Source organism: Lycorma delicatula, chromosome 3 (assembly GCF_047948215.1).
Source record: "Lycorma delicatula isolate Av1 chromosome 3, ASM4794821v1, whole genome shotgun sequence".
Classification (NCBI taxonomy): Eukaryota; Metazoa; Arthropoda; class Insecta; order Hemiptera; family Fulgoridae; genus Lycorma; species Lycorma delicatula.
Window position 1 is genome coordinate 32,166,273 of NC_134457.1, and position 144,179 is coordinate 32,310,451.

Here is a 144,179-nt window from a genome sequence, read left to right on the forward strand (position 1 = left end):
TATCATTACAAAAAAAAGTATTTTTACTTTCCCATTAAGTTAGCACTATAGTTCTAGAAGGAAAAGTATGTAATTGGTCCAATTTGGGTGTATGTGGTTTTCACCAGATTTTGGTGTTTAGATACCTATAGAACCCAAAAAAAACAGATGGAAATTTTCTGAATGTTAATGTTCATATGTACATGTGTATGTTGTTGGTCTCTAAATCGCCTTATATTTCCAGAACTACTGGACCGATTTTGACGAAACTTGGTCAGATTACTTCTGTGTATAGAACATTGATGCCATTAAATTTTCAACTTCAACAGTCAAGGGGGTGAGGCTGTAGCGCAAGGTCACCTTCATATGTCGAGATTTCCCCTAATTTTCTTACACATTTGTTAACGATTAAAAAGTAGCAATATTTGCAAAAAAAGTTTTGCAAAATCATACCCCACCCCAAAAAATGCTCTAAACTACTGCATCACAGGTGAGCGGTAGAATTAAATAAATGAATAATATTTAAAGTGTAAAAAAGTAACTCAATCTGACTGGGTCTCGAACTCGATCGCCCAGTTGACTTAGTACCTGGTGTGTTTTGCATTGTGGCTACACCAATCTGCCGACCATACAAGTGAAATTTGTTCTATGTAAGTTGTGAAATTACATTAGTTTAGTTAGTGCCGACTGTCATCACTAGTACCACCACACCTGCACAAATTAAATATGGTATGTGTACGTTAGAATCATTGAATTAAATAAATGAAAAAATATTATATTTAAATAAAATGATAAACATTTTAAATTAAGTTGTGTGTGGGTGTGTATGCTATGCATCAGAAACACAACCCACAATTGTAGGATTTTCCTAGTACGCGGCTTTAGCAATGTGACAGGAAGAGGCTACAACTGTGTTGTCAGCTTTTTTTTAAAGATATACTGATTAATTTTCATATTCTTTTCTCTCTCTCTCTCTTTTTTACAGGTAATTGTTGATCACCTCTTTTTGTATTTCCATTTTCTGCCCGTATCTTTATGATCTATGACACAGATTTGTCTTTAACAGTGATTCACAAACCTCAAATAATTATGAAAATATATAATGACATGGCTATGGAGTGACTAACTTGTTTTATCATGGAGAAAGTAGACTGGGTTAAATCATATAAAATTTTAGACCAAGAATATAACAATGAAAATAGCGATGTAGAAATTCATGTACGTCAATTGAATAAATGATAATTTAATGCTATAGTTAAATCTCTGTTAACCCACCGGGTTGGTCTAGTGGTGAACGTGTCTTCCCAAATCAGCTGATTTGGAAGTCCAGAGTTCTAGCATTCTAGTCCTAGTAAAGTCAGTTATTCTTACACTGATTTGAATACTAGATCGTGGATACCGGTGTTCTTTGATGGTTCGGTTTCAGTTAGCCACACATCTTAGGAATGGTCGAACTGAGACTGTACAAGACTACACTCATACATATCATCCTCTGAAGGTAATTACCGGAGGCTAAACAGGAAAAAGAATGAAAGGTAAATCTTTGTTGGTGTCACCTGAAAATTTTTGTGTCCTACACTTTGGAGGATTTGACAGTGATTACAGATTGTTAAAGAACTGTTGAAAATTTCAAGATTCACCAAGCAGTTCTGTATGATTTTTCTGATTATGGAAATCTCTCTCTTGGAAAGCTTTTGTTGAGTTCATCTGCAAAACTACTCATATACTCCTATCTCCACAGTGTAAAAAAAGTGGATTAAATTTGTTGGCTAATTTTATCATCCTCCTGTTTTAGAACTGATAGATATCATACTATTCCTGTTAAAAAAAATTTCTCTTTAATTATTTTTTTAACTATAACATTGGGGCCAGTCATGGGTAAAATAAAAATTTTTAAATTGTATTCTTAACCAAACTTCTTATTGTAACCTAATTGTTCTCTAACGTTTTTGGAAGTACCATCCCAGAGAGTGAAAGGTATGAATTAAAGATAAAATGCCAGTGATCAAAACTAAGTAACAAGTTCATTCTCATAAACTTTGACCAGCCCACCTGGCTGATCTAGTGGTTAACTCGTCATCGCACATCAGCTGATTTTGAAGTCGAGAGTTTAAGGTTCAAATCCTAGGAAAAGGCAGTTGCTTTTATAAGAATTTGAATAATAGATCATGGATACCAGTGTTCTTTGGTGGTTGGGTTTCAATTAACCATACATCTCAGGAACGGTCGACCATGTACATTCATACATATCATCCTCTGAAGTAATACCTTACACTGGTTCCAGAGACTAAACAGAAAAAGAGAGAGAAGTTTTTTCTCATTGGTATCTGAGGTTCAATATATTTGCTACAAGCTACATACTTGGGTACAAGCTGTAAGCATTTATTTGTAGCTAACGACCATTGCATTCAATGCCACTTTACAATGTATGTATTTCATTTGTAAGTATATAAACTAAGATCTGTTCGATATCAATAAAAGTTTCATTGAAATAGGGATGCTCTATTTTATAACTAAAAGATCCTATGAGATTGCCATGATTAGGATTTTAGGTACATGAATATACCTACCTACCTCTAAACTAAATCCTCTAAATTGACTACTTAATGTGATATTCATTCTCATATACAAATAGCATTATTTTTAATTCCGACAAATTTAAAAAAAAAATATTTTCTGATAAACTCTGATGTAGTAGTCTTAAAAATGAGATTTTGAGTTGCAAAACTGAATTACAAGTAATTTTTTTTATTGTTTGTAAAAAAGTGTATAGAATTGTAAATCATTTTGAACCCTGGTCCCAGCCATAAAATTTCTGATTACCTAAGCTAGTGAATTTCAATAAGAAAAATTTACCAGTAATACAGGAATAATGTTTTTCCTGTAATAAATGCTACTATAAATTTTAATTTAAAAAAAATATGTTTTTTTAATCAAAAAGGAGTTGATTACAGTGTTAAAAGTTTTAGGTTTTCGCAATGTTGCTGTAGTTGGTGTTCTTTAAAAAAACTGTATTAGAAAATAGCATTAAGGACTTTATTCTCTACAAATAATTTGTTATTGGAAAAACCATTTAATTTTTTTTTTCAAAGTGCTCTTTAACATTAGATAATTAGGGAAAAATGTTTTCACAACTACCTAGTAAATAAGAGAACACAAATTTATTAAGGGTACAGAGTTTATAGATTTTTTCTCCATGAAAGATGTGTAATATTTTATTTATGGTTATCAGTTGGAGTGTTACAGTACTGAAAATCAACATAGCTAATTAATAATATTTTGATTGTAGTAAAACTTACCAATATCATTAACACATTGCTACAACCTGTAGGTTGATACACATGATTTTCCAAATTTGGTAGGAAGTCTTTTTCTAAATAACTGTATTTTATTCAGATATCACTAATTTACATCTAAATGCCTTTTTAAATTTTCATAGCAGGCATAAATAATGTATTGTTTTATTTTTACAGGATCTTGGTGTTGAAACAATTGATGATTTGGTCAAGGAAAATTCAAAGGATAGTAACTTGAATAAAAAGAGTGACAATATGAATAGGGATAAGCCCAATAATCATACAATATTAGAATTGGTAACTAATTGTGACAAGATTAATGGCAATGAAATTTTAATACAGCAAGATTATAGACAGATGGGTAATAGTGTAGAATACAAATGTAAACTTTGTGAGAAAACATTCAAATGTGAAAGTACTTTAACAGACCATGTTAACATTCATTCAGGTAAAAAAAGGCACATATGTATGTTTTGTCAAAAGCCATTCAATCGTAAAAGTAATTTAAATGCACATGTTTCCATACACATGGGTGAGAAAAGATTCACGTGCAATTTTTGTCAAAAGTCTTTTAGTCAACGTTCTCATTTAAAAGCACACATTTCTATTCATACTGGTGAAAAAAATTTCTTATGTAATGTTTGTCAAAAATCTTTTATTCAGAATTATCATTTGAAGAGACATCTTTCTATTCACACTGGTGAAAAAAAGTTCACATGCAATTTTTGTCAAAAAACATTCAATCAGAGTTCTAATTTGAGGACACATCTATCAAATCATACTGGTAAGAAAAAATTTGTATGTAATGTTTGTCAAAAGTCTTTCAGTCACAGTAGTAATTTAAAGGCACACTTTTTCATTCATATGGGAGAGAAAAAATTCACTTGTAATTTTTGTCAAAAGTCGTTCAATCAAAGTTCCCATTTAAAAACTCACATTTTTATCCATACTGGTGAAAAAAAAATTCACTTGTAATGTTTGTCAAAAATCATTTAATCATAGTCCTCATTTAAAGAGATGTCTTTTAATTCATACCAGTCAGAAAACATTCTCATCTAATTTTTGTCAAAAGTTTTTTAGCCAAAATTCTGAATTAAAGACACACCTTCCTGTTCACAATGGCGAAAAAAAGAAATTTACTTGTAATTTTTGTCCAAAATTTTTTAGTAGGAAAGATACTTTAAGAAAACACATTAATATTCAAACAAACAGCATTCTAAAACATATATTTAAAAAATGACTAATAACAGACATGAAAAATGTCTGTATGAGTTATTATATTAATATTTTTAGAAAAAAAAGCTATTTATCTCAGTATTTGTTCAGCTTAATCATGTCATTTTGTCTCGTACAAAAATTTTTTCCAATGGTTTTTTTCTTTAGAGATTTTTTCCAGCAATTTTGATGAAATGGCCAGTTTGAAACATGATAAAGTACATTTTTGGTCCTGGAGATTCCTGTCTTGAAGTATCTTAATTTTGTTTTTATTGATTCAGAGTAATTTTTCAACATTTTCTTTTCAGATGTAACAAAGTGACATTTTTTGAAAGTACTCTTGCTTGTTTAGTTTTTTATTATTATGTAAATAGGAAGTATTTTTTTCTGGTGTTTAAGCATTTCTGTACTATTAGGTTTTTCTTATTTATTTTTATAGTGCCATCAATTGTTATGGTCGCTTACCACTTATAAATGCAAACAGCTTATATTTAAATTACAGACCAATTTGATGTTACCAATTTATTAAATTTCCTTTGGCCAGTGGTATTTTACTTTTTGTTTTTCAGTTTCCAGTGAATACTCCACAAAATGATCCATTTGTCATTGAAAGTTTACTGTCATTCCCAAGATTTTTTGTCTTTATAAAGATAAATGGTTGATAGTGGGTATTAAAGTTGTTATGGCTTTTGTTCTTATAAACAACTTTCAATATCTAGGACTAAAATTAAAATATTTTGTATAATACACTGTAATTACATTATAATTTTAATGTAATCTACAAAAAGGCATTAAATTCTCTTACATGTTTCATAATTGCCAAATTCCATTAAGTTTAAAATTTGATATTCTTTTTATGCAGACTAAAAAAAATACACTCTTGACTAATTCTACATGGTAGGAGTCAATAATAATGAAAAACCTGTGAAATAACTGGTTTGTTGTGACTCGTACAGCTTATCATTCTTTGTTACACATGGTATTGGATATGCTGTTTACTATATGCTTGAATTCTTTTTTGTTTTAAATGTTATGTTATTTGTGTAAAACATTTTTTTCAAGGAATATAAATTTTTTTTTCCATAGCACTAGTGAACACAAGACTCATGAAATTATGTTTTTCCATATACTATTTAATATTCTATAGGACCTCAAGTGTCTTTATGCCTTTTTAAAGAGGTTAGTTAATGAAAATAAGTTAACAGTTTGTGCTTTTTTTCTGAAATATTCAATAGATTTTGCAACAAAAGATTAATTACTTTGAGAAGAACATAACAAAAAGTATGATATAATTAATATTAAAAAAAAACTAATAAGCTGTGATGCTAATAAAATTACCTTCAAATGTACTATTCTGCACAATCATGTTTCATGACTCTACAATTGCATAATTTCTAAATAAAAATGTTTGTGTTCATCTGCCATAATTCAAAATCTTTTTGGTGTTCTGTATGTTTGTGCCTTTTACTGATACTACTCCTACAGAATAATCGAAGATACTGAGAAGCACATTTCCTTAGTAGAGTGATGTAAAAGAATAGCATCTGTACCCTCTATTTATAAATACAATAGCAGTGACTATGGATAGACATATTATAGATAAAATGATACAGATTTTGGTTCTTACTATTAGCAGTGATTATTTCAGTTTCCTGAATAGAAAACTTTGATAGAGACTTGATGTTCTTTCAAATTTTGATCATCGATGGGCACCTTTTGTTCCATTCTTCTTGATCTTCTCAAGGGCACAGTTGAAAAGTAGTGGGGGCAGCCCATCTCCCTTTAGATGTTTTGTGATGCATTTAAGGCTGATAATTTGGTTGTGGCAGCGTCTTCCTGGCCTGAATCCTCCTTGGTATTTACAGAATTCCAGATCCAGTTGTCCTTAAATGCAGGTTAGAAGAATTCCTCTATAATTATTGGGATCCATTTTGTAACCTTTCTTGTCAAGGGGGTGGATAATATAATGGCCGTGTTCCAGTGCTCAGGCATTTTCTTAGTGTTCCAAATATCAATTAGACATTTGTGGAGATTCCATTTGGTGGCTTAAATTGCATTCTTCCAGAGTTCCGCTGTGAGCAGGTCTTCTCCAGCTGCTTTGTAATTCTTAACGGTGTTTATAGCAGATTCTACTTTGCAGATTGGTGGGGCAATTTTTTCAAGTGGTCTTGTTGGAGGGGTTCTTGTTCAACCGAGGATATTCTTCAGGTTCTTCACAATTCAGGGGATTTTGAAATAATCTATTTTTGCATTGTCTTGGTTATTGTGGGTAATTTTTCTGTTTTTAAGTTTCAGCATGAGGGTTGGCAGGGCAAATGTGGTGAGATGTTATTTAAATGTTCTGTAATAGTTTTGTGTGTTATGGTATTGTTTGAAAGTCTTATTTATTTGTGCAATTATTTTTTTTTTTTTGATGATTTCACTCTTTATTTCTTTTGATGCTTCTTGGTGGGTTGCAAACAGATTTTCCTGGGATTATTTTGTTCTTTTTAACTGATTTAGCCAAGCTTGATGTCTCGTATTGGTTATGTTGTCACACTCATTTTACCATTGATGTTTCTTCTTTCTTTTGATTGAGGCTAGTTCTTGGGCAATGTCTTTTAGTTTTTGGATTTCTTCTAATTTATTGTTGAATTGGGTTTTAGTCTGTTCTTGAAATCTGTTGTGTATTACCAGGGTTGGGTCATATTTCCTTTGAATATTTCTATCTTTAGGTTTTCGTTTGCCTTTAGGTGTTAGTTTAATTTTTATTTTGTAGAGGTAGGGGTCTGAGTCAAAGTCTACTCCCCTGAGGACTTTAACATTGTAGATGTATTTGTGGTATCTCTTCTCATGGCTACATAAATATCAAGTTGAAATTTGCCGCTTGCTGGAATGGGGTGCTTCCTTGTCTTTCATATGTGCGGTTTTCTTGCAAATCTTGAGGTTTTGAGAATTAGGCAGTGGTCACTACAGATTTCAAATAGTTTCATTCCATTCCTGTTTGTCTTTCTGTTGCTGGGTACTTATCCACAATATCACAGTATTTACTTTCTTGACCAATCTTATGCGTTGAAATCTCCCAATAAAATTTTAATGTGATAAGCAGGGACATTATTCATTAACTGATCAAGTTCTTCCCAAAATGTTTCAGTTTGATTTTTGTTATTAGTTGGAACGTGGATGTTTATAATTGTGTACGTTTTCTTCAATGATTTCAGCCTGGTCTTGGAGTAGTTGACTTGAAGTCTTCAATTGCGTTAATGGTGTTCATATTTATTGCGAATCCCATTCCAAACTGTGAGCAGTTCTTCATGACTCGCTAGGTGACCTTATGTAGATCCTGTATCTGCCAGATTTTAAGTGTTTCTGAGTTCTTGAAGGGCGATGATTGATATATTTTGTTGTTCCTAAGTGTCAGTTAACACTTTTACTTTTTCAGTTTTCAATAGGGAGTTGACATTAAGTGTGGCAAAAAAGGAGAATTTATTTTTGTTGTTAAACTTAATCTTTTTCTTAGGGGCTTGTATGTGTGCTTGAGGGTTTAGTAATGCATTTAACTTGAGGGTTTTCAGACACTCTGATATGTCATTATCTTTTAAGTAACGACCCACCATATCCGAGTGCTATGTTTTCTGAACTCTGTTCTTAATTGGTTCACCTGGTGGATTAGTGTTTAAAAGATTTTCCATGTTCAACTGTATAATTGGACTAATCCAGTTGGAGTTACAATTCTGTATGTGATGCAGAAAGATGATGAAAAGGGATGAAGGGCGATTGGTGAGGCTGTGACTTGCCTTTTGATTCGATTTAGTTCACCAGACAGAATCTCCAACTTCTAACTGGTTATCCAGACATGTCACGTGGAGGTTCAATCCAAATTTTGTAATTATGATGTTTGGTTTGGAGAAAAGCTTAAAATCCAGATCCGAATCATTGCGCCTAGCTTTTACTTTAAAGTAAAATAAAATTATTAATGGACTGACTTTACTGTTAATTAGAGGTTAAAGGTCTTGTATGATTATTGTAGGTTGAACTCACAATTTTACTATAAATTAAGTAAAAAATGCCCAAATATTAAATTCTGAGAATTGGATATACATTTCATGATAAAAGAGAATAATTGTAACACAACAGATCAATTGTATATGATATTGATTATCATTATTAATGTTGCTAAAAGCACTTTAAATGTTAAATACTTTCATAGTCTAATCTCCATATAAAATAGTGCTGAAATTTAACTTCAGTCTTATTTGAAAACTTGCATGATCTATTGCTTTTTTAAACAAATGTTATTAATTAATATTAAGTACATTAATATTTTATAATTTTTAGATTTTGTGTAAAAAAAAGTTCTTCATAGCAGTTCTAATTGTAGTAATAGCCCGTTCTAAAAGAAAATGCCATTTTTGTTCTTTTTTATTTCTACAAGGTCGGGTAAAACAATTAAATAAACTTAACTAATTATACTGCTCCACAAAGTTAAATTCAAGGTTTCCTTCTCTCTTTTGATTAGCTTCCAGATAATAGCTAGAATTTTACAATTCCACTTTTGCTTAAGAGATGAAATGATACAGAAAAAAACTAATTTGTTTAATAATAGACAAACACAGAACAGATATTTAAAAAATTACAAAATTAATTTTTATATTTTACTTTGATACAGTTTATTGTTTTAATTTTTAAAAATAAGCTAATTTATAAATAAAACTAATTTTTTTAAAAATGACACTATCTGAATTCCTTTTTTCGCCAAAACACAAAAGAATAATTTTTTATCAATGATAACAATTAAATAGTAAGTTACAAAATTATAAATGATAAAATCTTAAAATAATGTTTTTAGTTCTAGAATTTTAAAACATATTCAAATGGTACATTGGACTTCTGTATCTATTCCATACACTATGAACTCTGTCACATTATTACTTTTCTCAAGTGAATTGGAAAAAAATATCATCTATAAGGTATAAAAAACAGATTCACTTCTTTGAAAGAAGAAGTTAACATCTTTCTTCAACATACTACACATATACAGTATATGGGTAATTAATCGGGTTATTTTATCCTACTGAATTTGAACTTGATTAACACAAATATTTCCTTCCAATGAACTGGTTTAATTTTTTCATCTTTCATCCTTTTTTTCATAACTTATTTCCTCTTGTTCTACATAATTTTCATCTTTATTCAGTGTAAGAGACACTGAAGTTCCTTTTGGTCCTTTTCTTAATGTAAAAACTCTTAGATTTTATCCATAGACTCCATGAGATTTTGGTACAAGAGAAGAGATAGCACTTGAAGAATGAAGACACAGTTTTTATCATACACATCACCACTAACAAATACCACCCAACCGTATTCTAATAACTAGATAAACATTAGTGCTTCCAACAGTTGTGTGCAAAAAAGAATGGTTTAGACTAAAAGTTAGCTCAGACTGGGATGAAGCTTTCATAAATGTCTTCTTAAATTATAGTGTGCTGTAGCTTGAAATTAATTGTTTTATAGTTTTTATAATTAGTAACTGTTTGATTTAGCAAATTTGATTAGCAAATAAAATAGATGCAGCATTTTTATATTAAATACCTAATAATATTCAGCAATGAAATATTTAAAACATTGTTCTACAGTATAATTTATTTTTATTTAAATTACAAATACATATATGGAAAAAATGTTTGTATCTAAGAAAATTATTTATAAGGTATATCTAAAAAAAAACTATCATCTCTAAGGTATAAAAAAAGATTCACTTCATTGAAAGAAGAAGTTAACATTTAGTTTGTACATCAATAAAAAGCAAAAGTTTCTGTTACCAAAAAGTATAATAATAATTTAGTATCTAAATCCAATTAGAACCCCTGCTAATTATGAGATAATGCTTAATGTTGTCTCAAAAAATAGAATCCATAAATAAAAATTACAATATTTATTTGTTATTTTGTTTACAGTGTCTAATGAATTTCTTGAATTAATTTTTATTAATATCCATTAAACGGATGTGTACTTAATTTTTCAATAAATTATTATAAAATTGAAATGTATACATTTTTCATTTAAATAATTTTTGTTTCTACTTTAATCTGATGTATGAAATTTCATATATTAAATTGTAATAAAGAATTGTTATTATCATCTATTTTAAAGAAATTATACAAGTACTTTATTATTTTTGCTTAACCTTAACAAAAATTTGGTTATAAAATAAAAATTTTGTACATTGCAATCAATATAAGTAAAAAAAAAAGAAGCAAAGTTTCTGTAAGTAAAAGGTAAACTGTCAATTAATATTTTTACCCTGGTTTTGATGTGTACTAAGAAAACACTTTGTATACTTAAGTAACTCATTTGGCTAAACTTCAGGTTAATAAGTACAAGTAAGTTTCAGATTTCCAAACAATGGAACATTTCCCCCCATGTTTTGCAGCACATTCTGATTTATTAAACAAATTATTAATTTGGGTTTTTTTTATACTTTATGGAATATAAAAATTGCAGTTGACCTTTTGGCAGAGGATTCTTTTCCTTCTGCAGTAATTTCTTTCATAGTAATGAAGGAAATTTTAATGATATCACCAGTCATATTAATGTCAGATGAATTGAAATTTTTTCAAATTTTTCAAGTACTTAGTAATATTATATACTACTCTCACCTGCCATCGAAGTACCTGACATACTGTAATGTATTGTTGCTGTAGTTGCCCATTGTTTTAAAATTACTTGTTTTAATTTAATTTAATTCAATTAGATCATAATTGCTAAAAACAAAGAATCGCAATTTATTTTCATACATGCACTTATGAAAACCATTGTGTGTTATAAACTGTGACTGTCTAATTGAAATTTTGTAAAAGAACTAAACTAAGAATAATGATAACATTGCTAAAACATGATTTATATAATCCTAGTGAAATAAAATGTCTCATAGAACCATAATTGCTCAAGCTTGGTAGTAAACATTACCTGGTCGGTTCTTTTCCATTAATTCATTACCAGTTTAAATATTACTATTTAATTCAATAGAATTTTGTATTTAGTTTAAAATCACTTTCGTTACTAATAAGTTTTACATAATTTGTATATTTAATGTTAATGAAATGAGATTAGCGAGCGTTAGGTTATGTTTACTTAGATTATGTTGACATCAACCCACCGGTTTGGTCTAGTGGTGAAAGCGTCTTCCCAAATCAGCTGATTTGGAAGCCGAGAGTTCCAGCGTTCAAGTCCTGGTAAAGCCAGCTATTTTTATACGGACTTGAATACTAGATTGTGGATACCGGTGTTCTTTGGTGGTTAGGTTTCAATTGACCACACATCTCAGGAATGGTCGAACTGAGAATGTACAAGACTACACTTCATTTACACTCATACATATCATCCTCTGAAGAATTATCTAAACGGTAGTTACAGGAGGCTAAAAAAGAGAGATTATGTTGACATCAACCCACCGGGTTGGTCTAATGGTGAACGCGTCTTTCCAAATCAGCTGATTTGGAAGTCGAGAGTTCCAGCGTTCAAGTCCTGGTAAAGCCAGCTATTTTTATACTGACTTGAATACTAGATTGTGGATACCGGTGTTCTTTGGTGGTTGGGTTTCAATTAACCACACATCTCAGGTATGAGATGAGATGTATGAACTGAGAATGTACAAGACTACACTTCATTCACACTCATACATATCATCCTCTGAAGTATTATCTAAATGGTAGTTACTGGAGGCTAAACAGGAAAAAGAAAGATTATGTTGATATTAACCCACCGGGTTGGTCTAGTTTCCAAATCAGCTGATTTGGAAGTTGAGAGTTCCAGCGTTCAAGTGCTAGTAAAGTCAGTTATTTTTATTGATCGTGGATATCTGTGTATTTTGGTGGTTGGGTTTCAATTAACCACACATCTCAGGTATGAGATGAGATGTATGAACTGAGACTGTACAAGACTGCACTTCATTTACACTCATACATATCATCCTTATTCATCTTCTGAACTATTATCTGAACGATAATTACCAGAGGCTAACAGGCAAAAGAAAGAAAAATTATATTGACATATGAAATTCAGCATACAGAATTGTTATATCTATACCTTAATATAAACTGATTAACTTTATGTATTAGCCTAATTTATTATCACATGAATATAATATATATTGTAGTAATTATTAGGTAGAAGTGAATTAACAGAAAAGAACCCACTGAACAACAATTTAGTTCTTTGTGTGTTACAAGTATGTCAATAGCTGAATCTTATAATATTTTTGATGATGATTTCAAATATGTAAGTGGTTTCTTTCTATCCACCATAGTTTTATGTAATTACAATTTTTTATTGAAAAAGTCATTTTGACAGTAATATAATAATATTATAAGAATGCAATTTCTGCTTGCCTTAAAACTGCTTCTTATGGATTTTCTGTTGAAGTTTTGATGTATGTATGAAATCTTGAGATTCTAGCATTCTTGGCTTCCATTTTCCATGGTAGTGCATTTACATGATGGATATTTCCTGATGAAATCCATGTTCATCACTCACAGCTCCAATATTGATAGGGAAAAATTTCAGATGACAATGTAAGAAGTGGTGGATCTTTAGTGACATATTACATCAAGGCTTTATAGTTTTTGTGAAGCTCAGTTTTAAGTTCTTTGTAGTTATTTGCCTTATGATTTCCTAGGAAGTTGTTTACAATCATTTTAAAAGATTTCCACGCAGCAATCTGAATATGTGAGATAACTGTGATAAATCTTAATAAAGTAAATTTTTTCAGGTTTTAATAGTGCTGAGCTCACAACGTTCTTCTATCTTATGGTGAATGTTTCTCTTTTTCGCCACTATCTTTTTAACATAATGATTCCTATCCCTGCTGTCCTACTCGCATAAGAAGGGACAAAATTTAGTATACCAAGTAACAGTGCTATAGCTTTCAGGTCTCTACAAATATTTCTCATACTGAATCATATCTAACATAAATCTCATTTGACTCCATGTGAACTGCATGAGTTAAAGGGATTGTTTGATTATTGTTTCCAACATGAAGGACTGCTTTCTAATTACATTTTGAGTAGTCTAAAGACACCATTCATAAGGCTGTGCCCATATCCCAAAGCTTGTAGTAAAGATTCCACATCATAGTAAACTAAGTCCTCTTACTAGAAGAAGAAACAGTCAAAATCCACACTGTCTCTCACAGAGAGCACTTATTTTAATATTGAGTTGTAAAAGATTCCATCCTTTCAGTCATGATGCAAGAATTTCTGCTTGATTCTTGTATAAATTTAGATCACGAAAGAGATCATTTAATTTTGGCTGATTAGTTAAGTGTGGTTCGGTACTTGTATTTTCTAAAAAAGTCTGGGTCTCTCCTCTGATTATCAATTAATAAATCTGCACAACCTTCAACACCAACAGCAATATCTAACTGTGTTTTTGGCGGTACTGAAATTGGAAACTGTGAACTATGAGGTACTGGTCTTATTGCACATGAAATATCAGGAATTAACACTATTTCTAGTTTAAGTTGTTAACCCTGATTTGTATTATAAAAAAATAACAGTCTCTGAAGTGATTCTTTGGTTCTCTCCAAACAATTGGTATTGCAAATGTCATGTGACAAAATCCATTCACCAACCAATCAACAGCATTACACATGAATTGCAGAAAATATGAGGAACCAAGGATCTGTCCTGATCAGCTACTTTACATCCAAAATATAGTTCACATGATTTTTTTATTACTGGAATTATATTTCTCCTCTTAGACTTTAACGTTACCCCACCACAAATGTAGCAGAAATTGCCTGGATGGTTAATGCAACTGCATCATTTTTATTAAAATGTTCACTGCAGTGTACTCACAAACACATATTACAAAATTTATACACATTATGTGGTATATACACTGAATTTTACAGGGAGTAATAAAATCACAAATAGGAAAAATAGCTGCACCACTAAATATTACTGTACTAGATATCGCACTTTACTGAGGTAGTTGATATTTTTCTTAGCCAGCATTATAATTGTATAAAATATTAAATCTAGCACTGAATCACCAAAACAAATTTGAATGGATGACATAATTACATTTAGAAAAAATATGTTATGAATCATGTATAATTTGTAATCGTTTTAAATACTTTGTAGATAAGAATAGTAATACTACTTATTTTTCATGGCTATTTATAAACTCATATATATTATATTATATATTATAGTAAATACGCAGTGCTTGTGTGCTTACTGGGTAGGAAGGGCACTTACAAAAAAAATGAGGTCGAAGGTGAATTCTCATTTCATATTCAGAATAAGCACCCAAAAATACATAAAATTCTGCAAATATTGACCACTTAACAAAATTATTGTTGATGAAATCAACATACAGTAACTTATTTCGTGAAAATCAAAACAATCACAGGATTGTTTTGAAAAACAGCAATAATAAATTATACAATACACATTAGTCTGTGACAATACACTATATTTGATTAACCAGCATCAATATTACTATATAATGTTGTTTTTCTAAAGTTTAGTGTCAAATATAACAAGATAATTTATTATGTAATGAAAAAATGTACAATCATTTATTAAAGTAAGGAGAAAATAATAAATAAAACATCAGAAACTGTAATTTATTATTATTATTAATGATAGACTAGTTTCTAAGCATATTTAGAGGGAAGTTTTTATTTCAGATGGTGATTATTGACATATTTATTAATTTACAAAATAATTTATTTTATTAATATTAATGTTTAGAGTAATAGAAACAAGAGTGCTGATATACAAAGCATATAGTACTGTGATATATTCGTAGACTAGTCCATTATCTTCAATTAATAGTGAATTTAAAACCTTACTTTCATTAAACTGATAAAAATGCAAAACAAAATTAGATACTAGATGTACTCAACTTAAATGATTTTCTGGCATGGAGACAACTAATTTTAATTAAAAAGATGGAACTATTTATTCAGAACACTCGCAAGTCGTACATTCAACAAAACTAACATAGAACTCACTCTTGTCATGTACTTGTTACTGAATTCTTGTAGATTTTGACAAGAGTAGTGGTCAGTAGTATCATTCTTCACCTGAACTATTAAGTTTCAAATTATGAGGACAAATATATATCACATGTAATGTATGTTAAAAAATATATGTTAGAACTAATTTTCTAATTATCTAATAATACTGAGTAAATTATAGGTACTGATAAACAAAGTGATCACTTTTGGTTTTCATGATTAAAATCTGTAAACTGTTCATTCTGATGGCTATTTACAAAACAATTTTTAAACCTACAAAAATACTTTTAATCTTTATTTTATCTTTTGGGAACTAAGCTTGTAAGGAATCAAGTTGTCATTACTGAAATACTTGTATAGAATTCAAAAGGAGTATTTGGAGAACCTGATTGCAATGGATGGACTTCAGTATATTTTTGGTTTATACATTTCATTCAAGATTATGTGCTTGTTTTTGACAGTATTGCTTTATTCAGACCGAGCCATGCATTCATCTTTTCAAAAGATTGGATAAAATTTAGTAGTGTTTGGGGATCAACATTTTAACACAAAAAACCCTTTCTACAGTAAAAAAAATTATGCAGGTTTAACGTAATAACTGTAATTAATTTATAACAATAATTTTGGATGCCTCTCTTTGCAAAACATGTGCATGGTTTTAATCAGCTTTTCATACTTTTAACTCCAATGAAAAAAAAAATTTTTTAATAAATAAAGATTCCCCACTACGTGGCAAGAATGGTAGCGTATCTGCCTTTCATCTGGAGGTCTTCGTTTTGAATCCCAGTCAAGCATGGCATTTTTTATATGCTACAAATTTTTGTCTTCATATTTCCATGTACAAGCTTCTTTGCTAATTTAATTCAGTCAAACAAAAACTACTTTTTAAAAAAAGCAACGATTTTATTAAGCAGTGGCAAACAAATGAATTGAATTTACGATAGAAATGATTCTCATCTCTATATACTTTCTGTAATTATATTTGAGTCACATACTTTGTTGTTATACATAATATAACGTACATCAAAAGTTAAGTTCAGCTACTTCATCAGTGGTTAAATGTACTAAATATGGCTCCAGAAAATGTTTACTGAATTATGTTACAATTTCTTTCTTATCGGTATTACAGATATAAAGTCGTCTTTAACAAATTTGGTGTTTGTAAATTTCACATGGTTAAAACAATTTGAGTTTGAAGCTTTATACTTATGGAAAATGAATTCTATGTTTTTGTTATGGATACACTTCTACTACTTTATTAATGAAGATATCTTTAAATGTGTCCAAATTTTGTAAGGTAATAAGTCAAATTGTTAAAAGATTACATGCACTAGTGTATGAGCAGTAATCTTCATATGTCAAGGGTAAGGGTACATTCGGGCACATCAATATCTAATGCAGTTTAATCTTTATACTCTTGAATCTTGTTTTTATAGTAAAAAATCTGAGGGAGGTTAATGGCTCACAACCACCCTTATTGACACGTTAAATATTTAAAATTCATAACTTAATAAAAGAAAATATTTACAGCAATATTTTAATAAAACTCAATATTTTCAAGAAAGAATATCCACGGCTTAAAAATTAGATTATACTGGCCAATAATTTGTAACTAGTCAGGTACAATGTTGGCCAGCATAACCTTACTGACGAAATATAAATTAAACTCTTAATTCGCAACTGTCGAGTTAAAAAATACATATATAAAACAAAAAATTACGCCAAGGATATGCTTTCATTGCCACAACTATAATGCAAAAAGTTAACCATAAAATTCAGTCACAAATAAAAATACAACCAGTACGATCAACCGTCAACTAATAGTGTAAATAACAAGCTACCAACATACTGTTAACAAAACGGTAAGAATGAATAATAAATATGTTACTATAACCAAAAAAACGAAAAGCGATTAAAATAAAAATTGTTAATAAAAAAGTTAATTTTTTTTTAAATGGGAAAACTGTTCATATGTATTTAACTCGCATTTTGGAAAAACAGTAATAGTGTCAAATTAATAATGTGAAGTTGAATTAAACTTTGGAAAAAATTAAAAATTTTGAAATAAGTATGAAAAAATACACATAAAAAAGAAGTTTCTTTTATATTTACTTTGTTTTCATTTGCCTTATGTATGTTCTCCACCATCGAAAGGAATAAAAAATTATGTATAAATACTAAAAAAAAAATTGCCATTTTTCAGATCGCATAATGACATAAGTTACGATAATAGTTTGCACGTTTAACATTTTATTGAATTCAATATTTTGTTGGTAATAATCAGCTGTTTAAAAAAAAATCATTAACTTCTTACGTTCAAGTGACGTACCCAGACGACAGCTCGGTTGCAGGATCGTAACTCTCGTACAATATGTTTCGTTTTTTAATGGCAGTTTTACTGAAAAAGTCAAGTAGTTTTTCTTTTTTTCTTTTCTTTAAGTACATAATCACTTCGGTTTACTTAATGTAAAAAATCTTTTTCACACAGTCTTGCATTTATCAAGAATGGACACTTCATACTACGTACGATTACATACATTTTATAAAGTCGTAAGAACGGGAAGAATAAAAGAGTACGTGGGTATATGGCCACACGCATTTCGACCGGGATTTGATCCTCAAAGGATGGCTCAATTGGGATTTATTTACGAGGGTGACGATAACTTTTTACTTTGTCATCGATGCAGAATCAGGATCGGGTGCTGGGAATCGGGCGACGATCCCGAAAAAGAACACAATAGGCGTATGCCTTCATGTCAGCAACATCGTTCAAAAACAGCATAGGCTTAATAAAGGTACACCTAGTTACAATTAAGTGTAACGGCCCTTTTCAGGGCCACCCTAAACCCCCCGAATCAGTGTCAGGTTAAATCGTAATTCTTTACGGTTATGCGCGCGCATATACCGGATCGAATTCGATTTATTTCGACACGGAGGCGGCCGGTGCCAAGGCCGGGATATAAGAATGGTGAGGCGGGTCAAAAAGTAAGATAAATACACCTTATATCCATTCCTAAACTGTTTCCTTCTGATTATCATACCATATCCATGTTAGATGAATAATCAATTAAAACTAACTTTCAAAATAGCCCCTTTATTAGGAAATTAATTTTGAAATAAAATGTAAAAATGATCTTTAAAATGACAATCTAGTTAAAAATTACAACGGAAATCCTCCCAGCTGAATCTAAGGAAAAAAAGAAAGCAATGAAATAATTCATTTACGTTCGTTCACACTAATTCATTAATGTATGCGAACGTTCCATTAAATTCGTTTTACTACATATAAATAATTTTAGACAGTATAAGTTATATTTATCCTCTCCATTTTATATTTTCTCTAATAATAATTATTCAATACCAATAACAAGGTGTATTACAGATCAAGATAATTTGGTCATGCAAATGTTTTTTCATTCCTTTGGTTCTATTTTCAGTTACACTGACGATCTGCTAATTAGATTTACTGACAGCAGCCAAAGAAACTTGTTCAAAGATACATTATTTTCTCTTTATTAACATTACTAAAAAAAAAAAAAGCGGTAGACAGCTTAATGGAAGGGAAATATATTCATTGGAACAACAAACTACCTACGCATTAAAATGAACATAGAACGGATTTCTTTTTTCAGAAATATATTTTCTTTTATTATTAATATAAGCTACGGTTAATAAGAGAATTTGTCTTCTATTTTGATTTTAAATGTAAAATTAAATGAGGATCTGTTTAATATCGAAATAAAAGTCCTTAATATGGAAGACATCTCTCTTATATAAATACAACCTAAGATTATGGTTGCGCTACAAGCACATCTTTGCCTGTATAATTCAATTTGATTTTTTTTTTATTTTGTGAATGGTTAATTTTTCTCGGAAGTCTGAACCTTATCGTAGGTATATGTTAAAGAATTTTTTATTGTATGGACCTAAACCGGAGTGGGAATGAACACCGGACTTCCTGATGAAAAATTAATATGAAACGCTCTCTCAGTCATGAAAGTACATTAAGACTTGTTTCTATATTTTTCCCAAGGCTTAGTATTGCCTAAAAAAATTAAAATTTATATGAGAAATAAAAAAATATTAATATAAATCATGAGTATGGAATTATTAGAACAAAATACCCAGTTTAAGAAAATAAACGATAGTTTGGAACGGGTCATTTATAGTTTGAAAAATCGTTAAGTTTTATAGTCAGTATAAATAATCATGATCGAACTAAAAGAAAAAAAACACATTATAGTTAGCGATATTTTTTATGTTTAAAAAATATTTACGTATTTGTGAAAAAAATTGTGTCCTAAACAAGAATAATGCACTTTCTCTTTCTGTATGTTTTCATTATCTCATAAGTATACATAAAAATATTCCTATCTTACTGTACACTATATTCGTATTACTTATTTTTAAAAAACAACTGGTTTTGAAGTAATTTTTTTTTTTTTAATTACCGGTATTTACCGCATTACAAGAGAATATTTTACAACGGAATCCGATCGTAGTCAGCCGGCCACTCATTCGGTTTTTGGAATTAATTTATGTATTTCTTTTAGTTATTTCATCAGTTTCAAAATAAATGTAATAGTTTTGTTTCATATTTACACTAAATTTTAAGAGAAAGTCAGGAAAATACACAACCAAACATAAAAGCGAGAACCCTCAGCCGCTGATTAGTAGAATTATCTTAAAATTTTATTGGCTGACTATATTCATATTTTATTTGTTATCAAGCTACATATTTTTTGAGCGATTACACTGCTAGACAAAACAAATTGTTTCTCTAAGTGTGACACCATTTTTGAAATTGCTTCTTTGCGTACATTATAGATTTGTAAATACAATTTTTCTATCTCCCTTAGTTTTAAATAAAATACGCTTCAAAAAACATTTATGGGAAAATATGGTTAAAATCTGTAAAATTTATAATTTTGCATGGGCCATACCTGTGTAAAATGATTTCGCTGATGCTTTTCTTTTATTAATAGCCTTAGACACATCCCGAATTAATGTCCAACAGTAATCGGCTAGCACGTAAGTATTCAATTTTCCTTTATGACGACTTTCCATCACCGAAATGTCTTGGTGGAATTCACAGTATTCGTCATTTACGTCTCCTTGGTTGTCTGTGAAAAAATCCAGATGTGAGTGGAGGATATGTATTTTCAAAGACATATTGCATCCCATAGCTCTGTATGAAATAAAAAGTTGATTAACGATATCGTGGTAATTATCGGATTTTTGTTTGCAGAGAAAGGTTTTGCAAACGTCTAAATGAAGCCCAAGCTGAACTTTCTACATTGTTTAACATAAAGTTAAATACATCATCTTTGACCAACTCTCTTATTTGTGGACCAACAAATATTACTTCTTTAATTTTCCTTCACTTACATTCAGAAATTTTTGCCTGATGTACAAAAATCCGGAAGTATCCTTCTTCATTGCTTTTACAAATCTTTTCATTAGTACTCGCTTTATATGAAGAGGGGCTAAAAATACTTTTTTTGGGTTCAACTAAGGGCTCATGAATAATATTTTTCCTATTTGGAGTTACATTGTCTCATTTCTTCCACTCTTTGGTAACATAATGTTTATCCCTAGCTCGGCTGTCCCATTTGCAAAGAAAACACATGTACTTAGTAGATAGACAAGATAGACAACTGCATGCCTAACAAAATAGCTGTAACTTTCAAATCACTACATATGTTCCAGGTATGTTTTTTATAATTTATTTTTTCAAGAACTTCTTTCATCACATTGTACGTCTCTTTCAAATTAATATTATAAGCGATTTGTATCGAAGAATATTTGTTACGGCTGTGCAGTAAAATCACTTTCCAAACTACAAAAAGGCACCAGTCCTCAGGTTTATGAACTTTTCCTAAGTGCAACATAAGCTCAATATTTGTGCAATAAACCAAATTATTTTCATCAATAAAGTACTGAGAAAGATCTTTCTGTTGGTTTTGAAAACCTGAAATTTTTGTATTTTTTTGAAGTAAATTCCAATCTTGCAATCTTGATCCTAACAGTCCAGCTTCATTTTTTGATAAATTTAAACCCCTAACCAAGGGATTTAATTCATTCACCTTGTGATATAATATGTGGATTATTGGAAGATAATTCAAAATCAAAATCATTGTTGTCTTCTTCAGTACTCCCTGATTCTTCATCGCTGCTTTCAATACACACATTCATTGATGTACAGTGGTGGCTCAGGAACTGGAATAATTTCATTGTGAGGTATAGACCTGATTGCAGACTGCAATGAAGGATATTTTATGTTCAGATTTTTTAGAAATTCCAGACACACTTGTTACACAAAAGTAACAATCGGTTACATGATCCTTTGGTTCACGCCAAACCAGAGGTACACCAAATGGGAAAGTCTTCCTTTTAACACCTTTCAGTCATCCTCTTAAATATGTAGAACAATTAGTGCATACTAAATGAGGAGCCCACGTCTTATGCTCATCACCAATTTTACACTTAGTACAAATGATATCTGTTTTTAATTAAAGGTGTAACGTTTTTTCTATTTTATTTTATGGTAAACTCACCATATACATAACAAAAGGCATCCACATCATTTACACCATTTCAAGGTATTATGACACTGCACAAACTTAAGACAGCAATACAACTGAACAAAATTAATTCATTCCGAAATCCAGTGCTTAATACAAACAACACAGCTGTGTTTACAGCTACGTTTTGATCTGCACATATATGATTAATCTTGTCCAAAAAGGCACACTCTTTAGTATTAAATATGACATCATAATATGTGACTATTATATGATTTAATTCTTTGTCTAGTATTGTTTATTTACAGCTTACAAATTATGTTAACATAGTTAAACAATAAAAAATGAGCTAACAAAATACAATACAGGAGCTTAAAATGCTAACTATACAATGAAAAATGAAAAATCTCCTTTAATTAAAATTAAAAAATTTTTAAAAATGGTAGGTGATAGAAAGATTCTGAATTCATATTCGTTTTCAGCATCAAAAAGCAAATTAAAATCATGTACTGCATGTTAGGAAACAAAAATTATGTTTATCAGTGTTATCACATATGTAAAATTAATATTTAACCATGATACAAAAAACTGAAGAATTAGTGTATTCCTCCATGCTATCTCAAGGAAATATTTACTTCATTCAAATTACTTAAAGGCTTTATATATATATGCACAAATATTCTACATATATAATTATTGTAGGTATATGTATTTTACATATGCAAGTAATTTACGCATATATGTAATTTACATACAATAATTTGTAGATTGATTTTCATCTACAATTTGTATTATAAGTTTGTTTGTGGAAATATGGTGTAGAATGTTTGTAAATTGTTAAAAAATACCACGCCTGATCAAAATTTAAACTTCTCAATATACAGAATGATATTTATAATTAATATGCGAGTATTATCTGTCTGTGTTATTACACTAGGCTCCTCCTGACCTCAATCTGCAATGATGACATCACATGTTCAATTTTGCAAAGTTTGTTTTTACAACCATGTTTATTTTCTGTTAGGAGCTGAAAATAAGCTAGATAATCCTCCCTCCAGTAGAGATGGGTCCCAAATTGTATAATATTTGTTTAAATCGCTTAGACTTGAAATATATTGTTGTGTGTTCGTAGCTCAATCAAGATATTGAAAGATGGACAATTCAGAATATTTATAGAATTACAATAAATTAGTTTAAAACATAAGTAAAGCCAGACAAATCAATAATAATGAGAATAGTAGTAATAATAGTATGCAAATCATAAAAAAAAGTATAGTAATCACAACCACAATAATAATTAGAATAATGATAATAATGGAAACAGTAAACAATATTAATAAACAGAGATTGCATACAAAACAGAATTTAAAGTAATTGTCAGGATTTATTCACAGGTAGATAAATAATGAAAACCAGAATTCAGTCCCATTGACAGAAGACATAGCATGACCACTAGTCTTAACACTTTTAACCTAGTCTTGTATTAACAACAATAGTATAGTGGATAAGACAAGTATAAAGTTCTTTCACTGCAAACACCTTTGCTGTTCACAAATAAAATTACAGTAATAGTTTATACATGAATTTAGTACAATATCTCTTTCACTTACAGTCTTACAATAACTTACTGAACCATTTCTTATTTTCGTGTATTGAAATTACTTGTAACAACACCTTAATCACGTTGAAATCGCATTATCACTCCTCTATCATTGCATTCTCACAAACTCTCCTTGCAGGACTGATTTCAACTGGTCTTCCCTGGAGTATTTATACTCCTATCTTCTTTACCTGTCAGACCAGACCCAACTTGAAGCATGAGAATGATCAACTGCCCTCATTTTCCTGTGAAATTCCAAACCTTGGTCCAGTAATGCTTCTCATGGAATGACACATGTTTAGTGTGTCAGTAGGCAGTATAACAAAGGACCATTGTTAAATAAACCTATTACCTTTACTAAAAGGGTTCCTTTTAGTCCCTTTCAGGATTCCTCCCATAATTATATTTTCTACTACTTCTTAATTGATGGGAATCTGTTGCTCAGGTCCATTATACCGGTTTTGTTACAATATGATTAAATTTTTCCAGTTTAATTTTATTTTTCTAGTATTTTCATTTCCTCTATATTTTATTACCACCTACAGCAAATGCTGTTCCTATTGTATTGAGTTTAGTCGTTAGTTCAACACTATCAGGTTGTATCCTTATCACTCCCAGCTAGCAGCCATTGCTGTAATTCTTAAGAATACAGACAGCAGCTGAATAAACAACAGAATAATTTTTTTTACATAATTTGATAATTGAAAATACATATTTTCTTCTTTTCCATTAATCTAATTTTTTATTCTCTGAAAAAGTGTTTCAGAACTAGTGTAGCTCTATCAAAAGTTAAATGTGGTTTAATACAAATTTTTTAATGAACAATACAGGATATGGTGTAAGAATTACTGTTACATCTTGATGTTAAATTTGCTGATGCCTATCCCTTTTAAAATCAGAGTGATGATCAAGAGAAAAAAGCATTAATTAGAATTGGTACCCTTTTTTAAATAACCAACCAAGGTATATAACATACGAACTGGTTGGAGTTAGTGAATGAACTATAGATAAAAATGATTACCGATTGGTAATTTTTAAATATTAATTTTTGCAACAAACAACTACATTTTATAACATGATTTTACTATATACATCAAAATGTTTTCAGTTCTCTTTACCTTTGAAAAGACTTTTCCAAATATATCCTGAGAATTTTTTCCTAAATCACCCTAACATGATGAAGCCATTTCAATCTTCTTAAAATATGTGTAAATGGGACAATAAAGTTACTTAACAAACAGGACACTTCAGAAAACTAATAGCAATTTGAATCATATTATATATACTTTTAAACATAGTATAAATGATTTCTGACAAATAAAATAGTTCAGAAACTGATTAGATTTTAACTGCTGTAAAAAGTCTTTGCACCATGGCTTTGATGGGTGCTCACCCATCAAGCTCTTTGTTTGATGGGTGCCTCACCCTCTACTAGCTTGATTTTTTCTACAATCCTCACAATATTCTTGTTCTTAGAAAGTTCAAGAGCACAGGCACTACCCAACTGAGTTCCAATAAAAAAGTATTAAAGATCCTAGCATGATGTGGCAGATCCCGATCCAAGAAAGTGGCTGTTTTAATTCCCACACTATCTATCCTAGGAAGAAGGGATGAAGGATAATGTGTGCAAGGGGTCACTTGCACACAAATTACCTTTGATCTGGAGAGTTTTCAATTTATCTAAAATTATAGTAAGAAATAACTAATGCTGGAGATAAAAGTAGTTTGTAAATAGCGATCTAGTTGCCAAAACATTCTATGCTAACACATGGACTGAAATTCCAATTTGAAAAGATGTATTAATAAGACGTCCACTTTTTTAATTAATGTGTTAATGGTGTAAAAACTGATATAATGACTGACAAATTTTCACATTCAATGAAGTATTTTCAATACTTTTCAACAGAGCACAAATGATAATTTTCAAAAACTGACACAAATATCTTTAGTTGATAGGACCAAGCAAACCTCTAGAATATCATATAGTATACGATAGCAGTTAATTACCATGTCATATACTGGTTTATTCTTACTTTACAAAGTTGGTGTGATTTCAGGCATACACACCTCTTTTAGCATTTATCCACTATCTATTTTGGTTTCTTGGCTATTTTGATGGCTATCACAAAATCTATTACTAGGTTTAAAATTTCAACCACAACTTTCCATCCACGATTTTCATCTATTGTAATGCAATACAAGATTATACTATTTCATTATGCATTATAATTATGAAAGCCTCTTGTACTTCATAGTGCAAGCCTTTGCTTATCATATGGAGTATTTTACCAATCAAGCGCTCTAGCAGCTTTAGACATTTTCAATATCTTACAATTAGTCTCATCTTAAACACTTGCAATATCTTGAACAGTACTTGCTCTGGCTTTTTTTAATAAGGATATTTATTCCTGGCCAACAATCTTGTAGATCATTAATAATAATCATAATCAATAATGATATTAATAATCATGTACTATGTGCTTTTCTCATTGTGAATGACATATAAAAACAAGTTCGATACTACTTTAGGTTATAGTTTAAGCTTACTTTCATAATTTTATTTTATGAAAGTCAAATCACAATGACTGATATTAACTTTATCACTGAGCAATTTGTCATGTCCTCTTAAGGTTTTTGAAATTATATTTCACTGTAAAAGACAATAAGCCTGGGCAAAGGGAAAATTAAAGAAAATAGAATTAAATAAGAACTAGTTATTTAAGAAAAATAAACATTATTTAATTATCATTAAAATTTTCTTTACATAATACATAATATAATCGAATATCAAAATTAACAACAAAAACAATGGCACTTGTATATAATATTATTTTGTAACCATTTTATCACTTGTGATATATTACACCAAAATAATATACTTACCTACTTGTAATGTAATCATAACATTATATTATAACCAATATTATGTTAATCAATAGATGTATTATGAAATTATATAGGCACAGGGAGGCAGAATATGTCTGAACAATATTCTAAGTAAATATTATATGCTTATGTAATAATAATGATTATAAGGAATATTTTGAAAAAAATGAACATAAGGTTATAAATTGATAATGTAAATACATCAAACACTTTTGTAAAAATCTCATTCAGAAAATACCTCCATTTAGCATTAAGTTCTCAAAAAAAAAAAAAAGAAAGGGTAATATTTAAATTATATATTTTTTTCTATTGTAATTTTTGAAATTTGGTAACTGACAGCAGAAAACAATTACTCCCCCAAATTTTTTCCCTTATGAAAAGTACACCATAAATGTTCCAATAGAGCAAAAGGTTTTCATTAATAAAAGTAATTTTTAATTCGAAGACAAATTTAAAGGTAAGATTAAGCAAAATGTTTTTTTGCAGTTGTGGTGAGATCGGCGATTAGAAGGTCCCAAAATGGATGTTATCACTCTCTTGAAAGAACCAGAAGACTATAAAGAAGGTATCCTTTCAAACATGCAACTTTGTCTAAGAAAACATGAAGGTGTAACTATGAATTGTGCAAATTAAACAGGGATAAACATGCACTATTATTTTGGATGGCAAGATGAGTTTGGGCATTTTTTACCAAACATATTTGGTATAAAAGTGATCCAATGCGTGCTCATACAATATTTATGTTTATGTTTAGTCTGTTTTTTATTTTATTTTACATGTAGTTTACGTAGTTTTATACAAATTTAATAATACAATATGAATTTTAATAACAATAAGAATTCATGAAGCCTACTGATGATGCTATTCTGTTTTGATTGCTAATTTTAAAAAATGCAGATAATTCTTCTATGTATTATTCACTAATAACTAACCTTGGTCATGGCTATTTAGGTTGAAATTTTTCTTAAACATGATCTGACATGATGGTATAGAATATAATACTATAGGTACAACCTTTTTGGTGACAAATCTTTATTTGATGCATTTTCCCAGAAATTGATGCATTTCCCAGAATTGATGCATTTTCCCAGACCTAATATTATGACTTTCTGCATGTACTATATAGTTATTATTATTATTATTATAGCAACTGCAACTAATATATATTATATCTACTGTAGTCAGCCCTAGCAATTTTGAGAGTATTTTTTTTTAATTATATTTTTCTGTTATATCTGTGGCAAAATCAAAGAAATGAAGGCAGAATTGTAATACTGTATAGAATACTTAACATATACCTTTATTCTATAGTTTAAAACTAAGCAATTGCCAATGTACACAATCTGAGAAATATTATCATATTTTTTAACACTGACTACTTCTGTGTCCTGAACTGGGCAACATAAAGAATTTTACAAATATTAATAAAAATAAAAAATAAACTAAATAAAAAGGTTATGAAAATCTTGTATGAAAACCTTTTTCATAGTATCAGAGCTATAACATCAAAACATTTTCAGTCTTTTATAAATTGGTTTTGATTCATTTAACAATGAGAAACCACAAACCATGTGCACTATTGGTCCCTATCTTTCTGTTCTTACAGTTTACAACAGATAAATTATAACTGACCAACTAGCTCCAATTCCTTTTAAATGGGAAAACTGCTAAACCACAGATTACGGAAAACTTTTTTTTGCAGTTATGGTGAAGATCAGCAATTGGGAAGGGTCCCAAAATGGATGTTATCATGCTCTTGGAAGCATTAGAAGGCTATAAGGAGGTATCCTTTCAAACATGCAACTTTGTATAAGAAAACATGAAGGTGTGAATTGTGCAAATTAAACAGGAATAAACATGCACTAGTATTTTGGATGGCAAGATGAGAGCTTGGGCATTTTTTCCAAAACATATTTGCTATACAAATGATCCAATGAGTACTCATACAATATTCATGTTTAATTATGTTTAAAGATACACATAGAAACCATAAACATAAACCATAGAGTACAATCCCAGACTGCCTAACATCAGATGAGCAACTTGGCCGAGTTAAGAATACTACTGTCATTTTGAATACACATTCCTTTAAACCCACCAAATAAGAACAAAAATTTATTCAGTACTTGTGTATTTTAAAGGTGCCTCTATCGTTGGGAGGTTATAAAATAAAAATATTTGTTAAAGTTAACGGTGAACTTACAAGTAAACTTTGTACAATTAGATTCTGGGATCTCCCACGTTGTGAAGAGGAAGCTGTTTGATTTTTGCGGATTAGGTTAGGTTAATTTAAATAAATAATTCGATTTCTAGTTTTGTGTTTCTACTTTATTCCTAACAGAGTCCAACAGCCATCATAAATTTACAGACCTATTATACATAACCTTCCAAACATAGTGGTGCCATTATAATACATAAGTACCATTTACTCTGAAAACATACTGCTTCACAACACAAATATGCTAAATGCTAAGGCATCTAGATCAGATTAGATAAAATAAAACTTGGTCTCCACCCAATCATCTCAGACTGAAAGGCTTTTGGTATATCTTCTTTTGTGAACTTACAAGTTCAGCTTTACTCTTTACTCTTTCAACAATCACAATTTACAACATATCAGTTTAGATCCTGTACCTGGAAGATGGTATCCAAAGATAAAGTTTCTTTTGTGTTGAATATTGTTGGAACAAATTTTTAGTAGACTGTTAGCACAGTCTACTTATAGGGCTTTCTCATATATTCCTAGTAATTTTTAAATGAGTCCTGAACAAACAATTTACAGTTAGAAATAAAAAAACTCTCTTAAGACTGCCTATTCAATGTCAATAAGAATTAGAAAAATCCTAACTACATTCCTGGATAAGAACTCTATATTTAATTTTCCTGTATTCCAAATAACTCGCAAGTATATCAAGCAATTTTCTTGGAGTGATTTCTGAAAAGAAATTGATTCCTCAATTTTGCTTACAAGCTGGTATAATGCTCTGTAATAGTATTTTCCAAACAAGCAAACATATTGATGCTTGTGGGATGGCAGTAACACTCCATTCAATACTTAGTTATTTACCAACTATGTTTTAAAACCAAAGGATGACAAGTTAACAAATCATAATTTTTACAACAGACAACTGATATGTAAGCAAGCCATAAAATAAAATATTTTATAATATAATTTTTTTAAATTAAAATTGTTAGTACTTTCTATGTTCTGAATAGTACATAACAAAAATATTAGTAAAGATTAAGTATATTATTTACAGATTTATATACTGTAATAATCATCTAGCACTGTCATTTAATAACACACTTAAATAATATGAGGCGAGTGTTGAGGTTGAGTGTTACTTCAACAGTTACATAAATTAGCTCACATGTTCATTTATTCAAATTAATTTTAATTAAAATTTCAAACCTTTGGCCAATATTAATGGAATCAGATTCAAACTAATTCCAACATGTAGGTTACAAAAAAACATTTTTTACATTGGAACCTTAATTACTGATATCATGCATTTAAACTATATTTAAACTGTTAAATGATTCAAATAATCTTAAATCACAGATTTAAAAAAATATAAATGAATTTTTATTTGAACAGTTTAAATTTTGTATATGATCACCAAATATTTAATTAAGTTATGAATTCTAAATTTCATTTTTGATTATAATTGCTATTAGTAATTATAGTAACATATTAGAAAGCATTCTTGATTCTTTTAATAAAATCAGAAGAATGTTATTTATTTGAAACCAAACTTGACTGTTCAGTATACAGTAGTCTACTGCTATTCTATAATGTTACTGGGATATTTTGAGCAGTTTAAATGGAGTAAAAGTGTTTCAATTTAAAAACATAATGTTAATTGATTTACACTGCTTTTTATAAAAAAGTATAATATACAAATTGCTGCTGTACCTGAATTACTCTTATTAGTTGGGCAGTTTACAATAAAAATTAAATTAAAAAAAAAAATAACATAAATAAAAAATTAATATTACTTTCTGCATTTTATTGTATGTCAAAAGAAAAATATTGTTCAATCAAAAAAGTATCTCCTCACAAATTTTTGTTTCTCAATATTTTTTTTTTGCCTTTATGTCAAAAAATACTAAAATCATGGTCATAGAATTTTATATTTAAATTTATGTGTTTAAGTATAAAAGTAATTATTTGCCTTTTTATTCCAGGAACAGTAAGTCTAAAATCATTAAATTCTGTGACAGCTAGCATATTAAAGGCATCTCAGATTTTAAAGATTTTATTGGAAAGGTGAAATATTAAAGTGATGCTAATCTCTAAACAGGTTTAACCACACAAAAACTTTACTCAAAAGTTTTTATTTAAGCTTATCAATAAATAATACCATAGAAAAAATGCACAAAGAATTTTCATCCCAAAAAAAAGTTATGATTTCATATTTTCCTTATTTTTATTGTTTCAATCTATCAACTTTAAATTCTTGTTATTTTTTATTTCTAAATGGGGCATTATCAGGAAGGAAGTAGTTTTTAACTATTATAAAAAAGATAGGGGTGAATGTTTTTTATATTCACACAGTATAAAATACTGTCATTTGAGGTACAAACTTTTATTACTTTTAGGAAAAGTACAGTAAATGATGCATCATATTTCTAATTATTTCTCTTTGAATAATTAATGACATAAGGTAATAATTATTTTCTACCTTACCACTTCAGGTTAAATTTTTAGCATCACGAATAGTTCAGCAATCTTCTTGGCAGTTTAAACATTTATACAGCTATACCAAAAATCAATGAAGTTTATTTTCAATAATAATTGCTGATATCGAACAATTATATTTAACAAAATAAATTAATAATTCTAAACCATCATTTTATTTAAAAAAAAAACAATAATATGATGGAATTGTAATTAGTAGTAGAGCATTTTGTTATCACATTTCATGCATTAACCTAACTATCATATTTAATGGAAGATCCTAAGTTTCATTCCTGGCTTGGATTTGGCATTAATCATAAGTTAAATTCTATTAATCGTAAATTAAATTCTATCTCTTTACCTCTCCGTAAGCAAAAGTTTATTCAGGAATTAACAGTCTTATACCACTTGTCATGAAAACAACAGCTGCAGAAAATCTAACACAGGAAATGTCACATTTTAAAATGGCATAGCCAAACTTAAAAATAATAACCTACCCATAACAGACATATTAGGCAAATAAACAGCAATGCATTTTTCTAATACAGAAATTTTCTTCACCAAGCTGTTGTACATTAAAATCTGTCATCTACAATAAAGGTAGAATTCAAACCTGTAACTGACATATCTATCTTCATCAGAATAACTGAGTTTAAATTGAATTCACTCCCATAAAAACCAACTTTAAAGTTGTGTCCCTCTTGGCACCACAGAAGTTTCATATAAATCACAAATGTTAAATGTAAAGTAATAAACAAATGTACCCCTTTCTACAGGAGAGCACTAAAATAAAAATCTGGTGGAGTGGTAGCATCTTGGCCCTTCACCTGGAGGTTCCAGGTTCAAATCCCAGTCAGGCATGGCATTTTTCAAATGCTATGAAATTTCATTTTCATGTCCACACACAACCCTTCAAACTTATGTGGCAATATCAAAATAAATATTTTTTTTTTTTTTAATGAATATTATTTATAGTTTCATCATCATCATCAGATTTTAAAATTCAATCAGAAAAAAATAAATTGAAAATAAATTTTTTTTCATAAGTTTAACTTTCAAACTATGCAACCTACTTTCATTCATTCTGTTTGGTATTATTATCTTAATACAAAATAAACAGCTGTTTTTTTTTTATTTTATAGTGCATACTGAGGCAGAAATTTGTCCACACATTGGAGTTGAAAGCTGTAATCTATGTTTTGTATCTGTATATTTATTCTTAAATCAAATGATATTTTAGTCTTCCAGCTATGACAGCAAAAGATAATAAAAAACTCAGTTTCTGCTCAGTCATTAGTAGATTAAGTTTGTTATAATGTAAAACTGATTACTCGAATAAACTTGTTAAATATACAAATACAATAACTAAAAAATTAAAAGCTATTAAATTTTTACAATTCTTTTCTTTCCCACTCGTGACAATTTCTAAATGGTTTTATTACACTGCATTACATCCTTAACGTAACCCTTTTATAAAGTGTTATTTCTATGTTATGTTCATGGTAAGTTAACAACTATGTTCAAGTAAATATTTTTTTTTTGTTTTTAACAAGTGTAGGCCTACTTCTTCAATTAAATAAACATTTTTCCCTCCATAATACCAAAAGACCATAAAAAAAGTTAGGCCTAATGTTTTCTATAGAATAACTTTTTAGTTTATTTTAGTGTGATTTGTTTAAGAGAGAGAAAGAAAACTTATAATAAAAATACAAGTAATTCAAATTAAATGTTATGTTATGATAATTCAATAATAGTTAAGCTGTCTTACTGTGACAGTTTTCAACTTACTGATTTTATTTACTAGCCCTTTGTTATTAGAAACTGTAGTATGTTTCTGTTAGCATTTATACTCATCTTAAGCCTATATTAATATTAGGGCTATCTTTAATTTAATTACACCTGTTGCATTTTATAGGCCTACAGGTTTAACTTAATTTTATCTGTGGCATGAATGAAAAAGATGCGTAAAAAATTTAAGTAAGATAAAAACAAATATGAAGGCTAAAAATAAAAAGGGAGGGCCAGAAATGAAAAGCAAGAAAACACATCATCAGCAATACCATTTTGGGAAATTAGACAGAAGGAAACAGGGTGAAAAAAAGTACGCAAAGAAAATTAAACAAAATTTGAGCAAAGAAACTACTGTCATTGTTTCAAAGATCGGATCACTTAAATCCCCATAGTTCCTTGGAAAGGCTATATGAGGATTAAAAAAGTGTCAAAAAGCTTGTTTACGAAAATTTTTCAACAGTAGTAGTAAAAGTGTCTTATAATTTGTTAACAAAAAGTCTTATTTCATAAGATACTATCTTTAAGGTTCAAGAAATTCATTGTTGAGATAATATTATTAGTTAGGCACCGGGAATCAAGGAAATCTTTTTAAAAATCCAAAAATGCAAAACAAACTAAAGTTCAGAAGCGTCATATGAACGTGGAATCAAAGAAGTAAATACCTAGTTTAAAATTGAAAACCCATTAGTGTATATCAAGAGTTCAAAATTTTATGAATTTAGGTTTAAAAATATTGCTTTGGCCAGTAAAATGCCACATAATGTTTGTGTTTGCAAATATCATACCAATTTTAATTTCCTAATTGAATCAATAAATAGGAAAGGCAACTCTACTTTCAAGAATTCTGACCTTCTGAGCCTTACTTATGACGTAGAAGAGAACGAATGCATGACTATGACTGTAAACAGTGTATAATTGATTTACATAGCCTAATTTACAGGTCATCTGAGATTTTCTGGTAACAATGGAAAAATGGTAATTCAGGCTGACCCAAAGTATCTGTAATAAAAGGAACTGTACAAGAAACTGTGAATGAACTACAAATTCAATTTAGTAAGTTTAAAAAGCACTTTTTTATAAAGAGACTGCAAACTAAATCTTTCAAGAATATAAAGGATTCAGTCAAAGATGACGAAGTTGAACTTCAAACAGTCCATTTTGAAAACTATATGGCAACATCAAAGGATGAAACCTGAAGTGCTCGCTGGAGCCACAAACAGATCACTGTATTTATAGCTTGTGCCTGGACAAAGGGAGAAATTGTACTGCCATATATGTTATATTAACACTGTAAAAATAAAACATTGTTCAAAAGCCTATAAATGATCTTTTATCTATGTACCATCCATGACCGAAGGCAAGTGTAATTTAAATAAAAACTTATTATTGTTTCATCTTTTTCTTATAGTGTATTCATGTTAGAAAATCTTATTTCATAAAATACATCAGTATTATTAGAACTGCTACACAAAATTCACAGAGTTTTTAATAAAAGAGTATAACCTCCAGAATTATGTTTTTTTGCTATCCAACTCGTGACAGAATTTTAATGTACAAAAACAATTATGTTAATCATAGTGTAACATTGTAAGTAAGACCAGGACTTAAGGAAGTATTTGTGAACACATCAACATAATTTATATTTAAATAATATTTTAATTCTCAAGATATTTATTTTAGATTTACAAAAAAACAGGGTTCAACAGTTCCACTCGTGACAATGAAATGGTTCCTAAATGAAAATGGTAACAAAAAAATAATGAAAAAATGCCAAGGCTAAACTGGGAACTTCCAGAATCTGCTGTATGTAGGGCCTGAAGTCAGTTGTACAAGTATGATAGTATAACTGCCACAATCTCTACCAACTGAGCTAGAGGCTAATTTTAATAGTAGATAATCATATCTTTTATTAATTTTTTTTTTTTTGGTTAAGTATATGTGAGAATTTCTTGTTTTTACTTACTTTTTGTATAAATATAAACAAAAAAGGTTGGTACCTGTTGATGTTGGATGTTAGATGTTGGACCTGGAGTTGGGAGAACTGTTAATTTCCTGCAGATTTGAGTATTGCCAAACTGTGTCAAGCACTGACTTTTGAACAAGATTTAGTGATTGTGTGTTGTTTGTTAAAATGCAGTTACCTGTTGAAGAACGTGTATTCATGATGGAAGCGTAGAGATGAAATTTTATGTTGTGTGTTAGCGAAAGTTTAGAGAGAAATTAGAAAAGGAAGCACCAGTAAAAAGTATTATTCAGAAACAAGTTAAAAAATATCATTAAACAGATTCGGTAATAGATCAGAAATGTGCCCAACACAGGTCAGTTTCAATGACATAGGTCATATAAGACATTAAAACAGCAGTTACAGGATCTCAGAGATCTTTGCAAAGACTAATCTGGGAAAAGAACCTTTCACTAGGTTCACCCCACACTGCAGCGAGGAGAATTCTGTAATTTTATTCGTATCAAATGCAAGATTTCCACGAGCTAACTAATGCTGATTATGCTAAAAGGGCTCACTGCTGTCAATGGTTGAAGGACTTCATTAAACATTACCAATTCCATCCAAAAATAGGTACAGCTAAAAAGAGTAGCCAGGAACATAGTCAAACGTGTTGACAAATTCATAGAAGTGGATGGATGTCATTTCCAACACCTATAAACTTTTATGCCAATAAACTATGACTTATAGACTAAACTAAGTGATGAGGGTCTCTTTTAAGTTGACACTCATATATATATATATTTGAAATATATATAAATGCAGTTGATGATGTGAATTAAGTTCGTGAAAGTATTTCTGCTTATGTAATGAAATAAGGTAAGTCATCCTAATTTGATTATTCTGTAATTGGGTTGATCTATTAAATGTAAATTAATTTGTATTTGTACAGAGAAGAATGGTTCTTAAAAGAATTTATTAAAAAAAAAATATATATATATATATATATAACTTTATATTACTTTACAGAAATTAATCTTTTTAAGATTCATTTTATTCCTTTGTATTGTGAAATTTTATAAATGTATCTATTAATTCAATATTCTGTACTACTTGGTTTAATAGAATTTATATGTATGTGTGTGTGTGTTCATAGTGGAAAATATTTAATGTGAAATGACAGGGACTAATTATTTTTCACTGTTAACTAGATTTTTTTACAAGGAATAATGAAAGAAGTAATAATGAGAATGAAGTCAAAAAAAAATGAATTGAGAAACAAGTAATCAACTATTAACTAACGACTCAATAGTAAGCAAATTAATGCAATAAACAATATGTAATTAGTAGGTAAATATATATATGTAAACAATATTCTGGATTATTTTTTTAATTTTATTAATAATAAAAAAAGAAAAGAAAAAAATTTATACTTGTTTTTAATGTACTCAACTGTTTAAATTTTCTTAAACATTTCTGCTGTTTTGTTGCATATAACCTTGCTGCATCTTAGTTTCAACTGATCATTCTAATTTATCAGAGTGGTAAGACTAACATTCCAAGTTAGTCTTTAAATGCTGATAAACATTGCAAAGCAACAAAAACATGTTGATGATTGTTAGTCCATGTAAATTTTTTATTTTTAAGATAAAAATCTTTGACACCATCATCATCATCATATATGTTAACTTGTATAAAATATATAATATAACTGCTGTAACTTAAGTGAAATTACAATATTCAATAAAATTTACTTATGAATTAAAAAGATTTCAATTGTTCAATTTTAACCAGAACATTAAAACCAAATCTTTTTTACCTCAAAAGTGGACCAATGAACTTAAAACATGAATGTCTTTTTACAATAGCTACTGTGTCTAGAGAAAAATAAATCTACTTGCAGCAATGAGGGAAAATGATTTTTACAAGAAAGGTAAGGGTGAAAAGGTTATAAAAGTTTTTTTCCACTTAAGGGTATCTAAATACAAGAACAAGCACTATACTATAAATTCTATTTTAGTTTTCAGAAAAAGAATAGATACATCTAAAAATATATGCTTGTGGGTATAAACTCATGTATCAACCTACAAACCTAGATTTCCTTGTTGACACAGCATATATTAATCTATATAACTAAATAAAAAAATAGCAAAAATAATTGTTAGCATTAAATGTGATGTATTTAGGGAAATCTGTATTTGTGTCTGTAAAATATCAGCATCACTAGGGACCGAAGTAGTTTTTTAGGTATTAACAAATATGGTAAACGGATCCAATTCTCATTAAAAGTTTTCCACTGTAAATATATTTAAACAAGAAGTAGCTTAATTAGTACTTCTTTCCCAGATTTAATATCGATAACATCTGTGATATTTTTATAAGATGGTTTTAGACAAAATGGTATGAGTGAACAACTTCTGCTAATTTGAATCTCCCATTCTTTCTTTGTAAGGGCATATAGTTCATATCTCGTCTGTCCAGTTTTAAAAAGATCAATTAAAAAGAATAAAACTTGAAGGATATCATAATGAATGCTACATTAAGCATTAGGCTTGCCTTAAGTGCATCTTTATGCATAACATATTCCATTTACAATAGTTATAGCCTGTTGTGCAGTGTAATAATGAATACAAATGGGTAAGGTTCACCTACAGACTCGATAGATTTTCTAAACAACTGAGCATGTTGCCAAGCAACATCACCTTCACCACCATTAAGTTCAGCTTTTAACGTGATCACAGTTTCTCCTCTTAATGCATCTGTTCTAAAGCCTTCACCACCTGCAATTCACAAAATCATAACAAGAAATGACTGTATTTACTATGTAAATTCACAAAAGATTAACATTTCATCATAACAAACTCCTGATTAAAATTAAGATTACATTGTAATTAAAAAAGCATCACGGAGGAAACTCCAGTACTCACACAAGGTGAGAATTCGAATATTAATGGAAGTATAAACATTTGTGAACCATAGCCTATATAACAATTCATCAGCTCTGCTAAGTCATAATCTGCCAGTTCTGACTAAAAATTTTCTCTCTTTGCCTCTCACTCATGCAGTAGAATTACTTGACAAATTACATAAATTTGAAAAATTAATTTACAGTTCTGCTAAAACTATTGTAAATAGAAACACAATAATACTACCTGTGTTACAAGTGTTTATGATATAAAATGTGGCATTTAATTTTACCCATTTTGAGTTGGCAAAACTGCTTAAGTGAGTTGTGAAAGAGGTAAAAAAAAAAAAAAAAAAAAAAAGCAATGGTTGAATTCCATGTAGCCTTGGATTCAGTGAACAATGGAACACATTGGTTTATGCAACAGTTTATGAACATTTTGTGGAGAACAGTTTCTGTTAGGAAGTTGATTAAATCCATGCAGCAAGCGTTTCATTGAGCATTTGGTGATGACTGGCAACATGGGCAGCAACTTCAAGAAAATCAATTGGTCAATGAGTGTGTCAGAGAGATTAGGTTGGATCCGTACAGTATAAGACCTTTACTTGTAGAAACACCATCTGGTTACATGAAAATATTGAATGTGTAAGAACAGCCTTGGAGAGGAGTGTACGTCAATTAGTACAATGATTATTACCAACATTTGAATTTGTTGGACAGAAGTGTGTGAGAAATTTTAAACCATAAATTGTATTTTCCCTATACAAAGTGCACATCATTCTCCTTGCAGTGCCTAGAAGAAGCACTGCAAGTCCATTGTTGCCAACAGATGGAGAAGTTGTGTCACATATATGCAGGCTTCGAAATTGTACATCATTAATGTGTGATGAAGCAATATGCTTACTCATTTGGGCTGTATAAAGAAATAAAAGTATCAATACTGGCCTCCTAAAAGTCTAAGTTAACTTCACAAGTAGCCACTACCCAGTCCTGAGGCTATGCTATGTGTGGTGCATCATTTCAGCACTAGGAATTATTGGGCCCACTTTTTACAGGAGTTGATACATTGAAACTGGAATATGGCAAGTGTGATTTCAACAGCACAGTACCACAACCTAAGTAAAACAGCTCTCAATAAAACCTATCTGGTGAATTTATGGGGGTATTTTCCCTCTTTTTTTGATTTTTTTTAGTGGTATTTGAAACTGTATCTGGGAGATGACAGCAGTGCCTTGACTAACTAAGAAGACATCTCCAAGACATGAGGCTTGTTTTGTGAATCAAAGACACTAACTTACTTAACCGAGTCCAGGTGTATTGCAGCGTGGGGAAAGTCTTGTTCCTCAGGAAACGTGCCTAGGAAGAACAGTGCATCAGGGTAAACGTTGCTCAGAAGGCTGAAGAACTAAAGAGGGCATTGCAAGGCAGAACTACAGAACTGCAGGTAGACCTAAGATCTAGAAACACAAAGAGAACAATAGTTCACATAAAAGATATCGATATGGAGGCAACTATTGATGAAATAAAAGCAGCGTGACCCATATAATAGGAACAACAGAAGAGGGCTTCAGAATAACTTTGGTCTGCCCGGCTTATGGCACAACACAACACGCTATGGTGACAACTATGTACCGAGCAACAATGAAATTAACAGAGACAAGAATAAAAATTGGATGGTTGCATTGCCGAGCAGTCATCAGAGAGCCCGGTGGAAAATGTTACAGGTGTTGGGCCGAGGGATCTACACCTTTGCATTCAGCAAAGGTGTAGATAGGACGCACCTATGTTACAACTGAAGACTAGCAGAGCACAAACAAGCAAAATGCATACAGATAGCGAGGCATCTTATATGTAGTAAGGAGACCCACGGGATTGAAAATCTGAATTAACTTCAAAAGAGAACACTTCAACACAATGAAAAGGATTAAAGTCAAAGTAACAAAACTCAAAATTTTCCCCTTTTTATTTCAGAATTCAAAAAATTTTTTAAATGTAAAAAGATTAAATGATTCAGAATATTTTGAAAAGAGAAAAGTCCTCAATTTTTATGTGACTGAAAGATGTCTTTCTAGGTTTTAAATTGAAAAAGAGTGAATACAGTATTTTTTTTTATAGATTATATATGGTAGATATATTGAAAATTCTTAATTCAAAAGGATCAACAGTTCATGAACAAGATGAAATTAGTTTCATTCTGAACTGTCTTGTCATTTGCATATCACCATCTTCAAACAGATTTCAAAGATTATTCAAAATGACTAAAAGAAGTTTTTCTTTACTATATTTTCGTTTGTCTAAAAAAAAAAAAATTTGTTATATACAAGTTGGATTTGCCAGTATTCAATGTGAATTTGGCAAGACTGTATTTGATAAACTTTTACTTTGTTATACATAGCTCAGGAGCATGTAAACAAACTCTATTTATTAAACTAGCATTTAAAAACAAAAATGACCATTAAGCTGATAGATTATATGGAAACCACTCACTTATGGATACACTTGTGTATCCCTTATATACACTTCATGATTTCTCATGTTTTTTGACCTGAAAAATTGGATAAAACAGGTGTCAGACCTGTATCTCCTGTAGTTTACAACATTATTTTCTAAGTAAAAAGAAAAATTTGGTAAATTTGATAACTGATAAATGCGTAAATTGTATTATCAAAATTTGTAGAGAATTTAATTCTGAGAAAATCGATGTAATAAAGACTTTAAAAAAAAAGAAAAAAATAACTTTTATTATTAAAAACAAAACTTCAGAAAAATGTTATGATTTGTAATAATTGAAAACAGCTGTTTTTAGTACAACCAATTTAAAATTAAAATGCTTTTTATTTATTTAAAAACAAAAAAAAAATACTCATTGTGGTTATACTGTATTAATTCATAATAAATATTCAAAAATTACACCATTGACATCCATTTACTTTTTTCAGCTAATTTCCTTACATTATCTGTCACAGACATAATATCTTCATGTTCCTTGAAGAGGCCAGCAGCACTGAGAATGCAAGAAGATCAGTTCATCACGTATGTCTATGTTTTGCTTGTATACCTTGCATTTCATCCATCCCATAAAAAGTAATCTAAGGAAGTAAGGTCTCATGATATAGGTGGCCAATTTACTGGCCCTCTATAACCAATCCACCAGTAAACTTTTCATCTAATCTTGATAAGAAAGTGTTTTCAGACATATATTTGTATGCACTTTTTTCCTTATTTCAAGTTCTATAGTATCAACTGATGATGTTTAAAAATTGAAATGGCTATTTAGGTTTAGATTTTAAGTAAAATTTATTATAAATTATATTTTGATGCATAATCTTGTTTTCCAAATTATTTCAATAATTATTTAGCACAGCTCTTTATTTGTATTGATATTTCACAATTCAAAACATATAAAATTTTTATTAATTCAACTATTAACAGTAATCAAGAGTAATATTATAAACTAAGAAAAGAAAAAAATATATAACTTACCATCAACTGTAACACAGTTATTTTCACCACAAAGAATTAGTTTAATTGAACCAGTTTTAAATGTAGTAATGGAAAAATTAATACAAATTCTATCAACAACCATTCCTGATGATCCTAGATCAAACTTCCAAATTATAGTTCCAGTTGTACTACCTTCTAAAAGAAAGAGATATAAACAGTTATCAAAAATATTAATAAGTAAAATTTATTTACAGCCTTTTAAAATATGAGATCAAATAAAATGAAAAAAAGTGTAAGAAAAATGTGAGAACAATTTTCTGTATTCTAAAAGTAAGGCAGATATGCTAAAAGTAGACCACGAAAAAAATTTTAATACAGAAAAGACTGACACAAAGCTACATTTGTATCCATTGCTATGGGATTAGCAAAATATTTATACAGAAGAAACAAACAAATAATTTAAGAAATATTTTCGGTTTGTAAATAACAAGACAAAAAATTTAATTTTAGTATTAATTTTCAATATAATTTTTTTGCCTGAAACAGTAATAGAATAAAAACAATAAGAATAGAGTAGTAAGAATATAGCACTAATAGAAATGCACTTCACTGGGGGTGAAGTGAAATTTAAAAATAAGAAAAAAGCAAAGGAATGAAATGCAACAGAATAAAACTTGTAAGAAGTTAGAAGTTGAATAATATACCAGAAGTTGCAGAATTTCATTTTTATGGGTTACAAAATTACAAAAGGGGTAGAAAGATGTCAACGGGTGGTTACATAAGCTCAGAGATCTTTCATTAAGAAAAATATCAAATATAAATTTAAAAAATCTGATGTGGACATCACATGACTTCCTTGTACACCATTAAATTATATATATTTTTTATTAATTTTTTTCCATATTTTTTTACTTCCATGTATGAAGTAAAGAAAGTATTGTCATTGTGAAAGATTTCGGTTTTCAGATTTCAACGGAAATATCGATTTTGACCGTCCCTGAATTCATTTTGACTAGTTTTGGCGTGACGTCTGTACATACATATGTACCTCATATAACTTAAAAACCATTAGAAGTAGGATGTTGAAATTTTGGATTTAGGACTGTTTTAACATCTAGTTGTTGAACTTCCCCTTTTGATTGTAATAGACTGAACCAAGAGTGCCCAAAAAAGCCCAAGATCCAAAAAAATTTGGATTTTGGACTTTTTATTAACTGCAGTAATAAGCCCTCATTGAGAGCTTTTCAACAATATATCATAAATGATACTTATTTTCATTGGTTTCAGAGTTATAGCCAAATACAATTTTAATTAATGAAATATTTGGATCTTATAAGAGGAAGGCACATCGGTTCAAATCAGATTTCATCTCCTTTTATTTTAACTTTTCTTTTAATTTAAATATATTGATTTATTAATAATTATTAACTTCTGATTGTAAAAAAATTTATACGACAATAATAATTCAATAACAAAAAAAAGAAAAAATATCAAAAGTTATTAATGAAATAAAATTTTATATATTTTCATTTAAAAAAAATGTGTATATGTAATTTAATAGTACAAGGAAGTCATGTGGTGTCCACATCAAATTTTTTTTTATTACTTATTTATTGAAATTTTTTTTGTATTATCTTAGGTTAAAAATGATTAATAAACCAATATATTTGAATTTAAAAAAAAAGGATGAGAAGTCAGATTTGAACCAATGTGCCTTCTTCCCCTTGTACAAACCAAATATTTCATTAATTAAAATTTTATTGAGCTATAACTCTAGAACCAATGAAAATAAGTATTACTTATGATATATCACTGAAAAGCTCTTAACAAGGGATTATTACTGCAATTAAGAAAAAGTCCAATATCCAAATATTTTTATTTGGGTTTTTTGGACATTTTTGGTCGAGTCGATTGAAATCAAAAGGAGAGATGCACAACTAGATGTTAGAACAGTACTAAATCCAAAATTTCAACATTCTATGGCTAATTGTTTTTAAATTATATGAGACACGTACGTATGAACATACGTCATGCCAAAACTAGTCAAAATGGATTCAGTGATGGTTAAAATGCATATTTCCATTGAAATCTGAAATTTTTAGTACAAGGAAGTAAAAATAAAAGTTTTAAATTAATTGATCATATGGCCATCTCCAAAGAAAATATATGGGAAATTTTAAACATTAAAGTCAGAAGAAGTGATTTCAATCCAGATCACTATGTAACACGTATAAAATTTAGATTTCTTCCTACAAACAAAATCAAAACTTAGAAGAATTGATAAAACAAGAGCAAATATAAGCAATGAATCATTAAATAAATTTAAAAATAAAATAGCTGAAATTAAAGAGAATCACTGGGAAAATTTAAAAACTAAGTAAAATCAGTAGAAGGATCATTCTCCAGAAATAAAAATAAAAAACAAATCATGGAATGAAGAATGTAAAAAGCACTAAAAAAGAGAGAAAAAACTTTGTAAAAATATAACTCTAAGCCAAATGATAAGAAGAGTGGCTAGAAGTTAGAAGAGTTGCCTCTAAAATAATCCAAGAGAAAATATGGAGAACAACTAGAAACCCTCGAACAATATTTTAAGAAAAACAACACTGGAGATTTACACCAGATCTTAAAGATAAATTAAATGGATATCAAGCGATGCGCACCAATTTTAAAAATGAAAAGGGAGAAATAATGATAAATACAGAAGACAACTTAAATTCCTTAATAAAATACTATGAAAACTTGTTAATTTGCCCAGAACCTACAGAAACATTCAACTTTAAAAATAATTAAAAAAAAGGGCCACCTTGCAGTCTCCTGAACTCTGAAGAAATTAAACAGTAATTAATAATCTAAAAAATAACAAAACAAGTAGTGAAGATAACTTAGTGGCAGAAATACTAAAATTTACACCTAAAGAACTGTGTAAAAAATGGGAAAATTTTTTTAACTTAATTTGGGAAACAGAGAAAATACCTAAAGACTGGAAGAATACAATAATAAACTCGCTTCATAAGAAAGAAAATAAAATGGATCTGAAAAACTACAAAGGAATTTCCTCTAAAATATTATCGAAAGCTTTATTAAACAGAATATAACCAACAAGAAAGAGGGTTAGGAGAATAACAAAATGAATTCAGACCTGGAAGAAGCTGCGCTGATCCATTTTACAGTATCAAAAATTAGCAAACCCAGAGTTAATAACAGTGTTTGTAGATTTCAAAAAAGCATATACTCCATTCATAGGGACTCTCTGTTAAAAATATTTAAAGAATTTGGAATTGATAACAAAACAATATAATTAAACACTTACAGAATCGCATTCAAAAGTAAAAATTTTTAGGAGAATTATCAACATCTTTTGAAATAAAAACTGGAGTAAGGCAAGGAGACGAATTGTCGCCAATTCTCTTTAAGTTGTGTGCGCGCGCGCAGTTGAGCTATTTGATGTTGCCACAACCTTAAAGTAATCAAACAATACAATTATTTTTATTACCATTACATAATTTAAACTTGACATTTCAAACATTTTGTTTTTAATCATCATACAAAACTATCTTAAATGTTTAAAACCTGTATGCAAAGATTTATTATATGAAAATATTATTTCTTTAATACATAAATGTAAATTAAAGAAAAAACCTTTTTATCTTAACTTACCAGTACGACATAAGTAAACATTTTTCCAGTCTAATTCTTCTTTCCTAAATACATTTTTTACTTTAAATACACCTTTTTCCCAATTACTGAGCAATTTTGCCCCTTTACCATTTACATACTGATCTTTACATGGGCAATATTTTATTACCATTTGCTTAGTAGAAATCTGAAACAAGTAGTAAAATAAATATATGATATATTTATTTGTTTTTCATTAAAAAAAGTGTTATTTAATAAAAAATGTTTTCTTACAATCTGTAGAACCTGATCGTTCTACAACTAGAACTGTGTATCTTATAATGTAATGAACTGTGTATCAGAATGAAATTTAAAATACAATTCTATGAACTGAAGAATGTGAAGTAAAAAAAAGTGAAGTCACATAATAAACCAGTTCCTATATATGACTGAAGTACAGTGGTTACAGTTTTACTGCATACTATTGTAATTTCTAGTGACTAATGACTATAGTAGCTACTAAAAATATATATTATAATACTGCTAAAAATATAAATGTATATATTCAAAATTTCCTAAAATTCATGCAAATTAACATTTAACCTTATCCTTGGACTAATAACTCAATACATTACCAAGTTACTACTTGGTAATATATTGAGCTGATACATACCTAAAAGTTATCATTTTTGTTACAGGCTGTATCACTGTATATAAACAAAATATCTAACAGTTAAAATAATGTAGTCAAATGTTTTTTTGTATTTTTATCAAAATATACTACAGAAATTTTACAGTCTGGCTGACCAGCAACTCAGATAATTATTTAACTGCTCTTCCAATTGTCTTAAAATATTCTACACAACATTATGTTAACAGACAAGTTCAATAGTAAATTGGATTTATAAAGAATTATCAAGACTCTAAACATCATAAAATTCTATGTTAAATATTATAGTGTGGGGGAGGTTTTTCCAACAACTTAACATTTTGTAATAGTTATTCAACATAACAATATTTCAAAATAACTCATAAATTAATTATTTTACTTTTTATTTAAATATTAAACTTTTTCTTTAAAAAATGAATCTATTTTTTTCTAACATATGATGTATATATGTTATATATGTATACTGAATTCGAATCCAAGGTTAAAAAAAAATTATTTTTGAAATAACTACATAAAATTGATCATTTACATTTAAATTACAATACAAATTCACTGGTCAACAGTTCTCATTATCTAAAACTTGGACCAAGTAGAATCCATGTTAACCAAAATTGAGGAAGAGAAGTTCAACAAGAAGTACATTAAATAATATAGGTAGTGAAAAAGTGATTAAATTCACAAAGGAACTGCAATGAATAAAGTAAAAGTCATTGAAATAAAGCTAATAAAGGATGGAGCAGAGGAAACGCATGTTTTTCACTACTGAATAACTTTGGTTGCTTCAATTATAGAAAAAAAATTTTACATTAAATAATAATATTTTTAGTGCATTTTTGAAATCAACATAGCTTAACTAGGTTTGGAAAATAATGTCAGTAAGATGACATCCTTCTTGACAGATGCGAATTCAGAGCCTCTCCTCAAAGCTCTGCATGGCTTTCTCCAACATTTCATTTGACGCAGCTTCAATTTCTTGACAAATGGAAATTTCCAGGTCTTTGATGGTGTGTGGCATGTTCACGTTCACTCTTGATTTCAGGTAGCCCCACAAAAATAAATCGCAAATCGATATGATCAGGGAGCCAAGAAACATCGCCAAATTGACGAATGATACGTCCAGGAAACATTTGTCAAACCACTTTAATCGATGTTCTCGCCATGTGAGCTCTGGCACCATCCTGTTGGAACCACATTTCTCTCGTGTTCACCCAATGTCTTTCCAGTTTTGGATGTAGGAAGTTGTTTAACATGTCGATCCAGCACGCTGATGTCACTGTAACTGCAATTCCCCCTCATCAAAAAAGTACGGACCAACAATTCCTATCTTGAAGACACCACATCACACTGCTACTTTTGAGCTGTGGAGAGGTTTTTGGTGTAGTTTACATGAGTTCTCCAACTCCTAGTACCAACAGTTCTGTACATTAACATAGCTATCCAGGTGGAATTGGGTTTTGTCACTCATCACTATTAAAAACATTTGCATCGTGACGTTTGCATCTTCCATAAGAATGGCGTTCTTTATGCCACAAAATTCTTTGCATTACACAAAACCCCTTTCAGTCAACTGCTGGACGATGACTATTTTGTATGAGAGAAGTTTGAGATCATTGTGCAAGATGCGATGAAGCAAATGACGTAACATACCCAGCGCTACAACCTGTCGCCCATCGGATCGTTTTGGACTAGCAAGAACTGCCCTTCTCACTTTGTCTACGTTTTCTGAAGTTCAGACTGAATGGAGAAGGCCGGGTGGTTTTTTCTTCATCACAGATCCAGTACTTCACAGATCACAGATCCAGTATGGTGTTTTGATCAGGAAATACAACTTGACATTTGACATTAAAATTTCAACGGAAAAAACATTGAACTATCCAGAAACAGCTATGCAGAAACAGTTCCTAAAAAACTGCTACACAGCAAACACACGATGATCTACTCTCCAACGCTCTATAGCAACTGAAACTGCATAGTCTGAACTGTTCGCCAGAGGTTGCAAAGGTCAATACCCCCACTTGCTGCTGAGTAATAGCGGTTTAAAAAACATGAGTTTCCTCTGCTCCAACCTGATAAAATAGTTTTATAGACCAAATTAACTTTTACACCATTATACTGTCTTCTTTTTTTAGTATAAATATGAGGCTTGGACTTACTTAGTAGGTATTTCAAACACTTATCGTAGTAAGCGATCCCCCAAAAGGAAAATGATACCCTGAAAATTTGAAAAGCCAATCTCTATTAAGATAGTAGCAACTTATCAAATTCCCTTACCTACCCAAGTAAGTGAATCAACAATACAGAAGGGTGAGTGGAAGGTAAACAGTCAACATATAAAAGTACTGTAAGACCTTAGCACATCTGTTAAGTTCACAGTCCTGTTCATGTCCATGACATTGGATAAAATTTTAAAATCATAAAATAATTATAACAAGGACACACCTAAACCTATTCTATTTCAAAGAATGTATTCAAATAAAATGTACATGACGTGTAATGCACATGTGCATAATATTAATGTATATTTGATACAAAATATTATTCAAATATTACACTAATATTAATTAATATTAACAGATAATAAGTATTTTTTAAGAAGTTCATCAAGACGATAATTACGTTTTTAATCAGTAAGAACATGCACATTTATTTACACAAGAATTTAATTAATTCCAGAAAATTGATGGGCTAAATAATAATGTTTCACATAGAACAAAAAAAGGGATATTCGCTTCACAAACTGACTAGAACTATAATATGCAGTGCATCATTATTGGATATAGACTGGGTAAAATAAAAAAAACATAATTATTAAATATTTTAAGTAGATTTAAACAAAAGACAGACAAACTACAAAATACAACGAAGAGGGTGTTTACGGATGAAGAAAAGAAAGCAAGATCTGAACGGATGAAGAAATACTGGGCAGCTCGAAAGAGTAAAATAACACGCTTTTCTCAGAAAAGATCCAACTAAAATTGACTTAAGTGGTCCCATGTTGGCCGTAAAAACATAATAATAATAATAATAAATATTTTTTGTTTTAATTGGTGATCAATTTTGTAATTGTTTAATAATATATTTAGATAGATTACATGTATATAAAGTTCACAAATATAACAAGATTAAATATTTAAAAATTTGTAAATGTAAAAACATACCTCTTCAGGACTGGGTTTCCATACATAAGAAGACGAAGCTACAGAAGATATCTCTCCTCTAGCTAAACGCCAAGCTAATGAACCAGATGTACGTCCTTCAAACACCTCACCAGTTTTTTCTTTTGCTGGAGATAAAAAATCTGTCAATTCTACTGCATGTCGTTTAGATAAATATTTTTTACGCTTATCTGAAAGACCTTGCCTCCTGTTTTTTTAGATTTATACAAAAAAATATTAATCAATATCTTTTCATAAATTTCATACAAAAATTATAATGTATAAATAAATAAACAATAATTTAATAAATTTCTAGTAAAACAAAAATTAGGCATTATAATATAGTTATTAAACAATGTTTGTATGCCTCAGAGTGTTTACGTATAATAAGATAGATAAAATTGAAGAGCTAGAGAAGCAAGAGAAGAAACTATTACAGTCAGGTAAAATTGAAGAGAATAAGTAGAGGATTAGAAAAAATAAAGAGCTTTATAAATTTAATGACAGACTTTCAGATATTGCTAGGAAAAGAAGACTGATGTTTTTTGGTCATCTTTTTAGAATAGAGAAAAAAAGACCGACTAAAAAAATTTTTATTTTGACTGTAATCAAAAACCTAAAAACATCTGGTTTAATGAAGCTTTAAAGGATAAGAAAAAACTAAATATCACAAAAGAAATAATCTTAAAAATAAATAAATTTCAAAATATCTTAGAAAACAAGAGCTTCCAGGAAATTCCAAAAAAGAAATATGACTACAGATGGAGTGAAGAAAGTGAAAACAGGGAAAAGAATGAAGAAATATTGGGAAGAAAGAAAGACATAAGAGAAAAAATGATTAAGATATTGATAGTGGTCTTAAGTTGGCCAATACAACAAGAAGAAAGAAACAATAAAAGCACTTATAAAGCAAAAAACTAACATTAAAAAATCAATGTTTACAATCTGGAAAATATTTTCATTACACTAGAGCATCTTTTTGAAAAACTGTGATAATTGAATTTGCAAGGATATATTCAACTAATTAGTAAGAATTATGTATCAATTAGTAATGATTATTATAACTGTAGTTCAATAATACATGCAAACTTCAACTTTGTTGCCAAAAACAGATATGATTTATTTTTTTCTTTAATGAATAATAGGCAAATTGGCAACTACATTTCAAAATGTCCATTATTTTTAAAATAACAATTTTTTTGTATTTTTTATTTATGATTAATTAACCACATAATGTTGAAGCTTGAGTGTAGGTATATGAAATAGAAATTTTGTACTGTGATAAATGTCATGCCAGACTGGGATTCAAGCCCAGGAACTTCTGGATGAAAGGCAGAAACACTAGAACTTTACCATGCAGGTTGGCAATTTGTATCAAGACAAAAGAATTCAATGACTCGATTGGACCTTAGAATCTAACTTATATGTTTGGGCAAAATTATAAATGAACTAAACTTTCCAAGGGTTCTTCTACAGTGTTGGTATGTAATGTAGACCAAATGGAGAGCTGTTTACTGAATGTAAACTGTTTACTTAGAAGTAGATTTCACAAACATCCAACTAGTGTATGCTAGCTAGGCTCTGACTACAAGTATGACAAAATCAGCCTGTCAAACGCTCTGGATAACATACTTTGTGGGATCGCCTTCAACTATTTGGTGCAAACCCTTTGAATGGTCGGAATGTCATCGAAAAAGCGACATCTTCAACTTGAGTTTCAGGAATAGAAAATAATCAGGTGAGATAAGAGAGAGATTTGATCTGTGATGTAATAATGTGTTAAAACTGTTGCAATGTGTGAGGAGCATTGTTGTGCAAGAGTCCAACTGCCGAATCCCGGTACTCAGGCCAGATTCGACAAATGCGAATTCATGGTTTGATCAGCTGGGACAGATTCATATTGAATCAGTCCCTTTGAGTAGAAGAATGCAATCTACATCATTTTCACTCTTGATTTTTGCTGCCTAACTTTCGCTGGTCTTTGTGCACCAGGACTCAACCAAGCAGCAGTGGGTTAACACTTCATTTGTGGATCATACATAAAGCACCAGCTTTCACTCCCTATAACAATTATTTGCAAAAAAATTTGGGTCGCTATCAGTAGTTGAAGTCTTGAGCACAAGAATGATGCACCTGTTTTTGTTCTTTGGCCAAGCAGTGTGGAACGTAATGAGAGCACACCTTTCGGCGTGGTTCATTTTCTCTGTTAGAATTGTACGTACCGCATCTTTCCTGATGTTTAGCTCTTCTGCTATGGCCTGAAGGGTGAAATGAGGTTGTTTGAGCAGAAGCACACGCACTTTCACAATGTTTTCATCGTAAATGGCTGTTGACGACCTCCCGCTTCGTTCATCGTTGTCTAATGACTCTACAGTCCTGCAACCGCTTTCACAATGTGTATGTTGTAGTATGAGATGCGCCTTCATCACTGAATGATTGTTGTATAGTAAAATAAATTTTAATGAAAGATTTTTGAAGCCAAACACAAAATTTTATCGCACTTCTCTGTTCGATGTCGCGAGCTCACACAAGGTCACATGAACACAAGTACGAGACCGAATATAACTCAAGACTGGAGTGATGAAATTTTAAACAGACACTCATCAGACATCATACTACATAGTTCCTTGGTTTTCCAAGAGATAGTGCTACTTGTATAAACTACAGAAATTTAGTTCAGGAACATTTTAGATCTACTGTGTATGTATAAACATTAACCCCCACTTTTTTGATTTTGTTTTTTGGAGTACCTGGATCATGAAACATTGAGAAACACAAGAAAATCCATTTTCTGACTGATTATCATACTTTCCTTCTTGCAGCATAGCTCTAGAACTATGATGCCAAAATATAAAAATCATTATACATAAATTACTTTACACAAAATACTTCTTTTTTTTTTTTTTTTTAAGCAATTCACGATGTTACAATCCCAGTAGGTACCCCAAAGAAAAAATAATAATATACAATGGACTACATAAAACTCTACTCACAGGATAGTTTGTTGTAACCCCCAAGCATAGGGAAACTATTGCCTTTTCCCTTCTTATCCTACCAAACAAAATAAAATAAAGCCCTTATTTTCTGTGTGTGTGTTTCTGTTTATGTTTCAGATTCCACAGCCAACACAACATAGGCAATTAACGGTGGCCACACGGTCCCCCAAACCCCTTCCCAGACACATGTGTCTGGATGATTTATTAATTATTTTTATGTAAGAACTCCACTTTTTACTACATCAAACATCAAGCCGATCGCCGCTCCCAAACAGTGACCGCAAAATTAAACCCCATTGTAAGTTCCTTACTTCCTTTTACCTTTCAAGAAAGAAGAGGGAAGAAGCCAAGCAGCCACCAACCATAGACCAAAGAAAGAAGAAACCTGCACTTTCCACTGTTCTGCTCTTCTGGGCGCCATGGGACTTCCTAAGGTTAGTGGTATGTAATTCAATTACTGCCAACAAACAAAAAGTGCAGGTCAAAGAAGAAAGAAGCAGTCAACAAAAGAAGAAAGAAGACCCACAATGTGACTCACCACCATGGACTAGAGTCCAGTAGAAGAACCCAGCAGAGAAACAGCACAAAGGACAGCCACAAAAGAAGATGAAGATCTACAGTCCTCTTACCCACCATCTTCAAAACTTACAATTTAATTCAGTTAGCACATGCGACTCCCTCCGTAGAAGGGGGCGTATTGCTCCCTCCAAATAACTAAGGCCCCGGTAGGCGTAGTCCAGCTAGCCCATAAGGCGCTAGCACCAAAAGGACTTCAGCGGATGGACTGAGGGGGAATCATGCTGGGAGTATGAAGTTCAAAAGCTTATAGTCTCCCGCAGTAAGACCCAGTATGTACATTTCATGTGGGTCCATACGGATAGGAATGCAAATTACCAAATTCATCCATAAATAAAATTAAAAATTTATAACCACCACTAAATAACCTATGAAACCCCCCAATATAGTAAGATACAACAGCAAGGGACATTGTCAAAGCTCTGCTATCTGTAGGGAAAAATATTGAAACTCCCGCCATTCTTGCGTTCTGTTCCCATGTAATTCTTAGAATTACAAACACTTAATAACCATTAATTAGGGATTTATATCAGATGTTTGGTCACAATCAGCAGGTGTAAGAACTGCACTGCCAATACTAACACATTCACTAAGTAGTTTCAGTAATCTTTCAAAGTCAATTGTAAATATTTGTAATAAACAAAAAATTAGTAAGCTACTTCTACATTAATGAAATTTAGACGTGATTTATTTGGAAATTACAACTTCTATCTAAGGATTACACAAGGTCCTTAAGAAAAGTTCTAATGCCTGTGATTATCAGCCATTACAACTTCTACTTCTAAAGATCCTAAAATCTGCCAAAAAATAAGTATTCATATTCAGACATTATAGGCCACTTAACAGCAAAGTCAGCTAAAACACGTTTATTACCCAGTTAATAATTCTAACTGGAGTTCCAGATAAGGGAGAAATTTCATAGCAAACCTAGTATGGAGAACTTTCCCTCCTTTCCCAAAATAAAAGTGACTAAAGAAAAAAAATTTACCGTTTTTCTGTTAATCTCATCATATGTTCAATTAAAGCAACTTCTGGGACTAAATTCCTTCTTGATAAAACTTCTTTATGATTAGCAGAATATCTCCAAGTAACATCATAAACACCATCGCATGAAAATGCAAGAATATAATCTAACTTCTTTTTCCAGCCACTTTCATATAATAATGGCTTATCCACTACACATTCACATGGATCACAATGTAGCCATCTATTTTGAAACTGAGAATAAACCTGAAAAACATATATAAATAAAGGCTGATTAATTAATATATATGTGTTACACACATACACAAATATATGTTCACAGTCATACCATCATAGCCAGTATAAATTGGTCTTGACCATAGCATGAATGTTGTAACTGCAATGTTAACTTGATTCAGTAGTTTTTGGATTCTTAATATTTGTATTAACCACCAGTGGTTGTTTCTATATAATGTTACATATTCTACATTCCTTTTAATACAACTATTATCATATTTTATTTTTAAAAATATCTTTCTCATATCTTGGAAAAGACAAAAGAATTAAAAATTTAAATTTCATGGTAATTCTTATCTTCCTTGACATGCTTTTACTACTTATTTACTTTCACTTAGAATTCATTTCAACATGTTTCAGATATAACGTTACACATTTTGTACTACATAATTTAATTCTTTTTTAAATGTGACAATATTATATATGAAAACAAATAGAAAAATCATTCAATCAGTAACTAGAAAAATTAGGCTAATATTGCCCATGTACAATTTAAATTCAATTTTTTTTTAATAAAATAAAAGATACTGTATAATTTTAGTGTTAGTGACTAGTATAATTTTTTAATTAGATATAAACCAAATCAAATGTCAGTCTTTTGCTATATTAAAATGTTAAAGAAACATCACCAAAAACGTAAGGAATGTTATTATTTAATATAGTGTAACCTTATTGCAATTTAGACTGTTACCTTTAGTTTAACGTGCTTAATATCAGAAATAATGAAAATTGAATTTTCTATAACTTTTTTAAAGACCTGTTATGACCCTAAAAAAGTACTTGCCAATTTTGGTGATAATACTGCCACTAATAAAGTTAAAAGACCAAGATTAATTAATTGTACTTTCTTCTTTTTTTTTACTTCCTTGTACAAAGTAAATGAAGTATGTTAATCGTGAAAAATTTCGGTTTTCAAATTTCAATCGAAATATCCATTTTGACCATCCCTGAATTCACTTTGACTAGTTTCAGCATGACATCTGTACGTATGTATCTCGCCTAACTCAAAAATGATTAGCTGTAGAATGTTGAAATTTTGTATTTAGGACTGTTGTAACATCTAGTTATGCACTTCCCCTTTTGACTACAATTGACTGGACTAAAAATGTGTACACAGTCAATCTCTGAATAAAGTGGGGTTTCAATTTTTAAACGTTTGGATTTTGGACATTTTCTTAACTGAAGTAATAAGCCCTCGTTGAGAGCTTTTCAACGATACATCATAAGTGGTAGTTACTTTCATTGGTTCCAGAGTTATAGACAAATAAAATTTCAATTAATGAAATATTTGAATCTTACAAGGGGAAGGAACATCAGTTCAAATTCGACCTCATATACATATATATTTTTTTAACTTTTTTTTAAAGTAAATATATTAATTAATTAATATATTAATTATTCATTTCTGACTGTAAAAAAAGTTTAACAATAAATAATAATTCAATAATAACAATACAAAAAAAAAAACATGAAAATAAAATGAAAAGTTATTTGTGAAATAAAATTTTATGTACTTTTCGTTTTTATTCAAAAATGTTTACAATAGAGGTTAACAATTATTAATAAATCAATATATTTAAATAAAAAAACAAAAGGTTAAAAAAAATATATGTATATGAAGTCAGATTCAAACAGATGTGTGCATGGTTACAGATCCAACACGTTCTTTCATACCACATTTCTACTTTAGCGACGTGAAACAAAATGAATATACAAACTAATGTAAAATGCTAAAAAAATTTTTAGGCCGATTTTTCTGTGAAACTGTCCACTTTATTAAAGAATTGTAGGATTTATCTCACCTTCAAACAAAATGAAGTGTAACAAAAAAATGTGTATATGTAATTTAATAGGCATGCAAGGAAGTCAAGTGGTGTCCAAATTAAATTTTTAGGGAGATTTCATAAGAAAGCTACCTACTGTAATGGATACCATGATTCAACTTTCAGGAAATTTTGACATATCTTCAGGTTTCACATCCCCCAGACCCCAAAACCACCATCAGTTCAAAAGTTTTATATATATATATATTTCACTTTCCTGTGGACACGATAACTGCCATAATTTTGCACCATTCACTTTCAAACTGATATATAAAATATAATGACCCAAAATCTCGGCTGAGTTCATTAATGGGTAAAATCAAACCTTAGAGGTGGTAATGAGAGGGGGCCTTTTTTTGAAAAAATAAAATTTGCTATATAACTTTCTTATTAAGCAAAATATTGGTTTCGTTTAAAGTTCCTACTATTCTTTGGATAAGGGTCTACACTAAGTAAGGTTTTTTTATATCGCCAACCATTGGCCCAGGAGTTGGAAAAAATGGGGTTTTGAAGACAAAAAACATACCTCCCTTAATAGGTACAGTATCGAATGGTTTTAAAGTGGTTATTTTAGTCCTCTAAACATTACCTAAAATTTTTGATATGACCAACCCTTATGGCAAGGGATGACCAAACTTTTGCTGAAAGATGTAAGAAGATGGGCTTGTCATATGCTAAACATGTGAAACTTTTTTTCACACGCAACCTTGGTCATATTGAGTAAATTTTAAGTTTTTCTTAACTTTATGGTGAAATATTTTTTATCCCCTACTTAGTACCAATGAAATCTACCTCCACCTTCTGGCATGCCAAAAGGGATTTTTTTATTCAGCCAAGGTTTAATAAGGAAAACATCTATATTTAATAAAATTTTTATTATGTTGAAATAATGCAAAAATGCTTCAATCAGATGGTACAGCATATTTGCGACATATGTTGTCATGTGCACATTACAGCATTTCTAACATTACAGAATTACATTCATTTTTTCATTTTAGACAAAACTTTTTAATCTGATCACAATTTAAGCACACCTTCAAATTAACCTCCTGAAAATAACATGTTTCATGTTAAACTGAAAATACTCTTTTGAAACAGCAAAAAATATAATGAAAAAATTATTTCCAGCACAACCTTCATGCTCAGTAGGAAATCAAAGATGAAGGACAAATTGCCTAAATCCAACATTTGGCCAGTTTTATAACCAGACTTAAAGGCAGATTGTTTATTTTTACATTTTCAAACTATTAAAAATCCCATGAAAAAGTTGTTTTAAGATTACTTCTTAATTGAAACCACGTAAGTTTCACAATCACATTTTATAGATTTGAAGGAAAAGTTTTAATTATTAGACATTAACTGTGGAAAAAAGCAGAAAAAGTTGTGAAAAATAATTACAAAATTTAACAAGCTGATAAGGAAGAAACCAAAATGAAATGTTTAATCCTGCAGGAGAATAAAAATCCGAAATGTTTTACAGAACAAACGCCAACCATAAAAGGTTTTAAAAATTGTATTGAAAAATCCAACTTACTTCAGTCCAAACATGGTCAGTGTTATCACATATAAAACGAGCATCCCACTTAAATGCTCTGCAAAACAGTGTAAAACATTGACCCCACTCTCCACAACGACCTCTTCGTGTTTCTAATAAAAATTTAACATCATTATACCTTGGAAACAATTCTTTCTTATTACAACTTTTACAATAGTAAACCTGCAGAGAAAAATTAAAAAAAAGAAGTAAATATCTGTTTAAGGCACATATTTAACTAGTACATAATAACTACAATATTAACATAATCTTTTTTAAGCAAATTGAACTGCATTTAAGAAATTATAAAAGTTCCTTACTCATAAGTTACAGTATTTCAACCTATTTGTTCTACTTTCATAGTTACTAGTTTATATTTTAATGGCTGCTTAACTTTTTTTAGTGCAACACTCAGGTAAAAACTGTTACCACTATGCTGAACCATGATAAAGAACTGGCTCCCCCTACTCCCCTACTGGTTAATGGAAGATACCAAGAGCATCAGCAAATGGAGCTTGGGTCATAGGACTTCTGTTAAACAGAATTCCTATGGTATCTGTACAAGGAATAAGAAAAGGAAAATGGTAGTGCGAGAACAAGCTTGACAAATCCAAAAACAGATGTCTTTCAGTCCTTCTGAGGGAGGAGGATTTCTGATTGAGGTTGATAGGATAGTTTACAGACAAGTACTCATCTAATTTTCCATCACTACTCATTGCCATCAGTCGATGGTCTTGCTGTTACTACACTATGGTTCCAGCTGAAGCAATAGGTAATTTTTTTTTTCATTAATACTCAGTTACTACAGATGGTTATTTTTAGGCTATATTCTATAGTATATATATATATATATATATATACCTCTTACATAATGAATTGTTTTCTTAAGCTGTTTTGCTGGAAACTGTATCTTTTAATGTCAATTTAATTGTTATTCCATTTATAGTTTTTTTTGTATTTGTAAAAACTGATTATAAATAAAACCTTGATTAAAAAAAAAATGAATAGACATTATAGAATTCCAAATGGGAAGGTGCAAAGAAACATTAAAATTCATCATACAAATACAAAAAAAATTAACATAAACAAACAAAATCTAAAATATTTTATTGCCCCAAACATAAATTTTACTAAGATTAATAAATAATACCCCTCTACTCTAAATGACAAAAGAAAATTCATAAATAAGGGCCTTAACCATAATTTTTCTTGAACAATAAAAATTCTTAACTCGAAAACAGCTTGTAAGTATAAAATTGTATTGAAGAGCAAAGTAATTTACATCCCAACCAGACAATTCGTAACAATTTGTGAATCAATTTTACAAAAAAACTAATACACTGAACACTATATAGAAAAATCATGTACCTTATGTTCCCATCTCACATTGAATAAGAATATGGAAAAAATTATTTTTAAGTCACAAACAAAATACTGTCAATAATCTAAAAAAGAAAAATGTTTATTTCAACTTACCATAATCTTCCAAATTCTACCAAACTCAAGTGCTATATAAAATATCAAAATGCTCCTGTTAAGGGTTTATGGATTTTTTTATAAACAATTAAATACTGGTGCTTTTTGTAGAAATATTTAATATCTAAAATGATACTGTAACTGATTGTTACAATTTTAAATGTCTTTCGGTTATTACTTATAGATTTAACTACTTTAAAATATTATTAATACTTATTTCTTGGAAATTATTTATTTGGTTCACCGAACCAAATAAAGGCAAAAGCGTAAGGAAAATTATATTAAATAAACAGAACAATTCTTATAAACAAAGTAAAACACATAAGATACCTCATGACTCAACATTAAAAATTTTTATATCATAATATACACAGAACCACTTTAACATTAAAAAAAACCTTTCTTGGAAAAAATTCAACATAAAATGAGAAAAAATTTCAAAAATTTAAACATACCAAATATTATCAGACATCACATTTACTTTATCTCCAATAACAAGTAAAAGATTTACCTACCTCTACTCGACTAGTATATCTTAAATCTTTTTCTTCCGTACTATGGCTATGAAATTGAGTAGCTGAATTACACACAGAGCATGTAGGTGCATCTACCCATTTAAAAAATTCCATTTTAAACCACTTCATAAGTTCTTTTAAAAATAGAATCTCATTAATGCTAGCTTCACATAAATCTGATGAACCATCTTTAATTGCAGATTTTTGAATTTCACGCATTTGCTTTGATACACTAGATTCTATTCTAGATATTGGCACAAAAGATAATGCTTTCAATTGAAGTTCTTTATCTTCATACTGACAAATATTTTGTGATCTATTTTCGATTTCCCTGAAGAATTTCTAAAAATTAAAAAGAAACACAACATCCATGCAAATTTTTTAAAATTTCATAAAAAAAATAAATTCCAATATTATATACCAATCAGGATCAAGAATTCTGGATATGGTGTACTACCACCTTGATAAATGAGGTAAAATAGGAAAATTATTGAAAAAAGTAATATCATGTATTCAACCACTCTCCCCAAAGTTACAAAACTGAAAATTATAGGCAAATATTAATGAACACCATATATGACATAATATCAAATAATGATGTTATAATATAATATTAACAACTTATATTGTTATTGTAATACTAAACAATATAATATTGTTATATTTTATCTTATTCTTATAATATAATTAATAATTAATAATGAAATTATAAGTAATTACTTATTATTAATTAGTTTATAATAATATAATTAATAGAATATAACAATAAAGCCATATGGGATTTATCAGTTTCTTGTTACGCATTAACATTTGTACCACATAACATAATGAGGTATATACAAACTTTCTCTTTTTCAATGTTTAATTAAAAAATGTTTGCTTATAAATGGCACAAAATAGCTGTAAGGAAATTAACATAGTTCTACTAAATATGTAATGAATGACATTTACAGAATTTGTATTATCCACAAAATATTTAAAATAAAAATTAAAAAAAAACATTTTAAGCAATGCTTTAAAACTAGAACTGTTTCAGAATTAGGAAACTGTTTCCTATTCATTGGGTGAAGAAAAACTCCAAAATTGCAATTGAAACACTTATCAAGTAAAGCCTATTTGAACTCCATCTAATATATATATATATGTATATATATATTTCTAAATACTTAGTAAATTTAATGTAGTAAACATAAATAACTGTAGTCTCCAATAAAAATGAAAAAATAAATGATTACATTATTTAAATAAAGTTTTTCATTAAATAAAAAACAATAATGTTCACATTTGTTACAAATTATTGTAACTAAATTATTCACTGTTCTATATTCATTTTTTAATCCATTTTTTTGTTATACAGAGTGTCCCATATAAAACGCAACCCATCAATCACTCATCCATGAAATTTCAAAAGTCAAGCTTACTCCCCTACTCGTTACTGAAATGGACTCGTCCAACATCTGAACATCGCGGCGACGCAGTAGAACACTACCGATAGTAACAACAATGCAATCATAGCGTTCAGTGTATTGCTAGAGACAAGATGGTGTTTTCGCTAGATGAACGTGTTTTCATTGTTGAGTCGTACTTCAGTACGAAATCAGTGGTTGCAGTGCAAGATTTGTTTCGCCATAAGTACCTAGATAAACCAGCTCCTAACAAAACATCAGTATTGAGGTTAGTTGCAAAATTTAGAGAGACTGGTTCTGTTAATAACAATGAACACAAAAGATCTGCGTCAGTCTTGAATACAGATACAGTCACTGAAATCAAAGACCGATTACTCACCTCGTCAAATAAATCAATCAGACGTTTGAAAATAATTTCTCTAAATCAAGTGTTCATCGGGCGACCAAACAATTACAATTATGACCTTATCGCATTCAAACGGTTCATCGACTTCTTGAGCCCGACAAAGAAAAACGGCTACAATATTGTCAATGGTTCCGTCGATTTCTGCATGAGGGAATTAATGTTATGGATTCGTTATTTTTTACAGATGAAGCACAATTTCATTTGGATGGCTACGTAAACAGCCAAAACAGTAGAATTTGGAGTGCTGAAAATCCCCATGTTTATCAAGAAAAACAATTACACCCGCAGAAGTTGGGCGTGTGGTGCGCGATATCGCAGAAGGAAATAATCGGCCCTATTTTTTTCCAGTACACCATTAATGCAGAACGATATCAGGATATTTTATTTCCGTTCATTGCACTGTTGGAAGAAGAAGACAGACACTGCTGGCTACAACATGATGGTGCGACATCGCACTACGCAGGTTCAACTTCTGATTTTGTTGAGGAATTGTTTGGTAATCGTGTTATCGGTCGAGGCTTGTGGCCACCAAGATCTCCAGATTTGACTGCGACGGATTTTTTTCTATGGGGTTACCTCAAAGAAAAAGTCTACAGCAACAAACCACAAACACTTGAACAATTGAAAGTCAATATTGAACAAGCTGTATTAAATATCCAGCCACAAACTTTGATAAAAGTTGCAAGAAACGCTGTAAAAAGAATTGGAGCTTGTATTCAAGAAGATGGCGGCCACTTCCAACATTTACTCTAAATGTAAGGTAATGGATGGTAATAATAAAAATTACATTTACATTTACACATGCCTTTTTATTATTTCAATACCTACTAATATAAGGTTGGGTTGCGTTTTATATGGGACACCCTGTATTTATCTTTAATGGGAATATTTGAATGCATATTATTTATTTCATTAGAAATCATTTTATTAGAACTTTTATTAATTTTTTAACTAAACAGATTATCTATCAACTCAATAATTTACACTGCTATAATAAATTAAAATATGTCTTTATAGGTAGGTGATTGTTGCAACACACTGGGCAAATAATAAAATTATAAAATCAACTGCACATCAATCTGCCACTACTGTCAATCTTACATAAAATCTCATCTTATATATAATATATATAAGCCAAAAGTTTGTTTGTTCTCGCATCATGGGAGAACCAACCGTGCAATTGCTTTCCAATTTGCAGGATACATTTGTGTTATTCCAGAGAAGGTTTTAAGCCATAGATTGAGGCCCTAGCCCCTTGGGTGTTGTAGTTCTCAATTATAAATATTCATTACAGAAAAAAAATTAATCTTTTTCTTCACTGTTATATTTCTGTCATCATGGCAACAGAAATAAGTAGTGAAGTTTTCCTTGAAAAATGTCTGTGTACTTTAGTTACCATAGTTACTACTACTGTAACTTTTGTAATTTAGTTTCTTTTTTCAGGTTTCTGTAAAGCCTGAATACTTTAATTGTCATTTAAACAAAAAAAAGAGTTGGGTGGTCCTGATGGAGTCGGGTGAGTGAAGCAAGCCCCGACCAGCTAGTATATCAGATTACACATATATTATATATATATACACACACACACACAACGTTTTTTATTTTTGAATTTTTTGTTCTGTGTGTCTAACATATACAATAAAGGACATAACTCCAAGAAAGCATTCAAAAATTGTTTCTCATCCACAGCATACTAGTATGACACAACAACAAAGTGTGGTTTAAGACTAGGAACAATGAATGCTATTTTAAAACAATTTTAAAAAACTGGATCCTTTTTACCTCAAAGGAAAAGCAAATGTGGCCTTAAAATAAAAACTACTCTCACACAGGATCAGATATTAGTGAGAAAAAGGAAACTTTACAAAAAAAAAAGAATACACAAAATGAAATATGATTGCATGATTGAAATATCAATGAACAAATGTGAAATGAATTCATCATTCAAACAATGTTTCTTTAAACACGGCAAACAAAAATTGATATTTAAAATTACTTAGTATGACATAACTTGGTTTATTACAAGGACTAAACAAAAAATACAGAAAATAATTTGGATATACTTGAGCCTATTAGATAGTAACCAGTGTAGTTTAACTGGTTTTTAGTTAATTAAACGCAACTTTTCAGCTATTTATTTGTCCATGCTTAATACCCTTTTATTTCTAAGATACTTTTCTCAAAATTTTCCAGGGGCTGTGAAACGAATTACAAAAAAAAATCATGTAATTGATTACAAACATACAAGAATAAAATTTACCTCTTGAGAATAAACTCCTAAAGGCACAATGGGTTCCATGTGTCCACTACTTTCTTTTTTAACACTATTATTTTTTATGTTACTTTCTCTTTTAACACTCTGATTTTGTATATTATTTTCTCTTTTAACATTTTGATTTTGTGAACTCCCACTAGGAACTGCAACATCTCTTTCAACACTTTTCTTCAACACGTGGTCCCTTTTAACAATCAATTCTTGCTGAAACTGTTTTAATCTATCAATGCTTACAGTATTAGGAAGAATTAAAGAATCATCACCCTTTAAAAGAAATAAAAACAGAAAATTTTTATTTTTAAATTGCAAAAATTAAAAAAAAAATCTATATTATTACAAAAAAGTTTATATTAATTTGTTTCTGTATATTACCTATTCCTCTTGTTCTTAAGACTGTCAGCATGTAAAACATGAAGTGCAAATGGCAATAAAAGTGGATTTGAGAATTTTTTTGAAAAAAAAATATTCTGAATGGTAAAATACAATTTCTGTGAAATAAAATTTTCCTACACAGAACATAATAAATATTATTTGTAGATTGCCATTTCAAGCTGAAAATTTTACACTTTACCATTAGAGAATGGGTAGACATGCAACAGCAAGGATAAAAAAAGGAACTGTCCCCCAGTATTTGCCAAAATGAATTAAGGAAAACCATAGAAAAATCTTGGTAAGAGTAGCATAACAGAAAACACAGTTAAGAACAAGAAAAAAATAGATGTGATTAAAATATGAACAGAAGATAAAATGCAGGTAAGTACATTAAGATATTAAAAATAAAAAATAATTTGCAATTCAGAAAGTGTTAATGAAAATTATTTGGGCAAATATTTATATAAAAGTTAAGTGGCTTGCAAGCTTGCAATTCAGGGTTTGTTTAATATTAATTAGCATTATTTAAATGTTCATCCGCATAGTAATATTGTTTCTGTAAAAGAAAATATTTTAAATAAGTTGGTGGAAAGATTTTTTTAAATAGTTTGATAATTTATTAAAAATAGCAGCAGAAGCATAAGGCACTTTCTTGTAAGCTAACGCATTGTATTGAGTAACATGAGAACAGTTCTACTGTCTGGTTTGGAAGAGGTATAGGTTGTTATTTTTTAAGAATAAGTGACAATCAGTTTTAGCAAATATTGCACATTCATAAATATAAACACAAGGATAAATGAACAATTTAAATCTTCTAGAGAATGAACTGAGTAAGTATTGACTTAAGCATGATGTTCTAAATATTTATCACACTAGGGATAACAGATGGAATTAAATCAGTTGGCAAAAGGTCTACAGATGTGCAATCAGCAATTATTGTTTATTCTTTACCAAGCTTCTTAATTCAAGTAATGCAACTATACAGTTAAATATACAATATAAAGTTAACAATTCTTGATATAACTTTACATTAACATATTATTTACACATACCTGTGAGTTACAATAAAGTTGGCTATAATAATCCTTTTAATATTTAGTATAAAATATTAATATCTAACGGCAAAGAAAATTTTATTGAGAGTGACTTACCAGAAGATTACTTCAATGAAGAAGGAAATTGAAGCATTCACTCATATTACTACATGACCTTTTTTTGTTACAAAATCAAGTTTTCCATTTTCTTAGTAAATATACTGTTTTAAAATTTTATAATTATTGTTACCGAGATTGAATTTATAATGGACTGTTATTTACATTAAGTCAATTATTTGATTATTTTCAACATATAAATTTTATTTTAATTATGCTTTATCTATTACCTAAATAGTTATATGTTTCTTAGCTATCTTTAACCTTTAAAGATAGGTAAAATATATTATATAGTTACTTTTTATTAAGTTAATTCAATTAACTGAATTACAATTAATCTGTAATAAACTGAAAATATTTATTGTAGTAAATATGACCTTAAAACTCAAATAAATTTCCTTTTTATTGTGTTCAGGCTATAAAAAGAAATACTACTTCCTTTCCATAGAATGTAATAGAAGTTTCAAATCTTTTTATAAGAAATTTATTATTCAATTACTTAAAAAAACATAAATAGTAAAAACAAAATCTAAAGGAAATGTAGTTCTAGGAATATAAAAAATTACCATTAAATATTAAACAATCAACTACAAAAATGCTCTAAGTACAATAAGGACTATTAATTAAGTGTACTGAGAAATTCTCTTAATCTAATAATGGACTTTCTTAAAACAAATTTTATGTTTTGTACGATGAGGTTTTTACAAGACCCAGACAAGGTAAGCAAGAAGAAAACAGTAGAATTATAACACATGTCAAACAAAAATACACACTGTCAACTGAACTGTATAATACTTCAAATAAATATTTTAGAAAAATCTTTATGACACTATTATGCTAAAAGATCAACACTTAACAGTTTTTCATCACTACCATTATGCAAATAAAAAAAAAAGTTGCATAATTTTTGTCATATTTATTTAGTAAGAGGATAGTTCTCAATTCATTTTAATATTTAATATAGATTAATAATCGCTTCCACAAATAAAACAAAAGAATATCATATTTGGCACAAAATTTGAAATAAAAATAATAAAATGTTGCTCACAACACTTGTGTCCACAACCAATATAGAATATAATTAGATTCAAATTGGAGTGTACACCTTATAATCCCACCGGGCTTGTCTAGTGGTGAACTCATCATCACAAATCTTAGCTAATTTCAAAATTTAGAGTTCTAAGGTTTAAATTCTAGTAAAGGCAGTTACGTTTATATGGGTTTGAATACTAGATTGTGGATACCAATGTTCTTTAGTGGTTGAGTTTCAATTAACCACACATCTCAGGATGGGTCAACCTGAGACTACAAGACTAGACTTCAGATTCATATATATATCATCCTCTGAAGTAATAATACCTTACGGTGGTTCCAAAGACTAGACAGAAAAAAGAAGTGCAGATCATATATATGTTATATAAATATCATATATATAATATTATATTACAATATAAGTAATATATCTTTTAGTTCCCAGAGAAAGTAAAATTAAAGACATATTACTGATATATTTTATCATTTTTCTTTTTACAATAAAAAAAAATAAAATAACATTTTTCTTTCCAGTGAAACAAATGATAGCTTACCCACCAATTATTAAAAGATAAATACTTGGGTACTACAAAAGAGTACAAGGTACATTTCACACAGTTCATATAGTGCAATCCATTTCACATAATTTTAAAAGTAGGAAATTCTACCTCCTCTTACTATTTATTTAAATGTGACATATAATAAATCATCAATATGTTAACTTCTTCAATTGTCAGTATAAAAAAAAATATATGCTATTGGTCCATTAACAAACAACCAACATTTTTGTATTGTAAGTATGTTGGTTGTTTCTAATATTTGGTTTAAACCATTCACTAATTTATCATTATTTGATATGTTGATGTAAAATTGTTTAAGTTTCTAAGTTGTTTCTAAGTTTTTAAGAAATGCTCTTACATTTCTTTTCTTCCGATAAAAATGAACAATTCTTAAAAATATTCTACCTAAAAATCTTGATGAGATAGATGACATATCGTAAATATAAATGATAAATCAGAAAAAAATTACTGACCCAAAAAACTACAAAGAATAAATTAATAAACAAAAGGCTTTTTCAGTTTAAAAATGTATGTTTTAGAAATCAGCATGGGATTAAAAAACAAAACAAATGTAATTAATTCAACTATTAATTTTTTGCTGACTTCAAAACAGTCATAGAAATAAAAATAATTATTTTTAAATGTAATGATTATATATTTTTTGCTTTAACAAATATTTACTCCAGAAAAAACGTACAATGACATTAATAAAGGATAAGAGAAACCCTACTAACAATACAGTTCTAGAACATTATTTAGCACAAATTTTAAACCTGCTATGTATTTATTACTAACCTCTTCAAACCCCATATCAAAAAGACATTCCATACCACCAATGGAAGGTAAGATAAATGTACTTATAGTTTGATTTTCAAGCCTGATTTTTCTATATTTTGGTTCTTTAGGATATTTAACAACATTTTCAACCAATTTCATTAAAATTGAAGTAACTTTAAGAAAAATCTCTTTTGGATTTTCTTCCAGAGAATCAATGCTTTTGTATAGCATGATGATAATTAAAATTTCACTGAAAAATTAAAAAAAAAAAATACAATTAATTTTATCACCAATAAGTTAAAAATGTAAAAATATTTCTAAAAGTATTATTATTTATCTGTTACTTACACAATGAGCCCATGGACTTAACTTTTCTTTTGTTTCTGGAAAAAATTACACTAGCTTTACTTATGTTAGCCACTACTAATGTGGATTTAATTTAATCAAGCTTCCGGATTAGTAAATAAGTATACATTACCATCCCATGTTGCAGAGAACCAAGAGCCCTATTAGGTAGTTCCTCTGTTGTTCAACAATAATTTCCAACATGTAACATATACCAGGAAGAAAGGATCAGGATAACATTGGAAAAACAGAGATCAGCTAACAGAGGTACTACTATGTCGACTTAGCATCCAGTCACAATAAAAGTTACAGTGGAAACTTTTATTGTAACTTAATTTTTTAAAACATGATGACCACTGTTGTACATTTTTACATAACAACTTACATATGATGTATGAGTTACAGTTTTTTATTTTAAGAATAATATAAAAGTTTTTTGAGTTCCTGAAGATGGATGTGGTTTCTGAAAGTACTCGAACATTTATAAAAAGTTGTTAGTAAGTGGTTTTTATAAATTATTATTATTACTGTATAATCATACCTATGGGCCACGTTTGATAAAATTATTATAAGCTATAATAATTTAGTTATATTTTTTAGTTATAAATATTAATATTTTATTATAGATTATTGCATTTAATTATCTTCTTAGGAAGAGTTATCATTAGTGAAGAAGTGTGTCTCTAATAAATATTTCCTTTATATGTGCTACCGTGTTGGGTGGGTATCTTGGAGATGCGAGATAAATGAATGGTTTCTGAAGGAAGGCTGCAGCCGTTCTAGCAGTTGATGAGAGTGATTATACAACTCACTCTACATTAATGTTCAATGTAGCTTGTACAGAAAGAATTTAAAGCTTTGAGTATAAAGTTTCAAAAAGAAATGGTAAACTACAGCAAACATTTCTTTGAAAATTTTTTTATGTGCCCTTTCCTTTTAGAAGAAAAATCTATGGTTCTTCTTAGATTAAGTAGTCCTGCAGTCAGATATCAAGGTGGAGATCACTCAGTAGGAGATCACTTAGTAGTAAAAAGTATAAAAATAAATATTTTTAGGAAATTCTTTGGATAAAAATTGCATTCTTAGGACTCTAGTGGAAAGATAAGGAATTTTTTTTGGTCAGGGAGTTGTTGGATTATTAACACAGAGTCAGATAATGTACACAAGCATAATGGAGACACAGCATTAGTAATGGATATGCAGATAATAGAAGTACAGTACTATAACTCATTCATCGTATGTAAAGTATTATCATTAGTCGTTATGTAAAATATAAAAATGTATAACAGTGGTCATCATGTTTTAAAAAATTAAGTCACAATAGTTGTTGGTAAGTGGTTTTTAAAAATTATTACTATTAGAGTTATCAAAGAGTAGATTCTGAAATGCGCAATTAACTACTACTAACATACTGAAAAATCAATAGCATGGTACAACTTTCTTCAAATCTACAAATAATTTAACATCTTGTAAATCTTTTTAAACAGAATCTCTTATATAAATACGGAAAGAAAATTAAAAACACTTAAAAATTAAATACACATCCTTTACTAGGTTCTTATCCATGACACGTCACCAATGATATTAATTTGAAATTTAAACTTTTGTAACTATACAAGGAACCAAATTAAACAATAAAATGTGTTTACAAAACTTACTTCAAATTTTCATCCCTCTTTGCAGTCATTATGTCTATATGGTTGTTAATAAATGAAGTAAATGCTAATTCTACATTTTTTATGTGTTCACTGTACCACTGTTTAAAAATGCATCTTACTCAAGTGATATCTAACATTATGCAGTCAGACACTGATATATTTACGTTTAGTTTATATATAGTTTATATATTTTAGAGGTACAGTGATTGTTTGATTGTGTTCTGTCAATTACATAAAGAAATTCAACATAACAAATTAAATAATATAAATAAAATAAAGTTCACGATTTAAAAAAGTCCACTGGAGTGTTTTCCTTCAGAGGATAAATAAATGTATATTTTTGGCTTGAAGATGAGACTAACAAAAATATCAATTAATGTCACTTAACATTAAAAGAAGCTTCTTCTGTTTACATATATTTTCATGTAAGATATCCTAAAAATGTTATCATGCAAGTACCGCATCTCCTAAGTTAGGATACCTCAGTTCTAAATTTTAGGATAAAAATTGAAATTAAACACTATTGAGTGAAGGTCATTTATTACATTTCTAGTAATTAGCTGGATGATCTCAGTAGACAAGCACGTGAGAAGGCCGACATAGGTGATAAAAAATATGTTATAAGCAAATAATGTGGGCATAGGTGATAAAAAAATGTTATAAGCAGATAATGCATTTATTACATTTAAGCAATTTTTTACTACTCTATACAGAGTTTTACTGTAGACAGCTCTGTACCCTGAAGGAAGTTTGTATGGAAAAAAATTGTGCATTTAAACAAAAATTGAAAATCAAGTAATTTAACTGAACACTTAACTTAAAAATAAAGATGAACAATCATCTTGAACTTTGAAACTGATGAACCAGCACTATTAATAAACTTTAAGATAAAACTAGTAAACTAATATAAAAATGAATTTTCCAACATTACATTAACAAAATAATCAGCAATTTTAAATATTTACATGAAGAGCTCCAACAATATAAAATGAAATATTACCTCTCATTAAAAAATTTATATACTGAAATACGTCATGGACAGTAATAAATGATTATAAATAACGGTGAATCAGCGTATAAATAGTTTGCAAATTATTACATCTAAAAGAAAATTATCATAATATTTAAACATACACTATTTATGAATATTTTCGCTACAAAGGCGTTAATTACACTTGAAAATGGTTCAGAAGATTGTAAAATCTATACGCATTTATCACCCTCAAAATGAAACGTCAGATACTCGAAAACTATGAAACATAACCAAACTTTAGTAGCCGGCCTGATAGACAGAACGGTATGAAGACTGCAAATATGCCCAGTTACCAGCACACCCTAGCGACTAAAAATCAATAAAAAATTAAAAAATAACATTTTGATATGTTTTTAAATTAATTTCTACCGCTCTCTCTATAATATTTTGCTAACAAAGTAGCTTTTTAGGTAATTTTTTTATTTTACATTTAAATACTTAGATCTAGAGGCACGAGAGTTCCAGCGTTCAAGTCCTAGTAATGGCAATTACTTTTATACGAATTTGAATACTAGATCGTGGATACCGGTGTTTTTAGTAGTTGGGTTTCAGTTAACTACACGTCTCAGGAATGTGTCGAACTGAGACTGTACAAGACTACACTTCATTTACACTCATACATATTATTCTCTGAAGTAACACCTTAACGGTAATTCCCGGAAGCTAAATAGGAAAAAAAAGATTCAAATTGTCTAACTAGAGCTTCAATTATTGCTCCTTGATAGCGAAAACCTGTTTTCGGTAAATGCTTAACACAGCTAACCCATTTAACTAGTTTTCACCAATGGTGCTTCTCTAGCTATATTTAAATTCTATGAAGGAATCTAAATGAACGCCCGATAGTACTTGTGTCGGGTTGTGAAAGCAGAGCCTTTCTAATTGTCGGGAAAAACGATTCGCCCTTTTTTAAACGGCAGTCGTGACGTTCCTGCATTTGCGAAGCATTTTTTCTTGTTGTCGCACTTCCCTCTTTAGCTAAGGTCTTTAATGTATTTACAATATCAACAAAATTATTCTTAAAAACATGGATGGTCTTCTATTTCTGTGATCATACAGTTTCACAGGAATGCTTGCATCATAAAACAGACTCACGAAAAATGTGACTATCTCCTTGTTAGTCCCAATGGAGTTTAGAATTTCTTGGATAACGTTTAAGCCGTTCAAGACAAAGTAAAGTTTTTGAGAAGAGCAATAGAAGAATCAACTTTTGTTTCAAAATCGCTGGCATATCAACCTTTCCGAACATTTGGAACATTGGTCGAAGCCTAACCCTGCACACTTATGGCAAAATAAATTTAAAACCATAAGTTTAAGTTTGTAACAAAATCTTCACTGGCTTTCGCAATAACTCTTGGCATTAAGTGCTTCAAACTCTACAAAGCCTAAAACAATTTCTCAATTTCCAACATACTTTTTATTTTAGAACTGTCAATTTCATCATTGTATCTCTGTTCAACCTGTTATTTCTGTAAGAAAATTTATTTGTATTAATAGATAAAGTAAAAACAGAGATCATTATTGGTTACATCATTTTGCCTACAAGGAACAAATAATACTTAATTTTTCTGTCAGCTTATTTATTTATTTTCCAACAACAAAATATACAATTTTATATAATACAAACATTGAACATTTTAAAAAGAAATAGTTTGTTGAGTTCAGTTAAACTAAAAACATTATTCCCCAAATTTATTTACCTAATAACAGGCATGAAATCATGCTTTAGTTGCTTTCATGCAGTCACTGGTCAGTCTCTAAATGTTTTCAGGCATTATGATTGATTTCTGGTGGGTAACTAACTGATTCTGCTGTGTACAGTATTGTAGATTGCTGTTTTCCAAATGGCGAACTGAAGAGTAAATCATATGATAGCCTCAGCTCTCTTTTGAACATCATCTTGGTATGCACAGCTGCTTATTAAGCCATCAGATAGAGAGTTAGGTAGTTTCTTGTCCTGGTTGCACTGATTGATCAAGATTACCTTGAAAGGTAATCTTTTAAAGTGTATTACCTTTTGTAGGTACTTCTCTAGTTTAATATAGCATTCTATTGTGTCATCTGATTATGGATCAAGTGATAGTTATTGTTTTTGTACACCAAAATGTATGAAAACTTCTGCAAAACCTGAGATACAAAATTCCAACCTTGGTCACTATGTTTACTCTTGGTATCATGAAACAGCAGAAGATTTCATTCACCTGTAGCACAGTGTCTGCTACTGATGATGTTAAATGGTTTGGACTTCTGGTCATTTTGTGGCTGGAAGTCTACACTTTACTGCTAGTAATCCATGGTTACTAGCAAATACTTATTTCCTCTGTTGGTGACAGGGAAAGGTCCAGCTGTATCTATTGTGACACACTTGAATGATGCTCCCCACAATGTAATGATACATGACTGCTCTACAGTCAGATTCCTCGACAAGCCTCACATATTGCACAGCTTGCACCAATTCTCAATGTTGTCTCATATATGGATGACGCCTAAGTGACCTCCCAACATTCCATCATGAATTTCTTCCAAAACCTCCCTCACTTTACTGTTTAGGAGAACAAGCTGCAGTACGCATTGTCTTCCATCCACCGACTACCATTCCCAATAGAGAGAGGACGCCATCTTTTGCTACCACAGAATTCAATTGTGCTTAATAACTTTTGTGCACCAGTCTTCCATTACTGATCTCTCATTTTGTTTTTTTCCCAGCCTCTTTCTCAGTTAATAGTGGGCCAATATCTTCATCTACTAATTGTGTTTCTCTCATTTCTTTTTTTGCCAGGCTGTTGCTACTATTGTTGTGATTCAACATAGATCTGAAACTTCAGGCTGATTGTTCTACCCTGGCAAATTAGTGAAATAAATATGTAGCTATCATTGATTTATTGTTTTTGAACTAGGAAATGGATTGCATGATGTCGTGTAGGTGTAATGCTGTCTGTACAGCAGAAGAGCTTCTTACACAAAAAATGGACTGGCCTACGTTTAATAATATTTCCTCATTTAGACTCCGAGTCTTGGAAGTGTAGAAGATGTTTAGTTGGCGGATCTGGCAGAAAAACTTCTTTGGGTTTTGTCGATTGCTGCTGAAAATTCTATTCCCTGTATTGTAGGTCAGGAGAGAGAGTTGCTGCTGCTTAGTGGACTTGGGAATTGACTGCGATGAGGCAAACTGTGAACTAGCTCAGCTGAGTAACTCAACATAAAGGTGACCTGTTCATCGAGCAAGACTCTTGCAGATTATCATAGGCTGATTGAGTATTTTCATAATTAGATTTTTAAGAGTTAAGTCTAAGTTAGGACTTCTTCCTGGTACACTTTTGTCAAATAGCAAGGAAATAAACACCACTCTTTCGACCCATGAAGGAGTAGTCTTTGACAAGGATCATGTTCTGAATCTTGATGGATGATCTCTTGCCACATGACATTGAGGCAAATTAAACCTTGACTAGGACTATAAAGGGAAGTAGCTAATTTCTGTTCTGATGTATTGTCTTCAGAAATAACTAAAGTGGAAGTCCATTAGGTAATCTGTAGCTTTTGAAATTTTATATCATTGATGTTTATTTGCTGAAATTAATAATAACTTCTTTCCTGAAAAACATCATCCATTTTTGCAAAAATGTCCAAAATCTAACCTCTCTTCTGGTCTGAAAGTCAATTGGAAAACTTAGAGAATGGAGGTAGTTTATTTTGAATGAAAGAAGGGTATGAGGTAATGAGATGGCACAGAATTTATAAAAACATAAAAGTGCATCAGATAATTTTCCTAATAAAGTGAAAGTTCTAAAAGTAAAAGACGACTAAAAATTCTTAATTATTTCTGATTCATTTTAAATTTATAAATATAAATTGATCAAATGAATAAGGACTTACAAATGGCAGCATGAAAGGATGTGAAATATCACATCCTTTCATCCTTTCTTTATATTTTAATTATTCTGTATATGTATATTTCATAATGTGATGTAAGTGTGAAATTTTATGATTCTAATAATTAAAAAAAAAAAAAAAATACAAATTCGGTTATTTATTCAGTTAAATATATTCATATTCAATTAATTTAATATTGATTTATTTACAGATTTTCGAGTTTTTGTCATTTTAAGTAGTACGACTTATGGCTATAATGAACTATCTTGTTCTGCATGATGTGCTTAAGAATCTATGCTAGAAACTGCCTGGTGTGATCACAAAGGGTGCCAATATTTCCAGTGATGGACTGAAGCAGGCTGTCCTAGAATGTTTCAGACATACTGATAAATTTTACTATGCTGAAGCCTTCTTTCTTTTTACTGATAAATTGTAAATACCAAAATACAGCCCAATTTACTAAAAAAATGTTATAATGACTGGTAGAAGCTAATATTTCATTAACAAGACAGCTTTAGAAAAGTGTAAAGTTCATAAAGTTCACTTTCTGCAAGTATTATTACCTTTACTGTTTACAATAGAAGTAACCTACACTTTTTGAATGGAATACTGTCATGTTCACAACTGATTTTCAATTACTTACCAGACAAATTTTTATATTCAACCACTGAAAAAATAAAGAAAGTTAACTACAATAATAAATGAGTGTCAAATATAAACCATTGCTGTCTTGTTTATAGACATGTTTTTTTTAAACCAATTGTCCAACTTATCACAAAATCGTGTTTCTCATTATCCAGCTAGTAGCAGACATATCTCTGATCACAACAGCATGTCTTGTAATTTAAGGCAGGTAGCATGGTGGCAACATTAGGAATGTAAGGAGTTAGCTTAGCTATATAGATAATTTCCTTTGTCTTGAAATGCGTCTTAATTTTCACTTTTAATAAATGCAGTATTCACAGTACTGAAACTGCAGATATACATCTGAGTTCCTTCAGCAGCAAGCATAACACTAAGAAGAAAGAATAATCAAACTCAGCGATACTCAAAAGAAGTGGTTTAAGCTACTATTTTTATTCCTTTTAATGAAATTTTAAATGAAAATAATGTACATGTCCCTCATACATCTCTGTATTTTTCTGCAGTGCTATTCTACCATTATAATAGTTTCAGTGTTAAATGGGAAGTAATGAAAACGGAAGATATAAACCTTGTTAATCATTGTTTTTGATAATAGTATTATTCAGCATTTTAGGTTAAGGTAAAATTGAAGCATTATTAGTTCTATAAAATTTTTTTACCTTAATGTTATAAACAACCTTTCTTCAATAGACAGAATTGAATTTGTATCTTTTCTCATTATGTGACGTTCAATTACGAAAAACAACTTAGTAAATGTTTGAAGAGATATTCTACAAAATGATGAGCATTTAGTTTATCTCAATGACACTTAAGTCTGCCTAAATCAGTATTTAGTAATTCTTTTGACACTATGGAAATATATGGAGGAATCTATATATAAGAATTATTTTGTAGTACAGGACATTCATTGAACATCCTTCTTTTTTTGTTTTTTTTCTTTGCTTCTGACTGTCTTGTTAGGTCATCTATATTAATGTCAAAAAAAAGAAAGGAAAACTGAAATTAATTTCACTTTCTTTTCTTAATTTTGTACATCAAACTAGAAATAGTTTCTTTTGTTTTGTAATTTATGTTGTGAATTTCATATTTTAAATTTATACTTTTAGTGTGTGACCTTTTTTCTTTTTCCTGTTTAGCCTCCGGTAACTACTGTAAGTATCCGGTAACTTAGATAATTCTTCAGAGGATGAATGAGGATGATATGTATGAGTGTAGTCATACATTCTCAGTTCGACCATTGCTGAGATGTGTGGTTAATTGAAACCCAACCACCAAAGAACACTGGTATTCACGATCTAGTATTCAAATCCATGTAAAAATAACTGGCTTTACTTGGACTTGAACGCTGTAACTCTCGACTTCCAAATCAGCTGATTTGGAAAGACGCGTTAACCACTAGACCAACCCGGTGGGTTTCTATGCTAAAGCCTGTCAGGCGTTAGTTAAATGCTGGGATAAATGTATAACTGAAGCAAGAGGTTCTGTGGAAAATTAAATGCAGTTCCCAACTTCTTGAAATTTGTTCTATTTTTTACCTAAGTCCCAGATTGACTTGGTCATTAATAAATACAATTAGTATTATTTTTTATTCATTCATCATTTTAGTATAAATCTCACTTCGTGGCAATGTAACTAAAATACCTCCTACATCATTAAAAAATCCCAAGTATTAAATACACTGTAGCCACCAGCTGATCCCTCTCTCAAAGTTCCTTTGTATGAATTTTTGCTTTGGCTCCAAACAGATAAAAGATTTAAAAGAATACAAGTCATGATAGACATGGTTTTCAATTTCTCATATAATTCAATACCTCTTACTTCATGGGAACAAATTTTTTTAAAAATGAAAAAAATCAATGGGAATATTTAAGTACTAAGCCTGCTTGTATTACAGAACCATCTATGTCATCATTGTTTCTCTGTTCAACCTGTTATTTCTGTAAGAAAATATATTTGTGTCAATAGTAAAAATGGAGATCATTTTAGGTTAAGATGTAAGTAAGTTTTGTCAGCATGGTACTAATAGTATTTAATTTTTCTGTCACCTTAATTATTCATTTTATTTACCACAACAAAATACATTAAAATATAAAATACAAAATTTGATACAATACAAACATTATACATTTTTAAAATATACAGTTTAGTAGAATTCACTTAAACCAAAAAAAAAATTATGTTACTTACAGATTTATTTAACAAAACTATTAATTACCCTGATAGAAAAAAAAGTTTTTTAATGTTTCTCTAAGTGTAATATCATTTCTTGAATTGCTTTTTTGCATACATTACAGATCTGTAAATACAGTTTTTCTATCACCCGTAGTTTTAAATAAATTATACTTAAAAAAAAATTAAGCGAAAATATAGTTAAAATCTGTAAAATTTATAATTTTGCATGGCCATACCTAACTATGTTAGACTGATTTCGCTGATGCTTTTTTTTAATAAATAGCTTCAGGCAAATCCCGAATTCAAGTCCAATAGTAATTTGCTAGCATGTTAGTATTCCATTTCCCTTTACAGTGGCTTTCCATCACCGAAATGTCTTGGTGGAAATGTTCACCATTTACGTCTCCGAGGTTGTCTGGGAAAAAATCTGGATGTGAGTGGAGAAAATGTATTTTCAAAGACATACTACATTCCATAGCTCTGTATGAAGTAAGAAGTTGATTAACAATATTGTGGTAATTGTGAAATTTTTGTTTGCAGAGAAAATTTTTGCAAACATTTTTAAATGAAGCCCAAGTTGCACTTTCTACATTATTTAACATTGAGTTAAATACATCATCTTTGACCAACTCTTCTTTTTTGTTTGTTTGAGGACCAACAAATATTATTTCTTTAATTTTTCCTTCACTTACATTCAGAAATTTCTGCCTGATGAACAAAAATCCAGGACTATCCTTCTTCATTGCTTTTACAAAATTTTTCATTAGTCCTAGCTTGATATGGAGAGGGTGTAAAAATAATTTTTTGGGATCAACTAAGGGGTCATGAATAATATTTTTCCCATTTGCATTTTAGTTATCTCGTTTCTTCCATTTGGTAACATAATGTTTATCCCTAGCTCAGCTGTCCCATTCACAAAGAAAACACATGTACTTAGTATAGCCTAACTGCATGCCTAACAAAATACCTATAACTTTCAAATCACCACATATGTTCCAGCTATGTTTTTTATAATCTATTTTTAAAGAACGTCTTTAATCACATCATATGTCTCTTTCAAATTAATACCATAAGGAATTGGTATCGAAGGATATTTGATACCATTGTGTAGTAGAACCACTTTCTAACCTACGAAAAGGCGCTCCTCAGGTTTATGAACTTGTCCTAAGTGCAATATAAGCTCATCAATAATTGTGCAATAAACCAAATTATTTTCTCATTATTTTAAATAAATTTGTAAAGCAACCATATTATTATTTTTTTTTTTGTTTAAATGAATTCAGCAAACCTGTATTTCTTTTAAAAATGTATAATGTTTGTATTGTATTGAATTTTGTACTTTTTATGTTTTAATGTATTTTGTTAAATAACACTGATAAACATAATTTTATCAGTAAAAATTTCATAATTTTATTTTTTTTGTTTGTTAACATGCGATACATGATTTTTATCTGTTTTTTGATGCTGAATACGAATATGAACTCAGAATCTTTCTATCACCCTCCATTTTTGAAAAATTTTTAAATTTTAAGTAAAGGATTTTTTTCATTTTTCATCGTATAGTTAGCATTTTAACCTCCTATATTGTATTTTGTTAGCTCATTTTTTTAAACACATATTTAAAGATAATCAACTATCTTTATAGATCTTTTATCAAATATCTTGTAGATCTTACAGACAAAACACTGAAAACACATTGATATGAAATTTAATTTTGAGAGGCAGCATTCTGAGAGAAAACAATATCACTTCATTATAAATCAACTGATTAGGCAAAACTGCAGATAAAATGAAAAAAACTTTCACAACTAACACTTATTTTTTTTAAGAGAAAAACTTGGAGTAATTGATTATATAATTAATTACATCATATATGTTAATATGCATTTCAAATTTGAATGTTACATGCTATTTTAAGTTTTCAAAATTGAGGAAGAATGTTGAAATATGAAAGAATGCACCCAGTTCTGTTGAAGTAAGATATTAACCAACAATAGCATTACTTGAATATACACAAATTTTTAGTTAGTTGCTTTATACACAGTATGTAAGAGTATAAGGAATAAATTTATCATTCATTGACGCCTTTAGTATTATTATTTCAATAAGAAGTTCTGTTCCTTCCTCTTCTTCATCGCTATAATGCCAACCACTCGTATAATCTACTCATTTGCCTTAAATGACCAGTCCATTGTAACTGCTTTCCCTTGGTGTTGTCCCATAAATCACTCTTCATTATTTATTCATCTATCACAGAAATTATTGTAACATCTATAATAATTCATCCTCATGGGAAAAATGTTATTCTTTCATTTATTATCCAAATATTTTGCTCATAAGTGTGTAACTTTTGTTTTTACTCTATCATAAATGACAACATTGAACCGAAGAGTGAGTTACAGACAAAACATTCAAAACACATTGATATGAAATGAAACCATCTAAAAAGACAATCCTGAAAGAATTATTTGAGGACTGACTGCAAAGCAATTTTGCAAATCTCTAGGAATAAACCCAGTAAAATTTTAACAACTGATGATCTAAAAAAAATAAAGGATTGGTGTGCAATCCCAAACTTTAACTTAAAAACCATTATAATACATGACCACCAGTAAAAACAAGCACCCACCAGTTAAATAGAAAGACTCAATAGCCAGATACAGATGTCCAGCCTCTGCAATAAGTAGGGGGATAAAACACCCCCTGACACACTTACATTATGTTTAATGTGGAACAGTGAAAATGATAAGTTTGAAGAGATTATGTGATAAAATTTGAACTGAGTTGGGGTACCAATCAAGTATACCAGCAATGAGTCCTTCACCAGCATACTCCAATCTAGGAAAAAAGTGTGACACTGATCCATTCTATAGCAAGTACTAGAAACTATTCTGTACTGGAAATTGTTCAGCAAATTCACTGTACACTGGGAACAAAGTGTCTATTCATGAATAAAAGTGCAAGCTATTTTCCTTTGCAAATAGTAGAAGTAAATCCTTGTATTAAGTTTACATCAATATTGTAATTTTAATCTCATAGCAACATTCACCTCTTAGGTTTGAATAAATTTTTATGAGATATTGTGAATTTCATAGAATTGGAATTATTGTTTGTTTCATATAATTTACTCATTTTGTGAATAGTAAAGTACTGAACAGTAAATAAAGTACAATAGTAAAACTTTTAAAGTTTGCAATACTTCAATATCCTTTGTCAAACTAATATGATGTGACAATATGTGTAGAGTATAAACTAGACATGACGTATAAGTGTAAAGAATTGTTTATGGTTAAATAAAGGAGGGATATAATTATTAATGAAGACATAATTCAAAATAATATAACTGATATTTTAATTTACACATGTTTTATGAAGTAGAATGAGCAATCTTATATAGTGGTATAGATTAAATTGGCATTTGTAATTTATAGATTTGATGTAATAAATTTTTGGTAAAAAAAAAACAAAATAATAAAATAAAACATAAATTGCATATTTGCGGTATGGATGATAAAGTACATCATAAGACAAAAAGTTACTGTTTATTACACAAACATTTATACTACATTATAAATAGTTAATAAAAGGTACCAAAAAGTATATTATGACTTACATATTTAGAATATTTCTTTGTAATGTTGATGGCTTGTGCAAATTTACCCAAATTATCATAAATTTCTTCTTTTTGTACCTCATATCACTAAAAAAATTAAAACATCTTAAATTAATAAGAGAAACCAATTTGATTGACTTAACGTAATTAAAATAAGCAATTATCATTCATTTATATAATTGGATAAATAAGCTTTCATTAATAAATACACAATTTGAAAAAAATTAATTACAATACAATATTAAAATATAAAAGCACTCCCTTTAATATGGTGATTATGACAAAACCCCCATCCTTTTTAAAATGATGATCACCTATCATGCGGTGTTCTGCAACCCACATCTTAATCGATATCAGGAACAACCAAGATCTATTGCTTCACTAGGCATCAGAGCTCATCGTCTTTTCCTCCAGTTCTTACTGTTCCCCAATGTTATTACCCCCCCCCGCTTGGCAGCCTTCCCTCATAAAGTATTGTTTTACTCTCAAGAGCTGTATGCTATTGACCTTAAATATAATCAGTCCAACATTTCTACATGCACTTGTCTGTTCAGATTCCACGGGTATCTTGCAGGCAGCTAGTGAGATGTACTCCAGACCAGACACCCTGTTGTCTGTGAGTTACAGCCTATTATTTCTGAAATGACTCATCGTAACAAAACTGTGATCCTGCTGAATCCCAAGCCACATTGGAATTTCAGGCAATGAGTTAGCTGATAGTGCAGCAAAAGGGGCTGTTCACAGCCTTCTTTCAATTACATTATTTCAGAGACGATCTTGGCTGTTTTCTGAAGAAAGTAGTTCATGATGAGTGGCACAATGAATGGGATGCTACCATCAACAATAAACTTCACCCAGTTAAGAACACATGAAGCAGTTAAGAACACATGCAGGAATAAAAATCAAAAGGACATTTTCATTTGCTATTTGCGAATAGGGCTATACTCAATCATGGCCATCTCATGACTCAGACCAGTATGCTTGTTTTTGTTTCCTGCGACTGCCAAATAACGGTACACCACATCCTTGTGGACAGTGACTTACATGGCATTGTGTCAAAAATTTAAACTAATGTCTTGTTATTTCTTAAGGCCATGCATCTGTATTCAAATATTTGATTATTACTATCATGTGTTTCATCTATTCATGCCGTTTGGCATATGCCAGATGATAATTTTGTTGTTTTAAGTTAAGTATTTAATATTTTATTTCATTGTGGTCTTATTTTTTATTTGTAGCATATGTCATAGGCACTTTATATCTATACTGTCTATTTGAGGAATTAATTTTCATTATGATATAGCACATTTCAATTGTTGATTTTATTTGTTTCATAATAATGTTATTTTTTAAGTCAGTTTTGGTCTTACTGTTACTGCAGAAATATATAATTTAAAGTTGAATGTCTCTCCCCTATGGATTGTGGGATACTGCTTGTAAATAGAAGAAAAAGTTATCTAAAGGAAACAACCAGACAGATTGTTGTTATCATCATCTGAGGCACATAAGCTGTTCTATATATATTGTAAAATAATGTTGTACTTTTTCAAACTATTCCTTAAACTTTAATAATATTAGTGGCAAATCTGTAAATATCTTGCATAAAAAAAATCTTCAAAGTAATATACAAGATATCACAATTTTAAAATATATATGCATGGTCCAGATATTATCAATTACTTTTGTAATGCATGCATTACATGCATGTAAATACCACAGGAATGTGAAAGGACCCTCATTAATAAGAAAATTTTGAAAACTAAAGACAAAATTCATCTCAGAAAAATTAGTCACATATTATATAGTTGTAAAATATCAAAGATGCAAAGATCTTTAAAAAAAAATAAATGTATGACACATGAGCAAGTGTAAAGTAATTTACACTCAGCAAAACTGTAAAGTAATAGAAATTAAATTTAAATTCTGATCAAAAATTTAATAAGTTTTTCAATTTCATACATACCAACACTTAAAACTCTGTCAATTCTATGTTCTAGTTTAAAACTATGATACAATAACATAACATACAACTTGGCACATCTATGATACAATAACATAACATACAACTTGGCACTCGTCTCAATCACCTTATTTAGAACTCATTTTTTCTAAATAATATTCAGCTTTACCTGGCAAAGAAGTTCTAAAAACATTTTTTGAAATACTTGGTGATTATTGTTTTTTTTAAGGACAAAAAAAGGTCAATTGTAAATGAAGAGAAAAACTGATCAACAGATTGTATATACAGTAATTAAAGTTTTTCTTTAAAAAAAAAATGAAGAGAAAACTGATCAACAAATTGTATATCCAGTAATTAAAGTCCAAGCGCATGAAATATTAAGAGCTTGGATAATTGTAGGAGCTGCACAATAATGGAGATGCTCAGTAAAGTGGCTTAAAGCATGTACTTTTAAACAAGATCATAAAGAGGATGTAAAGGTTGTGACCTTATATGACCAACATAAGCTAGTATTTATCACCATGCTATAGAGAACAGTCATCACGTTTTGCTATAGTGCCAGATCAAAATATGCATGTAAAGAGTAAAAGATAGCCGTTATGGAGAGGTGTACACAACCAAACAAAGTCCAGCCAAGATCTCATTAAAGCTTAAAAGAATTATTCTTTTGGTGCTTTTATTGTTCTTCAGGCAAAAACCAAACCAAAGTTAGGATTAATAAACCAAATGGATTTAAAATACAAGAGAAATTCTGTTAAAAATTACTAAAACTAATAAAAAGAAATCAAATGTGATAGAAAGAGGAATTATTATCATCTGTCATGAAGAAGGATACACAACATTGAAGGATGTCACAAGGATACATAATATTGGATGGGTTAATAAAATTAGAAATGAAGAGGTCTACATATGAAAGGAGAAGAAATCTGTGATGAAATCTTGAAAAGAAAACAAATTTGGTGAGCATTTGTTACAAGTCCCCTTCATTGTTTTTCCTCATTAGCTAATTTATAAAAATTATGCCTATGTTTATATCTTCTTTTAATTTGATACATTCTGATGAAATTTGCTACAGTTTCCTAAGGAAAGATTTCTGATACTTCTTAATATAGGAACGATTTTAACTGAGAGATACAAAATCAAATTGTAAAGTGCTCCTCAATTGCTCTTATGGTACTCCAGTCTCTAACTTTAATAATCAATTTTTTTCAATTTTCTTGATATTTCCTTTTGTATCAATGAAAAGTGCAAGTTGTAAATAATGCACAGTACATACTAGTGGTACAGTCTTAAAAATCACCTGTTCCAGCCTTAAAAATTAAAGCAGTTAAATTTTGGTTTTATAAGCATTATAAAACATGATGTAACTATATGAGCATAATGTGAATATCAATATCTATATTTTAAGTGAAAGCATCTTGGTCAGTATTTGAGAGCGGTATTAACTGACTGCAGTGTATTGATGTTAAATGTAACATGAAATTAAAATCTAAAGCAAATACCATAATTCATACAATTAATAAACAATAACAAAAATGAGTACAATGCACTAAGTAACCAGATAACTTTTTTTATTTTTTATTATAGATTCTATAGTTTATAGACTTATATACAGTTTGCCAATTTATATAACTTACCAAGTCATAGAATTTCTTAATACCTTTCTTATCCATACCATATAAAAAAGCTCTTTCTTATCGCTTTTACAAACACAATTTTTATTCTCTTACTTGTTACTACAGCAATAAAATTTGCTTTTCCTCTTTCCAAAACCTATTATAAAATTCCTAAAACCCCTAACCATCTTTGTTGTTAAGTTTCGTTATGTGTATCATTTATTTTGAATTATTAAGGGGGGGAGTATACAAAGTAATTTAGGAAAAATACAAAGAAAATGCAAAAGGTTTTTTTTTCTTATAGCCTAAAGTGTAGTGAAAGTAAGGGTGTAATTGCTTTTTTTTTGTAACGTAGAAATACATTTAATAAAATAAAAACTAAAACAGTATTTGTGCCATTCGACAGTCTTTTTCTAATAAAAAAATTAAGAAATATCAATACAAATTGCTCAGCTACTACGACTCATAAAACATTATTTTGTAGCTCTTTTCTTTGATTAAGTAGTTGGCAACTCTTCCATGAGATAGCACTATGACAAAGGATTTTCAAACATTTCAATAGCAAGTGTAATCTTTTATCAGTTTGACTTACTTTTTTTTTCTGTTCAGCTTTTGGAACCACTGTAAGGTTATTCAGAGGATGATATGTGTGAATGTAAATGAAGCGTAGTCTTGTACAGTCTCAGGTTGACCATTCCTACCAGCCGGGTTGGTCTAGTGGTTCACGCGTCTTCCCAAATCAGCTGATTTGGAAGTCGAGAGTTACAGCGTTCAAGTCCTAGTAAAGCCAGATATTTTTACATGGATTTGAATAATAGATCGTGAATTCCGGTGTTCTTTGGTGGTTGGGTTTCAATTAACCACACATCTCAGGAATGGTTGAACTGAGAATGTACAAGACTACACTTCATTTATACTCATACATATCATCCTCATTCAGCCTCTGAAGAATTATCTAAACGGTAGTTACCGGAGGTTAAACAGGAAAAAGAAAGAGGTTGACCATTCCTGACATTTATGGTTGTTATGCTGCTACCTATAAATTATTACTATCTCGATTAACCTTTGTTTTGGTGTTAGTAATGTTTGTTTTGTTTTCATGGATCATTAGTAAATTACTTGTTTATATTCTTATTATATCAATAGAACTATTAATCTAGAGATGGAATATTCTAAAAAACTGTAATTTTTTTATTCTTGTGTTGATTTCTTAGGTTATATTGAAGGTATAACAGCCCGTAACTATAGGTAAGATTTGTTAATAGTGAAAATTTCGTGAACAAATTTTATTATTCTATATTTAAGGAAATTATCCCTGGTAACGAGAAATGCTGTAGTCACAGTAAAAATGAACAAACTGAAGTTGGCTGAGAAAAAGAGATAAAAATTTAAATGTTTGTTTCTTTTAAATTAAAATTCATTGTTTTTAAGGAGACAAGAACCATAATTTCAGTTCTATAAAAGATGCATGAATTTTTTAAATTCTTTCCAGAATTTCTGTGATTTGTAAGAGGCTAATCAATTAAATTTGAATATATTTTTTTCTTTTAATTTTTAAAGTTAAAATAATTTACTTTCTTCTTAAACCTTTTTTCAGAAAATTATAATTTGACATTAAAAAACGTTAACTCAAAACCCCTCTTACAAATCATAGAATGAGATTTTATCTCTTATTTAACACCAAATTTAATAAATATTAAAGAGAATTTTATGACTGTCTCTGTTATGCCCTGTATTTTTACTTCAACCCTTATTTTAGGAGGTGGGTACCGTCCACCTCCTTAGTTGTAAATATGTATAATAAAAATATTTCATTTAATTACAGGAATCAGAATTACAAAATATCAACTTGATATTTTCCTTGACTAACAGGAAAAGAATTTTTTTCGGTATACTCCCCCCTTAAATAATTAACCATCTAAAATCTAATTTTGTGAGAGAGAGATTTAACACCAGAAAATTAATTTTCTGAACATAACTTACATTTACCACAGCTGTAATTTAGATTGTTTTTGTTGTACTTGCATAGAAAAAGTTAGTTTTCAATTTTATCTCTGCGTTGAGTTGCTTTATCTTGTTATGTAGATACGTTGTTGTTTTAATTCTTCATTAAGTTAATGAAAATAAAACTCACACTTGACTACCAAAAATCATAGCACAAACATTTTCATTTAATTTAGAAATTTACCAAATTACATAGAATTCATGGATTCTCAAATATTTTAAAAACAGCTGTGTATAAATTGTTTTTTCAGTTATCATAGATTCTTTCAATTGTTACAAAATTGGATTTATTATTTTAAAAATGATAGAATGAAAATACAGAAGAGTTAATCTGCAGCCTCAATATTTTTTTAATATTTTATAATAAAAAAAAGAAGAAATTGGGTTATTATTTAATTGAATATTTTTACAATCAACTTGACATTGGTCGCTGCAGAAAAAATTATATCTTTGATCGTGCCATGAAAGTTTTTAACATATTCCAAATACCCATTGCTTTTAATGCATTCAAATGGATTTTATGTAATGTTTTTACTTCCTTGTACTAAGTAAAGTAAGTATTGGGATGACGAAAATGTTGGTTTTCAGATTTCAGTGGAAATATCCATTTTGACCATCCCTGAATCCATTTAGACGAGTTTTGGTATGACGTCTGTACATATGTACATATCTTGCCTAACTCAAAAACAATTAGCCGTAGGATGTTGAAATTTTTGTATTTAGGACTGTTGTAACATCTAGTTGTGCACCTCACCTTTTGATTGCAATCAACTGAACCAAAAAAGCCCAAAATCAAAAAACAATTTGGAGCTTTTCAGCGATATAAGTAAGTGGTACTAATTTTAATTCATTCCAGAGTTATAGCCAAATGAAATATTTGGATCTTACAAGGGAAAGGCACATCGGTTCGAATTGGACTTCATCTCATTTTTATTTAACTTTTTTTTTTTAATTTAAATATATTGATTTATTAATTATTATATATTAATAAATTATATTAATATATATTATATATATATATTATATATATATATATATATATATTAATATTGATTTTTTGATCTTAATTTGTATACATGTTCTCTAATTTTCAAATTTTCTTTCTCTTTATATTCATTATCTTCTCTTAATCTTTTTATTCTTAACTTGATCATAACATTTTCTTCATCTTTATATTTATCATCTTCTCTTAGTCTTTTTATTCTTTCTTTGGTTTTAACATTTTCTTACTCTTTATATATATCATCTTTTAATCTTTTTATTCTTTCTTCGGTTTTAACATTCTCTTCTTCTTTATATTTATCATCTCTTAATTTTTTTTATTCTTCCCTTGTTCTTAACATTTTCTTCCTCTTCATATTCATCTTCTTGTCATTCTATAGATATATTTCTTCATGTTATCTTTCTTCTCCTGTATGGTTTTTTTTTTTTGCATTTTCGATTATTCACCTAATAATTCAATAAAAACTGAATATTTTACACCATAAGGTCAAAATGAACATTTGTAACCAGTATACAGGAGTTCATTAAACAGAATAGTTTAATTATTATTAACTTTTATTTATACAACACACCAGAAATCTAAAAGTTTTGTTAATCAGCGACTCGTGATGATACGAATAATAATAATAATAATTAAAGGGACTCCCTTTATTACTCATATTACTGATCTAGTAATATGAGTAATAAAGGGACTTTTACTCTTTCCTCATATTTCATTTAAGATTGCTGAATTAATTGTATAAATATCTTAGTTAATAAAAACTAATAATTCAGCAGTTGTGTAACTGTCCACTTATTAAAGAATTGGAGGATAGTATTTCACTTTCAAATGAAATAAGTTTAAATGATGTGCAGCAAAAAATGTTTATATGCAATTTAATAGGTGTACAAGGTGTACATGTGGCGTCCATATCTGATTTTTTATTTATATTTTTAATATTTAATTAGCTTACAATGTATGGCAAAAAAAGTATAATTTAGTTGTGGTTGTTGATAATCAAAACTAATTGACTTTTCACATGTATTTTATGAAGTGCTTTGAGTTTCCTGCGAGAATAAAATACAACAGAATTTGCAGTGACTGGGCATTTTGTCCCAACTATGGATTAATTTCTTCTACAATTGCCAGCAAGTTTAAATGGAAATTTATAACTAAACATCTTATGAGATGTGGATTCATAGAAATTAAGCCGTCTTTTTAAGAAATTTTTTTATTGATTATGGTTTTTTAGTATTGCGAGAAATTATTTTGACTCTTTATGTTATAGAAAGAAAAAATGCTGATAAAAGCAATCTGTATCTTGTTCTTGCCACCTGAATATTCTCCCTTATTTAATCGACTCTAAACACCCTACTCTTAGAAAAATATGAAATATGTTAATTTACTATTTTTATAACTACAATGTCATACTATCATCAATTTTGTTGTCATCTTGTGAATGAATAGCAGTAACATTTTTGTTTTTCATATGCTAAGAAAAGTGCATGTTTTGCTGTTTAATATTAATAGAAATAGAAGCTACCTCTCTTTTTTGTTGTATTATTCAAGCTATAGTTGGTTTTAATTGAATATGTTTTTCCAAGGGTTAGATTTAAGTTGCATTAGAAAATTTCCTTGAATTTTTTTAAAAATCAGTACATGTAAGTTCTTTATTGATTCAAGAAGTTGGTCTTTGATGTAACATGAAACCAAGTAAGGATGGCATAAGGTAAGGAGAGTTACAGCGTTCAAGTCCTAGTAAAGCCAGATATTTTTACATGGATTTGAATAATAGATCGTGAATACCAGTGTTCTTTGGTGGTTGGGTTTCAATTAACCACACATCTCAGCAATGGTCGAACTGAGAATGTATGACTACACTCATACATATCATCCTCATTCATCCTCTGAAGAATTATCTAAGTTACCGGATACTTACAGTAGTTACCGGAGGCTAAACAGGAAAAAGAAAAAAGGTCACACACTAAAAGTATAAATTTAAAATATGAAATTCACAACATAAATTACAAAACAAAAGAAACTATTTCTAGTTTGATGTACAAAATTAAGAAAAGAAAGTGAAATTAATTTCAGTTTTCCTTTCTTTTTTTTGACATTAATATAGATGACCTAACAAGACAGTCAGAAGCAAAGAAAAAAAACAAAAAAAGAAGGATGTTCAATGAATGTCCTGTACTACAAAATAATTCTTATATATAGATTCCTCCATATATTTCCATAGTGTCAAAAGAATTACTAAATACTGATTTAGGCAGACTTAAGTGTCATTGAGATAAACTAAATGCTCATCATTTTGTAGAATATCTCTTCAAACATTTACTAAGTTGTTTTTCGTAATTGAACGTCACATAATGAGAAAAGATACAAATTCAATTCTGTCTATTGAAGAAAGGTTGTTTATAACATTAAGGTAAAAAAATTTTATAGAACTAATAATGCTTCAATTTTACCTTAACCTAAAATGCTGAATAATACTATTATCAAAAACAATGATTAACAAGGTTTATATCTTCCGTTTTCATTACTTCCCATTTAACACTGAAACTATTATAATGGTAGAATAGCACTGCAGAAAAATACAGAGATGTATGAGGGACATGTACATTATTTTCATTTAAAATTTCATTAAAAGGAATAAAAATAGTAGCTTAAACCACTTCTTTTGAGTATCGCTGAGTTTGATTATTCTTTCTTCTTAGTGTTATGCTTGCTGCTGAAGGAACTCAGATGTATATCTGCAGTTTCAGTACTGTGAATACTGCATTTATTAAAAGTGAAAATTAAGACGCATTTCAAGACAAAGGAAATTATCTATATAGCTAAGCTAACTCCTTACATTCCTAATGTTGCCACCATGCTACCTGCCTTAAATTACAAGACATGCTGTTGTGATCAGAGATATGTCTGCTACTAGCTGGATAATGAGAAACACGATTTTGTGATAAGTTGGACAATTGGTTTAAAAAAAACATGTCTATAAACAAGACAGCAATGGTTTATATTTGACACTCATTTATTATTGTAGTTAACTTTCTTTATTTTTTCAGTGGTTGAATATAAAAATTTGTCTGGTAAGTAATTGAAAATCAGTTGTGAACATGACAGTATTCCATTCAAAAAGTGTAGGTTACTTCTATTGTAAACAGTAAAGGTAATAATACTTGCAGAAAGTGAACTTTATGAACTTTACACTTTTCTAAAGCTGTCTTGTTAATGAAATATTAGCTTCTACCAGTCATTATAACATTTTTTTAGTAAATTGGGCTGTATTTTGGTATTTACAATTTTTCAGTAAATCCATTTTGTCTTTTCATTTGAATTACTGAGGAACATACCAATTTTTTACCAATTTTTATATTTAAATTTTCAGCTTGAAGAAGTTATATTACAGAACTTTTCTTGCGTAGATGACTGTTTTCATAGTTAGTGATTTGTTTCACCATGTACCAAATATTTTCAATTGGATTCAGCTCACAATAAATAGGGAGGGAATCTTAAAAAGGAACAAACTTTTGAGTAAATAATAATTTATTTTGTGTTGCATATTTCATTATTTTTTGTAACATTTTATTTTCATGTAACTCCCTATATGTTTGTGCAGAGGCAATATGTTTGTGCAGAGGCTGCGCAAACATATATTTAATATATTATATTTAATGTTTTTTTGTGCGATTATAAATCTGATCTATAAAAGGATTATAATTTTATTATAAAAGCATGATTTAATAGAAACATTATAATTAAAATTAGCTTATTATAAAATAAATTATATATTCTTTACAATTTTACTAATATAGCTCTTCTATTGACTTAGTACATAAGAAATAATGTTATATTTTTTTTGCTGACTAACAGGAAACATTTGTGACGATTAATTTATGTATGATAGCTCTATAATGGGAAAAATCATTTTATGAAAAATAGATTCTACTGTTTATATTAGGCCTAATCTAAACAGTATTATATTATTAAGACAATCATGGCGATACTCATACTTAGAAGAGCCATTAAAAGATGGAGGCATAATGCTAGAAACAACATGATGGCACAAAAATCATGGTAAAGATGGTAACTCTACTTGTAAAATCCACCAAAGAAGAACACTGTTATGCCATTAATTTTTTTTAGCACAGTGGGGATGGAACCAACACGAATTTATTGATGAATGAAAGTTCAGTTTTAATATGTGTCTGTCACTAAAGCAAATGTATGACACACTATAAGGTTTGTAAGTAGTATTCTATAGTAGATTCTCCTTGACTAAATATGACATACCAAAAAATGAGTGTCATGTATCAGTACACGTTATCATTCATAAAGCCAGAAATTTGCAAGTTGTGGTGTAATGGGGAGCCATTATATTTTTGAACAGACAGTGAACAATGAATGTTTAAACATGCTGCATAATAATTTTGTTCCTCAGCTTCTTGCAAAAGGGTTGCAATTAGAAAACGAGTGGTTCATGCAGAGTGGAGCCAGACCACACACACAGCTATTGTTGTTTTAGACTTTTCATGACACTTAAACGCAAATGTCATTTCAAACCAGTTTCCTAATCATTTTGGGTGTGGCCAGAACTGGCCCCCAAACAGTCCTGATTTGAATCAGTGTGATTATTTTCTTTGGGGATTTCTAAAGGAAAAGATTTTCGCTAAACATCCTTGTACAGTGATGCAACTGTGAGTGCTGATCATTGAGGATTGTGTCGTTGAGTCTATTAACAATGTAGGAGTTTGTGTTGAAGAAGTTGCTAGATGTGATGGTGGTCATATTGAACATGTGATAAGCAGAACATAATCCCCAGGCATATAGTGAAAACGTATTTTGCTTTTCTGTATTGCTATTCAAATAAATATTTTTTAACAAAACCAAATGTTGGATCATTTCATGCACCACAATGTAGTTGTGGGCTCTAATGCTCAATGCTTAAAGCTTTTTTTGAATCAAATTTGTGGGTTGTAAGTTTCAGAGTAACAGACAGATGGACAAACAAAAGTTCTTAAGTTCTAACAATTTCTTTAATAATGCATTAATAACAAAATCTATATTAATATCTTAAAGCAAAAAAAACTGAAAATTCTCAGTGTACAGACGAACAATTCCTTTTTTTTAAACAAAGATAGATGCTTAAGAAAACCAAGTAAGATTGTAAAGAAGAAAATTTAATGACAATCTATTTTAATTATGAATTTATTATATTTAAATCAGTTATTATTAATTGCCCTGAAATGACAAAATCTCTTAATGCACTCATACTATGGAAATTTTCTTTACTCGTGACTCTTCAATATGACATTTGAAGAAGCTAAGAAGATTCACCTTAGATTTGGGGAATTCTCTTGGTATTTACATTAGTATTTTCTAAACTCTTTCTATTGCCTACTACTGTCTATTGAATATAAAATGTACAGATGCATATAGTTATCTATTATGAACATATTTTGCACAGAAGTATGCAGACAAAAGTAAAGTGTATTAATACTTATTATCCAACAAATTTTTTTTTGAATGGAATTAGTCTGCCAGTCAGGATTATTATGCATGATGCACAAATGTTTTAGAAAATTCAGAACATCAAAGAGCCGAAAGTGTAAAAAAATTTAGGTTATATACTGATTAATTATATCTGTGGCCTGCATTGTTTTCTGAAGAATATCTTCCAGGAAATAAGGAGCAAGTGAATACCATAAAATGAAACTTTTGCATATGCTTTTGTACAATACAGCTGAAATCATAATCACTGACATAAATGTTTTCTTCTTTTTGTTTTTAATAGTAACAAACAGTTGTCTGGTTAGTTTAATGGTTTGATGCTATTTTCCAGTCTGTTCTTTGCTGCTCTTTTAACCTTAAGTTAATTACTTCATTCTACATCCTGACTTAGCAGTTTTATGAATTTCAGTATCTATATTCCTCGTCCTCATCAGTTTTTACTCAAAACAACTTTTTGTACTATGAAATTAACTTTAAATAATGTAGCCAACCACTTTAACATAAGCTTCTGCAATTTGAAGTTCTGACTCAAAGATTGCCTTTGGTTTTTTACTTTCTGATGATTTCTTGAACAGGCTTCACTCAAGATCTGATTGAGAAGAATGTTTATTTCTGAAATATTTCACCCAAAAGTATTCTATCATACTGATTTTCTAAAAAAAAAAAAAATAAAAGAAATGAGGAACAGCAAAAAAATAATCAATCTATTAAATTTAATAAATGGTCGTTAATACTTTTAATGAATTTAATCTCATTTAACTATTTTTTTTGTTTTGTCAGTTAATAAATTACAGAATTTAAAAACTGATGGTATAGGTCTGCTACACTTCTCAAAAGTATTTCCAAAAATTTCTTTATAGTTATAACTGTTATGTAATTAATAACAGGAGACTTTTTCAAATTTATATGACAGTCCTCCTTGTTTGTGCCAATTTGCATGATTTTGCTACTAATAAAATTCTGAACTTCTGGGATATTGTTACGTTGTATTCCCCTATTTTAATATTTATTTTCTTCTTTATAATATTTTATTACCTTAGTATTATTTAGTTTTAGTATTATTTTCAAACTTAGTTTTTTTCCAAAGAATAAATTCATGCCAGACATTTTTTTTTGAAATTCATCTATTTTTGGGTTTTGGTGTAAAAAAGAATATTGTCAGTAAATCTTATTGGTTAATGAGTGAAGGGGTTAGGAGAACCATCTTTACCAAATAGCACTTCATACTGTTACTTTTGTAGGCATTCATGGAATCATCAGACAATCTAAAGCATATTTGTTTTATAACCTCAGACGTAGGGATTTTTTTTCAGAGAATACTTAACCAGTATTTTAAAATCTCTGGGTTATTTCATAAGGACCGATCTAACAGATACCAAGGATGTATTGGTTTTTATGAACAATTGATTATATTGATTCTTCAGAACCTGGCACTCTCTCAGCATAGGGATCCTAGCGAAGTCAGATTTACACTCATGTGGTAATGGGGGAAGAAGTAATCAAAGATAAGGAAAAAGAATGATCTATCAATCAGGATAGACTGGGATAGTTTATCATCTTGTTCAGCATCCTCAGTGAAACTGAACATTCTGTCTTAATTCATTCATAATTTTCCTTCAATTTCAATACTGCTTTTATGTACAAGTTGTAAAGCAACAAGGATAGATTGCATCTCTTATCTCATTCTTTCTAAATCAGAGCTCACTTTTCTTCATCTTCTACTCATATAACTGACAAATGATTTTTATTTATACTGTAACTCTCAATTTTTGTATTAAGTTTTCTTAAAATATTTAAATGTTTTATCCCATGCTATATTATTACATTATCAGCCAGTTTCTCCAGATATGAAAGAATCGGATCTTATTTTATTTATTTTAAACAGAAATAATTTGTATTAAAATATAAATATATATTATTAAAAAAAACAAAACAAAACAAAATTTGAATTCTTATTTTTACTTTATTCATAAGCACACTCTTTGCACAGTGTTCAGTGTGAGTTGTAATATTTGTCGGACTCTGTTGCGTGCTTATTGAGAATAAGTACATTGTATACAATTTCTTCACCTATTGTTTCCTCCATCATCTTTATTTTTAAAATATTTGCATTGCTTGTCTTAAATTATAATACTAAAATAAATTAAATTGTAATAGTAGCTTTTGGGGATTATTATTTAAATAGCCAAGGATAGGACGTTAATGTCTGTGCTGCTACTTATCCTAAATTTTTTTAGGTATTAATATGTATTCTATAAAATATATGCTTGTCAGATAACTTATGAATATTAGCTAGTTTTAACCCTTATTTCTTTGGAGATAAGTGTTTCTATACATATAAAATCAATAATGCTGTTTTTGGATTTAATAACCATCATACCCGACAGACATTACGGCTTAATTTAGACTCTTATATCATACTATTTTAAAACTGACATTCTGTATTAGAGTTATGGCTGTTATTTTAATCATCAAAAGAAATAACCCATGCCACATTTGAAATCTCCTTTCAGTGACAGTTTAGAAAAACTAGTGCATTGACATTATTATTTATAGACCAAAACTGTTTTTGTAAAAAACCTTGAGAACAGTTAAAGAAATTCATTTAAAGTACAAGGGGATCAATTTAAACTTCTTAAATATCTGTATCTCTCTGGAAATTAAAAATATAAGGTGAGTGCACATACAGGAAGAAAACTAATTTCTCATACCCATACAAATACGCGCACTTCAACTTTACAATGTGCAATCCATTTATAATACATCATTTAGTAAAACAATGACAGCTATCTTATAATTATGAAGCTCCTAATTCATTCCAAGTTTATTAAAAGGACCATATTGCTAGTGTAACATACTGCTATAGTGTATGTAATATGTGAAGGCGGGTCAGTAGTTTCCTCCAGTTCTCTAACACCAGCAGCCAAAGTAGTGTATTCCAAATGTCACATCCGTTAATTTGCAATGACTTGTACTGTACCCAATTATGATGTTATTATAATAATGAAATACGTTCTGGTAATTTGTTATTACAAATAAGATTATTTATGCCTAATATTTTGTTCAAGATATATATGAAGTAATTTATTTATCTCTTGAAAACATACTTTCAATTTTATATTAAAATAAAGTTTTACTATAAATAAACAGAAACAGTGACGTAATACAAAAGCACATGAAATGAGTTGTTTATTTATTATAGGCTATAGTGTTATGATTTTCTTTGACATGGCTTGGTTAATTGTGAAAATTATTTTTAATATCACATATACATTACTTTTGTAGCTTCCAGTAACAAGTGTTCCACATGTTGAGTTACAGGAGTGAGGTAGAGGCAGCTTGCAGGGAGGACCTGCCTTTATTTTTTACGTACACTATAGTGAGTAAAGTTAATTAATCTTGCACACCAAAAAGAATATGTTGTATCTCTAGATTGAAAATTTTTATCTGTTATAGAATAGCTGTATTTTATACAGTTATTAGAAGGTGTTTTTGTACTTTTGTCACAAGATTGCCTGCACACTTTCTTCTTTCCCAGACTTGGAATATCCATCAAAGTCTAAACTCAGACATTTATTAGGGGCTAAGTTCAAGTTAGTCATAAAGTCTTCAGTGACTTTGGCAATATTTATGGCATTACGTCCTTCAAGCTCTACAATGTCTAAAAATTCTTCAATTCTGATGGTCTTTTCATTGAAGAAACATAATCTAATAGACAACTGTTCTTTGCCAGAAATATCTGCTGTTTTTTCAACCAAAATACTGTAAACGCAAGCATTTTTAACCCTTAGGATAATGTGTTTCCTGATTGTAATGCCACATAAGATCAATTATTTCATTTTGGATGATAGGTGATCAGTATGACACATACGAGGTCTGTAAATAAAGTAATGAGACTTGTTCAGAAAAAATTTTTATTTACAATCCAATTATGCATGCACTCTATCACCTTCAAAATAGTTCTCTTAGGAAGCCATGCAATGCTTCAAATGGGTTTCCCACTCTTCATAGCAGTAATGGAACTCAGAAACCGGAATATCCTTCAGATGGTTGGTTACATTTTTTTTTTTATGCTTTCTTCTGTTCTAAAATGGTGTATACTTTGGGGTGTTTTTTAAATTCAGGAACAGGAAAAAGTTGCAGGGACTCAAATCAGGTGAATAAAGTGGTTGAAGAACTACAGGAATGTTTTTCTTTGGCAAAACTCATTAATTGAGAGTGCAGTGTGACAAAGTGCATTGTCATGATGAAGCATTCATTTGTCTTTGATGGCTGGTCTCGTGCGGGTAACTCTTTTCCAGTCTTTCAAGAATTTCTCAGTGAACGTATTGATTTATAGTCTGTCCTGTAGGCAAAATCTCCTTATCAACAATGAATTACTATTGAAGAAACAAATTAGCATGGTTTTGATTTTTGCTTTGCTCATTTTTACTTTTTTGGGATGTGGTGAGTTTGAAATGTGCCACTCCTTCCTCTCACATATTGTTTCTGGGTTATACTCAAATATCAAAGATTCATCACCAGTAATACATTTTTTTAGAAAATCAGTATTAGTTTCAATTCGTCGTAGAGGACAGCAATTCACATTCACCCTGTTGTTTTTCTTTTCAACAGTGAGGTTTTTTGGGACTAATTTTGCACAAACATTTTTCATGTCCAATTCGTTTGTCAGAATTTGTGGTATTGTTCAAATTCAATTGTTCTGACAGTAAATCGACCCGTCGTACCGTATCAAATCTCTGATTCGCTCAACATTGTCATCACTTTTTGACGTTAACGGTCTTCCAAAGAGAGGATCGTCCGCAACTGATTCCCGACTATCTGAAAATGCTTTAAACCACCCAAAAACTTGGGCTCGTGAGAGCGTTATCTACATACGACCTTTTCAATTTTGAATAAATTTCAGTAGCATTCTCACCATGTTTAACACGTAACTTGATTGCACAATGTTGCTTATTAGTATCACTTATTTTTGTTAACGCACACGAAAAACTCGTTTCACAAAAAGTTTGTTTACGTTTCACGTGGCTACAATGGACTAAAAATATTAATACATATTATAAATCAGCTGTTCATATAACAGTATGTTTACTTTACAGTTTTACCAGTTTGGCTCCCTCAAAAAAGTAGTCTACTTTATTTACAGACCTCGTATTTCAGTCCATGCATAAAATGGTCTTTTAGTTGTAAACTACTCACTTCGATGTGTAAATTGCGTAAGTCTATAAGTAAGCCTTCATTCAGATTTTTGTCTCCGAAAGGGAAATCAAGTGAGCCAGAAAAATGTCGCAGGAAAACAGTTGAAGTACGTCTTGTTTTTCTGTTAATTTTCGTTTAGACTGGTGAACTGGATATCCATTGGAAGGCCCTACATGAACAATTTTGCAGATTACATTGCAGTCGCTGGTACTGTACATGTGCTCTGCAATATTCGTACACGCCCTTGTATTTAGTGAAACGTCTTTTCCAATATCATTTTTATGACAACCATCGTCTTCAATTTCTCTGTGTTGCACAGTGGTTTGAACCGCAGAAGTAGGCCTCGCAGTGTTTGAACTAGAGGGTGGCTGTACTTCTTTTTCCTCATCCTCATCGCTGCTGCTGGAATTTGTTTTTCGTTTTAAATTCACTTTAAAAAAAATAACTTTAATTTGACCAAATGACGTGGCATCTCGCTGCATTGGTTTGACAAGGAAGTTTCTAACCGACATTTTGATCAAAATTGAGTTATACGATATATGACTATGCTAGTTCAGCTTAATTAAAAAATATGACTCTTACTTCAACATTAAAAATTTATGACAGATTCATCAATAGAAAGTTTATCAGACATTTTTTAAAAACCAGTTTTTTGGACATGGGACTCCAAAATGAATATTTCGATATATCCATATCATAATCATAAATTTGTTGGAAGTTAGTTTGTTTTCCTTTTTTTTTTACTGACTAATTCAAGATGAACTCGGAACTATGCAAAATAGAAGAAATATTGATAATTAGGCCACTTTGAATTATTTTTAATTGTTATCAAAAGTATTGATTATTTAGAAAAACTTAATTGTAAACTTAAGTTAAAAACTCTACTATATGTTGAAAGATCCAAAAGAATCCCTAGTGGCATAACACATACAAGCACAGAAAAGTAATAAAAAAGAATAACAAATTTTAAGGTACTTGCTTTTAAAGCAAGATCCACGCTTATGTAAATTTACGATACATAATTACAAGTTAAATAAAAGCATGTAATAAATTTCACAGTAGGCTGCTTACTAAAAATGTGCTAAATATTACAAATGTATGTGCTTAAAAAATAACAGCTATTCTGAGATTACTTAGAAATTTTGTATCTGATCTTTGTTTTTTTTATTGTACTGCCTAGACAAATTCAAGGTAAGCACCAAGGTCGAAGCAACTGTGTGATAAGACTTAAAAGCACAATTTTCTTGTTATATGAAAATGATTTAAACATTTAAAAAAGTGTTATTATAGGTCCGAATTAATCCTTGAGCTTATGAAAGAAAGATAGTTTTACAACCATACTTACCTAATTGTATAAAGTAGAATAATTACTTTAAAAGGGGTAAAAAAATCTATAAACAAAATATTAAGAAAATAATAAAATTTCTTTGAGTAAAACATGATCTATTTTCCCATAAATGCTTACCGTGCGCCTTACTGATCATGTATCATTCGCGTATCAAAAGTATAAATTTTATAGTATTGAAAAAAATGACTACCGTTTTGCTTTGGTAGAAGAAATAAAATTTGCCCGATAATATCCAGTTCCAGCAAATGACAATATCTAAAAATAAGATTATAATTTGTTTTCTTTCATTGGTTATAAACATGGAAGAAGTAGTGTCTTTGGATTATTTTGTTTTGTTGTTCAAATATTACTAAGAAATAAATAATTTTAATTTATTTTTAATTACGTTTACCTGTTCAAGCGTTATTTATCCTTTTATTTATATAGTACATATATTTTATTTTGCTGACGTCAATAATTTTCCAAAAGCTGAATAGGAAGTTAAACGAACCTATATGTCGCTGAAAAATTCTTCCGTTCGTGCACGAGGTACGGTCCTGTACATTTGTAATTGCTGGTGAATATCTGAAGTAGGTTAAAATGCCTCCAAAGTTTGATCCTAGTGAAGTAAAAATTGGTAAGTTAACTTATCATCATCTTTGGTTTCAGTTGTTGGTTAATATCTTTTGTTAATTTTTAAACCGTAAAATATTAAACCATTAGCATGTAATGACAAGTTATATTTCATTCGGCACTTCGTTGTATATTTGAAAATTTCATTAATTTATCCAATTTTATTGCCAGATTATATTATTTAGAATTTAACTGAAATTCAAACGCCCTTTTTTTATTCTCCAATCAGTGCGATTGTTATGCATATGATTAAGATACGGTTTCAAATTTAGGTAATTATTCCATCATACTGTTACATCGATTTCGCCTGTTTACAGTTTTCGTAATTATTAGTATTTTGCTTGTGTAAATGCAGTTAATAAGTTTTTACGAACCCTTAATTTGTTTAATTATAGTGGGGATACTGGGCCTGATTTGTAATAGAAATTGGATGGTTTATTTTTATAGCCATGTTATTTTTATGTTCTATATTGCTATTTTATATTGAAAAATTTCGCATTACTCTTCTGTACATTATTTTAGTTTATTAAAATCGTGTTTGGTTACAGTCATTAATGAATGTTTTATGCAATAGTCATGTAATTTGCTATTAATTATTTTTACCTGCAGTTATGTTGTAAATGTGGCAACATGCATGTGGCTGCTAGTTGAAGTTAGGTTTGGTGATAGTTTAAACATTTCAGGTGATATTTAACTAATTATCTTGAATTATTAATCCTTATTTAAAAGATTTCTTTGTATTTGATGACCAATGATGTATAGAGCAGCTTGCATCTGGTTTTTCAGTAGGAAACTTATTAGCATTTGGGCAATAATCCAAGGTTGCATAAGTACAAAAAATATGAGTGAATTATTTGGTTCATTGCTTTAGTTCATTTCAAAATGTTTGCTAATGAAAAAGTAATTGTTCACAATAATATGTACAGTAATACATACAGGTATTATTTACGCAGGGATTAACCTTAACTAGTCACCCGCTTTTTATAACATTACTAGTTGCGTCGAGTCACTGTGACTTTCTTTTTGCTGTTTAGCCTCTGGTAATTACTGTTTAGGTATTATTTAGGATGAATGAGGATGATGTGTATGAGTGTAAATGAAGTGTAGTTTTGTAACTACTATTCCTGAGATGTGTAATTAATTGAATTCCAACCACCAAAGAACACCGGTATCCATGATTTAGTATTCAAATCCGCATAAAAGCAACTGCCTTTACAAGGACTTGATTGCTGGAACTCTTGATTTCAAAATCAGCTGATTTGGGAAGATGTGTTCACCTCTAGACCAACCTGGTGGGTTGGATCACTATGAGCTGAACACCTAAATTAAATTAATAATATATTATTGGAATTAAAAAGAAATTAATACTTATATTTGAAAAAGAAACAGTTTTTTATTCAAATAAAAGTAAATATTTCCCTGTTTAAAACAAGATAATCAAAGAAAAACAGAAATTTCAAAACCTTGTAAAAAATAAAGCTCCTCATTTTAGTTGAACTTTGCTGATGTAAAACTATAATCATTCCCGACAGCATTTCCGTTTCCTTCTAACTTCACATCTCACTCCTCTAGTTGTTGAACATCAATTACAGTAATGTCATGTTCAAGTTTTTTGGGTCTCCCGGAGTGATACCTTTTTAAAAATAAATTTTGTACTAAAAGGTGGCCTAAATTTTTAAGAAAATCCCTCACAATAGTGTAACACAACTGGTCTTGTTGGGTCAAGTAGCTTCTTTCTGTTACTTATATTACACAAACTAAGGGAGGCTTTTTACTGACTGTTAGAAAGAATTATGATAGGAAATTATCAGGCTTGCCAACGTAATACCATTGAGGCAAATATTAAACTTTAATTATAAAATAGTGTCTTGGGTCATAGACCTGACACAATCAGTTAAGTTTTAATCCTGTTTTATTAACTAATGTGATTGTCACACATGAATTTATTTTCTATTAAGAAATTTAAAATTATATTTTTCACTTGCTGCTATGAGTTGTTTGTGTTTTTTTTTTACATGCATCTAATTTTCATAATCTCTTTTATTAGAGTCTGTAAATAACTTTAATTAAATACAGTAACTGTCATAATCATCCTTATGTAAACAGTTCATGTTCAGTTCACATCAGATGCCAATCGAACCAGGATTGTTTATAACCTGCAATTCATTTTTTTTTTTTTTTAATGTATGTATGTTACTATGTCACAGTAAATTTAGTTTATATGGTTATTTTTTATTTTATCTTGTGTATTATTTTATCGTAAAATTTGTAATTTTTTTGTGTGTGATATGGAGATTAAGTACTATTCTAGAGGTTTAATAATTCTACACAAGCAAAAGCTTGTATGGTCTTTCAAACCAGGAAGTGTTATGATTTACTAGAAAACATAAAAGAAGTAAAAGTGCGTAGAATCTTTGTCTTCTGTTCATTATTTGTGGTTACACGAATAATATGGATTCCTTTTAAGGTATTTTTACTTAATATCAGTGCCACTGCTTGTCCCCTCCAAATTAGTGGATTTTTCAAACAAATTTCTTTATTGTTAAATTATGTGCTACTGCATTGTATTTAAGTTCACAAAAAATTTACTTAGACTACTACATGGTGACTTCTGGCAGCCCTTTATTGCATTAAATATTTTCTGGAACAGGTTCTCATCCTCAATCATGTGAAGCCACATGAATTAGACAAAGTAGGATTCTACGTGGTGCCTGGCAGTTCCACTAGGCTTTTTATTCTGTCATTTCAGTGATTCCCACAAGCATTTAATGGTTTGAGTATGAGTACTGCTCTTAGGATTAACGAAATAGTTCAAACGACTCTCAGTATAATGGTGGAACCTTCCCATTTCCAGTACTTCACTTTGGTACAGAAGCCAGGTATCAAAGTCCAGTATGTTCCCATCAGTGTTGTTTTTGGTAGCAATTAGCAAGATTTGAATCTTTCAGCTTCTTTTACAATGAAACACTTAACGTTTTCATGACAAATACTGCTAAAAACCAAACTCCATGTAACGCTGTCAGTGTGTAAAAGACACATAGCATGTTAGTTGCAACATCTCGTGGTTCCTGGTTGAATGCCATGCAGTTAATGGGAACTCAATGGCATTGTGTTCATTAGTTGGCAAATTCCAAAATTCATGTTAAATGTTGGTAGCAAAATGAAACTTCTTTCAAGATAAACTCACAGAACCATTTCTAGGTAACAACCTACAAAAACGAATGGTACAGATACAGAATTGAATTCACATCATTGAGATTAGGAAACTTAATTTATATTGTTTAATGGCTTCCTATTTGTGGCAGCATGTAATCAAATAGCATTCCTATATTAAAAAAATATATAAATTTGGTATTTAAAAAATAATCAGTTGTGCTTGTATTCGGTAAACGTACAAATTTGTATTTATTTTTGTTAAGAAATTTCTAATATTGAATAATTTCTTATAATATTGTAATGCTATAAGATTGCTTGATGTAATGTTGATAGGTTAGGGTATGCTGCTGTCTGTAGTAATTTAGTACAGATGTTATGAAAATAGTTGGTAAAATTCTTTTAATGTAACTTGTGTGTGGGATAAAAAATAAAATTATGCAGGGAAAATTGTACTATTGTGTTAATGGGAAACACTTGATTTGCACTGTTTTTAAGTACTACTACTGTTTATAAGTTAATTATTGTATTTAGTTTAAAAATCACTTTTATTGTTAATAAATTGTTTACAATTTGTATATGCATATATATATTTTGTGTAAATTTGTTTATTTATTATTTATATATTTTTGTTTAATTTATATATTGAACATTAATTAGAGAACTTTAGCGAGCGTAGGTTATGTTGGTATATGTACAATTTGTCAGTACATGGAATCAATATAATTAACCGAACATAACCTATGCTCGCTAACCTTGTCTAATTAACATTAAATATACAATTATATACAGCTTATTCATATCAAAAATAAACAAAATCCATTAAGGTACTTAGTGTAGAGTGTCCCACCCCTGTAAACAATAGTACCCAGCTAATTTTCAGTGATCAGATTTTAATGACTTACATTACTACGTACATAAGGTTGATTTGGGAAAATGTGAGGTGTTAGTCCCTTTTCAGTTCTAATTTAATTGGTTTTGTGTAAATTATAATATATTAAGAAGTTCATAAAATAGTAAGGATATGGTGAACCCCAGGTCTTTTTCAAGAAGTAGTCTGCACAAAAAATGGAGTATGTCTTTTTTCAAAAAAAAATTATAAATCTAAAGTACAGATTTTTCACTATTACTTAAGATTCAGTGTATTTATTTATTTATATTTTTTTGCTATTTTCTTCATGGACCAAAATAATAACTATACATACAATACAGCATGTGTTAACCAGGATAAATTGGTTTTTCTTAACTTGGAAGTTATTAACTTAAAATTATTAGTTATTAAGCTGTTATCTTGGAACTTAGCTGTAACTTGGAAGTTATTAAATCTTTCACTAATCTCAAAAAAGTACAAAGTTGGCTGACATAATTGTGAATTAAAAATTTAACCTTCGCTTTCAACTCTGAAATTGTGATGAAACAGTTGTTAAAAATTAGCAACTGCTACCATTGGATAATCTGAAATTAATTGACCTAATTCTGATCATTGTCTTGTCATATAATACCCCTTTAGATTCAAAATAAAAAAATGTTCTTTCAAAGATTTATTTGGAATAATATTGTCTTGCTATTAGAATGAATTATCACAATTAGTCTGTCATCATGAATAACTCTAACCCTGTTACTTATTAAAAATGAATTACTAACTAATGCCAGTGAATGCAGTTAAATAACAGTAATTATAACCTACAAATCGTTAAAACATTTAACGTTAAATTCAGAAGAAAGAAAACATTAGAAATTTTATTCTTAGAATGTGAAGTAAGTTACTGTGTTATGTTGAAGACTGAAAATGTACTTGCGGATTTTTATTACATGATTAAATCTGGCAACCTGATGAATAGTCGACCTTCATCATTCCAAACAATAGTGTTTTGACATATACTTAAAGAATTGGTTTCAGTGTTAGTGTGAACATAATTTTTTATTTTTAATAATTATATATCTAATGTGGTCTTTTAATTTTTGAAAATATTCAGTTAGTACTGGTTATTCAAATTGATTAGTTGTAATTTTTTCTTGCAGTGTATCTGAGATGTGTTGGAGGAGAAGTTGGTGCTACATCATCATTGGCTCCTAAGATTGGTCCACTTGGTTTGGTAATGATGAAGTATTTTATTGATTATTAAGGATTTTATACTACAAATGTAAAATATAATACTAGGGATAAAAAATAAGAATAATTTAAAAAAAAAGGATTTATTCTTCTGTATTGATATTGATTCTTTCAAAGTAGTCCCCAGAGAAGCAACACACTTATGCCTTTGGTTATTCCATTCTTTAAAACATTTGTGGAAAGCATTTTTTTTAATATAACCTTAAGTTTACTTAGTGATATTTCATGTATTTCGTCACAATCATTATCCTTTTAATACTCTCTAATCAGTGGGAACAAGAAAAAGTCACAGGGTGTCACATCTTCACATCTGGAAAATAGTGGAGGCTGTAGCATCAGTAACTGTATTTTTTGTTAAAAAATCACAAATTAATAGTAAAGTGTGAGCCGGATTATTACCATTGTGCAAAATTCAAGAATTGTTTGCCAACATTTGTGGTTGTTTTCTAAAGAAAACATTCAAGTAATACTGTTTGTTGGACTGTAAATCTGTGCATTAAGAATTCATAATGGATATTCCATTGTAATAAAAAAAAAAGTAAAACCTTAACATGATAAAACTGTGTGCTTTTTTCAATCTTGGTCTTTCAGGAAACTTTCATTTGGAAAATTGGATTTTCATTCCAATATAACCACCATACGCCCCTTTTCATTATCTGTTATGAACATGTCAGTAATTCTGAGTTATCTGTTATGCTTCTTTTGTTGACAATTCAACAGTTTTAGAACAAATTTTGTGCTAGTTTTGTTCCCAAAATGCTAATCAAAGTAGTTTCACATGAACCATAAGAGATTCTGACCTCTTCAGTTACTTTTAATAGTGATACAATAATTATTAATCACAATATCCTTTATTTTGTTAATATTTTCATTGGTTGTTGATGTGTTAGGACATTTAACTCTTACATCTTCACGGTCTTTCTTGAAACAGTTTGTACCACTTTTTAACTCTTTGTGTGTATGTAACATCTTCACCAAAAGCCTTCACTACTTTACTGCACTTTATACCTTTTAACTCAAAATTTAATGCAAATTCTTTGTTCTGTCTCTTTTAAACAAAATAACTTGTCACTTTTAATAAAGTACGTTCTAATTACTTGGCTCCCTAAGTTGAACTACCTGTCTAATATTACTGAAAATATTGATTGATATACATTGTAGGTAGAAAAAAAACAATACTGAATTACCGAATTCTCTTTATTTTTACTTTCTTGTATATAGTACATAAAATTTTAATTAATGAAATATTTGGATCTTACAAGGGGAAAGCACATCGACAAGAATCAGACTTCATTTCCTTTTTTTTTCTTATTTAAATGTATTGATTTATTAATAACTATTAACCTGTGATTGTACAAAAAAAAGAAAAATGTAATAAAAATATAATTTAATAGGCTTACAAGGAATTCATGTGGTGCCCACATCAGATTTTTTATCAAACATCATCCATAATGGGCTTATAACTGAGAATACTCAAATTTAAATCCTCATTGATGATTTATTTAATTATAACTTTATTTTTTTTAGTAGATACATTTTTAATATCATAATTATCTAAATAAAAATTGCTGTAATAATTATTTATAAATACTAGATTTATTTATGTTTGTGATCCTAAAAACCTGGAAGTGTATCTATATTGTATTTTAATTTTACCAAATTTTCTTGTAGGCTAGTCTAGACTATTATATAAAGACGAAGGGGTTTTTTGTTTGAAATAAACTACCCGGATCAATCACAACCAAAGTTTTACCCATTTTTCTTGGCATAACTGAGAAGGTTTGTAGATGGCATTTCATCTCAAAAAAACATTAAAAACAACGTTAAAAAGATAATGCCTCACTGCGTCTGTATGTAGTATGTTGGTTCTCCACTAGGCAGTGGATAGGTTGCGTTTTACGCAACAAGTTTTTATATAGTATCTTGGCTCTGCTATGTGAATGTTGAACTTAATGCAACAACTAAATTCAGTCTACTAAATCACAAGAGCATGTGCTGCTTATAATTGTTAATTATTGAATATCAGATATTTAAAATTATTTCTTTGATATACGCATAGTAGTTAGGTTAATGTAGTTGTATTCAATTTCTCAGGTAATATGATATATTGGTTCAGTGATAGGTGATAAATATTTGATTATTCAAAATTATGAAATTAAATAAATAAAATTAATTAATAATAAGTAAATAAAAATATAAATATAAAATATAAATTACCCTTTAGCGGCGATGCTTTATGGCTGTAGGCTGTTGAGCGGCGATGTTTTATGGCTGTAGGTGGAAAACGTTCATACGTTCATACAAAAATATTTAAAGTAACTTAAAACATGTATTCATGCATAAAAACAACATATACATTGTGGCTTTGCTGAATTCTACCATCAATCTAGTTTAATTAATTCATGAGAAAAAGCTTATGCAAAAACAGAACAAGTCTCATTAAGCGCACTAAAATTTGCAAACTATAGGTGGTGATTTTGGTTATATTTTACACTGAGTTCTTTTCATGTAAAAGACACTGAATAATAATAGTAACAATACTAACATTGATGGTAATATAAAAACAGAAATTTTGAAGAAGTATTGCGCGTAGGCAGGGAATAGTATAATATGGTTTTATTATAATAATATAAATTTTTATTCATTTCAAAAATTTTGTTTGAATTCAAACGAAGCAAGCCGAAAATGAAGTTTTGGAAGGTGCAGTTTGTAAACAAATTACTTAAAAATGAGCAAAAAAAAAAAAAAATAATGCACGCATCTTTACATCCTCAGTCAATTAATTTATCTGATAACTGAAGTAAAATGGTTCTTAATCACGTTGTACCAGGAATTTCTCTCAAAATGATTGAAAGAACATCTTCTGCCATCTCTTGGAATTTATATGTAACTACACAAAGGCAAATACCCGTTCACATTCAGAGACCTATATATGGGTTTGTGCTTGTGAAGGGTAAAATAATTACCCTTAGAAATTAAATTAATTGACCACAGACTGCTTCTAGCAAGAGAAAGTTGTGGAGGGAGCCATGTGCAGCTGCCTGGTGCAACACCATTGGTCCGTTCTGCACCAATAGTAACTAAAATAAAAATGTGGGTACATATGGCAAACAAACCCAAGCATCATCCTTTTTTTTATAGAGAGTGATTTTGGTATCACTTTTTTTTTCCTAAAATCATGCTGAAGAGAAGTAATATTGGTAGAAAATCTACAGATGCGAGGTGAGTCTACATCGTGTTTACACGAAACTATAGAAGAGCATGAGGCTCTATTTTATGATGCTATACAATGTAGGAAAGCCACTTTAAAGTTAAGATCTGCGTTTGAATATGATCCTCATTTGGATTATATTAATAGTATTTACAAATTGGTGGAATGATTAAAATATGCAATTATTGTTTTACAAAAAAATGGAAAGTGAAGCACCTGGCTTATGTTGTTCTGGTGGGAAAGTTTCACTTCCCTACACTTAATGAGCTGCCAGAACCAATCAAGAGTTTAGTTTTAGGATCTCATCCTATATTAAACTTGGTAATGAATGATTGTAGATTTTCTCAATCCTGACTTTAGTAAATGAGATATTCAGTAGATTTGGGCTTGCAAATACTCTTCTGATAAATAAATTAAAAACAATTTTCAGGTTTTTTTTTAAGGAGTGTGAAGGTATAATATGGCGTTGTGGCTCAGCCAACAAAGCCACTGCATCCGTAACTGTGTATGTGACAGGCTGTACCTGTCTGCAGTTGCTTGACTAAGGAACCAAATAAAAGAATTGACCGCTATGGGAAACGCAAGTAACCATATAGTGCAGTCGAAGCTGCGATGGGGACCTCTCTCTCTTTTTCTATTTAGCCTCTGGAACCACCGTAAGGTATTACTTAAGAGGATGAATGAGAATGATATGTATGAATGTAAATGAATTGTAGTCTTGTACAGTCTCAGGTCCATCGTACCTGAGATGTGTGCTTAATTGAAACCCAACCACCAAAGAACACTGGTATCCACGATCTAATATTCATAGGTTAAGGACATGCTGTTTTTGGATAGTCGATTTTATTCCCCACCTCACCTTTTAAGCATTAAAGTAATGGTTTCATTTAATGTTATTTATTATTTATTTTAATAAATAATAATATTGTTTATTTATTTTAATTACTCTAAATATAATATAATTAATATAATTATGTTGAAATGTAGTTGGATTAAAATTATTTTATTAGTCGCATAGCTCAGAATACCAGCTCTGTACTAACTGATGATAAAATTGTTTTTTTTGTCGAACTTTCATGTGGTATCTGATATGTGTGTTGAACACCTTAATGGTATTAATAGTGGAATTTATTCCGTGGATAGCCGGGTTTTGTTCTGCAATTGGTGTTATTTTTAGCTATTTTAAATAGATAATGCTTTCATAAGAAATAAATTTCTTCCTAATAAGCTGTAATGTTTCTCTCTCTCTCTCTCTCTCTCTCTCTCTTTTTATATATATATAATATTAAATCTTGTAGCGTTATGATTTTATATAGTTTTTGTTGTTTTTTTTGAGTGAAAGTTGTATATTTTACTGAATGCATTATAATTCTCTGCTTTCTCTTTTTTTTCAGTCGCCAAAAAAAGTGGGTGATGATATCGCTAAAGCTACAGCCGATTGGAAAGGACTTAAAATTACTGTACAGTTAACTATCCAGAATAGGCAGGCAACCATATCAGTAGTACCATCTGCTGCTTCACTTATAATTAAAGCATTAAAGGAACCACCACGCGATAGAAAAAAAGTAAAAAATGGTAAGCGATTTTAATAAGTAAATTATTTACATTAGTTTAAATATTTAAATCAAAATGTTTTTCATATGTTGTCTTTTTTTACTTTATTAATTTCATAAAAAAAAAAAGGTTGTTTATTGATTTGCTAATACAGTAAAAATGTCTACCTCATTTGATTGTGAATGTGCAGCATGTTGTTATTGTTCTTCACTAAGTTAAATAACGGAAAAAACGGAATAAAATAAAATTACAGCTTTAGTAAGAAATTACAGTGCTTTTTTATTCACTCTCTTGAAAAACTAGTGAATGTTTTCTGATTAATCTGGTTTACGTTATTTAATGATGTCTAATGTGATGTATTGTCCTTCCCATGGTTGCTTAGTTGTTATGAGTTACATTTTAATTCTGGATTAATAGTATATACTTGTTTGCCTTAGTCATCTCTTTCATAAAATTATTTGTAATATGCTGAGCTAAGAATTAGAGATCTTTTATTAAAACATTATTGGATTGAAATTAATGTCCAGTCAGTTGGTTTTAATAGTTCATAAATGTACTAAATTATCAAATTAGTAGCATTGCAAAGTAGGATGGAACCCAAAAGTTGGCAAAATAGGACTGAATTTAAACTTAATGACTATGAAATATAAAAATCTAAAAAAATCAGTATATTATCTGTATTTTAACCCATTGGTGACAAAATTTTTTCCGGATTCTTTAAGAATTTTTTTTTGATTTAGTAAATATTTTTGGACTGAATATTTTTACACTTTATAACCATTCTCTTAATGCTATATATATATATATATATATATATCAAGAATAATGGAATGGAAATGTGAAAAAATGCTGTACTTACCTTTTCTGATTGATGAAACCTCATACCAAAGGACATTATTAATCCTGAAATTGTTTTTTTTAATAATAGACAGTTTTAATAAATTAATTTTATGTAGTACTTCCCAAAACAGTTCTCTAAATGTAACTATACACAACATGTTTTACATGTTCACACTGTTTCTGAGTGTTTATTGTGGGCTGCACATACTTTACTTTTTCTAGATGGCCTCTGTTTTGTTGTAGCTGGGATTTTTTCAATGAAATTAACCCATTGTTTGGCCTGTAAGTGTCTTCCAACCCCAGGATTATATTCAGGGAGTGTTACAGTTTCTAAAAGTTGTTCTGCTGCATTTAGGCGAAAATCAGTAAGTTTTGGTTTTTGCCAGTAGCTAGATTGTAACTAACACTGGCACTGTATAAACAAAGATTGAACAAATAAATAAACAATTTTTTATACCCCTTGCATTGTTTCGCATTACAGGTAAGCACAGAGTTTCTGGTCTTGCCCATCTAACCACAAGTAAATCGGTTGTAAACTAGTTAACATTTAGTTTTAACACTACTGTGGGGATTAATTTTTGCTTTTACCTTTGTGGAACCACTTCCACAAAATCTGGACAATCATGGAGGAAAGGAAGCATTGCTATATCTTTTCTGTCTTTCCATAAGACACACAACAAATTATTGCAAGTTGAAAATGTGATTCAATTTATTCTTCAACATTTCCTTGCATAAATCTTTCCTGCTTTTTTTGCAGTACTGACAGCAAATGTATCACGTCCTATTAATCAAAAAGGTTCTGGGAGGAATATAAATTGTCCATGTACAGAAGAACACCTGGCTTTCATTGAATAAATCATTACAAAATTGTAAAACTATATTGATTCACTAACACTAAAATTCCTTACAGTTTGTTCTGGATTTTCTTTATCTACATATATTTTAAAATTATAACAATATCCATTTTCTGCATTAGACATTTTATAAATCTTTATACCAAAACTGATCCATTTGGAAGGATTGAACTGAATATAAGAAAGCTTCTCACGAAATTCCATTAGGCTTTTATTAATACAAATATTTTTGTTAGGAGTATATATTTTTTTAAATTTATCTACTAAATAATCAATAATGGGCCTTAGTTTATTGCATTTATTTGTCACATCATTGAAAGAAGAGAAATGAAGTTTTTGAGAAATAAGCTTGAATTTGTCTCTGGGCATTGTTTCAGAAAAAAATTGGGCACTGACTTATTTTGCAGTTTGTCCAATAATTATTTACTTTTGATTTATACTGTGCCATTAGAATAATAAGAGAAAAATAAGCTTTTAGTTCATCAGGAGTTGCATTTCATAAGCGTTTGATTCCAAAACAACTTGGTGTCATAAAGTTTCGTTTAAAAATTGATAGATATCTAATTCTTTACTTTAAATTTCTATACATTTTTTTCATGTTTCCACTCCCAACTGGATTTGTTTTGGTTAAAAGAATCTTCATTTATTTCATTGCCTCTCACTACTATCTTCATTATCAGAAAATATTCTGATAATAATTACAATGCTATCATTAACGGCTCGTTTAAAAAATTAGAAACATGTCATAATCATTTTTTGCCAGGCAAATGCGAGCAGAATGGTAAGCCGCTACAGTCAACACTGTGTACTTAACCTCAGAATTGTAAAAGATTAAGTTATAAAAGGATTGTACTGAGGGAAAACATTTCTCTACATAGACTAAAGAATACATAAATCAGTTTGTGCAACGAAATCTGTTTGTAAAGTAAGAAATATATCTTTTAAGTATAAAGACAGACAATGCCCATCTTCTGGCATATCAGCTCGCTAAGATTTAAGATGCTCTGTCCATTGACACCAATGAGTCAATGTTATTTAAATTGAATAGATTTATTATTAAATTAACTCTTGTACAAAAAGAAGTGGATTTTATTCATTAATCTTAAGTTTAAAATATCTAACATTAAATTGCTGTATGCTGATGTTAATATGGTAATGATATTTTTGCTGATCTTAGTTTTTGTTTTAATTTTTTTTTCAGTTAAACACAGTGCCAATCTTCCGTTTGATGAAATTGTTAACATTGCAAGGACCATGAGGCCTCGCTCAATGTCAAGAAAAATGGAAGGGACAGTCAAAGAGATTCTTGGCACTTGCCAGGTGAGAATAAGAAAGTATGGGGAAGAAATTCCCATATGATGCTGTCCTAAGTAAATTTAAAAATTATTTTCTTATATATACAAATTATGGGTAAACAAATTGCTAATAAACGTATGAATGTTGCACACAATATAATTGTTTATTCAAAGCAAAATCAGAACTGAACTGAACAGATCAGAACATGAGTCTGCTATTAACACTGCTGTTTTCTGTTTCTATAGATGTTGTCCAACATTGTAGGTGTAAAATATGGGTCTAGTGTAGTCAAAATCCTACTATTTAATGAGGAGGTAGTGTTGCATATAAAGCAGTATGATATCCCTGTTAATCAGTAGCATTTACAATATGCTAAAATAATATATAGTGATGCTGTGCTTTATTGCAGCATCTAAGGAAGTGCTACTGACTGGCAGTGTACAAAAACATATTGACTTAGTATGTCCCCTAGCAGGTTCAGCAAGATCTATTTACCTACTTTTTGTTTTATTTGGTTTATATTATTTAATTTTTTGGTACGTACATGCTACCTCTCATTTTTCCCCTATGGGATTTAAGTTTTTGTAATTAAATTGTGGAAAGGTAGGTAATTTCACTATTTCTTTCAAAATACAAATAGTTTTGGTCATGGCTTCTTATAGACTTTCCACATAAATTCTGAAAATTTACCTAGTCTTTGCAATATTTTATTTTTGGTTGTAAAACTATCTAAGGGTCACAGCTTACGGCAAAAAAAACTGGTTTGATCTCTTAATTTGAAATAAGATTCTATTGTAGATTAAGTTGTGTAACACCACAATGTTACACTATTTTAGTTGGATTACACATGAGTGATAAACTTGCATAATGTAGAAAACTATAAAACTGTAGTGAGTATATACTAACTTTTATCCTGCTTTATTAGATAAAAGAAATTATTAATAGTATTTTAGCATATTACTTAAAATGAAAAAAATGTTTTTGTAATAGGAATTTTTGATTTGTTTTAATGAAAAATTTAAAACCACAATTATGATGTATACAACATATTGTAGAAACACAGTATATAAATTGGCCAGAAAAGTAATCTCTATATATAAGTTTGGTACTATTTTTAAATTATGTATGTACCTAGATTATGCAAGCTATCAGTTGTCAGCAACACATAATTGTGCCAAAATTATGATAATTTCTGTTTGTATATTTTTCAGTCTGTTGGATGTACAGTTGAAGGAAAGCCCCCTCATGATGTTATAGACTCTATTAACAATGGGGAAATAGAAGTTCCAGAAGAATAAATAATATGGTAAGTGTGCTGGTCACACTTGATCCACTTATTTTGCAAAATTATCTACAATTTTTTTTTTCCTTAAAAAAGATCCATTCATAAAGATTCTCACCCTTAAAGCAATTATTTATAAATAACTTTGAAACAGAAACTCGTAAATTTATAGCTGAAATTAATTTAAAAAAATTATGTTACTCTGTTTCTGTGGAGGTCTTCTTCCATACTTGACATTAGAGATTAGTTGATCACCATACTTGATAGACTATGCTTGTGTTATTTTAAAACAATTGTTGTAAAACCTTCATAGTTTTTTTTTTTTTTTATAAATATTCCATATGTAATAATTATTTATTAATCTTTCTAATAACAGCAGTTTAAATTAAGGAATTTATTGATTGATCCTGTATATACATGTAATTAATAAATTGAGTGTGTCTATGACATTTTTTTAAATTCATTAATGTATGGTTATATCAATAATTTTCTTCTAAAAGACTCATAGTTATTCATAAGACAAATAAAGTTAAATTTTATTTATAATACTCTTTGTGCTGCATTTTGTTATCATTGGCTAAGGCAGACACAGTCTTCTGATACTAGATCTGCCTTTTATGTCTTTTGACACCCTTAAATGTAATTAATGTATATTGGAAATGCATATTCTGCTTTTAATGTCTTTCAGTTTTTATTTATGAACCTGTTATTTCAGCCCTCAGTGTTCATGCTTTCATTCTTAAAATTTTTATGAAGATTTCTTTGTTTTTTGCTTTTTTCCTGTTATGTTAGATACAAAAATATGAAAAGATTTTTTTCTGAGTTTTAAATTTGAGGTTTTTTGTGCATGCATATTATGTAGAATTAAAAAAATTAAAGCAACAACTGTAGTTGCTTCTTTTTTTAAGTAACATCTGTTCTTGACTGAATTTATCCTTAGCAGAAATGGCAAGGATAAATAGCCATCTGTAGCAATTTATGTCCACAGGAAATCAACATAGATTTAGAACCAATTATGTTAATGCAATTATCAAATTTGTTATTTGTATCATTGTAAGGATTGAACATAAAATGATTGCTTAGAAATTATTATGTAGAAGTATTTGCAAAAAAGTGGATCTGGTGTTATCAGCTAATTGGTAGGGGTTGGCATCCCATCCACCATATTCACAAAACTTAAATCAGTTCAGTGTTACTAAAGTCTATTCTCATGATATTTTAATAATTTGCTATAGACGATCTTAAAAATGAATATAAAAATGGAAACTGTAATTGCTATTTTTTTTTAATAGCTTCTGAAAAGGTTCACTGAAATAAATAATAAAAATTTTGTTTGTATTATTAATAATCTAAACAATTGTTTGTAAAATGTTTCTACTGTTTAAGTAATGATCTTTTGTGTATTTTCTGTTCTTTTGCCTGTGATGAGAATTGAATGTGGTTATTTAAATAATTATAGATTATAAACTACCAGATGAAGAAAACAAATTAAAATCTTTTTCGTGTTTCATTTTGATTAGAATATCTTTTTCATAAACTAAAAGAAAGCCCTGTTTTTCTTATATATCTACTTTACAATTTTTTTTTGTAATGAAAATAACTTATTTATGTATGCCTATTTATCTGTTTGTTCAGATTTAATGTTCCTTTCAGATTTAATGTTCCACATATTCTTAGAGAGATTACATAAATAATAAAAAGCTTCTGTTATAAAAACTAACAGTTTTTGTAGTTTCTGACTGCTCTAATTTATATTTGTAAACAACATCGAATGTATAAAATTTTTGATTTTATAAAAGTAATAGTTAATTTTCTTGCATATGCTCTTCCTTTTCTTATTGTTATAAGTTAAATGATGAGCTTCTTATTGTTAGATGAGCTGAAACATTTTTTTATTTATTTTTTTAATATGACCAAATTGAAAATTAGGAAATTTTAAGCTTTGAAATTTTTAAATCTTATTCTAAAAATTGGCTTTTTTTGTGATATATCTTGCAGAGCCTTCAAGTTTATGTAAATAGATTTGAATCACTTTCATCACATAAAAAAAGGAGCTTCAGTTCTATTAAAGATAATTTTTTTCGCACCTTGTGGTTTGTAAAATATAACTGAACAGGTGTTTCTTTTATTATAAGATAGTAGAAAAACTTCTTGGATTATGCTTTGGAAGGGGAAAATTGGCTTTATTGTATACTTATCTCTAATTACTACTGCAGTTATTATCTGAAGTAGTAATACAATTTAAATTATTTATTCAATGACAGAATATGTGTTATATTTATAAGAGGATAGAATATATTAATCATGGTTTTTCTGAATGTTTATTTAATTTCTGTGATAAATTTTTATTTTAATTATGCTTGTTTATAATTTGAGTTAGGCTTTGTAACACTAATTGAAAAATTGTTTTGTGTTTGTGTTAAAAAGCCATTGAGGGGAAAACCTCAATAAAAAGTCTCATAGTATAACATAATGTGAACGTTTTACTTGTTCACTACTTGATTTTATTATTTAATCGTAGATTCTTTTAATTTCATAGTCATACAAAATTAAATATGCAATGTTCTGTAAAGTTTACTTCTGTACTTTTTGGTCCTAATGTTGGGATGAATCCATTCTTCATTAATTAGTAATTTTAATGTGATTATAAAGGTGGGACAAACTAAGTCCCATGATTACCATTAAGTGGAGTGATGAATATATGCTGTGATTGATTAAAGATTTCAGCATACAATATTCATGGTGAACATTCTGGACAATCAATACGTCTAGTTATGGCTTTACAGAGATACTAGTCTTACATTAAACTCATTGTTTACCTTGAATGTAATTTAGTATGTTCATTCTATAGCATGAGACATTTTATTACTGTAAAAATGCAGTATAGGCTGGTGTTTTAAAACTCATTTCATAATCTTTTGCATGTTCCCAAGAGTTGATCTAACCAAAAATATTCAGATAGTTAGTACTAAACAGAAACAGTTAGAAATTAATAATTAACAAAATAAAATAAATCTTACAAATTTTGTAATAAACATTTTTCTATGACTACATATAACACAACTTTTAACGAACTAGATTGTATGCTGGGGATAAGTTATTGTATTGGTAAAATTATTATTGTGGTAGTACTGGAAGATCTTTTTTTGAAATTTTTTGTATATATAATTTCATAAAGGTCCCATAAACTTTTTTGTTACTAAGGTAAAGGAAAAAAAGAAATAAGGTAAGGTGTAAAGGTTAGGAAAAATAAACAAATGTTGAAATGAATTTTATTTATATTTATTTTATTTACATTTATTTTACATTAAGAAAGCCTTTGTTTCTTTTTTTCAGCTTGGCTTTGTTCAACATTTTTTAAAATAAAAGTATTTTATAAAGAAAGTTGCTTTTGTTTTATTTATTTATAATTATTTACATTAAATTATTATATGTGTTTGTTCGACATTTTGGTGCAGATAGTTAATGCTAGCCTTCTATGAGTAGTAGATTGAGGGGCCTAATGGCTTTTTGATATTGTTTCCACTCGCTATTCTGTTGAATGGAGCAAGGTGATGGTATTCATGATATCTACATGATATCAGTTACAGGATGTAACAAGGTACACAGGTACACTTAATATACATGAGCAAGGATGCATCCTATGGGATGTCTATAAATTCCAAATCAAAAAAAGCTCATTAGACATTGGAGAATTTTGAGGAGGATCAATAAATGGAACCTTAGTAGTTATTGAAAAGTATATAAGGATTGTGCTCTTGGATTTTTAAAATGAAATATTTTTGGAGATTAAATTTTGTCTCTAGAATGTATTTGTTTTTAACTTAAGATTAGTATTCCCTGTAAAATAGATATTCCTGCATATCATTTGGATATTCTTAGCTGGTTTAAATAAATGTATAATTTTATGATAAATTTGATTAAGTTTGACTATTTTAAGCAATGGGATATCAGATATGTAACACTCATAAGGAGTGAGATTTATAAAATAAAAATGAAATATTGAAAGTAGTATAACTGTTCAAGTGTAAACACACATGAATGCGCAGAAGCTTGATTGGAAGTTGCATGTAAAGTGGTGTGGGCAATGCTAGTACGCTAGGGGGAGCATCTTATCGCCGTAATCTACAATGCAATCGTCTAGCTGAACCATTGAAACACACAAGTGAGGTTCTGCTGGATCCCTAGCCATGTGGGGATTCCGGGTAATGAATGTGCAGATTCCACTGCTAAAGACACATGTAGTCGGACCTTCCTTCACTACCCGTGTTAATTGCATTCGGCTTCATTAGCTATTTAAAACTCGCTCTTCGAACAAGAAAATTCATTGTGAGGAAGTGGTCCTCTGCTAATTGCGGATAGGACATAAAAAGGGCTTCTCATGGGTATCTGATATCAGCAGTAAACACATCAGTATCAATATGTATATGATGCAACTGCTGCTACTTGAGGGTGTGCCACGTTCTTGTGGATTGCATATGTTATGTTGTCTTGGGTCGTAAATTTAAATTGCCTGGGAATTTTTGTAAAATCCTGAGCAATAATAAAGATATTTTGGACTGGGTATTTTTGTTTCAAAGTGCTAACATTTTACATACTTTTTAGTTTAGATACTTTTATTAGTTTCAGTTTTTTATTATGTCATTATTTTTAATATTTTAGTTTTTTGATTTTGGTTTTAAATTTCTACTTTTAAGTTTTTCTTTTGTTTTAATTTTTGTTATTCTATTAGATTTTGTATTTTATTTTCTGAGCAATGATGACATACAAATGTTTTTCACCCTAAAAAGCTGACTTTTGCAAGTCAGCTGATTTTGAAGTCGAGAGTTCTAAGGTTCAAATCCTAGTAAAGGCAGTTACTTTTATATGGATTTGAATACTAGCTCGTGGGTACAGGTGTTCTTTGGTTGGGTTTCAATTAACCGCACATCTCAGGAATGGTCGATCTGACACTGTACAAAAGTACAGTTCATTTACATTCATACATATGCTCTGTAATAATATCTTACTGTGGTTTCGAGGTTTGTGTGGTCAACAGAAAAAAAGTACAGTAGGGGGAGAAGATATTGTGATGCGTTCAAGGAATAAATGTAAGAGGGAATTCAGTTGCCTTCTTGCATTTGTGTAGTTAGTTGACCTGTGCAGTGTTACTGGTGTTTATAATCAGTATTTTTCAGTACTATTTTTTTATAAACAGTTTTTTAAAAACTTATTTTGTTTTATTAACAGAATTTTTAAATACCTCATCCAAGATGATAAATAAGGTAAATTAGGGAACCTCTAAAAAACCAAAGCATATTTATAATGAATGTCTTAAGTAAACTAGTCGAAGAAAATACAGCAATGATATGTGCAGAAATTCAAGCTCATGTAGCAGACCTTTGAGGAGTATGTTCATATTGTGTGTAAATTGACAATAGAACCAAATAAACTGGTAGAAAATGAAATTTTAGTATGCCATGAAAAAGTCATAATAGGATGAAAATGAAATTTTAACATCAACTTCCAAAGATTCATGTTATGAAATATTATATACATATTTCATCTACAACTTAAAGCCCTGGTGACATTGAAAATGTTATTATTTATTTTAAAAACTGCCCAGTTCTGCAGGTGAATTGTAGTCATGAAACTAAAGAAAATTGTGAGGAGTATGGGTTTTAGGTGGAAGTCAACTAAAAATAACAGGAAGATAATAGAAAAACAAAATATACTATGTGTTTATTAAACAAGTAAATTATCTAAAGAGAATGAGCACTTAAGAAAACCTACAATTTTTTCAGAATATTCACTAGACACAGGAAAAGTTATGGTTGGACTGATGGCTCAATTAAAAAACACATTCAAAGGATTGAAGCTGATATTGGCTCACACTGGCAATGAAGCAAGCAGGAGAAATTCAAAATGCTCTTTTAACTTTTACATAGGGCAAAAAAAAGAATACTGGAACAACATGAATGCTGATAATTACAAAAATGGCTGAGAACAATGCTAATCCCAACGATAAAATTTTGCAGGATCATGGTCACAATGTAATAAGTTTGCCACCCTACCATCCTGAAATTAACCTGATTGAGTTGATTTGGGTGAAAATCAGCACACAAAAATGTTTCTAGTCAAAAATATAAATGATCTATAGCCCAATCGAAATAACTCATTTAGTGGGGGGAAAATTTTTACCTGGACTTTTATAAGTGGAAATGGTAAAGGGGTTTATAATAAATTTTAAAAAATATGCGTGAGTTTGGGTGTAGAGGGTTAAAAAGGGGATGAAAAATATGCTATTATTGTGATAAAGGTATACTTAACCAAGTTTTGTCAAAATTAAATTATTTTTGCTGAAATGAAAATAAAAAACAAAGAAAAAAAGATTTTCGCATTTTTCTCGGAAATTTTGAGGTTATGTTAAAAAGTGACCTCTATAAAAGTTGTCGATTTTTGGATGATTGGAAATTTTTTTTTCAACCACCAACCCTCCAAATCACTCCTCAGTCACCTCTGCTCACGCAATTATTTTTTTTACGTTTATTATAAGCTCCTTTACAATTTCCACTATACCATTGTCCAGGTAACAATTTTTTTTTCTCTAATTGTAATTTGGTTGGAGTAATAAAAGAAATTGTCGAGAAGCAATGTTGTGAACACATATTAACAATAGAAAAGAATTATTATGAAACAGATCGAGTTGCTGACATTCCAACTGAAAAGTTTACAGTTTACATTAATAACAGTGGCAGTGAAAGCAGTGATGAGAGTGCCGATGTGTCTGTTCATTGAACAGGATGATACAAATTGCAAATACAATTGAAAGGCCCTTATCTATGCCATTTTACTATCGCTTTCTGTTAAGTAAATAAATAAAAAAAATTTGTAAAGAATTAATGAAATTTCAAAAGTAATAAAAATTGTAATTGTAAAACTAAAAAAAAAATTATTATAGCAATTTAACATGTTAACTGCTGTGAGTTGTGTCAGTGTTACTCAGGTTTGTATTACTCATAGGCCGTGAGTAGCTATGCTGGCTTCTCAAAATTAATTCTATAATGAACACAATAATATTTCTTAGCCTGTAGTGAACGCTTAGTTTTATGTTTGTGGTCTGTAAGGAATGTCAGATAACATAATTGCAAACTGGTACATTTCTATATCATGAATTTTTCTGTGTAATTACCTCCAGTCTCCATATTCCCTGGTTAGTTCTATGTTGTGTTCTGTAGTTTGATTGCCGTTTCTAAGGGTTTGCATAAGTTTATTAAATTGTTTTATTAGTAGGTTTTTAATGTAGCATGCTACATTATATTAAGTTTAATTAAGAGTGAAAATAAGACACTAATATTACATCAACACATTTCATTATATATTTGTGGTTTTATTTCATTATCATTTTTAGTTTCAAATTAGGTTAATTTTTTGGTTATCGGGTATTAACTATTTTATTGTTTTTTTACAGCTGAGTTAACAATTCTTAGCTCTTCTCTATTTTTGCATCTATGAATATATACTGTAATTATTTTTAATTTCATTATGGAATTTTAATTTCATTATGGAATTTTAATTTCATTATAGTCAGCCTAATTGTAGTGGATTAATCTCTTAGTTGAAAACAAAAGGTAGTGACTGAAGAAGAACTTTATGCTATACTTTACAGCGACAATGAAGGAAGCATATTTTCTTTATCTGAATATGAGCCTGACATCATTTCATACAATTCATCCAACGATGATAATTTGGTTCCAAACCAGTCTTTTGAGATTGAAAGAGAAACTTTAGAAGACATGGAAACGACAGAAGACGAGCGAGTGGAATGAAGTTGACGAGGCCAAATTAGCTCTTCATGTCAAATTCAAAGGTCAACAAAAATATAATTATGATTCATACCCACAAAATAAGAAGCTTTGATAATAATTAAGATTTATAAAAGATTTTTTGATGATGAAATATTAAATATGATTGTTATTCAAACTAACAAATGCTACCAATTTCATGTTTCAAGATAGGAAGAAAATGTTCTTATTACTGCTGTCACTGGTTTGACACAACTTTAACGAAATGTAGAAATTTTTTGCTATAATAATATATATGGGGGTAGTAAAATATCCCAAAATTACTGGGATATATCAATTCTTTATAATAATTGTTTAGTACCTAACATTATGAGCTGTAATCAGTTTTAGATACTTCCAAATTTTTTCATTTCACCAACAATGAAGTGGCTAACAATGATGATTATATAAAGTTAGAAATCCGATTATGAGATTCAAGAAAGATTCCATGAAGAATATGAACATGGCTAGTTTATTGCCGTAGATGAATCGATGTTTCCATTTAGGGGAAGATTATTCTTCAGGTAATAGGTTCCCAACAATAGTCACAAATTTGAACTGAAGATGTTCAAGCTTTGTAATACTGTAGGTTATACCCTAAAGGGGTCTGTATATTCTGGAAAATTCTACCACAATTCATCGGACTGGCTGCAAGAGTTGTGATTGAATTTGACAATAAATATTTATCTTCAGGAAGAATAGTAGTGATAGGCTGTCTGTGACTGTTCCACTTGCAGCTTCCTTGTTATAGAAAAATACCCATTTACAACACTCTCAAGGAAACTGGTAATTAACGAGTAATTAAATGACTGATACATGATATCCGCATCTTCAATCTTGACTACATAATTAATCTTTTAATAATATAATCCCAGTAGATTCTGTTATTTTTAGGTTCTACAAATTGAAAATTATGTCATTACTAAATTAATCTACATGGTGTTCTGTTTAGGAATGGCATCCCTCATCTTCAGTTGGTATTGAATTTTATAATAACATTATATATACTTCTTTTAAAAATTTGTTAAATTAGATTGCTCACTGTATAACAAATTTTTTAAAAGAATTATATATAAAATAATTTAATTATAAAATTCAATACCAACTGAAGATGCAGTATCCTGTGAAAATCAATTCTTGGAAATGGTTTATCTTTCATTTAATAATAAATTTCATTAACACAATCAAAATATATTAATGAAGTAATTGAATTTATATATATATATATATATATATATATATATATAATAAACTTCTGATAATATATATATTCTGTTTTTATCAGTTTCAAAAGATAAAAGATTTTATTTTGGTTCTGTTAGCATGTCTGCTGCACTGTGCAGAAAGGAACTTCATGTGACAGTTCGCAAATGATCATCACCATGTTGTCTGTGCGGATGATCAGAACTTGCAACTTTATGTTGCAAGTTCATATTTTCAATATAGAGATAATGCTGATCGTCATCTTGAGCTCTGGTAAAAAATCCTACGATTCTTAGGAGCCAGTCGATTGTGCGTATGTGAACGTGAAGTCACGTTTCTGGAATAGCGGGTTCACCGATGATGACTGAATCAATTGAGGGCTTTCTGCACAACATAATTTGTAGGTGTATAATGTACCTGGTGAGTTGCTGAGTTGCCCACCTAAGCAGGTATGGTGACTGGCGTCGTATATTTGTTTGATTGATCCAATACATGGGCAGCCAAGAGTTGGGGAAGATAGTGTAAAAGGGTTGTCCGCCGGGCAGTATGTTGGTCAGTTATTTTGTGTAGTGGAGTTTGATTCACTTCTGAGGCTGAAGTTGCTCAGTGGGTGTCGCACCGTGTCTTATGCTGACGATGGTCTCCTGCTGGACGAGGAGCATCGTTGAAGGAGGTTGAATTCCAACCTGATAAAGCATGCAGGATACACTAGCTAAAGGGTCATCGACATAAGACGTCTTAATAGCTTGCACAATTCTACCATGAAGTTCATCAAAGACCATTTGGGCGTGATACGGACAGTCGGCTTATCGATGTTTCGAACACGAAATATATTCTAAGTACTCACAGAGACAAGTATAAGGGTGATCACGTTTCTTTATTTTTCTGACTTCTCATTCGTCCAAGACCAAAACCACACCGATCTGGTCCTCCCCTAACTCCAGACCGCAAATCCAAAAATTTCTTCACCAGGTCAAATCCTTCTGTTTTTAGCCGTTACAAGCCATTTCTGCTCTACCCAAACCCTGAGCCAATATATCCCACAGAAACGAAATGTGAAAAGCCTAGAAACAGCAAGATTTGGCCTGGCAAAGGTTTTTTTGGTGGGGGGGGGGTAATTTTTGGATTTGAGGTCACGAGATAATCGAGGCCCGGATCAGTGGAGATCCGGGATGGTTTTGGTCTGGGACGAACAGGATGTCGGAAAAATTAGAAAGAGTGATCCCCTTATAATTGTCTCTTTGAGGACCTTGAATATATTTCGTGTATGATACATCAATACTCAGACTCCCCGCATGACAAATTAGCTCGTGTATCCACAATCAGTGGCATGGAATTCAACCTCCGCCCATTAGGCACCCTCGACCAGCAGGAGATCACAGTCAGACAATTTGTTTTAAGGCGTTCAGTCCGAGGGCAGGTATTTTTTTGACTTCTCTTCGTGTAAGGCCAAAGAACATGAAGACGTACAACATTGGGATAAATGCCGCCAGTTGAACACACAGCTGAACTGTGTAATCAAATGGTGGTAGTGTGCTTCCACTTTCAGAATGAGAACCATATACAAGAGGGGTGTGCTAAGAAGTCGGAGCGCTCGATTTGCGTTAATTGCAGACATCTTCGGAAGGAACATAAGCACTCTGTAAATAGTAAGTATTGAGCGTGTTATAAGCGGGCTCTCGTAATGTGTTAGAATTAAAAATAGTTTGATAATTAAAGTTTGGCAATTAATTGCGTACCGGGGTTATATTACACAGAATGAAATTGCCGAGATCGTCATGCGCAAGAGGTTGGATCTTGCCTTGTTGCAGCATCCTGTGTTGTGTCTGGTGAACTGCCAGGACCTTTTCGTTGGAATGATTTTATTTTGGTTCTGTTAGCATGTCTGCTGCACTGTGAGAAAGGAACTTCATGTGACAGTTCGCAAACGATCATCACCATGTTGTCTTTATTGAATTGTATATATATTTATATATGTATATGTATATTTTATAAATGATTTGAGGAAATAAAAGTAAAACTGAATATAGTATGGTCGTAAATACAGAACACATAATTTGTGGTATTAGTAGCACAGTCAGTATAATTTTTTGCATCAAAAACAAAAAAATTTTGGTGTGTTCTTTTTGAGTATATTAAATGACTGAAACATGAAAACCGCATCTTTAATCTTGACTACATAATTAATAATATAATCCCAGTAGATTCTGTTATTTTTAGGTTCTACAAATTGAAAATTATGTCATTACTGAATAAATCTACACGGTGTTCTGTTTGGGAAAATAATACATGAAGACAAAACATTTTGTATTTTTCAAATAATGTTACTTGCAGAAATTTCGTAAAATAATATTTTAAATATAATATGTAATTATTCATGAGCAGTGCAAATTTTGCCAGCATTGACGAAAGGTGATGAAAAGAAGCTATGGTAAGTAGCTTATAGGCTGTTACGCATTCTTTTTCTCTCAGTATTTAAAAGAGTTCATCTGACTGTTTTTAGCAATCAATCTAAAAACAAATTATGGCAAATCTGCTCAAAGTGTTGGTCAATATAAACATCCATTATAGTTAAACTTAATCACTTCACTCACTGCCATTTTATTTCAGTACCAAACAAAACATATCAAAATTAAAAATAAACCATAAAAATGTAATTGTAAATAATAAAATTGAAATAAATGTTCTGATTTTCTTGAAAAAAAATGTTCACACCCAATTTACAGAAAAGTATGGCAAATAATGGAAAATTACAATGAGTAACCCTTATTAGATAATTTATCACAATTACTAATGCTTAACCCAATCTCTTGAGATGGTGTGAGGAATGAGAAGCGAGGTGGACATGTCTCTTATGATTTTTCCATTGTTAGAAACAGTGCTGGAAGTCTTCTTCTGTGAGCTCTTTCATCACGCATGCCGCTTTTTGTTTCAACGCCTCAATGATCTGTAATGTTGTTCCTTTTAATGCATATTTGACATTGGGGAGCAGGTAAAAGTAACATGGTGCCAGATCAGGCGAAGAAGGCAGATGGTCTAACACTGGTTTGTTGTATTTGGCTAGAAATATTTTGACAGCAATGCAGAGTTAGCTGGTGTGTTGTCCTGATGAAGAACCCATGACTTCCCTTTCACAAATTGGGTTGTTTTTTCCTATATTTTGCATGGAGTTGAGGAAGGACCTTGAATAAAGACAAGAATAATTAACCGACGGTCAGATCAGATCAGATTACCAATTTTTCAATATTTTTACCCTGTGTTTGACATGGAAGGGTTATTCAGGTAAACATCTTCTTCAACACCTAGCCATATTAAACCACTCAAAAACCTGTCCACATTATAAACATTCATTGCCATAAACTTTTTTTAATAAAAGAAGTTTCAGAAGCAGTTTTTCAAAGTTTCATATGATATTCATGACAATTCTTTGCTCTAATAAAACACTTATAATTATTTCAGCAAAACAAAAACAGATGATACCTGTATGCGATGAAGGCTATGGCCAGACTAGAATCTGGAGTGGCAACAATTGAAAGAGAAGGCTTCAAGCTACACTGCTGTCGGTCATATGAATTTGGTGCATGCACAGTTCTGTAGTAGCATAAGTCTCGTTATTTAATAGCCATACCTTGTGTTATATTACACCTTTCTTAGTTTTTATTATGTTTAAATTTATAAGAACTTAAATTGTTTGTTTTATTATTGTATTATTTTCTTGCTATTGTAATTTCTTTAGTTTAAAAGTGTTTTAAATATTTTTTATTTTATTGTCATTGCATTTATCTAATATTTTTTAAAAATTATTTGTTATTACTCCGGTACTGTTCAGTTAATTAATTTTAGAGATTAACATTAATAAAAATTACAGTTTATAAGAAATAACCAAGTTTCAGTTAATACTGTGGGTGATACATAATGGCACACAAATGATACATGTGTTATTAGGAGGCTGTTAGTAGTGCCGGTGCACTCATGTTTTTTTTTTTATTATTTGAAGTTTGTATTCAAATTCAGCTATATATGTAAGGTCAGTTCAGAAAATAACCGAACATTTTTAATTAATGTCAATGGAGATATTTAGTGAACTGCAGTTGGTAGCATTGTATTTCGCATAATCCCTGTAACCACATATTTTTTTGGATTGTTGATATCTCAATTAGTTTTCGAGTTATTGTTATTTGAATGCAACATGTTTTAAGCTGCAGAAGTGATTAATGGGAGCAACAATACGATGTAAAATTTTGCATGAACTAGGGAAAACTTTCATAGAAACGTTTCAACTTTTAAAACAAGACTAAGGAGAGGATGCTCTGGATTGTACGCAATGATACAAATTATTTTTTTCATGATTTAAAAATGGTCATCAGCGATTGAAGATGGATATAGCTTCCTCCAGTCCATGTAAATGTGTATTAGGAATTTTTGTGGACATATGCGGGGCATTTAACAACTTATGGTAGCCCTCTGCCCTGTTTCAGATGCAGAAGCGTAAGTGTACACGAAATGAACTAGAAGTGCTCTCAAGTTATTTCAGCCATCGGACCGTTTCCCTGCGTGATGGCGGCTCGGAGGTTTGTAAGACCTTAATTAAAGGATGACCTTAGGGCAGTGTTCTGAGTCCCCTTCTTTGGATCATAGAATTCGGTTCGATGTTGCGTTTAAGGTTGCCATGTGCTTGTCGTGTCATCGCTTATGCTAACGACGCGCTGCTACTGATTGAAGGGGATTCGCGTAACGAGGTAGAATTGCGAGCTGCTTGTGCTTGTGAAACTCTCCGACTGTGGAATCTCCAACATAAGATGATTCTCAGCTCAGAGAAAGCTACAATGATGTTGCTTAAGGGCCGACTGGCTGCTTCCATCCGGGTTCGGATGGCTGGTCTCCCCATTCGGTAAGTTACAACTCTAAAATACCTGAGTGTTATCCATAATGAAAATTTTCGGTTCAAGGAACATCTACAGTATGAAGTGAAAAAGGCTGCTGATGCTTTTTATGGAATCCATAGTCATTCATCCTGATGGGGGGTTGAATTACCGTACCATGCGTATCCTTTACAAAGGTGTCAGCAAAACTATTATGTTGTATGCTGCGCCTGTCCGGGTTCACCACATGGCTTTTAGGTATTGCGCGGAAATTTTGCTGCTGGCCCAGCGATTCCTCTTGCTGGCTGTTATAAGGGGTTACAGAATAGTCTCGCGGGAGGCAGTGTGTGTCCTACTTTCTGGATCTCCGTATAATAATCCTACATTCATTTTATTGTAGAGGGAGGAGTTAGGTTGAGTTTTTTTTATATTAAGGAAAGATTCAGTACTGCTGTTATTAGTCAATGTTTTTTAATTAGTTTGCTGTTATTTAATTAGTTTTTGTATATAATATTTTTAATATTTCTATAGTGGTAATTGCTCTAATTTAATGTTTGTGTTTGTTTAATGTTTTAATGATATAATTCTTGGTGCCATGGTCAACCCAGTAACTGTAAGATAAACAAAACTGTATCAAATGAGAAATCATTCCCTTGATGATTGTTCATCCATAAGATTTGTGTGGTTCTGAAAGCTTGTTAATGTAATGTTCTAAAGTGTTAGAAGTTTAAAGTGTGTATGTGATGTTTACTTCATAAATTATAACAAAGCTCCAGTTGTGGGTAATATTGGCTTAGTATCTTAAGTTTATAAACCTTGTTCATAACATTAACGGTTGCTACAATTTTCTGATGTAATTATTCAAAAACTAATGCATATAGATAACTGTGCTTTAGAAGGTGAACTGATCAAATAATTAATTAACTTTTAAGATGTTCATTTGAGAGAATTATTTACTTCATTTTAATGTTTTACTTGCTGATGAATGCTCCAGAAGCGATAATATCATGTCAACCATAATGAATAAGGACAGAATTTATTATAGTAAACTATATACTGTTACACAAAATGAATTTGAATTCAGTTAGCTCTACTAAGTATTGGCTGAAAAGCTCTACTTAGTGTTGGCTAAAAGTAAAGAATGTTAATATATTATATTTAAAAACTCCTGATTAATTTTACTGTAACACCAACTGCTGTCTGAAAAATTTGAGTCCTAAATTATAAGTGTTTCAAAGGAATTTTTTACTCTGGGTACATCTCTGTTTTGTTAACACACTGAGTACCAAGTGGACCCAGAAATCACAATTTACTTTTTTTAATTATTCATTTTTAAAAATTTTTAATCTTTCATGTATTTTATAATTAAACATTTAAGAACAGGATTTTATCACTATTGGCAAAGAGTATGTTATATTTTTTGTAATAAACAGTTTGAAGGGAAAGATTTCTTAGCTGGGTGAAATAATTTCTTATCAGATGCATCAAATAATTTTAAACCAAAAATAAATTTATACTATAATAAATTCAAAATCGGTGTAGACATCCTTCACAAAATAATTCAAGTTCATGTTCAATTCAATTTTCATGTTCTTGAATTATTTTGTGAATTATTTCTCCTTCACAAAGAGGAGAACAAGTTGATGGCCAATGAGAATTTTTTATAATTTTTTTAGATATTGCGGCCTACAATGCTTATGTTTTGTTGTGTACTAAACAAAGTAGCAATTTGGAAGTGATTCAACATTGATCAAAGTAGCTTGAAGATTTGGGAATTAAACTATTACAAGCAGCAATAAAGAGAAGAGCCCAAGAAATTGAAAACACTGAAGGTAAAAATTACAGAAAACATTTAGCGATTGAAATGACGGGAAGAAAAATAACAATTAAAAATAGCACCAACACCTGATGCTATCAATCAGGAAAGAAGAAAAAGAGCCAGATGTTATCTATGTGGGAAAAGTGACAATAAACATAGAGAAAAATGTAATGAATGTGAAAATTATATTGTTTTAAAAAATGCCAAATAGTGTGTGATAAATATGCAGAGATGAAAGAAGATTCTTGATTTCCAATATCAATAAATCTAGAACAAAAAATGTGTGCAAATATCTGATTTTAATTGTATAAATATTAAATAAATAAAATGTACTCTATTATACTATAATTTGCTTTATTTTTACATACCTAACAATTCAACACAGGTGTCTTGGATTCAGGTCAGTACTTCAAGTGATTCATTGTAGGTTGGTACTCGTGTCAAGTTATTAATTGTAGGTTGGTACTCAGTGTGTTACTCTTTAATTACTTTTACTCTTACATCCTTCTTTAACTATTATTATCTGTTTTGACATTAACTTGAAGTTTATAAATATGAAATATTTTTTTAATTACAAAAAAATAAATATAAAAGTATTCATTATGTTCTAGCCTTCAATTACTTAATCTGTGAACCAAAATTAATATTTTTAGATACTGGTATGGCTTATGCCGAAACAAAGATAACAATTTTTTACTTTTCAATAATTTTGTTTATTCAAAGCAGTAGTTGTACCTCATAATTAAATTGTGGTTGTGAGTTATCTCCTGGATAAATTTTTAGTGCATAAACTGATTTTGAAGTCTGCTTAATATAGTCTCTCTGATATGTTATGTTAACTGCTATGATCATAATGACTTGACATGAATCACTCCTGAAAAATTAAACAGTTTTCTTAAGCATTAAAAGTTCCATGCTTGTTTATCAGGAAAAATGAGCAGTAAAGTACAAATCAGCACAATAAGCCTATCAAAATGAAAGAGATATTCAACCCTATAAGTGATATCTTTACCTGTTTGTCAGCAGGAACTGGCTGTGCAATGAATATCAGTATTTTTAGAGACAGTGATAATGGCTGGTGTCTCCTGTATCTCAGATGCTTTATGTGTACCACAGCTTAAGGAAGACAGGAATGGGTAGTATACAGTAAGAAAATAATGAGGAAAATTTCATTATATAAACTTTTAATTCAGTACGAGTATATTTGTTATTGAAGTAATTCAAGTAAGAGTTAATTTGTTTTTCTGTTCTTACTCATTTGATATCTTTTTATGACAGTTGAGAGTTCACAAATTTTAAAGTAACAAAAAATTCTGAAAGAGTAGTCCCTCTTACACTTCTCCCACTATTTCTATCAAATTTTCATTTCACTTTACAGATGGATCATTAGATCCATCTATATATGTCATAAATCAAGTGCTACTATATTTTTCTGTTTTCATATTTTGCTGAAGAAGTTGTCATTTAAATCTTTGCTATTTGTTACAGGTTCGGGGTTTAAATCTAGCTGAATTAAAATAATCGTGTGTTCTGTAATGTCATTTTAACTGTAATATCTGATTTTATTGCTTGTAGCACTATGCTGTTTCTTTAAATTATATTGAAACTTCTTCTCATCTGAGTTTTCATCAGTTGTATTAAAATTTACTATCCAGATTCCTGGTAACATTTCTTTTTTACCTTACCAATTCTTAGTGCATCTAATTCTAATAATTTGCTTTAAGTTATTTAATCTTCCCTGTGAAGCTCATGTTTTCTACCTTTGTTTTGAAGACATGTACGTCTTTTCTTTATTCATACGATTACTCAACAGGATAAGATACAACATTATTAGTAGATAGTTGGGAAGTCTGTATCACGCTTCTAATTACAAAATTTCTAAGTCTATGCTTTTGAGTTGAAGAATGCCTTATAATTCTTCAATTCAAAGCATGGGAGTACTTGCTGTACAAGTGATCATAGGAAGTATGATGTCTTGCTTAGTTCACATCCAGTGACCCAACTGAGGTATTACTCTTACATCTTAGTCATGAGGATGTCAGAAAAAAGGTGTGAGGAAAAATATTTCCTTGGAAAATATTACTGGGTTTTCCATTTCTTCAGCTAAGTAGTATTCAAAGATTAGTAAGTTTTAAGCTTTCAATTTTCAAGGCTACCAGGCAGCTATCAAGAGCTGATATCCCCTCATAGAATTTATCCTTAATTTGGCCTCTTGGCACAAAATACCTATATGTTATGCCAGTAACTATTATACACACAGCAATCCACCCTATCCCTGGATTGATGTACGTTGGGTGTGGATAGATAAGAAAACCACCTTCCAAAGAAACGTAGTAGAAATGTTGGTTAAAGCCAAGAAAATGACAACTGTTTCTAATGATCAACGATAATGACAAATATCAGAGACCTTCTGTTTCAATGTTGCAAGCAGAGGGTCTTGATCCAGGTGGTGCTCTCAAAAGTTTTGTATGGGGCACCAGTCTGGTCAGTTTTGTATGGTCACACACGAGTACCTGTTTACAAGAGGACAACCACCTCTATGCGCAAGATGCAACTGCCGCATGACTGTGCGCCACATACTCGTGGACTGCATATGTTATGCGGCATTGCGTCGTAAATTTAAATTACCTGGTAACATCCGTGGTATCTTGCGTGACGATAAGGAGGTTTTAAACCGGATGTTTATATTTTTACATAGTATAGGGTTAATGCAAAAAATTTAATAAGTATGTGTTCTTTCGTAATTGTGTGTATTGTCCTATGTATTGTTTTTGTTACCCGAGTAGGGAGCCTTTTACACTCCCTATCGGATTTTTTTGTTTTTTTTTGTATGTTTTTTAAATTCGCCTGTGATATTAGTTATAAGATTTTTGTGATATTAGTTTTAAGTTTTATCTCCTTTTTTAGTTTTAAGTTTTATTTATTTTTAATGTGATAGTTTTTAACATAGTTTTAAGTTTTATTTATTTTTAATGTGATAGTTTTTAACAGAGTTTCAAGTTACATATTAGTGTTTTTGTTATCCGAGAATGGGCCTTTTACACCCATTCCGGATTTTGTTTCTGTGATAGTAGTTTTAAGTTTTAATTTTATCTAAAAACCTAAAATTATTTTTATTTATTTATTTTTTTACCTATTTATTTATTTTCCGGGCGATGATAACGTTCAACCGTTTTTCGCCCTTAAAAAAAAAAAAAAAAAAAAAAACCAGTCTGGTCTGTCGCACTAGAGGATGAGAGTCCCTGCAGTTCTTAGCTGGACCCTTTGTATCTAGCCTGAGGGGCTTTACCGGAGGCCATCTTTAAAGGCCTCAAGACATATTCCATCTTATCTTAGTCAGGATGCCACCGATGTGAATACCAGACGTGACATTATCATTGGTGTAAGATGCCTATACAGATCCTACTGTTAACACAAGTCTTAAGCAAGCCGTTACCGACTGAGTTGATCCATAAAACCCACCCTAAGGTACAATGAGCCCAACATGCAATGCCAAAAAGCATGCATAAACAAAACAACGCAACCACTAATAAAACAGTAACTTAAAAATAAACATAAACCCAAACAAAAACAAAACAACAATTAAACACTAATAAACCAAAAACTTATTCTATAACCCACATCAAAAACAAATCAGAACAGAAACCGATTGAAACCTAAACAATAATTAAACAACTAATCAACTCAAACAAGAAAATTCCAGAGGTCCTCAGCCTGTGACCACATAGCTGTAAATCTAAAAATCAATTTTGCTATGCAACATATCTTGCACATGTACGTACACAGAACATTCATCTGACCTACAATCATGTAACACCGACTTCCCAATTTGAGAACAGTTAATACTGACGGGAGATCCCCCCCTTTCTGCTTGGTTGGACAATCCTTGACCCTCAAACTTGATGACCCTCACCACCAAAATAAAAACAAAGTTTCTTTTCTTTACATACCTTAGCCACATGCCCTAAACCATTACACTGAAAGCACCTACCACTCTCAAATAATCTTTAACCTTAAAAGAATAAAAATCTGCAAACAACCAACCATCTTGCTCATGAAAAGCTTGACGAAAACCCTTATCTACCTCTACAACATACTGCACAGAATGCATTATTTTTTGGGCCCCTGTTAGCTGCCTAAAATACAATCTTGAATGTGCCAGCAAACTCTTTAGAGGTGTCACAACTAGTGTTTTGTGACAGTACCGCTTCCAAAATATACTTTTCCTTTATAAAGCATTGTGCACTGCGAAAACGTTCATGAAACATAAAAAAGGAAAAAAAGCCATAAGTGTTCTTTATTTTATTAACAGTGTAAAGAAAAGTCTAAATGCGCCAAGAGACAAGAGTAGGTGGTTAAGCAACAACAGTCATCATTAAGGGATGATACCTGTGAAAATATAACATGGAGACCTGCTGTGAATTGTTGACCCAGGCTTCCAGTTGCTTCTCTTATTCTGCTTTTCTCAAGTATTACATTATTGTCAAATAAAATCCTCTGTTATCTGATTGAACTCCTTATGAGTGACTTACTTTCACTAAGTAATCTACATGATCTTGATATTGGAGTGATTTTATCATACTTTATTTATTTGGTAATGATGATTTTCTTGCCTATTAAAATGATTCTGCTTTGGTTTACTTGGCATAACTGTATCGCTGTCTCATTACCTGTTATAATAGTTCTCAAAATGGTTTATGACTAACACCTAGTATTTTTCTTTTTTGTTACTGATGGAAGGTATTATTATTATTATTATTATATAATTAGGCTAAAGCATTATGTTTATGTGCCTAGGCAGGTGAACATATAAAAAAAAATACATTATCAAATAAAGAAAGAAAATAAAATTAAATCAATACACCAATGAGAATTCAAAAGTCAATAAACTAACACAAGTCATACTACAGTTGATTGGCAAGAATTGCAGTTACGTATAATATCCTGCAATATTTTATCCAATCAACTCTTAAAAATACCAATAGTTGAAGCCGTAACATTGTCTTTAGGCAGTAGGCTCCAAAGATTAATCATTTATAAGAGAAGAAATGCTGCTTTATAGTTGTACGAAATCTCTCCTTAGTAAGCTCAAACAAGTGACCACAAGTCTGGCTGTCAACATTTCTTTTAAAGAGTGGAGTTGAAGTTGAATAGTCCCCATTCAAAATCTTGAAAGATTTAGTCCCCATTTACAATATTGCTTATATGGCAATGTGTTTGATGCAGGGAACACTGGTGATACTAATGCAGCATTTGAAGAAAAGTGGGAATAAGTATAGTTGTGTCACCTTTCCCAAAATTATAATATCTCCCAAAAAACAAGGATTCCAAACTGCAGCAGCAAATTATTATTTGGGACACATGAAACTAATGAAAAGTCTACGAATTCTATGAATTTTTGTCATTATTTGAAAAGCCTTCAAGAGCAGGTAAAAAAGTTGATTAGCTTGCTTAATAAGTTGGCAAATGTGGTGTGACCATTTTCAGTCAGTAGAAACAGTCCTTCAGCCAGGCTGTCAGAAGCTAGAACATTGTCATATAGATTGTAATCATGGAGGATGTTATTCCATCCCAGGTGTAAAACTATGCGTTTAAAGATATTCAATTTCAGCATCCAGTCTTCAGACCATTTTCAAATACAGTCTGATAAAATTTAAGGGTGGCGTGTGACAGGTCCAAATTGTACATATTAGTATCGTCTGCATACATACTAAGTATAGTCATTATAGTCCTTAAGTACCAAAGTATAGGATATCACTAGAAAATTTGTACATTGTTCAGTCAAGTAATTTTTTTCAGTATTATATATATATATATTTGTACCTTTAAGGCAACTTGACTGACTGACTGATTCATCAACACCCAGCAACAACTACTTATGATAAATTGATGAAAATTTGTATACATGTTCTTAAGGTGTAAATACATACTAAGAAAGGATTTTTTTAAATTCCTGATTTAAAGGGTTAAATGGATTTCAAAACTCATCTATTTTTTTTTTTAATTTCTCAGTAACTATGAAGATACCAACTTGATAGGTGTGTGAAATTTTCATGAAAATATCTAAAAACCAATTTCTAGATTTTTTGAAATTCGACCTTGAAAAGAATAAAGAAAGGTAAAATAATGTTAAAAATGACTGCAAATTTTCCCCATTTCTCACTAAACTAAATGAGATATTCACTAGATTGGGGCTACTTTTCAGGTAAATATCTAAAAATCATTTTTGGGTTTTTTAATTTTGATTTTTTACAGGATGCAAAGTGTACAGAGCAGCAGCTCAACCTTTTTGAATAAGGAATGTAATGACTTGGGAACTCTGATTCCTATCCAGAGTGACTGCACAATATACCTACTGGTTGAAGTGCCTGTTCGATAAAGCCAAGCTTCTTTCCCTCTAATCTAAAAAAAATCTCTAAAAATTTATAGCTAAGATTTTCATTTAGTATTGCTGATTTGTGTTTGTTATACTTATTCTGAAATTTAATAAAACGTATTTTTTCTTTATTGTTAAATAACACTGTCCAACAAAAACTTTCTTTTGAATGTCTCCTTCACTTCATGAGTCAAATCTTACTAATTTTGGGTTGTGAAAAATGAATATATTAACAAAAATTTTTATTAGCTCTAGTTTCTGTAATATACAATAGGTGGAAGTACTTTATTTGAATGGATTAAGAGAAAACTATACATTTTAATTATATATACATCATAAAAACATTTGACATATTTTTAATGAAAGTTACATTCTAAGAGTTCTTAATTGATGGAAGAATACCTGACAGTTGGTTGGGTACGGCAGTTGGTTGATCTCATGGCTTCATGAGATCATTTTCTTTTGGCTTTCCTCTTGTAAGTGAGTTCCGGAGCATCCCTACACATAGTTCAGCAGTAATTCGCAAGCATTACTTCATTCCAACAGCCCTGATATAGTTGTTCCATTACAGAAATATCTGATGGAATTTTTTTCTCCATGTCCATCACTGAAAACTCCACAACTAGGAGGGAAAAAGTCCAGGTGTGAGTGAAGAAAATGGATTTTAAGGGACATGTTGCATCCAAGTTGATAATATTTTTTTAGAAGTGCTGTCACCACCTGACTGTAGTGTTCATCTCTTTTATTGCTTAAAAATCCATGAATGACTCTCTTTAAGGCTTCCCAAGCTTTCTTTTTTTTTCTGCTCCAAAATTTAGTTAAACACAGGATCCTTTACAAGTTGTCAAATTTGTGGCCCAACAAAAATACCTTCATTAACTTTTGCATCACTTAATATAGGAAATTTGGCTCTTAAGTACTTAAGTTGATAAAATGTTTACTCAAACCCAGCTTTATATGAAGGGTTTGAAGAAGAACATCTTTTGGGTCTACGAGAGGTTTGGCAAAAACATTTTTCTTACTAGAGTTAAGATTTCTTGCAGGCCAGTCCGCTTGAATATAATGTGCTTTCCTATCCTACTGCCCCCGTACATTAAGAGCAGCAGTATTTAGTTTATCCCAGTTGCATTCCTAAGAGTACAGCGATGACTTTCAGATCACCACAGATTTTCCACCTGTATTAAGCATATTTGATTGAGTGTAGGAGGATTGCCATGTTTGCATAAGTCTCCTTCATGTGAACTGCATAATCAACAGGTGTAGAAGAAAGACTGCTGTAGCCGTTGTGAAGTAATACAGCTTTCAAACTAAACTTGTAAGAGTTTATGTATAGCCTGCAATCAGTTGGATCATGATTCAAATTCAAACATTTCATTACGCCATTAACGTCGCAATAAACAACAAGATTGTTTTTCTTCTCAAAAAAAGGAAGCATATCCCTATGACGATGTCTGTACTGTGACCCTGACATCACATTGGAGAAGATTCCATTGGTGTAGACTTACCCCAGTTTTGCCTTCTCCTTCGACAAATCAAGGTCTCGAATGAGATTACTCAAACCCATTTGACTTAGTCTGTGTGGTTTATCATCTTTTTCATCAAAATCAAACTTGCTCAAGGCTTGTTGGGTTCCACACTGCCTTCATTTTCTACTTCAAGCTCATAATTTTGGGGTGGAGTAGGAACTGGTAAATTGTCTGAATATGGAATAGGTCGAATAACAGTTGGAAAATTAGGTTATAGAACTGTTCCTCTTTTCTTCATTGACAATCCTGCCTTTATAGGTGAAGTCAAACAGAAATACCAGTTACCTGTATGATTTATAGGCTCCCGCCAAACCATAGGCACAGCAAAAGCCAAAGATCATTTTTTATTTTACAATCATTCTTGCAGTATATCTGAACAAGAGCTGCAATATAGATGTGGAGCCCATGACTTATCCTGGTCCCCTACCTTCATATCAAAATAATACTGATTGGCATTATTAAGCCTAAGTCTTAAGCATCAGCATTATTAAGCATAAGTCTTCACAAGAAGTGTAAGATTGCGCTTCTGTGACATAAATGTTATTTCATCAAAATTGTAACAAAGATTATTCACTGAATTTACACATTTTCGTGGCATTTTGATTTAACAAATTTTTCACTTCAAAAGCACTCGAAAACCAGAAATTCTGCACTAATTACAACACAAAAATATGAAATTCACAGTAACAGCAACAGTAATAATGTTTATAACCTACAAAAACAGCTGGAGAATGTTGCGTTTTGTCATATAACAGGTGTGACAACTCCAAAAATAAAATTACCCCCTAACTAAAAATGCAGATCAGGTAAAAAATGACATATCATTGTATCTACAAAGCAAGAGCTAATCGGTCATTTCTATGGTGATTGAATTCAGTAGATGGAAATACATAAGAATAAGCTATTTTTGAGCCCGAAACATTTTTATTGTTAGGCAGTGTAATCTTTATTTGGATGTACTGTTATGTAATGGATATCCAATGTATTAATGTATCAAATCAATCTATCCAATGTATTAATGGTTATATATTGTGTGATATCTAAATCTAACTGCATGCGTGATATCTAATTACAGTTAGTAATCTATTATAATTTGAAAAAAGTAAAATGAACATAAAATCCTTTTTAAGACTTGAACCTAGGATGTCATGGATGGTTAATATAGTGTACTTTATTAGAAAAATAAATATTCTGGAAGCAAGTTAATATTGTTTAAATGATTTTTATTATTTTTTAAAATGAATTACTTTTTTATTTGTCATAAAATTATTTATTAAAAGTGAAATATTGTAAAACCTAGATAATGAAATCAAGACAGAGATTAAAATTTCTGAATAATCATTATGCAAAATAAATGTTAGGATAATAATAGTAGGTGTAGTTGTAAAAAGAAGGATCAAAACGTGATCTTGTATCCTTTGCAATTTAAACCCCGTATGCTATTTCAGTAATAAAGTTTGAAGTTAACTCTTCAAAAGAAAAAGTTCATAAAAAAGATGGCCTATAAAAAAGTTGAGAAAGTTAAAAATTTCTGGTCTGGGTTTTATAGCTAAATTATAAAAGAAGAATATATGAATAATGCAAATATGCTTGGTATTGAAAATTCCACGGAGTTTTACAGATGCATGAATGCATGCATGTCTTCTGCATAAATTGAATTTAAGAGCTACTTATATAAATATTTATATAGTATACTACAGAATATGCATCTCTCTCTGCTTACTGTCTTAAAGTACTAAAAACAACAAATTTCATGGTTAACCTTTTACTCCTTTTCCAGGTAAAATTATTTTCTAAAGTATGAACTTAATTACTTATTTCATTCATAAAATTAATTTACTAATCATTTTTAAAAATACTAAGTATTATAATAAGTTAATTATATGTGTATGCATTGTTTTGTTATTTTTAAGGAATTAATTTTTTTTTTTAATATTAAATTGTAGTGTTCACCATGCACTACAAAAATATACTTTATTTAGTATAGTTAATAAATGACATTTATCTTTAAAAGAAACAGATTTGTGACTAATTGTAAGTGAAATAATTTTGTCCAAAACTCTGTACAAAAATCTAGCAACAGCTGCAAATTTTCATTTAAAAAATTATTCTAATTATTTGCTAATATAGAAGTGAAATAAAATACTTATAAAAAGTTTCAGGCTGAAATTAAATATTACATTTTTTTTTTAATTTAATCAAACTGAAATTGGGGTTTGTTTGGGAATTTATTTTAAAATATGTTTTACAGCTCAATAAACTGACCAAAAATATTCATTGCTTTTATCTACTAAAAACAAATCACAATTTTTTTTGTAATTGATACATATCATCTGAAGTAGTACCGTATGGGGTTGTTCCAGAGGCTAAACGGAAAAAAGAGGCAGATGGGACTTGACATGAAAAATTCTATTACTTGCCTACTTTTGAAAAACAGAACATGAATCTATTTATTCTGTTGGAAAGTGTTCTATTATATCACTGATATCTTCCAAGTAGATTATGAAATTATTTATATAAAATTACAGTTAAATCTTTCTCATGGCACTAGAAATTGCAGTGATGAAGAATTATTCAAGTTTTATCAATGATGTTGAGTGAATGTTGATACATGAAAACTATCTTATTGATTTTATTATGATTTTTATATTAAAGCCAGTGTGTGCATAGTATGAGTTTTCTTTTAGACATATTGATGGTTGATTAGATGATTGCTTTTGCATATAACACTTCATGTGGAACTACTTACCCATAGACATATTTCTACAGAAAAAATATTTGCCAAAAATAGAAGAATGTAGTGTTCAATCAAAGACATTCTATAACAATATATTTATGAATGCAATACTACGCCAGGGACTAAAAAGTGTTAATTATAGATGTGGGTAAAGAGAAACAGTTTTCTTTATTAGGACTAATTCAAATAATTATATTTTTATCATATCCCTACTCAGTTATTATTACATTTTAGAAAGGAAAACAAATATTATTTGCAAAATTATTAATTTTTTTTCATTACCATTTGAGCCAACTTTAACACAAATATCTTTATGTCTTTAACTAATTATAAAAAAAAAATTATATTACCTAAATTAATTATAGGTATAGCAACAATTATAAGAATCAGAGTCATTTCATATTTTAAAATTTTTTCTTGGTATAAAATCCACAAGCATTCATCATGTGTTGGCAAATGTTGTTATGATATGCATTTATTTGTTCAATATATCTTGGCTTGAAACTGCATCATATTTGTCTCACCATTTCAGATTATAGGTTCTAGGGGAATTATGTTTTGTTTGTAGTTGTTCGTTTTTCTTCTGAAGACTACATTGTACCCATCTAAAATTTCTAGTTATTTTCTCTGAATCTTTGTTTAGCATGATGGATTTTTTCTTCTGATTACAATTTTCATTCAACTTTATTGGGTGCTACATCTCGCATCTAAATGGGACATAATGTTATTACCAAATTTTATTTTTTTTTGTATTTCAAATTCGCTATTTTTATTAAAGCAGAGATGCCATCCTTTTCGATAATTTTCTGATAAAAATACTCAAATACAACCAGCTTCATACCGCGAAACAGGGGACTGACATGCGGCACGGTCAGTGCAGAAAATGAGCAGGTTATGAGTATGTTCAACTATAAAATTTTTAAACATTTCCCTATTAATGATGTCTTCTTTTCACAAATGTAACTCGTTGCCAGAAAATTATTTAAAATCTTTTTGCATTTTTTAATCTTCTCCGTGGACTTTGGAAACAAAATGTTTCTTGCATTCATAGTGACCAATGTGCAATATAGAAAAATTGCTTTAACAAATGATATAAGTACCATATCTAGCGGCTTAACCTCTAAAATAAAATACATCTATTCTGGTTTCTATTTTTATATTTCTGATATATTTTACGTTTATTAGCTTCATATTCGTCCGTATCATTTGAGTTTGAAATATATTGCTATTAGCTGAAAGTTAACAAGGGATAATTTCATTTTTATCTGTTAAAAAGACAGATTTTAACATCTCCGAAGCACCAAGTTCAATTCAGAAGTTAACACCAATTCAGAAAAAAGTTCGTTTTTACCCAAAATACAATAATGCGACTTGGAAAACTACAACACCTATAAATACAAAGTTCATTCTCATACACTAGAAACAAACGACTGCTGCCGTTCAAGATCATTAATGCCACAATATCCAATTTATCTGGCCCCCATAAGAATAAATCTTGTAAACGATATTAAGAAAATTAAACGTGTTAATGTATCCTTGTGTTTATATTTGTGATGTATAATCTTTGCTAAAAAGAATACTTACTTATCCTTAAAAAACAGTCAACAGAACTGTTTTCGTGTAATTCAACATACTGTTTCAGTTTATGAAACTGGACCTTATTATTCTTCCTTAGCATTTTCAATAAGTTACCGGAACCACTTGAAGAATTTTTCCATCAATTTATTCAAAAAGTTTTTTCACTAATGTATCTGAAATATAATTAAACTATTTTTTTTTTTTACAGAAACAGCATTATTTTGTAGATGAGTTTAATTATTAAAAGAAAACTACTTTTTCTTCATCCCGATTCAAGAGTGCATACTCGTAAATATCTGTTGAAAATAATTTTCAATATCGCCTTCTGAAATGCGAATTATCTTGCAGTAATTTTTTTATTTAGTGAAGTAAAAAGTTGAAATTTAGTGAAGTATTCATTTACCTCAATATTATTTCGTGTATTTATATTTAAATAATTAATATGTACTTTAATTACATCTATTTTTTATCTTATAATTTTTTAATTTATAATCTATATACCTTACCTACAAAACAGATAAGTGTATTCGCTTAACACCGTGTAATCACTAACGGAATATACTCCTACAGTTTAGAATTTAAGTATGACCATTAGTTTGCAATCAGAAATTTTCCAACCACCTCGAATGAACAATCAATTAACTCCCAAACTATCCATCCAGATTCAAAGAATAATTTTGTATAACAAAAAGAGGGCTGATATTTTAAAATTTTGTTCATCTTTCCTTCAAGTAGTTTACAATCAATATTCATAATAGTGTTGTTATCTGTAGCTCCATCATTTTGTAACAGAAATATAATAATTATGGATAAGCCGTAGTAATTGGCATGATTGTTAAGATGTAACATCAGGTGCTACCTTCCGATGTAGGTTGTTGAAATATTTATTCCATAATAAATATATTTTCTAAAAATAGCCCTTAAAATTTTAAAGATAATATTTTCATTTATTGTAGTGTTGATTTGCATGTTTAATGGTTTTAGTGTTTATATATTTATTCAGAACTTTATTGGTGTGTGCTTCTTCCATTTTGTCGAAGTAGGTTGTATTTTTAGATTGTAAAGTTTTCAGTTGTTTTTAATGAAATTTACTGAAGCATTTATTAAAAATTAAAAAAGAGAGTTTTTAATTGAAAAGAGTTAAAGTGAACCAAACTATAAATCTTTTGAAATGATTACAGTCAGATTTAGATTAATTTTGCTTTAAAAGTTGATTTAATGAGTAATTTAGTTGAGAAAAAGCTCAACAGATAAGAGAAATAAAAAAAGATAATAACTAGTTATTTTATACTGAGAGAACAACAAAGGATAGGGAGGAGACTAGTAGAATTGGTCTGTCTGATGGTGTGATACCTGATGGAGGGGATGTAGATCTGGTTGACAGGTTGCTAAACTCATATTGATGCATCGTCTAATAAAGTGAATGCTATCAGAACTGGTATAAATAATATTAATTCGGATAATAAAAATCTTTCAAAAATTGTTGGTTCTACCAGTTTGAATATTAAATTTATTAGTTACAAAAAAAGAAAATTTTAATGAAATTAATTAAGAACTGAATGAATTACAAGTGTCTAATACAAATAATTGTTAAAAATAGCTTTATATTTGTTAGAAGTAATTTTTCTTTAGCAGCAGTCATTGTGATTTCTATTAATTATATGAAGAAATTTCAGCCTGACTATGCTAACCAGGTGTCTGAGATTTCTCAAACTTGAGATGACTATGAAGATGGGCACCTGACAACTAAGAGAAGAAAAAGGAAATATTATCAACCATTTACTCATTTGCTATTGAGATTTTTTCTCAGATTGGATTCAAAAGACAACTAATACTTATAGGAATGTAAAAGCACTATTTTAAACAAAATTCAGCGTTTTTCAAATTTATATTTATTAGATTGGGAAGAACTCAAATTTTCAGTACGTTTTGTTACTTTGTTTCAAAGACGATTTATCTCAGATCCTTAACTTAATTATGCGTTCATACATTTCATTTAATCAGTAAAATATGGGCGCTCATAATAAAAAGAACATTTTAAAGGGCATTTCATTTTACTTTTCATTAATCAAAATTATAATTATGAATTAATAGATAATTTTCCTTAAACATTTTTACTTATCACTTGGGGGTGGTTTTAAATTCATAGTAGGTAGTGGTTTTTTTTTGGCCTAGTGATAGTATTAATATTAGAAAATCTGAAATCGTTGTTACTAGAAGTCTCATATTGGTATAAAGAAGATTTTTATAAGTAGAGATACAAATAGTTGTTTCAGTTTGCTTAACTCTGGAGAGGCTGATATTTAAGTATTTACAACTGCCATAATGAAGCTTGAACTACGAGTAGTACGGCGCCTGCTATCCAAATTGAAAAAAATCAGTTTAATTTTCACACACAGAAGCAGATTCCTTTCTTGTAAATATAACTTATTATTTTATGTTACTGGATGGTATTATGAATTACTTTTAAATATTTTCTAATTCATAATATGTTTATACTTTATAAATGAT

The 144,179-nt window shown here is 29.9% G+C and overlaps 2 protein-coding genes across 4 annotated transcripts; one reads left to right on the plus strand and one right to left on the minus strand.

The window, feature by feature from the left end:
• Positions 1-36,296: 36,296 nt before the first annotated feature.
• Pngl (N-glycanase Pngl) lies at positions 36,297-98,954 on the minus strand. Of its 3 annotated transcripts, XM_075359613.1 has the most exons (11): positions 98,827-98,954; positions 80,207-80,293; positions 66,892-67,123; positions 62,967-63,245; positions 58,895-59,236; positions 56,904-57,086; positions 53,275-53,516; positions 48,718-48,922; positions 44,932-45,097; positions 41,311-41,466; positions 36,297-37,702 (listed from the first exon to the last, which is right to left on the minus strand). In XM_075359613.1, exons 1-11 carry the CDS (start codon positions 98,919-98,921, stop codon positions 37,521-37,523), a joined length of 2,169 nt encoding a protein of 722 aa, XP_075215728.1. In that variant the 5' UTR covers positions 98,922-98,954; the 3' UTR covers positions 36,297-37,520. The 3 variants fall into 3 exon arrangements, with proteins under 3 accessions (XP_075215728.1, XP_075215730.1, XP_075215729.1); XM_075359615.1 differs by lacking the exons at positions 80,207-80,293; positions 98,827-98,954 and adding an exon at positions 70,011-70,154; XM_075359614.1 differs by lacking the exons at positions 80,207-80,293; positions 98,827-98,954 and adding an exon at positions 69,877-70,152.
• A 332-nt stretch (positions 98,955-99,286) lies between these two features.
• Positions 99,287-117,128, plus strand: RpL12 (ribosomal protein L12). The gene is made up of 6 exons (XM_075359616.1): positions 99,287-99,445; positions 104,617-104,690; positions 109,313-109,493; positions 112,368-112,486; positions 113,674-113,768; positions 117,081-117,128. The coding sequence occupies exons 1-5, from the start codon at positions 99,409-99,411 to the stop codon at positions 113,758-113,760; spliced, it is 498 nt and encodes a 165-aa protein (XP_075215731.1). The 5' UTR covers positions 99,287-99,408; the 3' UTR covers positions 113,761-113,768; positions 117,081-117,128.
• Positions 117,129-144,179: the final 27,051 nt, after the last annotated feature.

Excerpts from the sequence above, each read along its gene's own strand:
- Pngl (XM_075359613.1), bottom strand. The coding sequence starts at position 98,921 with ATGTTTTACTCAAAGAAATTTTATTATTTTCTTAATATTTTGTTTATA. Across the intron at positions 59,237-62,966 it reads TAGGAGTTTATTCTCAAGAG|AAATTCTTCAGGGAAATCGA; the intron begins GTAAATTTTATT and ends TTTAATTTTTAG. Across the intron at positions 53,517-56,903 it reads CTGACCATGTTTGGACTGAA|GTTTATTCTCAGTTTCAAAA; the intron begins GTAAGTTGGATT and ends TATGTTTTTCAG.
- RpL12 (XM_075359616.1), top strand. The coding sequence starts at position 99,409 with ATGCCTCCAAAGTTTGATCCTAGTGAAGTAAAAATTG. Across the intron at positions 104,691-109,312 it reads AGATTGGTCCACTTGGTTTG|TCGCCAAAAAAAGTGGGTGA; the intron begins GTAATGATGAAG and ends CTTTTTTTTCAG. Across the intron at positions 112,487-113,673 it reads AGATTCTTGGCACTTGCCAG|TCTGTTGGATGTACAGTTGA; the intron begins GTGAGAATAAGA and ends TATATTTTTCAG.